The sequence below is a fragment of the Saccopteryx bilineata genome, chromosome 5 (genome assembly GCF_036850765.1).
Source record: "Saccopteryx bilineata isolate mSacBil1 chromosome 5, mSacBil1_pri_phased_curated, whole genome shotgun sequence".
In the NCBI taxonomy this organism is placed as follows: Eukaryota; Metazoa; Chordata; class Mammalia; order Chiroptera; family Emballonuridae; genus Saccopteryx; species Saccopteryx bilineata.
The window spans coordinates 260,565,008-260,706,544 of NC_089494.1; the positions used below are offsets into that span (position 1 = coordinate 260,565,008).

Sequence of the window (141,537 nt, forward strand, 5' to 3'; positions counted from 1 at the left end):
GCCCTAAGTAGTCCGTGTTTTGCTTCCTATTGTGAATGAGCTCTTTATTTTTAAATATGATCCCTGCTGATGGTTGCTCTTTTCTAAGAACATGACTGGTTTTTGGATAGGCATCGAGACTTGACTAAACTCCCATACTAATTCTGAGAAAGAAAGAAAGAAAGAAAGAAAGAAAGAAAGAAAGAAAGAAAGAAAGAAAGAAAGAAAGAAAGAAAGAAAGAAAGAAAGAAAAACTATTTGTATTTTCTTAGGTTTTTCTAAGTACACAGCGACACCACCTGAAAAGCAGGGCACTTGGGACTTCCTCCTTCCCTGTGGCCATCGCTCTGACTCACATCTGCGGGAAGCAAGTTACTTAAAAAAGGTTTTAACCTGGCCCTGGCCGGTTGGCTCAGCGGTAGAGCGTCGGCCTGGCGTGCGGGGGACCCGGGTTCGATTCCTGGCCAGGGCACACAGGAGAAGTGCCCATTTGCTTCTCCACCCCCACCCCCTCCTTCCTCTCTGTCTCTCTCTTCCCCTCCCACAGCCAAGGCTCCATTGGAGCAAAGATGGCCCAGGCGCTGGGGATGGCTCCTTGGCCTCTGCCCCAGGTGCTAGAGTGGCTCTGGTCGCGGCGGAGCGACACCCCAGAGGGGCAGAGCATCGCCCCCTGGTGGGCAGAGCGTCGCCCCGGGTGGATCCCGGTCGGGCGCATGCGGGAGTCTGTCTGACTGTCTCTCCCCGTTTCCAGCTTCAGAAAAATGCAGGGAAAAAAAAAACAAAAACGTTTTAACCTTCAGCGTCAGCTAAATCTCAGACTGTCAGCCTTTTCCTCGGGCAAGTGACGGGGACACCTCTGAGCCTCCGTCTTCTCGTGGATAGCCCGGGACCTGCACAGAGCCTTCCTCATAAGGTCACTGGGAAGATGAAAGAAGGCCTGCTTTCAGCACAGTGTCTGTCTCACGGCCCAATACGTGTTAGAGGACAGCACACTTATTGTTACAGTTTAACAGGAACTGAACAGGACACGGTGGGGACACCAGGTTGTGAATACCAAGTGTGTGGTAGGAGAGGGCACATAGTGACCTGGGACATATGTTGTGTCACCTCCCCCACCCCACCCCCCTGCCCGGGGACTGTGCTAAGTGCTCTCTGAGCATTTTCTTCTTACCCGCCTCCCAGCCTGAGGGAGACACAGTGGCCTCCCAACATCCCAGAACTCCCCTGAAGGGAAGGGAGACTGGAGCCCGGTCTGCCTGTCTCACTGCGTCCTGGGGGCAGACTCAGTCCCTGTTCAGCCCAGGGACTCACAACCCTGGCTGCCAGGGCAGGGGCCCCTGAGGCCCTCTGACAGTACGTCACTGCCTGAGCCCTGGCCCACACCACGGGGAACCCACTCTCCGAGGCTGGCTCTGACATCCGTCCCTCTCCAGGGCTCCCCGGGCGAGTCTTCCGACCAGGGTTAGGAGCCAGAGGCGGCCCCGGTGTGGCATCCCCGGCCTGGCCGTTTCAGAAGTCCTCACGGGGAAGCCTGGCCCCTCGTTCCAGATGAGCTCAACCTCGCCTCCCTCTCTTGGTCATAGATTAATTCATCATCACGGCCTGTGATGATTAATTTTATGTGTCGGTTTGGCGGGGCCACGGTGCCTAGGTATTTGGTCAAACATTATTCTGGAGATTTTGGGGGAAGGCGTGTTTTAGAGGAGATCGACATTTAAACCTGTCGACTTTGAGTAAAGCGGGTTTCCCACCACAACGTGAGTGGGCCTTATCCAATCAGTTGATGGCCTGGACAGAAAAACAACTAACTGTCCCTGATCAAGAGGGAATTCCTGGCCCCGGCCAGTGGCTCTGTGGATAAAGCGTCGTCGTGGCTCGCCCAGGTCGCAGGTTCAATTCCCGGTCAGGGCACGTAGGAGAAGCAATGAATGAGCGCACAACTAAAAATGGAACAACTAAGTGGAACAGCAAGTTGATGCTTCTCTCTCGTTCTCTCCCTTTCCTTCTCTCTCTTTCTCCTCCCCCTCCCCAAATCAATGGAAAAAATTGAAAAAAAAAAAAAAAAGAGAAGAAATTCCTCAGCAGACAGCCTTCGGACCCAGACAACAAGCCTGGGACCCTGGCCTGGCCTGCAGATTTTAGACTCACATCTTCCTCATAAGCCAAGTCCTTAAAATAACCCTCCTTTTATACATACACACGTCCTCTTAGTTCTGTTTCCCTGGAGGGCCTGACGAATAACACACTGCCGTGGTCCAGACAGACCTCTCATTGAATTCAGTCGTACCCAGAGCAGCCTCCTCTCGCTGTTCTGGGGACAGCCACGCCCAGCTCGAGACAAGTGGCTGGAAGCACGGGATTCTCAGTCTCGGGGGGACCAGTACAGATCTCCCCGTCTAACCGAAATAAAGGTGCAGAGATGTGACACCATTGCCCGAAGGTATTCCACAAACGGGAATAGGACTCAGTGGGGTTAAGACCGTGGCTCCCACTTGGGGCGATTTTGCCCCCCCCCTAAGACATTTGGCAATTATGGAGACATTCTTGGTTGTCATGATGGCTGAGGGAGGGCTGGTGACCTTGCTCCTGGCATCTAGTGGGTGGAGGCCAGGCATGCCGCAAACACCCTCTAACGCACAGGACAGCTCCCTGCAACAGGAAAGCCAGGACTGACACGCAGCCGTGCCCAGGTTGAGCAACCCTGGGTCTGCATGAGGAAACACTTAGTCACAAAGGGCTTTAAGTTCTCACCCTACGGCTGGCGGGGAGGGCTGCACTCAAATCAGGAAGGAGCCTAAAAAGGCAGCAGTAACCGGGCATCTGACCGACAGACTGGAAAAACAGGCCGGGGGAAAACATTACTGAAAAGGCCAGAGAGCTTCGGGGAAGTCCTTAAGAGGTCAGCTCCCTCTCAGAGGAAGGACCAGCAGTCCAGCTGGTGGGAACAGCGAGAGCACAATGCGTCGTGGCCTGAGATATGTCCCTCACACAGGGAGTCCTAGCCCCGAGGCCGCGAGCGACCAGAGCTGGTGAGTGGCTGTCTTGTGTTTTGTGGCTGCAGCTGTTGTTGTTTTTAATTTGGGTAGTGACCTGATACACTCGCAGGGGGGGGGGGGGGGGTGCGTGGCTAGGTGAGAAAGCTAGGACGGCAGAGGTCTGATCCTCTCCCTGCCGCGATGACCGTTGTTGGGACTGTTGGTGGGAAGGGCAGTCTGGTGCAAACTTCCTCAAGGGAAGCTGAGTCGTCATCTAAGACCTGATCATTCCGCTTCCGGGCACGCACTGGACACACTCTCCCGCTGTCCTCTGTGGGGACAGAGGACACGTATGAGACCGTTCCTGCGGTGCTGGCCGACTGCTGAGGGCCTCCCGGGCCTCTATCCTCGGGCCATGCTCTCTGTGGGTCATCAGAGGTCCTTTCCCACCAGTCCAGAGAGCCTGGCACTATACCCTCCCCCCCGCCACCCCGTTTTACAACCGAATAAACTGAATCTCGTGCGGTTCAGTGACCTGGTCGAGGCCACACTGTCTATCAGCAGCCAGGCCGAGACTTCAACTCCAGTCCTGCCAGAGCTGACCTGTGTCGGTGCCGTTGTCCACGAGGCCACCCCCTTCGCCACGAGAAGTAAGAGGGGGCCACCGAGATAGCCTGTTCCCCACCACGACTGGCCATTCTTCCTTGGGTTCCTGCTAGACAAAAACAACAGAAAAGCTCGGGGTTACAGAAAAAACAAGGTCAGGCGGGAGTGGGGGGAAGGGGTCAGTTTGACCTTCTAGAATTCTGACTTTCATTAAGAGTCTTACCTGACCCCACCACCACCACCCTCCCCCCATACACACACCTACACCGTAATGCTGCCCGGCACAAAAATTCTTGAAAGAAAAAGAACAACTAGCCTACGTTAAGCCCACATGCCAGGCAGCGCTCTGAGATTTTACAGCAATCCCCACAGCGACCCCGTGAAGCGCGTAGGATGTTTATCGCCTCCACGACACGGGGGAGGGAAAGGCAGGGAAAACCGGGACGTGCGGTCACTTGCCCGAGGTCCCCCAGGGCCTCAGAACTGCGGGAGGCCATGCCCGAGGTCCCCGAGGGCCTCAGAACTGCGGGAGGCCATGCCCGAGGTCCCCCAGGGCCTCAGAACTGCGGGAGGCCATGCCCGAGGTCCCCGAGGGCCTCAGAACTGCGGGAGGCCATGCCCGAGGTCCCCGAGGGCCTCAGAACTGCGGGAGGCCATGCCCGAGGTCCCCGAGGGCCTCAGAACTGCGGGAGGCCGTGCCCGAGGTCCCCCAGGGCCTCAGAACTGCGGGAGGCCGTGCCCGAGGTCCCCCAGGGCCTCAGAACTGCGGGAGGCCATGCCCGAGGTCCCCGAGGGCCTCAGAACTGCGGGAGGCCGTGCCCAAGGTCCCCCAGGGCCTCAGAACTGCGGGAGGCCGTGCCCGAGGTCCCCCAGGGCCTCAGAACTGCGGGAGGCCGTGCCCGAGGTCCCCCAGGGCCTCAGAACTGCGGGAGGCCGTGCCCAAGGTCCCCCAGGGCCTCAGAACTGCGGGAGGCCATGCCCGAGGTCCCCGAGGGCCTCAGAACTGCGGGAGGCCGTGCCCAAGGTCCCCCAGGGCCTCAGAACTGCGGGAGGCCGTGCCCGAGGTCCCTCAGGGCCTCAGAACTGCGGGAGGCCATGCCCGAGGTCCCCAAGGACCTCAGAACTGCGGGAGGCCGTGCCCAAGGTCCCCCAGGGCCTCAGAACTGCGGGAGGCCGTGCCCGAGGTCCCTCAGGGCCTCAGAACTGCGGGAGGCCATGCCCGAGGTCCCCAAGGACCTCAGAACTGCGGGAGGCCATGCTCGAGATCCCCCAGGGCCTCAAAACTGCGGGAGGCCGTGCCCAAGGTCCCCCAGGGCCTCAGAACTGTGGTCACTTGCCCGAGGTCCCTCAGGGCCTCAGAACTGCGGGAGGCCATGCAGGGAGACTGCTCACCCAGTTCGACTCCTGCTCTGCGCCCCGCCGCCCACATCCTGTCCGGATCATCGAATCGTCCTGGCCTCCGTTTCCTCCTTGAAGAATGTGGATAAACACCGTGTCCCCTTCCTGGGGCCGTCGTGAGGACGGACATCTGCATAGGAATCAGTAAGGTATCGTCACTGAAGTTTCGTCGTCGCTGAATCACAGCTGGGCTCCCTGCGGGGACTGAGGTGACCCGGCCCGGAGTGAACCCAGGAGGCTGTGTTTGGCACGTGGCCCTCAGGAACGGGCAGAGGACCCCCAAGGAGGGGACGTGGGCCAGGGACTGGGGTGGGGGTGGGTGCACTTTAAGAGGAATGAGGGGGTGGGCTAAGACCTTGGGCCCGGCAGAGGGAGGAGGTGAGCTCGGTTGACTGACCAGGGCCCTGGGCAACCCAGCCAGGTGCCTTCGCGGTAGAGGAAGTGCGAGGGTCTGGTTCTTTTTTTTTGGTATTTCTCTGAAGAGACAGTCAGACAGACTCCTGCATGCGCCCGACTGGGATCCACCCAGCACGCCCACCAGGGGGCGACGCTCTGCCCACCAGGGGGCGATGCTCTGCCCCTCCGGGGCATCGCTCTGCCGCAACCAGAGCCACTCTAGCGCCTGGGGCAGAGGCCAAGGAGCCATCCCCAGCGCCCGGGCCATCTTTGCTCCAATGGAGCCTCGGCTGCGGGAGGGGAAGAGAGAGACAGAGAGGAAGGAGAGGGGGAGGGGTGGAGAAGCAGAAGGGCGCTTCTCCTATGTGCCCTGGCCGAGAATCGAACCTGAGTCCCCCGCACGCCAGGCCGACGCTCTACCGCTGAGCCAATCGGCCAGGGCCAAGGGTCTGGTTCTTGAACAGGGGCGGGAAAGACACAAGAGAGACCTCAGCCTTTGGAACCAGACAGACGGCACTCAGATCTTACCTCGTCTCCTTGCAGCGTGGCCTGGCTGTGGCTCCTCAAGCTTTCCCTGTCCAGACACGGGCTCTGGGTGTCCTGGCCGGGCAGCTGAGGACTCTGTGAGATGACCTCACGTGTGCCCTTTGCAGGGTGCCCAGCACGTAGCCGTCACTCAAGAAGCCGCGACCTCCCTTCCGGTTGAGGCCCAGGAACCCCGGGGTCAGGAACCCTCAGTTCCGCGGGCCCTGCGACAGACACATGTCCCTTGTGATCACGGACGACGGTTCCCAGGTACCTGCCTCAGCTGCCCTATTATTCTTTACAAGTCGGTGAGAACTGGTGACGTCCACTTGGCCACGGCTTTGCAGTGAACTGTGGAGGCTGCCGGGCACCCGAGAGCAGGGGGAGACCCGCCCGTCTGTCAGGGCGTGGCCGTGGGAGGAAAGGACGTCTCAGCAGAATTGGAAAGGATGCGCTCCCTTCTCCGCGTGGGAGAAGGCACCTAGGCCGAGGGACAGCTTGGGAAACACTCGCCGTCGTCAGAGGGTGACGAGGAAACCGGTTGGTGTGACGTGGACGGTGAGCCGGGCACACGGTGCCCGAGCTGGGCAGGACCAACTTGTAAAGGAGACGTGTGCACCACGCCGCGTGCCCACCAAGGGCTGGGAGCTCCGCCCATGGACCAGGTCCTCCGGCCTCTCCCTTCCGGGCCGCCCCTGCCTGGGCTGCGCTTCGGGAGTGGACCGTTACGGGCTTGCACCCACAGCAATCTGACGCATCCGTGAGCCAAGCTCAGAAAACATGCCTCCTCTACCGGCCGGGCGCTGGACTGAGTGTCTGTCTGTGTCCCCCAGAGTGTACACATGAAGCCCTAACGCCTGGCGTGATTGGCGTTTGGACTTACGGCCTCCGTGGGAGTAACTAAGGTTAAATAAGGTCACCAGAACAGGCCCCTGATGGGAAGGATGAGTGTCCCAGGGCCGCCCTAACCGAGTGCCCGAAGACAGGGTTGGAGTTTCTCTTTCCATATAAAAAAAATATCATAAAGGCTCTGTCCTTTTTTTTTTTTTTTTAAGGAAATAGGTTTCTTTAGATAAGTTCCCACAAGAGGAATCGCTGGGTCATTGGCAGTTCCATTTTTAATTTTTTGAGGTAAGTCCACACTGTTTCCCACAGGGGCTGCGCCAACACTGCTCCCTTTTCTCCACACCCTCGCAGCACGGACTGTTACCGTATTGATGATAGCCAATTGTTAGTAGTTTTTTTTTGTTTTGTTTTTTTGTATTTTTCTGAAGCTGGAAACAGGGAGAGACAGTCAGACAGACTCCCGCATGCGCCCGACTGGGATCCACCCGGCATGCCCACCAGGGGGCGATGTTCTGCCCCTCTGGGGCGTCGCTCTGTTGCGACCAGAGCCACTCCAGCGCCTGGGGCAGAGGCTGAGGAGCCATCCCTAGCGCCCGGGCCATCTTTGCTCCAATGGAGCCTCGGCTGCGGGAGGGGAAGAGAGAGACAGAGAGGAAGGAGGGGGGGGAAGGGGTGGAGAAGCAGATGGGCGCTTCTCCTGTGTGCCCTGGCTGGGAATCGAACCCGGGACTTCTGCATGCCAGGCCGACTCTCTACCACTGATCCAACTGGCCAGGGCCATTGTTAGTAGTTTTTATTCAAAAATATCCCGACTACTGCCAATTCTCCGCTGCCTCGAACTGCCTCCCTTTCCCCTCCGCGGCCTGGCCGGTCTCTGCGTGTCCTTCTTTCTCCTCTTGGGCTCCTTTGATAGCCGAGCAAAGGGAAAGCCCATATTTGGAACACTTAGTCCAGTTTCAGTTCTGATACATGGATACACATAAAAACAAAACCCGGCAGGCGGGTCTGCATAGTGGGGCCAGAAGCGTTGGGGTTGTTGCTGTGTGCCCTGGGGGAGGCGGTCAACACCCAGCGGTCTCAGTGAGTGGCAGAGGCTCTGAGCTGCCGACACCCCCAGGGGGCCAGGAGTCTGGCTTGCTAACCGGGTCAGCCGTGCCCCAGAGCCGAGGTTTCCCTCCTTCAGTGCTGCCTTGGAGGGGGGACTTCCTCTCCCTCCCTCTGGAGCCACAGTTCCACCCCTGGAAGGGATATAACGAACTGGCATTTGTCCATGTCTAGGCCAGCAGCCACCGGAAGCTGTATGTCACGGAGTTTTTTGCTTAAAACGCTTTCAGATGGCATCTAACCACCACAGGGCGGTCGACCCCAGAGAGAGAGCACCGTGACTGCAGGGGACTCTCCGGTCTCTGGGTGGCAGCACTGCGTGGGGAAAGACGGAGAGCCACCAACACCAGGCAGGACTGGGTGACCACCGGCCAGTTATCTGACTTATCTGCCTCCTGTTTCCTCCTGGGGGGGCCTGGAACGGCAGAGCGGCTGGGTCCCCGGAGCACAGGAGAGGGCGGAGGAAGCACTTGCACGGGGAGCTGTCACAGGTCACTCGTCTCCCTGGGGAAGTGAGGGAGCACCTTGGAAAGCCATTTTAATGACAGAGTGAGGCACGATTTCCCTTCCAGTTTCTTCGTTGGCAGCAGGATCTGATGGGCTCACATGAGGATTAATTTTGAAGAGTCGTGCATGCAAACCATTGCCATTAAATCCTGCTCAATAGTAGTTCTCCAAAATAGAAGCAGACACTGCCATCTATTCCTTTAACTCCGGTCGGCGGGGTTCCTCTTCCGGCCTGCCCCCCCACACACACACATACACTGGAATTAAACACTTTAGTGGACTCCGGAGGGGAACATAGACTCTGCTCGAGACTGCCCCCCGCAGGCTGCATAGGAAAATTCGGATTGTGAGCAAATCCTAAAACAGTGGGCAGGAATCCGTCCCGGGAAGAGGGCGGGCACAGGGCACTCGGGCACCAAAGGGAGACATGAGTGAGGAGGGACATTCTCTGTGCCTGAAGTGGGCTGCCTGCAGGGCACAAGCCAGAAGCTGGGCGGGGGCGGGGGCAGGCGCAGGGACCGCGCCAGTGTGAGGGCAGGCTCCGTGTCGCGGGATGGGGGGCGGGGAGTGGAGAAAGAGAGGACCTCGTGAGGCTGTCCGCGCAGCGCTGGAGGCTCCATCCGGAAGCAGCTGGGAGCCATCGAAGGACCCTGAGCAGACAGGCAATGACGCCTTTCACCTACGAGAAAGACTACCTACCCTGCGGATACTGCAGAGAACTGGGGTGGGAGGTGGAGATTGGCGGCTGGGAGACCAGTCAGAAGGCCGACGTCCAGCTGGGACAGGACAAGGGCTGGCCCTGGACAGGGTGGAGAGAACCCAGTCAGGCCCCCTCTGTGATGGGGCCACCTGGATGACAGGTTAGCTAGCTGTTACCTGGTCCAGCAGCAGGGGGCCTTTGGTGGTGGTGTTACCCCTGGAGACAGAAGCAGAGGAGGAGGAGGAGGGGGAGGAGGAGGAGGAGGAGGAGGAGGAGGTGTCTTCATGGAACCTGCCGGTTTTGGGGGGACAGACTTGGCGCACGTCCTCATCACGAACGCGCGGTCATCGTTCACCCTGCCAGCCACTCACCGCCTGATCAGCCATCCTTCCCCAGAATGCTTGGTGCACAAGGGTAAGGGCACTTACGTCGTCTGGGAAGAGCTCTTAGTGAAGCGTTTCTAAGAACCGTTTCGGGGGACAGCCCACGCTGTCTCGGTGCTGAGCTTTAATAAGTCGGAGATAAGAACGCTCGAGCAGAGGACAGCGAGCTCCACCTGGGGCCGCGCCGGCCCACAGCCCGTCTCTGTACAGAGAGCGTCACCGGGACATAGTCTCGCTCCTCTCTGGGCAGTGTCTCCGGCTGCTTCTGGCCCCCGTGGCAGAGTGGAGGGGCAGCCGCAGACTGGAGGGCTGGCAAAGGTGCACATCCTTTCCAGAAAGCCCTTTCCGGAAAACATGTGCCAGCCCAGCTCTTAACACAGCCCCTCCTTCCTCTGGGGCTGTGGGGTGGGGGCAGTTTGGCAGTGACGGGGGCGCCTGAAATCTCTCCATGCCAAAGAATAGACCTCGGGGGTGTCGGCTTGTCCTGCGGGGCTCGCTTTGGATGTGAAGGAGACACCGTCCGCGCTGCTGAGGGGACCGCTGGGGTAAAACGGCGACAGACATTTGAGGACGCAGAGCTGGGCGCTGCCTTTGTTCCCGTGCCCTGCGTTTCGGCACGGTGGCTCCTTGAGCAAACTCTGTTCTACGTGGGGGTGGGGGATGGGGTCCAAGTGCGGGTGCACCTGTCGGCCCCTGGCCCGGCTGCGGTAGGCAGCCGCCTCCTTCCCGGAGCCCCTCGTGCACCCGCAGCAGGTACGCACAGACGGTGCCGACAGGCGGTGACGGAGCATGAAGAGGGGGCGGTGGCCACGGGCACCCCAGGCTGCTTTCCGGAGAACGGGGGATTATCTCCACGCAGAGTAGAAGCGGAACGGCGCTATAGTCAGTGAGGAAGCTGGGCATTGACTTTTTACTCAGTGAGAGCACGGTCACAGATGTTTCCATATGTCCTCTCTTTCTCTCTCTCTCTCTCTCTCTCTCTCTCACACACACACACACACACACACACACGGACACTCGGGTCAGGCAGGGCGGAGAGGGTGTTCCTGTGGGTGCAGAGTAAATAAAACCAAGAGTTATGACACTGTTTTTCTCCACCTCTCCAGAGGAGGACCGTGAGCCTTCCTTAATTCTGGTCCTGTCCTCGGCCCGTCACTGCCTGGGTGACTGAGCCGTGCTTAGTAGTGTTAGCTCTGTGCATTTAATCATTTCTTTATGTGCTTTCTTCGCGCTTTGTGTTCCCTTTAGAGAATTTGTCACCTGCCCTCACGGCCATTGCTGTGCGCGTCTCCCTGGTGAGACTGTAATCGCTATGCAGTAAGGGACTGGTTCCTTATTTTTGAGAGGCAGGAACATCGATCGAGCTGCTCCTGTGTGTGCCCTGACGGGGAATTGAACCCGTAACCTCCGTGCTCCGGGACGATGCTCCAGAGCTATCCACCCAGGGCTTAACTGACGTGTATTGATTCTTAGAGAGACAGAGAGAGGAAGGGTGAGAGAGGGGAGGGGGAAGGGAAGTATTTGTTGTTTCACTCGGTTGTGCATTTTTTGGTTTCTTCCCGTGTGTGCCCTGACTGGGGATCAAACCCACAACCTTATTGTTTTGGGACAACACTCTTAACCCACTGAGCTAACTGGCCAGGGCCACCTTTTCCCTTTTATAATCTCCATGTATCCATTCACTCAGCCATGCGTTCTTCATTCAGCTAATATGACTGAAGGCTTCCTCTGTGCCAGATACAGGAATAAGCCACCAGGCAAACAGTGGGCCTTCAATAAACGCCTTCTTTTTTTTTTTCAGTTAGAATATAATTGGAACAGGACACAGCATTCCTTTTAGGATACGGCACACTGGTGTGATATACAGGTAGCTATGGTGGCATGATCACCGGGGCGAGTTAACATCATCACCACGGTGGCTACAAGTTCTTGTTCCCTTCGCTGTGATAAGAACTTTTACGAGAGACTCCATTATTGCTTTATAATCTTGACACGCCCGCGTGCGGGTTACAAATGGCCTTTTCCATATTCCAGATGCGGAGACTCGACCTCGGGTTCAAGAAAACCCGCACAGGCACGGTCACACCGTTTGCAAGCGGCAGGACCCGGACTCGACGAGCTCCTGTTTCTGTGCTCAGCCCTGTCCTGCTGTGTTTTTCTCCCCTTTGTTACAAAAATCGTGACCATAGAAAGTTCTGATTGGGTTCACTGTGAGGTCTGGTTTTATCCACGAGGTGGTCCCAGTGGAGTGATGGAGGCCGGCACACAGCAGAGCCTTCCCAAGGACCCCCGCGTCCCTCCCGGGAGCCTGTGAGGTTTACTGCTTGTATTCTCCTGTCACGGATGCAGATGTCAAAGTTCAGGCAGATGCGATCATGGCTCGGAGCCAAGCAGTGGGGAGGGACCCAGGGCTGTGCCCCTGACAGCTCACGTTCCCCCGGCGGGCGGGGCCGAGAGTGGGCCAGGGGCCAAGGCGGCCGGCAGTGTGAGAGGAGCCGGCAGGCCCGGCTGTAGGTGTGGGAAGGAGGACTCACACCTGCTTCCAGCTGAGTCACTGGAGGGAGGCGGTGCCTGGGGCCCGAGGGCTCAAAGACCAGGCACCTGGGTGCCAAGGATGCTGCCCGGTGTGCCACCTCTCAGCTGCCGGGCCATGGACCTCAGAAAGCCACCTGCCTCCGTGCTTTTCACAGCGTGGGGCCCACGGGAAAATCAGATGATGAAAAGTGCTGCCTAGATGATAAAAAAAAGAAAAAATGCAGGCAAGAGGCCCTGCACTGGATACTAAGGGTTTTAAGCTTAGTTGCTTGCTTTTAAAACAGAATGCTCTAGTCGGAAGATTTCTGGGTGGATATTGAGGTTTCTTGGTGAAGGCGAGGCTCAGGGTGAGTGTTGAGATAGAAACGTGTCCCAGATCAGCAGAATGACGGGAGCAGGAACGCAGTCCGGGGCTGACTGGAGGCGGGGTGTCTCGGCAGAGCCCACTGGCGGGGAACAGCAGGGCCGGTGGGCAGGGCGGGGTGGCCTGGCGAGGCATCACGCTTCTGTTTGCAAGACGAGCAATGTCAGTCTTCTTGCAGTAATGTCATCCAGGATAACTGACTCAAGTCAGTTATAATAAGCCACTAAGAGCAGATTTTTTTTTTTAGGCGAGAGGAGAGGAGATAGTTAGGCGGACTCCTGCGCACAACCCAACCTGGATCCGCCTGGCAACCTCATCTAGGCCCTGATGCTCAATTAGCAAGCTATTTTTAGTGCCTGAGGCATATGTGCTCCAATGGAGCTATCTTCAGCACCCAGGGCCACCCTCAAACTAATTGAGCCACTGGCTGTGAGAGGAGAAGAGGGAGAGAAGGGGGAGAGGGAGGTGGAGAGACACAGATGATCACTTTTCCAGTGTGCCTGGATCGGGAATCAAACCCAAGACGTCCTTACACCAGGCTGGCATGCTATCCACTAAACCACCAGCCAAGGCCAAGAACAGAAATTTTATTTTCATGGGGCACAGGACAAAAAGAGGAAATTCAGCCAGGTGTTCAGAGGCTCTTTGGTCTTGGAGAGGACAGAGAGAGGCATAGGGGAAACTCAAAGGTGCCCGACTCTCCACGCATCTTATTTCACTAGGGGGCGAGCGAGGGCTGGAGCATGGGAAACACTGGTAAGCCTGGTGGTTTGTTCAAAGGCTACATATCTGGATGGCCAGGGGTGGGGTGGGGTTGGCGTGTGTTAAATTTCAGATGCCCTGCCCCATCTTGGATCCACTGCATCAGAATCCCAAAGGGTGGGCCTGGAAAATCCCTGTCCTCACCAGCCAGCCCGGCCCTGGCCTCCCGGAGGGCGTTCATGCGCCACTCATGTACAAAGGTCAAGACCAAGCTCGGGAGGAAGGGAGGCACTCCACGGCCAGCCCGGCGGTGGACACAGGGAGGATGCTGGCCAGCCCGTGTGACTCAGTTGCACTTTGACACCTGGGAGGTGTTGAGTCAGTGGTCACCCAGGGCAGCGTGGGCACAGAGGCTGCAGTTCGGGGTGCCCTGGGAGCTCTTTGGGGAAGTTCTGTGCTCGATGCAGAAAATAAGGCTTCTCTGAGCATGTCCAGCCCAGCTCCCTGGGACAGGAAGGGGACAGAGAGGCCGGACAAATGCCCAGTCCAGGAATGTGGTTTGAGGGTGTGTTTGGTAGGAGTGCTTTCGGATGGTCACCTGCAGGAAGCTTCCTGCTCAGACAGATCGTAAGACAGGCAGTAAGTCCCACATCGAGAACCTCCATTTTTATTTGCCTCCCAGAAGGCACTGGTGTGAACATCTGGAGAATCTCACACCTACTTATTCCCAGCTGAGCCTGCAGCCCGGTGGGGGCAGTCCATCCCTGCTAAGTGATTGCAGAGAGCTTGACCGGGAACAGACACCTCTGAGCCCCGAGGGATGCCCGTGGCTAAATCTGTAGTAAAAGCAACAATGGGTCTGGCAGCTGGCAAGCCACTCCCCCTCTCTGAGTCTTGGTGTACAATCTCACAGAAGGATTCTTTCAGGACGGCGAGGGGGGTGCAATGCAGGAGTTTCTATGAGGGTCTGCTGCCACAGGCTCGGCCCCTAAGAGTAACAAGTAACCGGACACACTTTGTTCATATTGATTTCCGTCTTTGCTTCTTCTGTACCAAGCTCCGGCGAGGCGACGGAACCCCGCTAACTCATTTCAGTGGCCCCCCTCACCGCCTTCAGAATGATCCTTGCTATTCCATGCATCCAATGTGTTCTGGCTTGAGAATTCTCCAGGCGAGCGGCGGTCTTTCTCGGCCAGAAAGGAAGGAGGTTGAGGCTGGGAATGGGGGATCCGGGGGTGACCTCTGCTCCTTCTGGCATCTTTTCTCGGGGTCTCATTCAGTAGAACCCCACTTGGCTGGGGGGGACGGGGGTGGCTTTTGACTTTTCCCAGCCATCCGGGCTGGGCGGTGATGCTTGCCATGGCTATATCACAGGTTATTGTTGAAAACAGGTATGACCCTGTGACTTTAGAAGGAACCAGAATAAGTAATATTTTTAAATGGAATACAGTCATTTCTTTACTTGACTACTTACTGACGGATTGGTGAACAGATAGGTGGATTGATAGACTGACTTTGAACACTGCAGATGGGAGGAGCCTCACCATCATGGAAGAAGAGCGAAGTCGCCTGGACGGAGAACTGGGACACCTGGCTCGGCTGTGACTCATTCGCAACTCACAGTGTGACCTCGAGTGACCTCTCTGCCTTCCAGTCTCTTCATCGTAAGTATGAAGCGTGGCTCGGTCCACCCCATGAAATGCTCCGGAGGATTATTTCTGATAATAAATGCAAAGGTGCTTGGTAAATTTGCAAAGCTCAACAAAAAATGTTACTTGTTTCAATTATCATTTAGTTTGCATGACTTGTTGGTTTCCTACAACAACCGGTGCAACAAGCTTGGGGAGTAACATCACAAGCCCAGCGGCCTGGAAGACAGACCCCTGCATCACTTCCTCTCTCTCCGCGGGAAGGGGTCCTGTCTGGGCACCGCCGCTGCGTGCCTGCAGCGATAACTCCGTGTAGGAGACGGTCCCGTGGGGAGTCGAGGTCCAGACGGTCAGAGTGAAGCTGAGTCCTCAGTGGGGCAGACCATCTCTAACCGAAGTGTCTGTGACAGTCACGTCCCCTCCTCCGGGCTGCGCTTCGCAGTCACGACTTATTCATCATTTCTTACGATCTTAGTTCTGCTTTACTGGTTTTGTTCTAATGTCGGTATCCTCAGATCTTCTCAGCATTAGATGGGACACAAGGGCTAAGTGGTATGTCAGCAGGAGTAACAGACCAGCCCGGGAGAGTGCCATGTGAGCGTTACATTGTGTCTTCCCAAAAAGGGATGATGTTGACGTCCTGACACCCAGTCTCTGAATGTGAACTTCTTTGGAAATAGGGTCAATGCTGCTGTAATTAGTTATGAGAGAGTCATCCTGGTTAGGGCGTGCCCTAATCCAATACGACTGATAACCTTTTAAGAAGCGGACTATCGGGCAGCGTGAGGATTGGGGTTATGCAGGTACAAGCCAAGGAGCGCCAAGGATTGCTGGCAGAACGCTAGAGGCCAAGAGAAAGGCAGGGAACAGACCCTTGCCCGTAGTCAACAGCTGTTGTCTCAAGCTCTCCGGTTTGGGGCACTTGGTTTTGGACGCAGACGGGGAAGCGGGGGCTCTGGGTCCCAGCCCTGCCTCGGCCACGCACTCCTGTGCGTCCTTGGGCACGTCTTCGTGCCTCACTTCCCTTGTCTGCGAAAAGAGGGAGTTGTGTTGGAGAACCGTTTGCCAGTTTTGCTTATAACTAGAACTACCTGGGAGACATTAAAATGATAGCTTATTCCACTTTTCCTCTGGATTTTTAAGGTAATTAACTTTTTTACAATGAAAAGAAGGACAAAAAATAATGGAAGAAAATAATATCGTCAATAAAAGAAACATTTTATTCATTGCAACGATAATACACTATAGTATGATAAATGCATAATAAAAACACTTGTAATATTTTATAATGTGATTATGCTTACATGCCTATTAATTTTTTATAACAATTGTAAGAAAAAAGTACTCATTTATTTAGATACAGATAGGTCACATCACACGCAATGGATCGACTCTGCATCGATCGAACACGGACATTTACGGATTAGTCTTCCAACATCAAAAACGAGGACCTGTAGGAGGACACTTTTCGAGGGAGGACAGAACTTACAAAAGAAGGACTATCCTCCCTGAAGGAGGACGATTGGTCACCTTAGGATTTTCAGGATCACTGGGTTGGGATGGGGCCCGAAATCTGCTTTTAAGAAGCCCTTCAAGCCGTGGCAGTGCCCAGCATCTTGCTGTTGCTGCCTTCTCTGGCGTGCCAGGTTTCCCCAGGGCCAAGCCTTGCCCCCTGACCCCACACAGTCTATGCAAGCCTACCTGCATGGTGAGTGTGGGTATCTGTGCCCCACACCCAGGTGAGAAACCCAAGCAGGCACAACCATGTCTGTATCTCTGGCGCATTGCTGGGAAGGTGCCCAGGGCTTAGGAATCATGCATCAAACGAGAGGGCAAATCGTCTTTCCACACAGACACCCTGCTCTGGGCTGGGCGGCCAGAGCGCCTGCAAGCTCTCATTCTGGAGCTGTCAAATGCACCCCACCCCCTGCTGTAAGCCTGGCCCAGCCCCCCACCCGAGTTCACCCTACCTCCCCCTGTGCCTTTTAGAAGCACACATAAAGCAGATGTACTAAGTCACTCGATCCTGTGGGGTGGGTTCTGTGACTCTTCCCATTTTACAGAGAGGGGAGACACTGAGATTCAGAGAGGTTAAGTGACCAGCTCAAGGTCCCAGAGCCAGTGGTGGAGCTGGGGTTTGAACCTAGGGAGGTTTGAACCGGTTATTCCATTATCCATTCCCCCACCACTCAAATTCTTTGCCAACAGGAACCAGTGCGAGCTGCTCGGCTGGTCCCATCCTCTTCTCCCTCTTACCTCTCTGGAGAGATCTCCTGTCACCGTCCTCACTCTGCAGCCCGGTAGCTCCTCACCCTGTCTGTCCTTCTGCTGGAAATCTCTCCCCTTCCCTCTGGGCTGCCAGGGAGTTGGAGCCCTTCTCAGCTTCCCATAGACTCTGGCATCTTTGGTGATTGTAACCATGGTCCACCTATCCCCATGGCTCAGCCTCTCCGTCCTTCAAGTCCTTGCTCAAATGTCCCTTTTCCAGTGAGGCCGTCCACAGCCACTTTTATAAAATCTGCAATCTCCCCAGCTCCGCCCCCCTCCAGGACTCCCGTCCCCATTCTTACATTTTTCCCCCACAGCCCCTATCACACTGTAGTGCACTGTGTCATTCACTGATGCGTTCTGTTTCATGACCTGTCTCCCTCCCTAGAATGTAAGCTCCGTGAGGACGGGCGTGTCTGCCGGCTCTTTCACAGTTCCACCCCCGTGCCTAGCACACTGCCTGGGTAGCGGAGCTCACTCCATGTGTGTCGAGTGAGTGGAGGAACACATTCCATGCAGCTACAGCCCTCTGTTGTGTGTTTATCTCCCTCCTATGACTGTGAACTCCTTCTGGGAGGGACTTGATCTGATTCATTTCTGTATCTCCAGCAACTAACCAAGATCCTGGCTCTTCGTAAGTCCTCAGGAAGCCTTTGTTGAATAAGTAAAGAAATAAGCAAATGAATGAATGGATGGGAGAACTGATGAGTGGATGGAGGGATGGATGGATGGATGGACTGATGGATGGATGATGGATGGATGGATGAATGGACTGATGGATAGATGATGGATGAATGGATAGGTGGATGAACTGATGGATGGATGATGGATGGATGGATGGATGATAGATGGATGGATGGATGGATGAACTGATGGATGGATGAACTGATGGATGGATGAACTGATGGATGGATGAACTGATGGATGGATGATAGATGGATGGATGAATTGATGGATGGATGAACTGATGGATGAATGATGAATGGATGGATGGATGGATGATGGATAGCTGATTGGATGGATGGATGGATGGATGGATGGACTGATGGATGGATGGATGAATGATGGATGGATGAATGATGGATGGATGAATGGGTGGGTGAGTGGATGGGCAGATGGGTTTCTTTCCTACAAGAGAGCTTGCTTGGCAAAATGCAGCCAATAGTTGTCCACATGTGGCTTCACCTGTGGTGCTCCCCGGTTTGGCACGAGCCCCCAACATAGCCCATGGTGCTCACTCATTCAGGGCTGGAAAAGCTGAACACGGTGATGAAGTCCAACTGGTCTGGGTTAAACAGTGAGGTTAGCAGTGGGAGGTGTGTGTGTGTCAATCTTGACCCTGCCCCTCCCTTGCTCCGCCTCTTTGCCCCTCGCTCAGAGGGAGAACTTGGCTTTCCCTGGCCTCAGCGAACCAGCCCCCTCGCTCTCCCGCCCAGAGGAAACCCCCCTCGCTTCCTCCCCGGACAGACGCCAGCGGCTCGGTCTCAGGAAGCGGAGGAGAAAGGAGGCAGCAGCGCCCCACAGTTTCTCAGCTTCTCGGGGCCAACAGCACTTGGATTTGCTCTTTTGTTTTTCCTCCCCCCGCCCTGACCCAAGCTTTGTCGAACCCAGAAGAGTCCGCTGTGGGCCTCCCCACTCAGAAGAGTTGTCACGAAGCTACAGACATGATGACTGGCCGGCAGGAAGTGGGGCGTACAGGGAAGTTCAGGTGCTCATGGCCAGTGCTCCTGCTCAGCCAAGAAGGCCCCTTCTTGTTGGGGAAGCCGCTGGGCATCCCCTGTCTGTGGAGCAGGAGTGTGAGTCCTGGGGCCTGACCCTGAGCCCAGGGGGAGTCTCTACTGCCTTAGAGCAGAGCGTGACCCCGAACTCTCTATGCCCAGCCTCAGCCTGGAAGGCGGGCTCAGCAGCTGGGGCTCCAAGGTCAAGGGGGTGTCAGAGACTTCATCCATCTGGCTGGAAGGAAGCTTGACCCTCTTACCTTGACCCTCAAGGTAAGAGCAGTGCGGGTGACAGATTCAGAGCTCTGTGGAACGTACAGTCCAAAGCGACCTATGGGCTCTGGACCTTTTTCCCTCCCTTTTTCTCTTTACGATTTTATGACCATGTAGGTGGTGCTGGTCTGAGGGGCTAGGGCACAGACAAGGAGAAAAGGCGAGAGGCCATGGCAGCAGCTCGGACTCGGGTGGAGGAGCTGCTTCTGATGAAAAGTGGTCAGATTCTGGATGGGTCTCAGGGTTGAGGTGGGTGTGGCTAGTAGGTAGAAAGGTGAGACCATTTACCTGGAAGGGAAAGACCACAGAGGAGCAGGTGTGTGTGTGCGTGGGGGGCAGGGCGGTCTAACAGCGTGGGAGTCGTGAGTACGCAGACGGGGTGGGAGACCCCGTGCAGTGAGAGCAGAGAGAAGAGGAGGAGGGGCGGGGTCCCACAGAAGAACGTGGAAGGAGGCCAGTGGAAACGGAGAGAGCCAAGCAGGAGCCCAGTGACATGGCGCCGATGAGCCTGTCCGGGTCTGAGGAAGATCCACGCTGATCAGTATCTGGCCCACAGCCTCTCCTTCCACAGCTAAGCCAGGTGCTGGGCCTCCCTGGGAATTACAAGGTCACCAAGACCCGCTCAGGGCCGCCAGAGGCTCCTGTGTTCTTGTTAGTCAAGCAAGAACAAGAAACTGGGAGGAACTCTGAATGAGCAGCTAAGTATAAATATTTATCTTGGACCCATTCAGTTTCATGAATGATTGACTTGCTGATGTTAAAAATAGGTCCAATTCACAAGTCTATGCAAGGTGTTGAGTATTATGTCCACACCTTATTATGAATCCTCACCCAGGGGCGTGTTGTCGTGCTTGTGACACAGGTGAGGAAGCTGAGCTGACACAGGTGCACCGAGTTCCTCAGGTCACACAACTGGCTGGTGGCAGAGTCAGGGGCCGACGCTGGGTCACCGTGGGTGACCAGGCCGTGCCCTTCCTGCCTACACCAAGCTGATGAACAAGGAGGAGGTTTCCGAACCTCAGAGCATTCCACTTCACCTTTAAAAAAAAACAACAGGTTGAAATTTTGAGTTTATTTCAAAATGCAGACTAAACCAAGGCCTCGGTCTGATCCCTGCGCCACTTGGGAAGGGCTCCAGACTGACCCTAAATGGTACCAGCCAAGCTTGAGATGGGCAGAGGGTCTCTTTCATCTTCTCACGCTTTAGCCTCATTTCTCAGTATCCTAAGAGGCGCTGCGGTCATTGTTCTTCTGGAGATGTTTTTAGCAGCAAGCACAGGACTGCGTGTTTTCCTTACCTCTTCTTTACCAGCGTCGTAGTTGTATGTCGCAGTCTGTGAAATGAAAGGGGGGAGGGGCAGAGCCTCCAGGGAGTAGCCCTGCTCATCCCTGAGGGCTCCGTGACCGGAAACTCAGTCAACCTTTCCACTTTTTCAATGGCCAAAATTCTAAGGGGCGTTTCCAGGGCTGCAGTTCGAGTCCGCTGACTTTTCTCATCAAAAAGGACTTATTTTGTTTTTCTGCCCAAGTTGTCAAGCCCACGTCAGGACCCGACCCCAAGGCAACTCTGCCTGGTCCCCATGGGCTTTCTCCCATCCAAGTACTATCCAGGCCCGACCCTGCTTAGCTTCCGAGATCAGACGAGATCGGGCGCGTTCAGGGTGGTATAGCCGTAGACCCCATGGGCTTTCTGATTGTCCTGCCAGATAAGAGACCTGAACAAGCGTGGAGAGGTCTGAATGCAGCACCTAGAAGGAGTTACAGACACGGACCAGTTGGATTCCTGGTTCCAAAGAACTCAAACCCACCCTGATGGACTCGGGCAGGAAACGAGTTTCATGGGTGGAGAATGGAAGCTCAGGATTGATTATGTGGAGAAACGATGCGTCCAGGTTGTGAGAAGACGCAGGTCATCCAGGAGCAAGCGAGCAGCCAGAGAACAGCCTGCCTATAGGTCCCTGACCCTCCACTGCTGGACACATGGTGCTGTTGCCACCAGACTCACACTAGGCTGCCCCTTCTGCATAGAGAATGCGTCCTCCGTAACCCCTGCCTCAATGGGTCAGAATCAGTCTCTGTGCTCGGTAGGACCACCCACCTTGTTATCAAGGACCTTAAGTCACACAGCTGGGTGGCAGCACAGCCAGAATTGTAACCAGGCCTGGGGTGCCGAAGCCTTGTCCCCCAACAAAAAAGGAGGAGGGTCCACATCTGGGCCAAGGGAACAGCAGGTTGGAACCTGATTCTAGGAAAGCCACCGGAGGCTTTAAGCAGGGTGGGTCACGTGATCTGGTGTTTGCCATAGGATGTCACTCTAGATGTCACCACCTGGGGGGTGGGGGATGAGCAGAGACCGCTGTCAGGAGGCTGTGGCAGGCAGTCTCCCAGGTGGCAGATGACGTCGTCTGCCCCAGAGAGAATGAGAGCAGAGCAGTGAATGAGAGTTTTGATGGTTTGGACAGGCACTCGGAGAGACCCAGAGGAAGGAAGGGGTCTTTGATATTTGGGCTGAGAAACTGGGGAGAGGGGGAAGGCTGGAACACGGACGTCGGAAATGCAGTTTGGGACCCACTGTGTGTGAGACACTTCTCAGCCCGGTGAGGGCACTGCCTGGGGGGTGGACGCGTGAGTCTGGATCTTGGGGGACAGATCTCAACCTGAGGGACAGATCTGGGAGTCGGCAGCATATCGCTGGTTTTAAGGCTACGAGTCTGGATGAGGTCACGCGTGGGAAGAGCGTGGACAGAACAGAGAGGAAGGCTTTGGGCTGAGGCCTGGGGTGCTCCACTGTGGAGGTCCGGTACATGAGGGGGAAGAGCTGAATAGACGAAGAGGTAGCTAGGAAGGTGGAGGGAACACTGGGCCGGTGTGTTGGCTGCGAAGGACATTTCTAGAAGGACTCAGAAGGAAGACGAGTGGTCGAGCTCATCAAAGCAGCTGGGAGGGTGTAGAGAACTGACCGTTGACTTTGGCTCATCCACGTCCTGAAAAGAGCACGTTGGGTGGTGCGGTGGGTCACAAACCCCGTGGGTCACAAACCCCGTGGACAGGATCTGAGGGACAAAGGCAGGTGCATGGGGGAGACGGTGCACGGATTCTCTTTGGGAGCGTGTGTCGGGAGCCGATCCACTAATGCTGGCTAACTAGGTCACAGCAGGAGAAGATTCACAACTGCTGGTTGACAAAGTCACAGCAAAAGAAGATAGAGTCACCGCAGTAAGACCAACAGCTGCGGGTTGACAAAGTCACCGCAAGGAAAGGCACAACGACACTTCCCCCTTTAATCTTTTGAATTAATCTGGCCTTATATTCCCCCCTTTTCTGGGTGTGTGCTATTATTTGTAGCACAGGGATAATAGTACCGTGCTTTCCCTGTAGATTCGTAGTAATTTCTTTGGAAATGAGACAGAAGGTGTAAGTTCCACAGAAAAGCCTGTAAGCCCCTTGAACTGGGCTCATAAACATAAGAGGCTGGCCATGATATCCCTCATAAAGGGTTAAGTTTGTAGGAGAACTTCTTCTTATTAATCATGTTAGAAAGAATAGTTAGAACTTAGCTAGTATATGAATATAGTAAATAAATAAAGTTTAACTAGACATTAGAATCTTAGGTAAAGTGTAGTGGAGTGGCCTGTTGCGTGGCCTTGGATAGGAGTGCAGCTGGCTAGTAAAGAATGTTTTGTTAAAAGACTTGTTTTGTCACTGAAGGCAGTTGCTGGGCTTTTCTCAGTAAAACATTCTCATGAGATTTTTGTATTTTCCAAGAATAGGAGAGGTATGTGGTGGGATTCATAGCAGCAATAGCAACTAATGCCTTCTGATATTATGTTGCTACTAGCTATCTTGCAGGTGCACTCTATGTATCTCTAAGTAAAAATTACTCTTTATACTATGTCAGTTTCTTAACAGCAAGCCTTTTGTAGTCTTGTGAGAAAAGAATTAGGACACTGCATGAACTCAAGGCTATTTGCCTGAGCAAGCGGTGGTCCTCTGCTAGTCCTTGATGATTTCGTCTGCTATCTCTCTCTGCGCCCTTGACTCACAACAAGAGTAAAATGGAGTTATTAATTAGTACTAATCTTTTAGAAGTTTGTACCAATATTATTATTACTATTGTATAACTGTACTTTGAATAACTTACCATCTGACTTGTAGCTTATAGATATGAATTAACTGTTATCTGGAAACATGTAACCATAGTGAAACAAAATACCATGTGACTGTAACTCAGTGTGTATGCATAAAAAGTAATGTTAGACCAGCCATTGAGAGAGATGCCTGGCAGTAAATGCTAACCAGAGAATAAAGAATTCGGCTCTCTCACTCGATTTCGCCGACGCCGTCTCCTCCTGTGGGACCCCTGGATCCTCCCCCCGGGGCTGGACCCCGGCAAGCGTGGGAAAGGGGTGACCACAGGGGGCAACGTGTTTTTTTTTATTAATTGAGGTGAAGTTCACTTACCATCAAATTCACCGTTTTATCTACTTACTAACCTTTTTAAAGTGAACAATTCGGTGGCATTTAGCACATTCGCAGTGTTGTGCCACCACCACCTCTACCTCGTTCTAGAACATTTCCATCAATCCCAAAGCAAGCCCCTTGCCCGTTGAATACTTGGTCTCCGTTTGCAATCCCCCCCCCCCCCCCAGCCCCTAGCAACCACTCGTCTGCTTTCCGCCCCTAGAAACTATCATTCACATGGGATTGTATCACCTTTTGTGTCAGGCTTTTTTCCACGTAGCACAATGGCGTCCAAGTCCTGCCACGTTGTAGCCTGGGTCAGAATGTCATTCCTTTATGTGGCTGAGTAATATTGCATTGTGGCCACAAACCACAGCTGTTCATCCTCTCCTTCGCTGATGGGCATTTGGGCGGTTCCTGCCATTGGGCTATTGTGAGCAGTGCTACCATGAACACTGGTGCCCAAGTCTTTGTTTTGAACACCTGCTTCCAGGTGTCCTGGGCATACCCCTAGGATTGGAATCACTGAATTACGCATCGTTCTGTGTTTAATTTTCGCGAGACCACCAAACTCTTTCCCACAACAGTGAAACCCGTTTGCATTCCCGCCAGCTGCGTGCGTATGAGGGCTCCTGTTTCTCCACATCCTTGCCTGGTTAGTTGGCTTTTGTTTGTTTGTTTGTTTTTTAATGGGTGATATTGAGACATTGTTGTGCCTAGCCTGGAATACAGACAGAGACATTGATGATGCTGGGGTGGGAGTGTTGCTGGAGGGAAATCCTCAAGTAGGTGGGAGGGTTGAGCCCACAAGACCCATGCAGGGCATGTCCTTCAAAGTGGGAAGTAGGGACACCAGGCTCCCAGAGACACAGGAGAGACACTCTGATGGGCTTGTCCTCTTTGCTCTGGGGAGGAGCTTTCCCGTAAAGCAGCGGGGAGTGGGGAGCGGGGAGCGGGGAGTGGGGAGTGGGGAGTGGGGAGTGGGGGCTGGCAGCGAGGGGGTCTCACTTTACACCTCAATTCTCATTCACAAGCCTTGGTGCTTTGGGTCAGCGGGTGACTTCTAGCACCCAGGCGTGCTTGGCCACAGAATGAAGAGAACAGAACTTCAGCAGCTGCCTTTAGGAGTAAGCGAGGCTGCGTGTAACCAGGGCACGGAGCAGGTGCTTAGTGACGCAGGTCCCTCCCATCCGCTCACCCTCCTGGCTAGATTCTGAATGATCCGCTAGAAGCAGCAGGGTTACCCTTCTCAGTCTCTGGCACTATGTTGGCCACCTAGTAGGTGTTCCATAAGTATTTGAAAAAGAACAAAGGAAGATGCAAGGATAAAAATAATGGTTAAAAAAAACAACAACCAGACTTCCTGTTAATAATAGCAATAGCGAATATCTCCTGGGGGCTTGCTACACGGCCCTGGCTGGCAGTTCCAAGGGCTGCGCCTCATCTGGCCCCCGGGGTGACCTTGAGACGCCTACTCCCTTATCCCGCTTTGCAGAGCAAAGGTATCCAGTGTGACAAGGCTAGGGAGCAGCAGGCTGGCTGTCGGGTCCGAGGTGCGATCCTGGGCTCTCAGTCATTGTCCCGTACTGTTTATCTAGATGCTGCTAATCTTGTCATCGGAGAGTGCTTTATTGTCAGTTAAAAATGTAACCAAGTTCCAGCCTGTACTACTCACGGAACGAGGGCTGATACCTTGATTGACCGCGTCTTGAGATAAGGAGAGTCCTTTATGCGGAAAGCCAGCAAGCTGAGGTCTCCTGCCAGGGCAGACCGGCCTCCTGAAGCACCACCTTACGAAAGTACAGAATTCAGGCTTCCTTCTCGTCCAGGGAAGGGGGAATGGGAGAGGTTGGGGGTCAGGAGGTGACCAGGGAAGGGGGAGTGGGAGAGGGTGGGGGTCAGGAGGTGACCAGGGAAGGGGGAGTGGGAGAGGGTGGGGGTCAGGAGGTGACCAGGCAAGGGGGAGTGGGAGAGGGTGGGGGTCAGGAGGTGACCAGGGAAGGGGGAGTGGGAGAGGGTGGGGGTCAGGAGGTGACCAGGGAAGGGGGAGTGGGAGAGGGTGGGGGTCAGGAGGTGACCCACAGCCACAGACGTGGAGGTGCCAGCCAGGGTCAAGGAGGTGAACTTTGTTCTTGGCCAACAAATTCCAGCTGCTGCAGTTTTTTGTCACGGAGTTCCTGCAGATCTTTGATAACCACTCGTTATTTTGGCGTGGACTTCTTTATCTCAGGGGAGGCAGTTTAGAATACGAAGAAGCTGTTTCCTTTTGTTGTTGTTTTTTCTTTTTCTTTCTTTTTTTTTTTTATACTGAAGCAGCAAGCAGAATTCTTCTAAGGCTTCTAATATCTTCGTTCAAGGCCCAGCAGTTAAGCAGGAGCTAGTCACCTAAAGGTTACGGAAACAAGGCAGGCTTGAACAAGATGCATTCAAAGAGCCACTGACTCTGTTATCATAAGACCTCACTCAAGGGAGGCTGGGTGAGTGCGTAGGGGGAGGGAGGGAGAGAGGGGTGGGCACCGGCTGGGCCGTTGCGGGAGGTTTGAAAGGCTGGAAGTCAACACCACCGCTCAGAGGCAGCCTCTGTCCGTCTGGGCATGTTTGCACTTCCTTAAGCACCACTGAAATCACCCGGGCATGAAAATGTCACCTTCTGGCGTGCCGGTTGTCAGCCCGCAGAGGTCGGTGGATAAAGACATAAAGACATCTCGGGTGGCTGTCTCCCAGGGATCAGGCGACTCCTTCCTGGCCACTAGGCCACCCCGTTGTCAACATCAAGGTGCTGGGGAGATGGGATTAGCCTTGAGAAGGTTGTCGGGTTGCTCTCAATCGATGCTTGGGGAACTGGGTGGACTTTTCCACGTTCCCAACACAGCCCCGCCTCCCCGGGGCCTGGGCGTGTGCTGAAGCCAGGCATAGTGTCCATCTCCCATGTTTGGGGGGCACTCCTGGGCACCCGTCGTTCTGTGCCCCGCCCAGGACCAGCCTTCACGTCCCACGCCCTTCCCCCTCTCTCTGGTCAGGCGCCCTTGGCTGAGCTGGGACTTGCCCCGGCTGCAGAGGCACACGCCTGGGTCCCTGACGTGTTCTCTGCCACTCCAGCCCTCTGCTTACCTCGGGGTGCTGAAATCGCTAGAGCGGCCCGAGCATGCGGGCATCACTCTGGACTAGAGCAGTGGTTCTCAAAGTGAACCTAGCAGATTTCCAGGTGCACCCTATGGTATTCCAGAGAAATACGTGCCTGTTGGGGACCAAAAAACCAACAGGGCTTTTGGAGTTTAGATTTTTGGGGGGCTGAGGTGTGGGGAATTGGCTGTAAGCTGACAGTCTGCCCAACACCCCCACCTCACTTGCCTGATTAGGTTGCAAAAGGCTGTTCAGCTGTGGTGCTGGATTGTTTACACTACCTCCCATGTTCCCCGGAAAGACTGGAGGCAAGTTTCTTCTATCCTTTGTTTGGTATAAAGTTAAGATGATATGTATGGTGGGGGTTTTGGATTGATGATTAAACATAAGGAATTGTCTCTTGAAGCCTTTTGGATTTCTATAAAAGAAGAATATGTGGCAATATCTAAAAAAGCTTTGAACATTTTACTACAATTTTCAACATCCTATTTATGTGAATTAGGATTTTCTACCCTCAACACAATTAAGAGTAAAAAGAGAGGAATTCTTCAATGTATTGATGAGGAAATGAGAGTTTGCCTTTCAAATATATGCCTAAACATCAAAGAAATCGCTAGGACACATCAGACTCATGTTTCTCATAAACACAAGAACGAAAAAACTTAACACATTTGTGCCGGGACCTGTCGAATTTACTAAATCTTACTAAGAATGTATCTATATATATAAAAAGATAACTTTTTTGTCATTTTAAAAAAATTTTAACCCCTCTTTTTTATGAATTCTAAAAAAGCATAACTCAAAAAATGTGACATAAAAATGTTTTCTAATGTCAGAATAAATTTAATTTTGTCATATTTATTTCATTTAATTGCCATAAAAGCATGCTTGGAATTTATTTTTTTTAATATTTGACTTAATTATTATAACATATTTCTCAGAAATTTGTATATTGTGCACCCACAATTATTTGTAGGATTTTAAATGCTCCCCGACTTCAAAAAGTTTGAGTACCACTGGACTAGAGTGATGGCTCTCAGCCGGTTTGCTCAGTGGTAGAGAGTCGGCCCAGCATGTGGATGTCCCAGGTTCAATTCCTGGTCAGGGCACACAGAAGAATTGTACATCTGCTTCTCTACTCCTCTCCACCCACCCTCCCTCTCTCCTCCCTCATGCAGCCATGGCTTGATTGGCTCTAGTGACTTGACCCAGGTGCTGAGGATGGCTCCATGGCCTCTGCCTCAGGTGCTAAAAATTGCTTAGTTGCCAAGCAATGGAACAATGCCCCAGATGCGCAAAGCATTGCCCTGTAGAGGGCTTGCTGGGTGGATCCCAGTCAAGGTACCTGCGGCAATCGGTCTCTGCCTCCCCTGCTCTCAATAAAAATAAAATAAAATAGAATGATGGTTTTCATGCATTTCTCCACTGGCTGATTCTACCCCTGCACTGACAGAGTAGCAGGAGTTAACCCCTCATCCTGGTCCTTTGGATTTAGGGCTTGATCAGTCGGCATTCATTTGTGTTCTGCTTTATAAGACTTGCAAGTCATTTTGCCTGACCCTCTCCACAACCCAGGCAGTTTGGTCCCACACCAGTCACCTCCTCACGTTAATGAGAAGAGATCCGACACCCAGGAAGGTCAACCCGCTAGTCAGCAAGGGCTTGGCTGGGGCACCTCTGCCTTCGACTCGCAGGCCAGAATCTGTTCACAGGCATCTGGGCATGTTTGTTAATCATTTATCACTTGTCAAGATGGGCATCATAGAATGTTTACAGTAACAGCTCTGCTGGATGCCATGTAATCATTAACGCTGTTTTCTTCTTTCATCATTTCCCAGGTTTATATCTGATTTGATTGGGAGCCGATCTATCGGAGAAGCGCATTCTGTGTGCTCTTTAGACTGGGACAGGCGAGGCAGGCTCCAGGAAACGGTAAGTTTTGCTCACAGGTTTGGATCAGCTTTGGGGCGGCTTCAAGAATTACTGAAATTCCTTACAGAAGAGTGGGAGCAAGGAATTGGAAAACTGAGGGAACTGAAAATCAACTTGGTGAAGGTTAACTGAGAAAATGCACACAAAGTGCTTAACATGGTGTCTGGCAGATGTTAATAATGGCTACTCTTCCAATGGCTGGTGACCAGTCAGTTACTCTTCCTTCCACCCTCTCCCTCCCTTCCATCTTTCCATCCTTACTTTCTTCCTTTTCTTTCTTTCTTTCTTTCTTTCTTTCTTTCTTTCTTTCTTTCTTTCTTTCTTTTTTTCTTTGTGTGTGTGTATGTGTGTGTGAGAGAGAGAGAGAGTAAGAGAGAGAAACAGAGACAGAGACAGAGAGAGGGACAGATAGGGACAGACAGACAGGAAGGGAGAGAGATGAGAAGCATCAATTCTTTGTTGTGGCACCTTAGTTGTTCACTGATTGATTTCTCATATGTGCCTTGACTGGGGGGCTACAGCAGACCGAGTGACCCCACGCTCAAGCCAGTGACCTTGGGCTCAAGCTGGTGAGCCTTGCTCAAACCAGATGAGTCCACGCTCAAGCCAGCAACCTCGGGGTTTTGAGCCTGGGTCCTCTGTGTCCCAGTTCGATGCTCTATCCACAGCACCACTGCCTGGTCAGGCCTGCTTTCCTTCCTTCCTTCCTTCCTTCCTTCCTTCCTTCCTTCCTTCCTTCCTTCCTTCCTCCCTCCCTCCCTCCCTCCCTCTCTCCCTCCCTTCCTTCCTTCCTCTCTTGCTCTGTTTTCCACATGTCCCCTCAATATCTTTTTTTTTTTGTATTTTTCTGAAGTTGGAAACGGGGAGGCAGTCAGACAGACTCCTGCATGCGCCCAACCAGGATCCACCCGGCACACCCACCAGGGGGCGATGCTCTGCCCATCTGGGGCGTTGCTCTGTTGCAACCAGAGCCATTCTAGCACCTGAGGCAGAGGCCACAGAGCCATCCTCAGCGCCCAGGCCAACTTTGCTCCAAAGAAGCCTTGGCTGCAGGAGGGGAAGAGAGAGACAGAGAGGAAGGAGAGGGGGAGGGGTGGAGAAGCAGATGGGCGCTTCTCCTGTGTGCCCTGGCCGGGAATCGAACCCAGGACTCCTGCATGCCAGGCCGACGCTCTACCACTGAGCCAACCGGCCAGGGCTCCCCCCCCCCATATCTTGTTTTAGGATTAGCCTTAGTTCTGTGCCAAAGTCAGCAGAGATTAAATTCTGAAAATTAAGAGTAAAGTCACAGCCAAGTGTTAATCAGACAGAGACTTCGGGGACCAGGGTGGGTGTGGCATTTCCTGTTCAGCGCTGTCAGCCAGCGGCTTTGGATCCGCTGGGCTTTGCTTGGGGCAGCGGTTCCAGGCACTGCAGAGCGGTGGCCTCCAGCCCGCACGCACTGGGCTTGGGCAAACAACGTCCTTCGCTGTCCGCTGCCCTGCTGCGCGGTGCTGGTCTCCGTCCCAGCCTCGTCTTTGCTCTTGTCCGTTTACCCAACACAGGCTGATAAGTGGGGGTCTGACTGCACGCTGTTGGGGACAGATCTGAGCTCCGAGACAGGTGCGGCGGCTTACCTGCTTTATTTCTAACACGACCAGCCACGGTGTCAGACACACGGTGCCCAGGAGGGCTTTATTATTGGGAGAGGCAGCAACAGGAGCAGCAGAGGTAGTTACTTAGTATTGAATGCCAGCCACAGCCTGGGCAGGTGCCAATCAGATCACCGGGAGCAGAGGCCTGCTCTCTGCAGCTGCTGGATCGTGGCAGGTGGGCACCCAGGGACCACCCAGGACGTGGGTATTTACCAGTGAGTACAACAGCAATTCACTTTTGAAGAGCTGGCCTTGCACTGCCCCAGCGGGCAGCTGCCCGCCCACCTGTGACGGGACGTCTCAGGGGTGGTGAGGTCGTTGTCAGCTCTGCGGCGGTTTCTGTAGGGTGGGCTGTGCAGCCTCAGACCTCGGCTGCATACCGCTCCCCCGGGCAGTGCATCCTTATTGACGTAGCAACCCTCGTTCTTTCCCTTGCTGGCCTGGGAACAGGAGACCAGAAGTGACCTCGACCCCGAAGGAAGCACAGCCCCCTGCCCACGGCCTCCTGGTGCTGGGCGCGTACCCGTCTGGAACCCATTTTCTGGGAAGAGCGCACAAACCTCTCCCCATCCTGGCCAGGGGCACACCTCACATCTTGGGATCAGTTCTACAGGCTCTTTACGTATTTTTTAATATTATTGTCTTGTCATTGATAGCCCCTCACTCTCCGTTTCCCCAGCTCAGCCTCCTTTGCCGTCCCCCTTCCCCATCTCCTCTTTCCAGAGGGAGTCCTGTAGGACTCTTCTCGTCCACAGCCTCCCTGGGGGCCTTCCGCATCCGCCTGTGATGCTGACTGCCCCGCCCTTCCTCTGCAGCCCGGATGCCTCTCCCTCCAGCACCCCTCTCCTTTCTGGCTGCCCGGGGGGTACTTGCGCTTGGCTGCCATACAAAGCTCTCAGGCTCACCTCCCAGACGAGACCCTTCATCCTCCGCTGTCACCACAGCTGTTGCTTTTGGGTGTCTCTAGCTCAATGAACGGCAGCTGCCGGTAATCAGACAGCGAGGCTCCCCCTGGCATCTCTCAAGGCTTGTTACCTAAGTTACCCCTCATCTAACAGGCGAGAAGGATAACCGTCTGCATTGGGTTGGTAAGGAAACAGAGCTCAGGTACCCACAAGGCCATGCCATGTGGCATAACTCCAGGGGTGACATTTACAGTGTCATCTGTACGAACGACACTGTCCGAAGTGACGTAGGGACAGCCATTGACATCAGCTAGGACGGACGCAGCCGCTGGAGGCGGGCCGGTGCTGGCCGTGGGTACCCTCATTCTGGCTTCCTTTGTCCCTGTCCCGTCCCACTGGACCCCAGCCTGAGTTCCCTGTTCCCCTCTCCTCCACCCCGCCCACCCATGCTGATTCCAAGGCACCTCTCGGGCCGGGACTCTGTGGACACAGAGATCACTCAGCGGTGGCCCCATTGTGAATAGGGTATTGGTCAGGGTTCTCCAGAGAGCAGAACCGAAAGAGTATATAGCTATATATTACCTGTAGTGATGTGTGCGGAAAGAGAGATAGAAAGAGAGAGAGAGAGAGAGATGTTAAGGAATTGGCTCGCACACTGTGAGGGCAGGCAAGCCCAAGCCCACACAACAAGCCAGCGGTCCAGGAATTCCATTAAAGAGCAGATGTTGCAGTTTTTGCCCAAGGTCTGGGAACACAGGCAGAAGTCTTACATCATCTTGGGACCAAGTTCCTCCCCCTGCAGGGCACCTCTGTGCTTGCACTGAGGGCCTCCCAGGGACTGTTTGGGGCCCACCCACATCATTATGGAGGGTTATCCAATTTACTTGAAGTCAACTGATTGTAAATGTTAATCATTTCTAAACAACTCCAGCAACACCTTGCCTGTTCTCCAGGTGTCCAGCCACAACCACGTGGTCTGGCCGAAGTGACACATCCCAGGAACCACCAGGAGGAGGTCACGGTCACTGAGAACACAGGAGAGCAGTCAGCGGGCCCAGCCTGGCTCCCGCAAGGCTAGTGGGACAGGCGAGGGGACGCAGCGGGGGAGGTGACTCGGATTTCCCAGGGGCTCAGGGCAGGGGAGACACATCCCAGGAACCACCAGGAGGAGGTCAAGGTCGCTGAGAACACAGGAGAGCAGTTAGCGGGCCCAGGCTGGCTCCCGCGGGGCTGGTGGGGCAGGCGAGGGGACGCAGCGGGGGAGGTGACTCGGATTTCCCGGGGGGCTCAGGGCAGGGGAGACACATCCCAGGAACCACCAGGAGGAGGTCACGGTCACTGAGAACACAGGAGAGCAGTCAGCGGGCCCAGTCTGGTTCCCGCGAGGCTAGTGGGACAGGCAAGGGGACGCAGCGGGGGAGGTAACTCGGATTTCCCGGGGGCTCAGGGCAGGGGAGACTGGCGGGTGCGGCTAGGGAAGGAGGAAGGCGCTCCAGGCCAGTGGGGCAGCCAGGAAACGCCACAGAGTCCTGACAACGGAGGTCCAGTGAGGTCCAGTGAGCCGGGCGTCCCTGGGCGAGCACCGGTGTGAGACAGGCGGGGTTTCCCCGTGCACGGCCTCGGTCCCTCACGCTCAGGCGTTGGTGACAGCTGCTCACCATCCGCGTTCTCGTTGGGCCGGCTCTGATGACTCTGGACCTCAGACCAGAGCCAAGTGACCTTGGGCTTCAGGCTAGTGACCATGGGTCATGTCTATGATCTCATGCTCAAGCTGGTGACCTCGCACTCAAGCTGGTGAGACTGCGCTCAAGCCAGGGGCCTCGGGGCTTTGAACCTGGGTTCTCAGTGTCCCAGGCCATCACTCTATCCACTAGGTCACTGCCTGGTCTGGTTGAACAAATATTTACAGAAACTGAATGCTTCCAAAATTTTATTTTTCAAGACTCTGGTTCCTCGAAACCATAAAGGTTTAATTCCTTTAAAAGAAAAAAAAATTTTTTAAGAAATTTTAAAAACTTGTTTTTCTAGTTGTAGTAGTGGGTTTCTTTTTTTTCCTTTTTTTTTTTTTTTTTTTTTGAGTGTGTGCATGTGCAGAAAAGGAAAACTATAGAAAAACAAATAAGAGAATAATGGGCTTAAAATATATATATCATAGCCGAGGGGTAACAGCCGCATCTGGGCAGTCGATTTCCTATGCACATAAATCCGTGAGCTGTCCTCTGCTCAGGTCTGCAGCCAGGATCCCCCTGTGCTCACGCCCTGTGCTGGGACAGGCCACTCGCTGTCTCTGTGCCCAGGGCCCATCGCACCCTCTTCCTGAGCTGTCTGTCCCAGGACGTGTCTGTCCTCCAGGAGGGCAGGCAGGTCCGTCTTGCTCACAATTGCATCCCCATCACCCAGATCACTAGTGGCTTAATAAATATTTGTTTAACCTGACCAGGCAGTGACACAGTGGATAGAGTGATGGCCTGGGACACTGAGAACCCAGGTTCAAAGCCCTGAGGTCCCTGGCTTGAGCGCAGTCTCACCAGCTTGAAGGCGAGGTCACCAGCTTGAGCATGAGATCATACACATGACCCATGGTCACTGGCCTGAAGCCCAAGGTCACTGGCTTGTGCCCAAGATGCTGGCTGGAGCCCAATGTCGCTGGCTTGAGCCCAAGGTCACTGGCTTGAGCCCAAGGTCACTGGCTTGAGCAAGGGGTCACTGACTTGGCTGGAGGCCCTGGGTCCAAGCACATATGAGAAAGCAAGCGCTGAACAACTAAGGTGCCACAGCAAAGAACTGATGCTTCTCATCTCTCTCCCTTTCTGTCTGTCTGTCCCTGTCTGTCCCTGTCTGTTCCTTTCTCTCTCTCTCACTTGCTAAAAAATAAAAATATTTGTTGAAGAAAATATTCAATGCGTAAATATTTTGTTTTAAATTTAATTGTAAATGAAAAAAACACATGAACCTAGTTTAAGTACATATATATTAAGAGTGACTATTAGAAGCACATGTATTTTTAACACTGACTAATGTATATATATACTTTTATATGTCTTCCTCTTACTGTCCAGTAAGAATAACTGAGCATTTCCCGTGATATTAGATGTCCTTTAATGTAAAGCTTTCGGTGCTCCGGGCAGTTTAGGTGCTGTGTACCTGCGGCTGTGTCATCATTTATTGAACCTTTCCTCTTAGGGGTCTGCTTCCTATTGTGAAGACCGGTTTATTTTCCTAACATGAAAAATGCTTCAGTGTGACTATTTCTGGCTTAAATCTTGGTGCACATTTTTTGGGGTTGTTTTTTTTTTTTTTTTTTTTTTACCGTTTTAGGATAAATTTTTATAAACGGAGTAATGGGGCCAAAGGGCCTACAAAGTCTTATGGCTCCAGAAACATGTCCTCAAACTCCAGACAAGCGGCCCAGTTTTGTTGACTTCTGTCCTGCCAGTAACAACAGAGGTTATGATTTCAGTAACTGTCTCTGGTTTGACAGGGGGGGTTGGCACTTCCTTTTACTGTTCACATTGTGGGGGCAGAAAGCCTAGTGTTTACGAGATGTGCCCAACCACGAGAGTGAGCGTCTGAACGGGAATGTTCCGGGAGGGGCCTGTATTTAAAAGCAGTGCAGTTAGCATGGGAAACACAGACACAGTCAACCCAACCATCTCACAAACGGAGAAACGGAGGCCTGAGAGGAGCAGGGGGTGCCCCGGTCTCCAGGGGAGCAGAGGTCCCTCATCCTGGTGTCCTCGCCAGGACCCCTCCCTGGTCAGGGCCACCTCCCCCGAGTCACCTCTCTCTGACAGCAAGAGTCTGATGGCTCCTTCCTTTCCCCCTTTTCTCAGGAACAAAGACACCGGGCCCCAACTCTGAAGAGTAAACCATGAAGCTCAGCGAAAAGGACCCAGCAGACAACAAAGAAAGAGATTTGGAGAAAAAGAAATTGGTCAGTCCTGGTTTCCTCACCTCTTTTTTTTTTTTTTTTTTACCAGTGTTCTGGTGACCCTGGGCTGTCCCTTCTGCCCCTCCCACCTCCCTGGGGACATGCAGGTTAAGGTGAGGTCAGGACCAGGAGAGCGAAGGCTGGAAGCAGGGCTTTGTGGCAAGGAGCCAGGTGAATTGTCAAAGACCTGTGTGCAATGAGGCACAGGCCACTGGTGGCTTGTCCGTCGGTTGATAATAATACTATCAGCCAGTGGCCTTCTGGATGTGTGTAGGGGTCAGGTAGCTCCACTCCAGTGGTCATTTCTCTAGAGGGGACATTGATGTTGAAAATGATAATGTCATCTTCCTTAAGGATACACTGAAACCCATCCCTCACCCCGGTCCAAGGACCAGTTCACCTGCCCCCTCCTCCAGGAAGTCCTCGGCCCTTAGAAAGCCTCTTACCCTCCTCTGGACGCCTTGAGCCCTCTTTTTAAACCAGATGCAAAGAACCAATAACCAGTCAGCACCTCTCTGTGCTGGACCTTTACACAGGGCTCTCATTCGAGTCTCTTAGCCATACCACAGTGAAGGCATCCCCTCCCGGGTTTGACAGGCGAGAAACCGAGGCTCAGAGGGGACTAAATCCACTTGTCCGAGGCTGTATAGCTAGTTCAAAACTTGACCTGTGTGTGCCTGCTCTCCTGGGATGGTGTGGAAGCAGCCAGGACTCAGAAAAGAATAGGTCCATATTTGTGATAAACCGTTACTTAGCGGGACAAAGATCAACACAAGCACGTTTGCCAAATTGCCAGGAAGTGTGAGCTCGGCAGGCCGAGCACCAGTATCCCCATCTCGCAGTGAAAGGGAGGTGCTGGGAGGCCAAGCCACCTGTCTCCTGTCGTCCAGAGACACGGGAGAGTCGCATTAAATAGACTTTCCCTCCAAGTGGACCCCGTGTGCTGTCCTTGGAGCTCATGTTGGGTTGAGTCCGGGCTCCACTGTGCAGGCACTGGGTGCAAGGTGACTGTGTCTCCCTTCCAGTGCCCCGCCCACACTCTAGGCCCCAACCAAACCTGACGTTTGCTCCCCTTTGTCCCTGGGGCTTTGGCTCAGTGCCCTCCCACCCCACGGCCGCCTTCTTTTGTTTTTGGTGGCCGAGACAGAGAAAGTCAGAGAGAGGGACAGATAGGGACAGACAGACCGGAAGGGAGAGAGATAAGAAACATCAATTCTTCGTTGCGGCTCCTTAGTTGTTTATTGATTGATTTCTCATATGTACCTTGAACGGGGGGCTACAGCAGACCGAGTGACCCCTTACTTGAGCCAGTGACCTTGGGCTCAAGCTGGTGAGCCTTGCTCAAACCAGATGAGCGCGCACTCAAGTCAGCGACCTCGGGGTCTCTAACCTGGGTCCTCCACATCCCAGTCTGACGCTCTACCCACTGCGCCAACGCCTGGTCAGGCCCCCACATCCTCCTTGGCCTGTGTACAACCCAGGCTTTGTCATCCAGGAGCCACCTCTCCCAGGAAGTCTTCCATGCTCTAATCCCAGGTTGGCTCAGTGCGTCTTCCGTGTTTCCCCTGGCAATCCTGAGCCGTTGCATGTCATATAGTAACCCAGAGAGTCTGTGTCAGTGTCCTGCTCTGGACCACAGCCCTGCCTGGGGCGGTGGGTGGAGGGTGGGGGTGGGGGGTAGGGGATGGAGGGTGAAGGGTGGCTGGCTGCCCATCAGCTCCAGAAAGAGCCGGTTCCTCCTGAGTCTCCCTGTGGGACTAATAAGCAGAACGGTCATGTACTGAGTGTTTCATGTGCTCAGTGAATAACTGGTCTGACTGCTGAGGGCTGGGTTGTCATTCTGCTTTCCTGCCAAGCAGCAATTTCCCTACTCTTGTGCATCGAGGGGCTGGACATTCCCACACGTGTGTGTGACACGACACGCTCCCAGCATGCCTGCAGAGCTCCACGGCTTATTTCAATGTATGTTTTCCATTGAACCAGTTTTCTGGCTTCTCTCTTTTTTTGTGGACTTGGGGCCACCCTGGCCTCCTAGGGGCTCTGTGTTCCGCAGACACACCTGCTCTCTGCCTCTGGGAGCCAACGGCCAAGGCCAGCTGTCCTAGGCACGATTAAAGGTGCTTCTCGGACAAGGCGAATTCATTCTCACACATCCTCTCTCGCGAGTGGGGTCTGATCCACCGTAATGCTTCGCCTGCACCCGTCGGGGGCGGCACGTGAGAGGCGCATTTCCTCAGCCAGTGCAGAGTGAGCGGGACCGGGGCACCCCCCAGTGGCAGATCCTTGTTCTGCCCATTTGTCCCAGAGCTGCAGGGCGGCCCGTGGCCATCTCCAGCACGGGCTCCTGGTTTCTATTTCAGCCTCAGAATAACTCTGCAGGGCACTCAGGGTGGGGCCAGCCTCCCGTTTGGCACTTGTAAACCCGGTAGCATAGAGAAGCTAAGCCACTTGCCTAAGGACACCCAGTAAAAAATAAAAGTGGTCACTGTATTTCATCCATGCTCAGTAAAAGCATCAAAAGAGGAATACAGGGTGGAGTCAGGGTTGGGACTCCACCAGGCTGCTGCCTAAGCCAGTGACCTTTTCCTCTGCCCAACCCTCAGGGAGAGGCGCCCTGTGTTTATGCTGGCCTCTCCCCTCCCTGCACGATTACCTTGTCAAGAAGGAAATAAAAAGTTCCTAAAGGAAGCATCCAGACCCAGGGGTGATTCTCGAGAAGACGGGTGTCCCCTCTTGCCCCAGTTGCTGTTATAACCTGAGTAAGGGGGGAGGGGGCACATTATCCATTTCCTGTTCAGACAAAAGGAAATTGCCACACTTCCGGTGTGGCACCCGCCCCCTCCCGTGGACTCTGCCTCTTCACCCAGCGATGCCCTGGCAGAGCCCCTGCCGGGCGGTGTGGCAGGAAACGGAGCATGGACTCCCGGGAGTTCAGCGCAGCTCCCCTCACGGGGGGCCCCACCCACCCGGGGCCCCCCAAGGGTGCCCAGGCGGGGAGCGGGAAGCCAGGTGGGAGGAGAAATCAGGTAAACAGAGAAACCGGCTTCTGTACCTACCACAGAGGGCTGAGTCCCAGGGTGAGTGTGGCTGTCACAGAGGCCACAGGGCTTTGCATCTTGGTCCCTGTGACTTTGGCCAAGGGGCCCCAACTCTCCGGCTGCAGTTTCCTGGGGTCGACAGCACCTTCTGGCAGTGCGGCTGGGCCCATGTCATGAGACCATGCTGTCTGGTGTCCCTTTTTCTCTTTCCTATCTCCACAGAGGGTACCTACCTTCTGCCCCTGGGGCTGGTGGTGAGAGGTGGTGGGCACAGAGGGGGCAGGCAGGGGCCAGGGGCTCCGGGAGGTGGCCCCCACCTGTCTTTCCTTCTCCACCCACTGACGTGTGCAGACGAGCGAGAGTGATGGTACTGGGAGGAAGGGCGGGCCAGGGAGAGAAGATGCCTAGCACAGCAGGTACGGGTCAGGAGGGACTCGTGATCTGAGACCCAGAGGATGACGTTTATTTATTTATTTTTTTTTTAATTTTTATTTTATATATTCATTTTAGAGAGGAGAGAGAGAGGGAGAGAGAGACAGAGACGGGGGGAGGAGCTGGAAACATCAACTCCCGTATGTGCCTTGACCAGGCAAGCCCAGGGTTTCGAACTGGCGACCTTAGCATTTCCAGGTCGACGCTTTATCCACTGCGCCACCACAGGTCAGGCAAGGATGAAGTTTAGAGACAGCATGTGATGGAGAATGGCGTTTTCCTTCCAAAGTGAGGTTCTGTTCCGTCAACGAATCCCCTCGAGTTCAAGCTCCTCTTACTGCAGAAAAGCACAGTTGTCCCTAGGTATCCATGGGGGATTTGTTTCAGGACTCCCGCGGACACCAAAATCCAAGTCCCTGATATGAAATGGCATAGCATTTGCATATGACCTACGCATCCTCCGGTATACTTCAAATCATCTCTAGTTCAGGATAGTGCTCGATACGCTGTAAATAGTTGTTATACTGTATTGTTTATGGAATAATAATGAGAAGAAAGTCTGTACTTGTTCAGTACAGACATAACCATGGTGCAAGTGACGATGAAGCAACAGTGTAACTTTGGGGGGGGGGTATATTTTCAATCTGAAGTTACTTGAATCCACAGACGTGGAACTGGTAGATACAGAGAGCTGTCTGTATTCCACCCCCATGGCCCATAGATCCTTCATCTCGCCCTCCATTCCGTCACCAGTGTCTCATCTTCAGCAGCTCAGTGCCCGGGAGCAGAGAGCAAGAAGCAAGACTCCCCCTCCTGCCCCCCCTTAAAAAGTAAGACCCCTGCCCATTGTCCAGCCTCTGCTGCTGACATGCACGGGCACCTGACACAGGACAGAGGAGGATCTCACCTGCTTTAACTCCCTTCTTCGGCATAATATTTTAGGAGGCGGGTTTAACATCACCCCCACTTTAAAGATGAGGACACTGCATCACTGAGAGATGTAATGGTCTAAGGTTACACAGTCACCAGGGGCAGAGCTGGGGTCAGACGGAGCAGAACCCAGAGAGGAATGTAAAACAAGGAGGTGTCGCTTTCAGGGAGGGGGCCTGGGCAACAGATCTCAGGTGGTCCCTAGAAGGGGGCTGCAGGTTGATGCAGCCACACAGGCCAGGTCAGGGGAGATCTGGGCACACCCCTCGGGCAAGAGCCCTTCTGTCTGACCAGGTCGAAGGGCGTAGGGAGAGAAAACAGAGAGAGTAAACAGCCTTTCTGAGCACTCACCACACGCACGCCACACTCTACACGTACTCACCCCTCAACAGCTTGAACCCTCCGCCACCTGTGCAGCCGGGGCTGGGTTTAGACCCCATTTTACAGCTGGGCAAGCTGAGCCCCAGGAAGGTCAGGAAACTGCTCAGGCCCCACAGCTGAGTGGCGGGGCCGTCTGGCATGGAGCCCAGGCTGGAAGAGGCTACCAAGGTGGGCAGAGCAGGGATTCGGCTATCTGGTGCCACTGCCCCTTCCAGAGAGCAGTTGACCAACCCAGCTCCCTGAACTATGGACCTCGTCTGTCTCTTGTTTACTGCTGTATCCCTGGAGCTTTGACTCAAAACACACACACACACACCACACCACACACTGAATGATGGCTGAGAATGTGCCTTCCAGGAACACCTGGGTCCCTTCCATCTGGTGAGTGGCCCACGTTCCCCTGGGCAGCCCCTGGGGCTGGCAGCCCCTCCTGTTTCCAGCTCTTGCCAGCTGGCCAGACTTCAGCGAGGGGCCCAGGTGTTTCTGCTCCATGGTGCTGTCCCGGCTGTGGCCGTCCTTGGCCGGAACCACGGGGGAGGAGTACATGGAGGCAGTGCCTGGGTGTTGGGGCCAAGTCCCAGAACTCTCTTGTCCGCAGGTCCTTGTCCCAAGGTGCTCATGCTGGCCCGTGAGATTGACCCCTCAGCCTGGAACAGGGCGTGCGTGGGTGCGTGTGCCCCTGGGCAGCTGGCAGGGGCCCCCAGGCCCGAGGTGAAGAGGCAGGAGGGGAGAGGCAGTGTGGCTGGCAGTGGGTCACTCCTGAGGGGCTGGAACCGGACCATCTGGGACACTCTGTGTCTCTGTGTCCTCACCTATAAAATCAGGAGAAAACAGTACTGATCTGTGGATTCCATGACATGATACCCAGAAACTGCTTGGAACAACGCCTGGCCCCCTAGCTCTTAATGAAGGCCAGCGGCTCTTGCCGGCATCCTAGTCTGGCTTTGCTTTGTGCTCCTCGGTGGGTTTGAAAATGCCCAAATTCGGCTCACATAGCAGCAGCGTGTAGCCGAGCACCAGGTCTGACGTGCTGTCTTCTCCTTTCCCAGGACTGGTCCTGCTCACTCATCGCGGCCTCCCTCGTGGGCGCTTTCGGCTCCTCCTTCCTCTACGGGTACAACCTCTCCGTGGTGAACGCCCCCACTCCGGTGAGTGCCTTGTGGCCCCGGGATGCGCCCAGCAGGGGGCGCTGCGGAAACGCGGAAAAACTCAGGAGTGTTAGCGCCTGGCACTGCCTGGTACCGGATTCCGTAAACCTTTGCAGGCAGGCTCGGTGCTAGATCCTAGCTGGACCCCAGGGTCCGGGGTTGGTGGGGGAGGGCAGAGAGAAGGACACAGGCTTCTGTCTTTTGAAGGGTAGATGGAAAAGACAAAAACAGACGCTGGTGACATTGCTCAGTTCCTTGAGGCTGGAGTGTGGGCCTCCCAGAATAGTGGAGGAGGAGGAGGAGGAGGAGGGGGACTTCGGAGGTGCTAGGGGTAGATTCTGCAGGTCTTACTCCCGGGCAAGCTGCGTGGAGTCTGAGGAGCCACCCGGGTGGGGGTGGGGGGCTTAGACACAAACAATTACCTGATCTGTTCTATTTGTTTTCATGTCTTTTCATCTGAGCTAGAGGGTCACTTGAGAATATGTTGGTTAAGAGCCATCATTGGCTTTTGCTTTCTCTGGAACTGGATCACGGGGTGCAATTCCTCCAGACCCCCTAACAGCGTCCTGCTGGCTTGCCCCTGAAGGTTTGGGTCTCACACCTACCTGGCCTGTTGGGTTTTGGTGCTGCCCTCTCCTGGGGGTGCTGGCCCACCCTTGGGGTAAGGTGGCTGGGGGTGCAAGGTAAAATTTCCTGGAGCAGGTCCCGAGGGTGGGGCAAAGGCACAGAGATATGAAACGTTTGCCCAGATGCTGCAGATGCACAGGCAGGCTGTCGTTGGGGCGCAGGCTGGGTCTCGGAGAGCCTGGGTAGACAGGAGCCAGGCTGTGGGCATCCTTTATTGTGTTTTTATTCTTTATTGTTAATGTCGTGTACGTCGAGAACTGGATTCTGATGCTAACAACGGTTTGAACACCAGGGAGGGGTTGAAATGGATTCCCCTCATGCTTGCAGCTGCCAAGGGCACTGATTTTGTCACTGTGATATCATCCTGAGACGGGGATCTGATGTGTCCACATTTGTCTTTAAAAAATAATAATAAAGCCTGGGGAATTTGCATTCCTGATTCATCCCGAAAGTTCAGCGGAGACCCCAGGAGAGAGGAAAGACCCTTTGCACGCACGATCCAGGGAGCAGACGTGTAAAACTCACACCTGGGATAGAACGACATGGGTGGAAACTAGTGGTTTAAGCAACGACTGTGGGAACACAAGCAGGGGGCATTTCTGTCATTGTTTCCATTTTTTTTTACATGAATAACTTATTTTCTTGAGCAGTTTTAGGTTCACATGAAGTGTCCCCCAGGAGAGACTCACTCAGGGTGTTTATCAGGGGCTTGGCAGGCACCCAGTCCCCAGCTCACAGCGGGGAAAGCGGGGGATCCACACACGCCACGCTGTTTGCACGGGTCAGGCCCCGTGAACCCCTCGGGTCAGTTGTGGGAGTCGTGGAACCTTCCTGAAATCCACATTCCCTGAAGCCAGCCCAGGGCCAGCCTTGCACCTGGGGGTACAGAGGAGGGCGGCCTCAGGCCAGATGTGCAGATGTCTCTGCACAGGAGGCCTTAGCTCTGCCACTCTGGTGACATCAGGTGGCACTGCTGGGCACAGGGTTGTGTGATCCTTATTTCAAAGAGCACGGTTTGGTGGTGGACACTGGCGTAAGGACGCCGTTCTCGCTGCGCTGGCGCAGTCAGTGGTGCAGCCTGTCTTTACGAATCCCTCAGGCCCTGTGCCGTGTTACATAGAGGCGCGTGTACTCCGGCCTGTCCATAAACGTGTTCTATGTATGTGCGTTTTTACAGCGGCACTCCTGAGAAGAATTTTAGATGGGTTCGTGTCGGGCTCTGTAGAATCAACAAGGAACGTGAACACCGTAAAACAGATTACACCGTCTTTGACCCAACACCCCCCCCCCCCCGTTGTCTGGCAACCTCCTGTCATCACTTGGAGGTGGGGTGAGCCCGTCTGCCTGGTGGCAGACTGCACAGTTCCATGTGTTGCCAGATGCCTGGTCTGGGAAATAAATACTTCCAGAACCCTTATTTTGCAGACAGACAACCTGATATCTGTCCCGCCACCAGCCACCCCAGCCTCTCATTCTCAGTGTGAGCTTCCTATGCACCCAGCACTGTGCTCTCCACTCATTTCCACATTCACTCCTCGTGGGAACTCCTTACGGAGAGGTAGGGTGCCACAGATGAGGAACCTGGGGCACAGAGAGGCCAAGTAACTAACGCAAGGTCTACCAGCAGTGACAGACGTGGCAGAGGTGAGGGCTGAATAACGTGGGTTCCCAGGACCCTTCCCCACTGAGGACGCTTCCCTGAGAGGCAGAGCGATGTGCTAACGGCACGAATGGACTCGGGGCGGTGGGTACAAACACGCCTTGAACCCGAGACTCGACCCTTGGCTCAGTCTCTGGTCCTTTAACCGTGTAGCCTCTTAGTCGTTCCTTTGCAGTTTGAGCGCTAGTCAGCACCAACCATGATGTGAATATTCCTTGATGAATTCAGTTTAAAAAAAAAGTTCTCTTAGCCTCATCACCTCTTCCGCGTTGGGAGAACCTCCGCCGGACTGGGCTGGCCCCGCAGCCTCCGGTCTGCACCGCCTCGTGCAGCCGCCACACGCTCCGGTGGTGCTCTGCCGCACGCATATCAGAACCTTCTTTCCGCGTGCGCATCCTCCAGCCGCTCTCCGCACCCCCCGGGATTAAGCACGGACTCCTTGGGCTGGCAGTCCAGGCCAGTTCTGATCAGCCCCTGCCTGGTTCTCCAGCCTTTCTCCAACCCCGCAGAATCACTGGTGGCTCCTCCGCGGCAGCCCATGGCTTCTGGCTCTGTGCCTTTGGGAAGCCTCACTACTGTCGTCCTGCCGAGCCCACCCCAGCCCAGCCCTTCCCTGTGCACCTGACCCGGGTCACGTGCCTGGGACTCCACAGCCTCTCCGGGCTTCCTGCGACCACCGCCCCCTTCACCCTGCGCTATAACCGCGCGGTTCCTCTGCTGCTGTCTCTGCGCGATCTCACGCTCCCGAACGGCGGGAGCTGCGGAACTCGTCTCTGGAAGACAGGATGGGAGCCCGCACCCCGGCGGGACAGAAGCAGGTATGCAGAGCCAGACAGCAAGACCCAGCACGGGCCTCTTGGCAGCACAGTCTGGGAAAGTAAAACACAGGATCCGTGAATGAGGTGGCCCGGAGGAGGCCCACAGATCAGATCAGCGAGGACTGTGGCCTTCAGCTGTACAGCAGGTCTTCGATGGAGGTCCCTTGTTCACCGCCCTTCTGTTGTGACATCGATGGAATGCAGCGGGCACTTGACTCCTGGTTTCATCAGTGCGGGCATGGTAAAATTGCTTTAGTTATACATCCTTTTGCTTTTAGTCACGGAAACTATTGATGATGCTAGGTGAGGAATTGCATAATAAATAAAATGTACGAGCTACCTATTTTTATTCTTAGTGACCGACCCACAGCAGAAGTTTCACTTTAAAACGCAAACACTCATTTGAGAACCTGTTCGGAGCTGTGCAGTCCGAGTCAGTGCCCACACGTAGGAGGTCCACAAACCTCCAATTCTCAGGGAACGTTTGTGCAAAGAGTTAGCTGAACACCTCCATCTCCCGGCCTCTGCGGTCACATGGCCTCCGGGCTGCCTTTCGCCGGGGCCTTTGCTAGATTCTCCTTTGGCGAAGACAGACGTTTCATTCTCAACGTCATCACTCCGAAACCGGCTTCCGGGGACCATTGGAGAGAGGTGTTTACGGGGCCACGGGCCTGGCTGCCTGTCTTCCAGCCCACCCCACTCTCTGCAGGGCCCCCCACAGCAGTGCCTCGCAGTGAGTGATAGGAGGCCGGCCCCTCTCCCACCGGGCCCCCTGAGCACCCAGAAAGACGGAGAGAAAACTTCCTTCCAACAGCATCCTCTTGGGTCCTGCACGTTCACCCCAGGGAACTGGTCATGGCTGCGAGTGTGTTAATAAGAGGCTGCAGGGTGGGGATCAGCAGGCAGCTGCACGTGCTTGACTCAATGAAGGACTGAGATGGGGGCCAAGGTCACGTCCAGGAATGACCTTCTATGCACGGGAGTCTCCTGTTCATTGGGCAGCCCGTGAAGGGGTGCCCCTGAAGTCCCGGGTACTCATCCCAGCGTCTCTGAAGGCTCTCGACCCTGTAACTACTTGCTGTCACCCTCGAGCCCTCCTGCACCCCTGCCTTCCTGTGGCCTTCAGCTTGGAAATTATCACAGTTTCTCCTGCTCTACCCTGCTCTCCTTGGGGTTATTGCCTTGCCATTGCTCTTGTCCAGCCCATAAGAAGGCTTACCTGACACTTGCTGTTACATCAGTAAGCGCGCCGTCGTACTTATCTGCTTACCTTCCACGCGTCAGTGCGAAATGAGGAGCCCACCAGTGGGTTGCTGCGTTCGGCCTGAAGTCAGGCAGACCCCACACAAATCCTCCTCTGCCCCAGGTCAGCTGTGTGACCGTGGGTGCCAGAAGGCTTGCTCCCCTCCTCTGTGAATGAGGGTTTCTACCACTAGGGTGGTTGTGAGGATCAGATGAGATACTTTATATGGTTTGGCAGAGTTTCAGTAATTGTAAGTGGCAACCACAATTTTGTCTGATTGAAGCCAAAAATGAAGTGTTGGAAGAACAATGAGCAGCTCGCAGGATCGGTGGTGGGGCTGACCAGCCAGGCTCGGGAGTGCTGCAGCCTAGGGTAACACCCCAAAGCCCGGCCGGGGCGGGTCCTGGGGGTTCCCCTTAGCCACCCCTGCCAGGACTCTCAGCTCCCGCAGGGGCTCCTGCTGGCCCCAAAGCCAGTCTTGTAGAAGAGCTCCCCTGCTGCCAGACAATTCCCGGGCCCATTTCTTAACTTCAGGTGCATCATGCAAAGTCCAGGACTCTGATTGGCTGAGCCTTTGTCACATGTCCACTCCCTAGCTGCAAGGAATGCTGGGACGGCAAGTATCAGGCATGGTGAACCTCCATAGTGATGAGGGGCCTCTGTTTCCCACAGGGCTCATAAGGCAGGAAGGTCTCCCCAGTGGGAACGGGGCTTGTGACCTAGGTAGCCAAACATGACAGGTGCCACTGGAGCATGTGGAAAGCAAGGGTCGATGTTAATGTCCAGCTGCTGACGGAGAGCACAGTCCCTACTCCCAGAGGCCGCACGGAGCACCTTGGTGAGGGGGAGACAGTTGGCTGTTTGGTGGCCTCCGTGAGAGGGGACAGTTATGTGCATGCAATGCTGCCATGGACATTTGGGTCGATGCATCTTAGGGAAGGTGGGAAAGGTTTTTGGAGGAACTTCCTAGAAATAGATTTTATGGGTTATAGATTAAGGGCATCTGCAGTTTTACTAGATGATGCCAAGCTGTTTACAATCTGAAGTCCCACTGTGAGTGCAGGAGATGACACGCTGTTGGACCACTGCTTGCTGCCAGACTCGCTCATTTTCAGGCTCCTGGAGGTGGCATGAGCTCTACCCAAGAACGAGGCAGCCCTGCTTCGAGCCCTTGTTTGACCCTCACGACAACCCTGAGACAGCAGGGATCAGTCCCGTTTTGCAGAGGAGTAAACCAAGACCCAGCTGGTTTAAATTATTAGCAAATCATGACACTGGGATTCATGGCCGGGTCTTTGCAGCCTGAACCTATGATTTTTCCATGATGGCGTATGCTGGCTGCAGAGAGATCTGGGGACCCACACTGGGTAGCAGTGGGTGGTTGAGCATTGCGGGGATGAAACCCTCTTGGGGCGTGTAGTGCAGTGACCTCAGTCTGTGATTCACATCAGAGTCACCCGGTCCCCATCCCAAACCCACAGCATCAGAACTGATAGTGATGAGGATCTAATGGGCGTGAAACGGAATCTCATTGCAGCTTTAATTTGCATTTCCCTGTTGACTAATGATGTTGAGCATCGCGTCATTAGTTTACTGGTCATTTGAATTTTCTCTGGAGTCTGCTCGGGTCTTTTGCTCACTTTAACTTGGGTCATTTGTCTTCTTACTGACTTGTTAGAGCTCTTTATGAGTTGTGGACGCAAGTCCTGTGTCATGTGTGTGTTGCAAATATGTTATCTCAGCCTGCGGCTGGTCTTTTCATTTTCTTCGAGGTGTCCTTTGAAGAACAGAACACTTTAATTTTGATGGAATGCAAATGAGCACTTCTCTTATGGTTGGTGTTTTTGTGTCTTGTATCTTTGCCTTCTCCGAGGCTGAGATTTTCTCTCATGTTAGGTCTGTGCTTTGTTTTTTTAAGGTTTTATTTACTGACTTTACAGAGAGGAGTGGGAGGGGAGGGGGAACAAGAAGTATCAACTCATAGTTGCTTCACTCTAGCTGTTCACTGATTGCTTATCATATGTGCCTTGACCAGGCAAGCCCAGGGTTTCAAACCGGTGACCTCAGCATTCCAGGTCAGTGTCCTCTCTGTCCACTGCGCCACCACCGGCTAGGCGGGTCTGTGTGTTTTTAACATGTTTGCCAGAGGATTTTGCTAGGCACTGAAATCAGGGAAGCCCAGGTATCAGGGTCACTGTACGTTTGTGGTCAGATCTGAGTTCCACTCCAGGTTTGACACTTACTAAACAAGTCACTTTGTCTTTCAGAGCCTCGATTTCTCCGTCTGCAAAATGAGGTAGAAAATAGGGTCCATCCACAGACTTCGTTCAAAGGGGCCAATGAAACAAAGCTCAGAGAGAATGCAGCCAAGCCATAGCACGGAGAAAGGACCCTGTAACAGCTGTGGTGTTGACACAGCAGCGGCTTCCAGCAGCAGGAGTAACATAGTCTCTTGTTTGTTCTCAGTACATCAAGGCCTTTTACAACGAGACCTGGGAAAGAAGATACGGACACCCAATCGACCCGGACACCCTGACTCTGCTCTGGTCGGTGACGGTCTCCATATTCGCCATCGGTGGACTCGTGGGGACATTAATGGTGAAGCTGATCGGACAGTTTCTTGGAAGGTCAGTGGGGGCTATAATGTTCATAATATGTCTGTGTTACAGGATCCCAGCAGACAGCAAAACGCCACTTAGTTCACCCGGAGAGATTTTAATGTTGGGGGGGGGGGGGCAAGAGCTGGAAATAGGGCAGCGGAGACTAAGGAGAAGTGAAGCCAGGGACCGTGGGCTGTGGAGCAGGAGCGGAGATTGTGGAGCGTCTGGGCTAAGTCTGAGCTCTACTGTCCAAAGCGGGTGGGAGTCGGAAAGAAACACCCTGGCTTCTCTCCTCCAACCCCCACCCCCCAGTCGGTTGCAGGTGCTTCCCATTGGTCAAATGCAGGTGGAAGCCGGAAAAGCCCGGACGGAGCCTTATGACCTAGGTCTAGCGGACCAGGTCCCAGGGCACAGAGCAGGGCTGGAGGGAGGACATAGGTCCGTCGGCAGGAGCCAGCAATGGGAAACAGCACCGTGTCTTCCAGGTGTGTGCCGTCTAAGCACGCATAGCACTGCTTTTTAAAACATCAGGTGCTTCGACTCCGTTATAGGACTGGGCGATCATTTAACCAGTTTCCTTGAGATAGACACGTGGGTTATTTCAAACCGTTCGCCTCCGAAGACGGCCGCAGTGCGTGTGAAAAACTTCACGTAGAAATTCCTCATCCGGGCGCTCTCTGGTCAGACCCCCTCGATCTCGGGAGCCTCATTCCTCACTATTTATTTATCATCATAGATGGTCCTCTCCGATCCGACTGATTTAACAGTGAATTCTCCCAAGGGCTCTCTTTGTCTCCTTGCTTATAACTCCCTGGGAGGTACCGAGGTGTCCGCGGGGAAAGTAGGGGCTCGGGAGCATCTGTGTCTGAACTTGAATCGTGAGTCTTCCGCTTACCAGCTAGCTGTGTGCCCCTGGCCAGGCCAAGTCATGTCATGGATCTGAGCTTCAGTTTCTTCATCTGCGGAAGGGATGCCACTGTCCCTCCCCTGCGGCGATGGTTAAGAGCCAGAGAAAGTGAGGAGGGAGGGCGGCCCATCGGCAGTAGCTCGGGAAACAGAAGCTGTTATTGTGTACCCTTGTTCTCATCATCACCTTGGCCACCATCCATAGGCGTTATTCCAACACCTCCCCATATCGACTGACCTGAATTGGAGAGGAGATTTATCAAACCCCAGGAAATCGCCCCAGACCTTGGGGGTCTACCCACCGGTTAGGATGGTTGCCACCCATCCCTTTCCACGTGACTTCCCCTCCCCACCACGGAGCACGTTAGAACGATGCTGTTTGAGAGCAGGCACCGAATTCCTCCTTGCGGTGCCCGTAAGATGGGTGGTGCCCCAGTGACTTTATCCTTGTCCCCAAGTCCACTTCCAGGGCAGTGAGTCCTGGTAACTCAGTTCTGGGGAAGCATGATGGACTAAAGCTGCTATTTTCTGAGGTTCCCCAGAGTCCCCGGCACTCAGACGCTCTGTTTAGTTCTCTCTGCTCCATGGGGTCTGTAGATGGGGACTAGGCGTTCAGAGAGCTCACATGGTGCCTGAGCTCCGGTTGGAGCCAACACATGACAGCCACAGAGTCATGGTCTTTCTCCTGTGCCAAGTAGATCTTTTTTTTTTTTTTTCCAAAGTTAGAAGCGGGGAGGCAGTGAGACAGACTCCCGCATGTGCCCGACCAGGTTCCACCCGGCATGCCCACCAGGGGGCGATGCTCTGCCCATCTGGGGTGTTGCTCAATTGCAGCCAGAGCCATTCTAGCGCCTGAGGCAGAGGCCATGGAGCCATCCTCAGCGCCCGGGCCAACTCTGCTCCAGTGGAGCCTTGGCTGCGGGAGGGAAAGAAGGAGACAGAGAGAAAGGAGAGGGGGAAGAGTGGAGAAGCAGATGAGTGCTTCTCCTGTGTGCCCTGGCTGGGAATCAAACCCGGGACTTCCACACGCTGGACTGACACTCTACTGCTGAGCCAACTGGCCAGGCCCCAAGTAGATCTTAATTAGGAGGCTACTGGCAAGGGTACTGAACAAACCAGGACTGTCTGACAACAGAGAAGTGGCTGGCTGGCCCCAGACTGGCACCACTGGCCGGGGTCCCTGAGACACTGTTGCTGAGCCCCTGACCCAAGCTGGACTCTGATCTCAATCTCAGTTCAGTGGAGTGTCCCAGTTCGATGAAGTCATCTCCAGCCCCAGGCTCTGTGGCCTGTGGCATATCCCTGCCTGGTCGTTGACCATGGGCAATTTTACCCTGAGGCTGCCCCATGAGAAAGCTCTGAACCCAAGCAGATGGCAGAGGGCAAGGGACCCTGGAATCGGGCTCAAGATGCTGTGGCCCAGCACGTCCTGAGTCCCCAGCTTGCCAGGCGCATGACCCGGGACTTGGCCACCTTCCCTGTCAGCCAGCACCCTCCCCATGTGCACAAGGAAGACGATGACAGTGGCCTCAGCAGCATGTCAGCGACAGAAGCAAAAGGAAAGCAGAAGAGGAGACACATTGGAGAGACACTAAATTTCTAGGCCATAGTCCTCGGTCCCTCGGATGCAGAGATTAGATCAGAGGCGGTGTTGTCCTGCCCCAGGCAGCCGCCGAGTCCTGCGTCGTTCACAGGAGAGTAGAAGGTGAATCAGGGTGACGCCTGGGCTGCAGTGGTAACTGGTGGGAGGAGAGGCCGGAGAAATGGAGGACGGTTGCCATGTGTTTACCTCCTGCTACGTGCCGTGCTTGACCTATGGCGCTCCCTACAGCTCTGTGCAGTATTCTTGTCTCTGTTCTACACGGGACGAATCCAAGGCCCGAGAGGCCCAACACGGTGTCCCAGGTCCCAAACTGTACAGTTGACCTGAAAATCCAGACCTGGGTCTCTGTTTGAACGCAAGCCCACGCTCTTGCTATCACATGGTGCCGATTGCAGCGCTTCTCGAGGCCTCATTGTTGGTCCCTCCCGGGGGGCGGGGGGGGGGGAGGTCCATCGGGAAGGAATAGGAGGCTGAGCTCAATGTGCAAGGCTGAGGTGGGGCCAATGGAAGGAAGGGCCTGGGAAAGAAGTTACCTGGAGCTGGGCATCCTGGGAGTCAGGTGGGCGTGGTCACAGGCCGGTCCACTGGGGGCTGGTCCTGGCTAGAGCATGTTAAACTTGTCCGTCATTCGGGAAAGGGATGAGGACAGGGGAGCACAGGGGGCCAAGGACTGTCCCTGGATATGAGCCACCCTTTCCCTGGTCTCAGAATGCAGGTTTCTTGTCTCCTAGACTCTCTGGCTTGGAGAGTTCTGGCCACAGAGAATTGTTTTTGAGCCCCAGTCCATCGTTGTGGCCATGTGTCCCCTGCTTGCATGGCTCTAGTGACAGAAGTCCCCTGCTTCCCTCATGAGACAGGATGATGACCGTGTTGGTTCACAGACGCTGGCCACAGGCTCGGCTTCGAGTCTGATACTCACAGCTCGTGGGCTGAGGTTGAGTGCCTCAGAGTCTCCAGGCCTCACTGAGTGCACGGCCAGATGAAGACTGAGTAATGGCCGTGTCAGAGGATTGTCCCGCGGATGTAGAGTGCCCATCTCAGTGATCGGTGCCGAGTCAGCGCCCAACCTGAGCTCCCTGCCATCCTACCACGTCCATTATCAGCTCTTCCAGGGAGCGTCTTTCCATCGCTGGGCAGAGCCAATGCGAACATTCTTTAAATGGCACTGAAACGGGCCTCCTTTGACATCATTGGGTCCAGTTCTTCCCTTGGGAGCAGAGCAGAAAAAACAGGTAGATGCCAGGAAACTCACATGGGCTTTGAGGTCAGATCCTGGGTCCGCCTCTCGGGCAGGCCACCTACCCGTGCTCATCCACTCAGCAAACACTTCTCAGCGCCTACTGGGAGCCAGGCACTGACCCTGGCACTTGGGCGCCAGAGACCAAGGCCTGTGGCCTGGGGCTGGTGCCGCAGTGGGGGAGGCAGGCCCCGAACAATCGTTATGACAATCGTTCTGGCTCCGGGAAGTGTACGAATGGGCAGGGGAGGCAGTTACTCTTTAAATCTGTGAAGCTCAGATAAGCGGACCCACCTGAGGGAGCCTATATGAGGGATAAGTGAGGTCATATTTACACAATGCTCCGTGCCATTCAGAAGGCTGTTTGAATGCCTGTGACAAGTACCCAGAGCAAACTGGCTTACAGCCCAAATTCAAGTGGCTCCCATAACTGAAACCCAGCAGCTCACATGCTACCATAAGGAAACCTGCGCCTCTGTCTCCAGGCTCTGCCTCGTTCGGTGTTGGCTGCGCACACAGGCGGCCTTGGCCCTTGTCAGGGGAAGCTGGCCCTGTGGGCTCGGGCTGACGTGGATCCTGCTAGCCCTCCCGGTCAAACTGAGGGTTCTAGTGAAAGTCCCAGGCCGGAACCTCACTGACCTGCGTGAGGGTGCATGCCATGCCCCTGGGGCTTCTCAACCAGGGGTGGGTTTGCCCCAGCAGGGGACATTTGACAATGTTCAGATGCATTTCTGGTTGTCACAACTAAGGGATGCTCCTGGTCTCCAGTGGGTACGGGCCAGGGAAGCTGATCAACACCCTACACTGCACAGGGACCACGGAGAACTTCCAGCTCCAAACGTTAACAGTGCCAAGGTTGACTTCCGGGCAAATACCATTCTAATGTACTTGAAAATTACTGCCTAGAGTGCCCATTCCTGGAGCCGCCACTAGGTGGAGACATGATCACCACCAGCCCCCACACTGAGAGTGAGGGCAGAACACTTTCTGGAGGGGATTCCAGGGACTCCCCACCAGAGGAAGAAGGACGGATATTAAACAAACACCAGCAGCCAAGCACCCTGTATATCACGCCAGGCAAATAGCAGGTTCTCTCAAAAATATCATTTTCCCCCTCCTCTTTCTCTACCTCAGTCTTGTAAAATGCATCTCTATTCTATAGTCGTAGGGAAGAGCGTTAGCTCCCCAGCGTGACACAGGGCAGGCATGCATCGGTCAGCCCGCGCGGCCGTAACGAGGTCTCCAGGCGGGGTCCTCCACTGCTTGGAGGGCTGGGAAGATGGTAAGGACCAGCCAACAAGATCAGGGCAGACCCACCTCCGAGTGACATCTGGAACGCAAGAGAAAGAAGGAAGGGGTGACCAACTGTGTCCGACACTGCTGAGAAACGGAGATGAGGCCAGGTGGATCGAGCAACAGGCAGGCTGCTGGTTGCCAGGACAACAGCCATCTCCTGGGCACAGTGGGGGAGACCACCGCGGGAGTGGGTGGAAGAGAGAAGGAGAGATGGAGACATGGGAACCACACACGAGGCTCATTTCGAGGCGTTCTGTGCAGGGGAGCGGAGACAACAGCGTGGTGGATGGAGGAAGAGGGAGGACCGGGGGCATGTTGTATGGGTTTTCTTTTTTTTTTTTCTTTTTTTTTCTTTTTTTTTTTTTTTATTTATTCATTTTAGAGAGGAGAGAGAAAGGGAGAGAGAGAGAGAGACAGAGAGAGAAGGTGGGGAGGAGCTGGAAGCATCAACTCCCATATGTGCCTTGACTAGGCAAGCCCAGGGTTTCGAACCGGCGACCTCAGCATTTCCAGGTCGATGCTTTTCCACTGTGCCACCACAGGTCAGGCTGGGTTTTCTTTTAAGAAAGGGGCTACAACAGCACGTTCATGAGATGTTCCAGCAGAGAAAGAAAAACTCGTAGTCAGGAGCCAGAGGTGAAACTCGCTGGAGGTGACAGGGGGTGGGCCACGAGCAGGTAATTGGAAGGATGGGAGTGGGGAATCCGTCCACAGAAACAAGGAAAGGCCGAGTGTGTGGGCGCAGACGCAGGTAGGGCTGTGCAGGTGGGAGGGACACGTGGGGTCTCTCCGGGTTGCGTCAGCTCTCTCAGTGGGGTGGAAAGAGGCTGTCAGCTGAGAAAGAGGACCAGGGAAGCTGTAGAGACACACATGAATAGTCCTCTCAGAGAGCAGAAGACTGAACAAGCCAGGAGACTTTAGAACGTTTGCCTGGGGCTCTAACGCCCCCTGGAGATTGATGGTCACAGACTTCAGGTGAGACCAGCCAGCATCGCTGTGTGTTTTCTCCAGCCCAGCTGTGCTTCGTGGTGCGTGTGAGGTCAGCCCACACCCAGCGCGGGTGGGGGTTCTGCCAAGAACATGTGATGGAGGTGGGTGGGTCCATGGGTCAGGAGTTGAGCATGTGTGGACGTTTAGAATAATGGACCTTGTGATTCTAGCTGGGGATGCAGGCGTGGATGGACCAAGGAGAGCGACAAATGGTGGCAACAAGGAACCATCTTGTCCTGTCGGCTTGGGGCTTGGTCAGGCTAAAGAACTGTTGGAAGGTGGGTGGTGGGAGCTCGTATCTCCAGAGGTTTCACATTTCAGTAGGGCTTCATGAAAGTCCTTTCTAAGTCACACTGAAATAGTATCTCTCTGTGCCTTCCATCCTGTGATTTCAGTGGATCAAGTTAGAGCGTGACATCGTGGAAGGCAGCGCTCACACTTTCTCCAAGCCTTCTCTCGTCCAGGCTAACTGTCCCCTGTCCCTCTGGCCATTTCTCAAGGGACATGGTCTCCACCCTCCTCATCACCCTCTCACTCTTCCTTTTATGTGGCCCCTTATGCTGGTCTTCTGGGAAGATTCTTCACTACTGTAGAAGCTTAAAACAATGAGTCAGGTGTCCACACTAGTGCAATGGGGGACACGGTCCCCCAATTTCTGGTGCAATGTTTGTCCCCAGGAAAAAAACGGCAGCACAAGGATTAAAGTTCTTGTCTCGGAAGTCCCAAGAGTCAGCTTTGGGAACTATTTTCAAATAAGGTTTCCATTCTCCCTGGGACACTGCCAGGCTCCGGGTTAATTCAGAGGAGGAATGTATTAATATGATGAACTTGCCTCAAGGGTGTGCAGCCCTGTTTCAAGTCAGACTTGAATGTGCTTTTAGCGTGCCCGCAGAGCACAAAACACACCATCGAATCTAATGCAGGAGCTCAGGCCGAAACCCTTGGGGCGTCTTTGGCTCCACTTCCTCCCCACCTCCATCCAGTCCATCTGTAAACCCCATCAACTCCGCCTTCAAACCACGCCAGGGTCTGAGCACTTCCCACCCGCTCCGCTGCGGTCAGCTGGGTCCACGTCACTCTCAGGCTTACCCGATCCCTTGCAGTAGCTTTCCTAGCGGTCTCTGTTTCCACACCCACCCCTACAGTCCGTGGTCAACAAAGAAGGCCGAGTGGTCTTGTTCAGACGTAAGCCAGGCCACACCATTCCTCTCCTCAGAACGCCCAGTGGCTGTCCATCTCACTCGGGGGGGAAACTCAAGTTGTAATGGGCTTCCTTGGGAGCAAAAGCCACAGAGGAATGGAGGGGAAAAGACATATTCAGATGTGCTTGTGGGAGGATGAGTGGACAGAGAAGGAACGAGTTCTTTACTGAGCAAGGGGGTAGCCAGTGCCCAAGGGACACCTTACATCAGCCCCATCCAGATGCAGGCAGTGAATGTAGCGGTGGGGGAATGAGGGGGCCCTCACCTCCTCCTCTGTGGATTGAAGAGTTCACCAACACCGACAGCTATAGGCGTTAAGGATGAAACGACACGACGGAAGGCAACTTATGTAAAGCCGCGCTCTGTCTAGCAGTCTGCCAAAGGTCTCTCACTGAGTCTGCACCATGGATTGAGAGTCTCTAGGTGCGGACCCGAGAATCTCTATTGCTAGGAGCTCTATTGGTGAATCTGTTGAGCAACCGGCTTGAGACTTGCCCAGGAATGCTAGCCTCATTTATTATGATCGCCATGCCTATCGTCCTGGTATCAAATGTCCAGTTCACCTGTCGTTGATCAGTGGACAACGTCTATGGGGGGTGGGGGGCTAGGAGTCGAGGTCTGATTTCCAGTCAACCCCTTTACTTCTCACCGTCTGCGGTTATAGAACGCATTGTGTTGTCCAACATCCAAGAACGCTCTAAGTCTGTCCCCAGTTTTCCTCTCCTGCCTCGCCTCCCTCGACAACCTCTTCACGAATCTCTCTAACATGAGACTCTGCACCAACAGGGATTTGTCCTAGGAGGCCGTCAAGGGCAGAGCTCGGCCCGGGATGGGGCTGCAGGACTACTTGGAGTGCTAGTGAGAAATCATTTCTTCACAGGCAAGCGAGCACCAGGCCTGGGATGGAAGGTCAAAGGGGAGAGGCAGTACTGCTCAGGCCCGAGAGCCAGAGCCACACCGTCAAGGTGGGCAGGTTGCTGGGACATGTGGACCAGCGTGGGGCTCTGAGGGGTAACACCTGCTGCAATGGAAGCACAGGGAAAGGGAGCAAAATACCTGCTCCTCCCCTTCCCACCCTCCAGACTAATCTCAAGCTTCTCATTGGTCAGTCCTACCAGGAAACCAGAAAGCAAAGGCATGCTGGGAAATGTAGTTCCCTTTGAAACGGAGCAGGGCAGAGATAAGAGAGAAGATTGGTGGACCCACAGGTCCATGACGAACACAATTCCCAGTTAATACTCTCATAGCTTCTGTATCTTTACTTCTAGAAGCCACAAATGTCACCAACTGACCTTTGTGTGATGGATGTATTTGATGTCTGTGTCCCTAACTAGGTTGCAAAGCCCATGAGGGTAAGGACCGGGATGACATTGGGTGGTGTACCCAATGTCCAGCACTCGCTCCATACTTGCTAAGTAGGTACATGAGTGAAAGCTTCTCCAGCAAGGGTCCAGGCCTTCCCACCACTCCCTCTGGTCATTGTCCTGCTTTCTTCTTAAGGCCGACCTGCCAGTCCCTTAGAGGACGGAAGGGCGGGGCTGCGGACAGGAGCGGAGGGCGCACTGTCCTGGGAGCTTTAACGAGTACTAGAATTCCATTGAACCTGAGTCTGTGACCTTCTATATCACAGTAAGGGTGGTCCGTCGACACGGGACTTTTTGCTTTAAGTCTCTGCTAATGCCTCTCTTTTTTCCCATCATAAGGTCCATGAAAATCAATTTTTAAAAAGTAAGATTGTATTTGTTTTTTGAATAATTAATACACGAACGGGGCTTAATTCTCAAAAGAACCAGATGGATGTGAAGTGAAAAGTTCCTTTCGCCAGTCAGTCCTCCAGCCTCTCAGGTCTTTCCGGAGGCAACCAGTGTTAGCAGCTCTCTGTGTGTCTTTTCCAAGGGGTGTGCTTTTTTCTACACACACGCACACATGCACACACACGCTTCTTTGTCACGCAGACTGTTTCAGACTCTACACCAATTTCTGTACCTTGCTCTTTGCACTTAATCTATCTTAGAACTCTTTCCATGTAGGAGGACAGGAGGTGCTCTCTCATTTAATGTCTACATAATGTGACAGCTTGATAGAAATGTCGTGATTTATTTAAGTAGCCTTGTTAATGGGCCCTTGGGTTGTTTCAGTCATCCGCTCTTATCATAGAAGATGTTGCAATAAGCAGTCTTTGAGCCATCATCACTGAGCTGCATTAGTCATTAACCTTGGGATTCTCCAAGAAGATGTAAGCAAGGGGGGGAAATTTAATGGAAAGTTTGGGGCAAGTCAGAAATAGTGAAAAGAGCTCTGGCCTGGAGAGATCTGCCTCCTAAAAGCAACAACAAAGCCCCCTTTCCTATCCCTAGCTTTTTATAATTTATAAAACAATTTGATATATAGGGGAAAAAAATATCCTGCGCGAGGCTCAGATGTCTCCCCAGCTCCTGGACTCACCAGCTGCATCACCTCAAACAAGTTTCTAATTGGTCTGTGCCCTGGTTGACTTCTCTATAAAATACTAATAGGAATATTACCTATCTGATAGGGTCATTTTGAGCCATAGATGAGCTCCTCATGCAGAGAGCTTATAACGAGGCCTGTCCCAGAGCAGGAGTGGGGTACGTGTGAGCCACCCTGACCACTTTGCAGGGGAGGAAGGAAGACACAGAGCAGTGAAGTACAAAGTGACCTAGGTCACATAGCGAGAGAGCCGGTGCAGGAGTCAGGGTCCCAGCCCTCCCTGCAAGTCATGCTTCTAAACATGAGGTTGTTCATAACACAGCGATCCATGGTCACGATAATCAACCCCAGTGGTGAACCCAGAGGGAGCAAGTGCCTTATTCAGGATCACAGCGCCAAAGGTGGCCGTCGGGGGCCAGTGGGGACCCTGCTCTTGGAATGGACAGGCCAGTGACAGCCTCATGGTCAGGCCTCATCATCAAACCCCTCTTTTTCTTCTAGGAAGTACACTTTGCTGGTCAACAATGGGTTTGCGATTTTGGCTGCGTTGCTGATGTCCTGTTCTCTCTGGGCAGGAGCCTTTGAAATGCTCATCGTGGGTCGCTTCATCATGGGCGTGGATGGAGGTGAGACCATGGCCAGGGAGGGGACAGTGACAGGACACACTCCTGGGGAGCATTGTTATGTTACCTGGGGACGGTGAAGCTCAGAGATGCATGACAGTAAAGTGGTTAAGGGTGAGGGCTATGGGCTCAGACTGCCTGGGTTCTGCCACTTACCTAAGTTAGTTTCACTGCTTGGTCTGTCTGTATCAGTTAGGTTTTGCTGCATAAACAATAATAAAAACCATAGAAAGATTATATCTCAAGACCTCACTGGGTTACTTCAGCAATGGAAGATGGGCTTAATGCTTGAAAACCAACCAGGGTAGTATACCATGTTCACAGAATATATTTTAAGAAAAAAACAACCTCATAGAATTATTTGGATATGTGCAGAAAAGTCATTTGGTAATATTCAATATTCATTTATGGTAAAAAACAAAACAAAAAAAAACACTTTTAGCCAACAGGGAATAGAAGAAAATTTTCTTAAACTCATAAAGGTTATAAATAAAACCTACAGCAATCATTCTACTCAATACTAAGGTGGCAACAGGTTTTTCTCTGAGCTCAGAAGCAAGATAGGATGCACGTTCTCACCAGTGGGAGTCAGGGTAGTCCTGGAGGTCCCAGCTAGTGCAATAAGGCCAGCAAAATATGTTCTAAATAAAGAATAAAAAAGATTGGGAAAAAGGAACTGACGCACAGATGACATGAATGTGTAAGGCATCTAAAAGAATCTATACATAAACCTCAGAATAAACATGTGAATTTGGCTAGCGGGGTCTTTGGATGCCAGGTCAGTATACCGGTATAGTTGAGACACTAAATGCAGTTTTATTTCTATATAGAAGGTCAATACACTAACAAAAAGTACTGTGTTCTTGCATAGAAAATGCAATTTACAAACTATACCATTTAAAATATTATAACACCCCCATTTAATACCTAGGATAGGCCTAATGAGAAGTGTGGAATACTTTCACACAAAAACACCTCAACTCTTATGGAGAGAAGTGGAAGAAGGCAGGTAAACGGAGGCGTATTCCATGCTGAGAACTGGGAGACCCAGTGTTGTGAAGGTGCTGTTCTTTCTGTGTTGGTCCAGAGACCCAACACCAGCCTGGTCACCTCCAGGCAGGCTTTGTAAACTGGAAATTGCAGGCTGCTTCTGAAATGCATGTGGCAACACAAAGTGCTGAGAACTCAGGAGAAAATCTTCCAGAGGGAGAAAACGGGAGAAGGTACTCTGCGGGATGTCCACACTTCCTACAGAGTCACAGTGGTCTGGACAACGAGGACCAGTACAGAGGCAGAAAGGTAGAGCAGTGGGCTGGAAAGGAGACGGCCGAAGCTGACCCGTCCATGTTCGGACACCGAATTCATGGCAGGAGTGCAGCTGGGGAGCTGAAGGAAGTGTCCTTTCCAATAAAGGATGTCCCGTCAGCTGGGGTCACCGGTGTGTGGGAGTTCCGGACCCCGGCAGGCTGGCCCTGGGTTATAATCGTGAGCTAAGGGAACAGGCCCCAGTGGCTAGTCTGACGGGGCTGCAGACCCCAAGAATCGAGCAGAACGTCCATAAGCGTACCCTGGCTTTGGGGCTTGGAAAAGTTTTTGTGACGTTTGTGTCCAACGTATCTTTCTGGAAGCGTGGCTTCCTGCAGGAGTTAGGGAGGAGAGTAGTGATATCAGCAATGTAAAAAGAACCCCTGTTTGCTTACACGAGGTCACAGGAAACTTCTGCAGTAGCAGCGTAGGCTGCCGTTCCCACACCATAGCTGTGTGTGTAGAGCAGGCTTGTTCCCAGGGGCCCATCTGTGTGTCCCTGCCGGGCCCCTCCCTGGGGAGCTGTCCAAGGGGGACATGCGGACAGCACACACAGCCCGTGGCGGATGGCGCACTGAACCAGCCCTCCGACATTTTGGTCCGTTAATAGTGAAATCTGAACGCGGTGGCTTCGCCTATACCCATTGCCCGACCCAGGGGGATGACAGCCCTGCAGAGGAGAGGTGGAACAGTCAGTACTAGAGGATAACAGAACGCTGTTCTCACCGGTTTAGGATCAGGGGAGACTTCCAAGGCAGGCGAGGAAAAGCACTGGGTGGAAGGGAAAACAATTAGTAAACTGGACTATGTTAACATTAAAGACGCCTCTTCATCGTTGGGGAAAGGCAAACTGCAGAGAGCAAGAAAGTGTTCGCCACGGATGAAATTGGCAAAGGGCTCCGACCCAGAACACAGTAAGAACTCTCACAAATCAGTGAGAAAAAGACAGAAGAGAGGCCAAGGGCTTGAACATCTCTTCAGGGTGCGCACGGTGCCCATGGGCAGGAGGCAGTAGGACTGTGCCGGGTGTGGGTCCGCAACCCTCCCCAGCCCCAGGCCACCTCTCTGACTCCATTGTTTCCTTATTAGTTTTTGTGTGTATGTGTGTGAGAGAGAGAGAGATGATAATAATCAACCCCAGTGGGTAGGAGGAGCAATAGGGTAAGAACACTGACCGTTTAAGCATCTATCAGGTGACCACACATCAGGCAGGAGCCTTACGTGTAGCCATGTCATTCCCACGGCGGTGGGGGTAGACAGCAGTTATTACCCTTATTTTATAGGCGAGGGGGGAGGCTGAGACAAGCAAAGCGAATTAGCTCGACCGAGGCCACAGGTAGGGACAGCAGGCTCTGGGACTTGAGTCTGGCACCTTCTTCCCTCTGTGGCACTGCCCCCTAAGCAACAGTGTGTGACATTGACTGGGGGACAGCCACTATTTTCACGAGGCCAGGTGCTCCCAGTATGTGTGTTTTGATTAAAAATCCGAACGTCATCTGGTCTGTGTGGTGACTTTGCAGAGTGTTCCCGTCTCTCTGCACCTTGAGCGCACCTGCCTTTCAGGTGAACCAGAGGGAGATACCCTGGCCGAGACGCAGGGACTGCAGTCCTGCTTCTAACCGGCTGGGCATTCCCTTCACTCGGTGTTTTAGGAAGGGCCTCCCTGAACGCCAGCGACTGGGGTGCATCCAGCGTAACTCGAACCACAGTGATTGGAGCCTGAAGTGAGTCGGGAACTGAGCCGGAGGCATGGGGAGGTGGAGGCAGGAAAGACGGTGGAGATGCCCTCACGGTCTGGTGAGAAATCAGACAAGAATAGTGAGTGCTAATCATACTAGTTTGCACAGTGCTTTACAACACTGAGAGAAGCACCCAGCACGTCTAATTCAATGCCCACAGCCATCCTAGGGAGTTCGGTTCAGTTCTTATCCGCATCTTGTGGACGGAGAGACCGAGGCCAGGAGAAGCTAACTCCCCACTCGGGGCCTCTCGGCTTGCACAACGCAGGATTTGACCAACAGGCGGCATGACTCAGGAGGGTGGGTCTGTGCTCCGAGCAAGCCGCGGGCCTGCCTGGGATAAATGCATCTGCAGACATTTATTGGCCTATAAAGGGCCTGAAGAACAACCCTGCCCAGGTTTGGGGGGAAAACAGGTTTTCTTGAAATGGACAAGGACTCATGTTATTGTTATTAATAGAGCCTTTGTGTGTGCAATATATTATAGTTTGCAAAAACATTTTTATAATGTTTACTTCTTTTATGCAAAATATTAGTCATAAGCTTCTGAATATGTAAATTTATCTCAAAGGTTATGAGGTCATGTGTGGGTGACGTAGTCTATAAAATGCTTTAAAATGAGTATGACAGAATCAGCCAAAACTGAGTGCCATGAGTAGTGCAAAGAGACTCTGTTAGCTGGTGGGAAGTTCAAATTCTGGAATCAGAGACCTGATTCTGGGGCACGTAAAGTCTTTGGGCATCTCTGGATGTCACTTGATGACCTTGAAAGTTACTCAACTTCTCTGTGCCTCAGTTTCCCAGTTTTAGAATGAGGATAATAATAGAACATTTACTTATAACTTTCTGAACCATCACCACCACCATCATCATCACTACCACCACCATCATCACCATTACCATCACCACCATCACCACCATCATCATCACCATCATTACCATCACTACCACCATCACCACCATCATCACCATCACCATCTATAACATCACCACCATCATCACTACCATCACCATTATCACCAGCATCACCACCATCACCACCATCATCACTTCCATCATCACCACCATCATCACCATCATCATCACCAACATCACCACCATCATCATCACCATCATCACCACCATCACTATCATCATCACCTCCATCATCACCACCATCATCACCATCATCATCACCAACATCACCACCATCATCATCACCATCATCACCACCATCACTACCATCATCACTTCCATCATCACCACCATCATCACCACCATCATCACCATCATCATCACCACCATCACCACCACCACCACCATCACCACCATCACCATCACCAACATCACCAACATCACGACCATCATCACCACCATCACCACCACCATCACCACCATCACCACCATCACCACCATCATCACCACCATCATCATCATCACCACCATCACCATCACCACCACCATCACCATCATCACCACCATCATCATCATAACCACCATCATCATCATTATTAGCTATTCCCTCTTCTCTGAACTCCCCCTCCCAGCTGTGCCTTACGGATGAAATGGCACAGTGCACGTTAAAGCATTGGCAGTTTGTTTAGACTCTAAACTAGAGCAACAAACTAGACAACAAATTAGACAACAAACTAGAGCGCTGGGAATGGTGCTGTGGCTGCTGTGCTGTCTCTAGAGGTGAAGCAGAGGGAGGTGCTGTGACCAGCGTGTCCCTCGAGGAGACGGCTCTCTCACTGACCAGTCCCCCTCCCTGGGAGAAGACAGCTCTCTCACGGCTGCCCTGCTTCCCTCACAGGCATTGCCCTCAGCGCGCTCCCCATGTACCTGAGCGAGATCGCGCCCAAGGCGATCCGTGGCTCTCTGGGACAGGTGACTGCCATCTTCATCTGCATTGGTGTCTTCGTCGGGCAGCTGCTGGGCCTGCCTGAGCTACTGGGCAAGGTGAGTGAGGCTCATTGTACGCCATCATCTCAGCTCCCTGTGTCCCTTGCAGGACAAAAGATAGAGTTGAGCTCTTCCTCCAAAAGCTTGTCCCTGTGCCTTGGAATGCCTGAGCATTCAAGCTTTTCTCTTATTATTGGGGAAAAAAGTTATTGTTGAGCACTTTTGTTTTTTTAAGGACATAAAAAATACATAAGTTCTAACTTTACAGAATGTTCAAATCTCCCCACCCCACAGCTATTACCACTCAATTAGAATTCATTTAGGCTTCTGCAAACCTATATAAACCTTCATAGATTTTTAATGATAATATACAATATGCATCATTCTGCAACTGGCTGTTTTCATTTAATGTATTTTGGGCATCTTTCCAAGATGTTTTCCTTAGCTCCACTTCACTCTCAAACCTTTCTTCACTACATAAATATGTAATCGCCAGTCTCCTGGTTCTGGCTTTCTGTCTGGGCAGCAGGAAGGCCTGACTTTGAATCCCAGTCCAACAATTTACTTGCTGTGTGTGGCCTTGGCAAAGAGGAGCCACCTCACCCAGTTTCGGGTGGGGCAGGGTGGGATCAAGGAAAACTTCCCAGAAGAGCGGGCCTCGAAATTGAGCCCTAGAGGGTGAGCCAGAGTTAGGAGGGTGATGACGGGGTTTAGACAGAAGACGTTGCAGAGAAAGGGGGTAACTGAAGAGAGGGCCATGAGACGGGGAACCGCCCTGTGAAAGGACCACGACTGGCATGGGGGCTGAGGGAAGAGCGTGAGGTGTGGCCCCTGTTCACTGAGCTGCAATTGACCTTGTCCTGGGGGAATAGAGCCCTAGCAGGGAGTGACTCAGCGAGACTGAGTTAGAAGGTGGCTTTGGGGGTGGGAGAGGGCCAGGGTGGGAAGGGTGAAAGGGAAGAGAGCGTGGGCAGGAGGCTGTTGTGATCGGTGTGCATGGTAAGGGGGTGAGGGGGACTGCGGCAGTGGCCCTGGGCAGTAGTCCCCAACCTTTTTGGGGCCACGGACCAGTTTAATGTCAGAAAATATTTTCACAGACCGGCCTTTAGGGTGGGACGGATAAATATATATATCACGTGACCGAGACAAGCGTCAAGAGTGAGTCTTAGGCGGATGTAACAGAGGGAATCTGGTCATTTTTTTATTTTTTATTTTTTCATTTTCTGAAGCTGGAAACAGGGAGAGACAGTCAGACAGACTCCCGCATGCGCCCGACCGGGATCCACCCGGCACGCCCACCAGGGGCGATGCTCTGCCCACCAGGGGGCGATGCTCTGCCCATCCTGGGCGTCGCCATGTTGCGACCAGAACCACTCTAGCGCCTGAGGCAGAGGCCACAGAGCCATCCCCAGCGCCCGGGCCATCTTTGCTCCAATGGAGCCTTGGCTGCAGGAGGGGAAGAGAGAGACAGAGAGGAAAGCGCGGCGGAGGGGTGGAGAAGCAAATGGGCGCTTCTCCTGTGTGCCCTGGCCGGGAATCGAACCCGGGTCTCCCGCACGCTAAGCCGACGCTCTACCGCTGAGCCAACCGGCCAGGGCAATCTGGTCATTTTTAAAAAATAAAACATCGTTCGGACTTAAATATAAATAAAACGGAAATAATGTAAGTTATTTATTCTTTCTCTACGGACCAGTACCAAATGGCCCACGGACTGGTACCAGTCCACGGCCCGGGAGTTGGGGACCACTGGCCCTGGGGATAGAGAGGAGGGGCAGATGAGTCCAGGACTCGCTGCCTGAGCATCCGACAAGGATGAGGGAAGGAGACTGCTAACCACTGGGATGCCGAAGGGGAGGGAGGGTGCCACGCCCTCCAGGTGCCAGGTTCCACGGGAGCTCGCCGAGCCTTGTCCCTGGGGGGGTGGGTATGGAGCTCTCATTACACAGGTACAGTTGGTTTTCAACCTTTTTTTTTCATGGCACAAACACACACTAATTACTAAGGTCAGTGCCCCTGACTAAATACAACCATTTTCATCTCATGGCACAAATAAATTAGTTACTAAGGAAGAAGAGGTCAGGGCCCCTACTTCTTTAGCAATTAGTTTGTGAGTACGTGAGAAACAAAGGTTGAAAATCACTATGTCCGGAGGTCAGCCATGGGGCCACAAGTTCCAACCCTCGACTGGACTGGTTGGCTCCCTCAGCCACCAGCCGCCATCCTAATGTGCTCTCCAAACGTCACCTCATTCACGAAACTCAGGCGTGGTTCAAAGGGGGTTGTTATAAATATCAAAACACCTGAATTACTCCGCCCGCTTAGGCAATTCCCTGGGTTTTAGGAGTTCTATGCCAGAAATGGAAGACCAGCTATGTATTTCTTATCGCAAAGCACAATATTGCAGTGAAAGCCTGTGTAAGGGGGAATCTAATCGATTGTCTTTTGTGTCAGTTTTGTTAATTAAAAAAAGTCACTTATTTCTTTGAAGCTTTGAAATATGTATGCAGACAGGCATACAACCACATACGTTTCAATGTTCTTCATGACTATTCTCTATGTGTCTCTCTTGATTTAATTTTATTATTTGATTTTGCTCTCTCTTTCTTAAAGTAAAATTTCCTGAGCTTTTAATATGCCACTTTCTCAGTGTTCCTATTTTTCTAAATAATATGTCATTTTTATTTCATATTCAGAGCAATTAACTTAGAACAATGTTTTCATCTTCCAAGTAGATGTGACCTTGCTATGGTCATTCGCTGACAGTTTGGTTTTATTGTGGAAAAACTCCCCACAAGGTTAAAACAGGGTGAGAAAATGGGGTTCTCGGAAGAAGAATGAACTCCGAAGGAGAGGCACAGAGCAGCCGGGACCGCAGCACAGCAGTGTGGTGGCGTGCGGGCTCTGTTACCAGACCGCTGCCTCGTCTGCGTCTCAACACCCACCCCCCGCGGCCCGGCCACCCCACAACGTGCTGCAGGAACGAATACACTACTGAGCCTCTCGCAATGGCCCCTGTTCCCCAGGGCTTTTGTAAGGCTGAAGGAGAAAGTCTAGGTCAAGCACTCGGCCCGGTGTCTGATGCTGATGCTTACTTGAAGTCAGCCGGGATCTCATTTAATTCATGTAGCAGAGCTCGGAAATACGTGCCATTCCTGTCTACGTCACAGATGAAAAGCTCGGTCTCAGGGAGGCTTAATAATTACACGGCAGGAGGGCAGCGGAGCCTGACCTCCCTGGCTGTGGAGCCCCTGTGAAGCAGGAGGGGCAGAGTCCTGACTTGTCCATGGGGAGCGTAGGGAGGCAGCCCCACAGCTCCCAGTCCAGCAGGGAAGTCGTTCCCCATCCCATGCTTTGGTCACGCGGACCCAGGCCCTGAGTACCCCGTGCGGGGGTCCTCAGTGTGGTCCCTGCCCTGACCAGTCCCTGCTGAACTTGAAACTCTGGGGTACAGCTCAGCAGCCTGGGTTTTCACAAGCCTTCCGGGTGAGTCAGATGCCCACTTGAGTTTGAGAAGTCTGGGAGAGTGCCTCAGAGCGAGGACCCTGGACCGCTGCTTGGGTTTGGGTCCCGGCTCTCCTACCTCCTAGCTCTGTGACCTTGGGGAGGTTAGTTAACCTCTCTGTGCCTTGGTATCTTAGTGAGTAAAATGGGGGTAAATGTGCACAGCTCACTGAGTGGTTGTGAGAATTCAGAGAAAGTGGCGCAGGCAGTTCTCGGGAGAGCATCTCACACATAGGAATCACTCCTCCCGAAATCTTAGCTCTGTGCAGCTCCACTCCGTGCAAGGCCTGTGCTGGACACGTGTTGCACATCACCTCTTTCCTGCAGCCGTTAGAGCAGTGGTTCTCAACCTTTCTAATGCCGTGACCCCGCAATACAGTTCCTCATGTTGCGGTGACCCCAAACCAAAAAATAATTTCGGTGGCTACTTCATAACTGTAATTTTGCGACAGTTATGATTCGGAATGTAAATACCTGATATGCATTATGTATTTTCCGATGGCTTTAGGCGACCCCGCCAGGGTCGCGACCCACAGGTTGAGAACCGCTGCATTAGAGGTTGTTGCTCCCATCTCAGTCCTTCCTAAACAACACTCCCGTCGTAGAGGGTTCCTCTGTTCTGTTTCGGTGGCCAGGTGGTCGTTCACCCACGGCCTTCCGCAGAAACTGAGGTCAGAGTTCTTGTCTCTGTATCGCCGTGGGTCTGACCACAGGGCTTATGGCCTGGAGATGCTCCCTAATGCCTCTTTGTTCCTGAGAACACAAACAGACCCCCACGCTCACCTGCTGTGAGGTGTGTGGTATGGGCAAGACTCGGGCCACCCACCGAGTACTCAGTGCTGTGACTTTGGGTGCGGCACCTCTCATGACCTGGAGCTCCTTAATCGTTAAAAGGAGGGGCTTGCATCAAAGTCACCCCCAGGTTCTTGTTCTCTTGGGCTTCTGGTTTGATGGGTAACGTGGTGTGGTGATGACTGTCCCTGGGCTGGGGGCATTTCAGCTCGCCCCAACCCCCCACGTCAGCTCAGCTGGTATCTCCGTCTGCCAGCGAGAAAGGATGAAGGGATACAAAATTAACTTCAATAGTTCTTAAGTTTTCTGAATTTTAAAGAAAGTCTTTAAAGCTTGCCTGAACTCCGCTGTTCTGTCTTCAAGACAGCCTCAGGGAAAACAATTAGTTCAGCTAGTGGTTTGAGTAGGTGTGGGTGTGGGAAGGGAGAGAGAACTTCCAGAGCCCCACGGAGGGAAAAATGGGGGTTCTGGAGGTGGGCTGGTCCTGAGGTCCCGCCCTGGCTGCCAGGCTGGTATTGCCTGGGAGGGAGGTCTTGAGAGCAGAACAGTTCGTCAAAGGTCAGGCAGAAAAAAAAAAAAAAGTCAGGCAGAGAGAGGGTCCTGCATCATCAGACATCAGAACATCAGACCTGGGCTCCACGCCCCTGCAGCTCACGTTGTCTGTGGGACACGCTCCATTGAGCCTGTCCCACATGTTAACTCATGGAATCCATTCAGTGACCCTGCGAGTTAGATACAATCAGTATCATCCCCACTTCACAAAGTAGAACACTGAGGGATGGAGAAATGAACAAATGTGCTCAAGACTCCATAAGACGTAACTGTTATTATTCTATCCCTTCTGCAGATGAGCAAACTGGCTCCCAGAGAATTTGCCCAAGGCCACATACTAGTAGGGGCTCCAGCCAGGACTCAGCCCAGGCGGCTTGGACCAGACCGTTGCACATATCAACCTGTCTGTCCATCACCAAAGGAGTCTGGCTCAGGACTCCCACTTTACCAGGATTCTCTGCGCAGGGCACGAAGTTTGGGGTTAGATCTAGAGTCTGTGATCAGGCGCCCTCTAGTGTCTGCAGCAGGCGGGAATCCAAGCTCTCATTTGGACCCGTGGTTCATTCCTGATGTGTTTATTCATTAGACGGGTATTGAGTGCCTATGGCATGCCTGGCACTGTTCTAAGCTCTCTCCGGCAGTGAACAAAACAGACAGGGACCCCCGCCCTCAGGAGCCTCGCTGGCATTTTAGCGGAGGGCACACGTCCGAGCCGTAAATGTAGGAAGTTGGTTCATCACGGATGGCGGGAGGCAGAGGAATGCAGGAAGGAGGGGAGCATGTCAAGGAGCCTGTGTTAGACGGTGGCCTCGGGTGGGGGTGAGGCCTCGGGGCTCAGACGGCGTGAAGCACCCAGCAGCCCACGCAGATCCCTGGGAAGAAATGTTTTAGCCCTTCCCGAGAGATGCCTCTGCCATAGCCCTCGCCTAACCTGGCTTCTTCCCACTCCCTGCGGGTCCCGCCCACCTCCCTCAGGGTCTCCATCTCTTGCAGCCCCTCTCTCCCAGGTAGAGCCAGGAAGCCGTAAATTCCTACCTCTGCTGTTTTCTACATAGTTACTGCATCTGACAAGTTACTGCAGTTCTCTGAGTCTCTCAGTTTCCATCTCTGCAAAAGGGGCGCACTAATACCTCCTGCATGGGTGAATGCAGTCCTTAAAAGACACACTATGATGACGGGCACACTGCCGTAGGTATTCTGCAGAGAGTTTTGCCATCGTGCTGAGTGGTGCATTCTGTGTTCACCCGATGAGCCAACCCCCTCGGTCCGGCACTCACGGCCTCGGACGGTGGGCCTGACCCCCAATCCAAATCCACTGCGACCTCCAGCATCATTGGACCACCCACACTCTGCTGAGTGCTCCTTCTGCTCCCCTGTAATCCTCATGCATCCCTGGGGCCTGCGGCCATTGACTGTCCTTCTCTCCGCCCACACCCCTACCCAGCCTTCAAGAGAGACCCAACTCAAACAGCACTAAACTCCAGCAAGGGAATACGGCTTAACAGCCCTTCTGAAATCAGAACAAAGCTGAACACCACGTGAGCTTAGCCTGATGTTCCCAAGGGTCTTCTTCCCTCGCGCTGTTGGGTTCTCATAGGAGACGCTCTCCCTGCCAGGTGGGGTGACATCGGGGCCTGCTCATTCTCCGCGCTCCCTCCTTCACCTGACTGCAGTCCACGGGGGACTGGGCCTCTCTTGTGTGGGTCCATCTTTCTCCCCCCTCTCCCCGGGGTGGCCTGGGGTGGGGCCAGCTGGAGAAGCACTTCTCAGCATCCTCTCTTGTTAGCTTGCTTGGATGGAGGGCGCGATCCCAGGCTGGTGGAGGCCGAGCCTGTTCTCCAGGCAGAAGTGCCACTTGTATCCTCACTGCAAAGCTGTGCGGTCAGCGGGCCCGAGATGCAGGTGGGCACAGGACCCTGCAGAGACGCCAGCCCAGGCGCTGTGCTCCCCTAAATGGAGGAGGAAGCTGTTGCTCCTGGCGCATTTCCAGTCCTCATATCTGAACGAGGAGATTCCTCTCGCCTCTGACTTGACCTCTAAGCTTCCCAAACAGCACCCACTGGTAACAGTTCCTTTGTGCCCTTTGCCCACGGAGGGGAGCAGAGCGCCGCGTGGGCGTGCTTCCTGTCCAGGAGGGCATGGTGTGGCGATGGCAAGGATTTGACAGAAATCACTGCCCACCCCATGCTGCTCATACACACCCCCCGATCCAGCTATCGGTCTGACCCCAGACGTGACTGAGCCCCACCCCAGGAGCCGGCACATTGGGTTTGGGGTTCTCAGGCCCCTTCTGGCCGAGGTGCTGGGTCACAGCGGAAGGGGCGGGGCGTGTAGAGCTGGCACTCGCCACCCAGAATGCAAGGGGGGGGGGTGTGAAACCCCGGGGAAGTGCCCTGAATTGAAATTGTTCGTATCTCGCCCTCATGTTTGATTTAAATTGGAATCCCACACAGCCTGGAAGGAGGCACGCCCACCCGCTGAGCGGCTGGTGACAAGGAGCCAGGAAAAGGTCCTTGCTTTGAAGTGTCTGCACTTCGTTGGCTTCACGCTCCTCCTGACATTTAAGGGATCTCAAAGATGAGGAGGAAGTGATGAGGTTCTGAGAAGCAATAATCATGAAAAGCAATAATCCTGAGCAGAGCCTGTGCCCCAGGCACGCGGCAGGCAGGGCGGGCTGACCCCGGCTCGGTGGGGAGGGGCCCCGGCTCGGTGGGGAGGGTTCATCCAAGGCAAGAACCCGGATGACAGCGGTTTGTTGGGAAAAGCTAAAACAGGGCTCAGGGCTCCATGCCGGCCCCCATCTGCTGCTCCAGTCCCACTGTTACTGTCCTCACGCTTGGCCTGGCCTTCCGGAAACGTCCAGGTGAATTAGTTAAGGAAACAAGATGTTAACATTGCTTCGAAAATCCAGCCTGAGCCCCCTACGCCGTGGGCCAAGAGTTAAGGGGTGGGAGAGATGGGGCCGTGTTCCTGGGTGTCACCTAGCATCTTACAGATGAGACAGCACCCCAAGAGGGAGGGTGTCATGCTTGCTCTCAATGGGCTCAGCAGAGGGCCGCCCACGACAGGTGTGTGAGTCCAGAGTAGGGGCGCCAGATAGCTGGACAGAGACCCCATGGAGACAGAGCCTACCAGGAAGAGGGCCGTGGCGGATGGAATTGGATGGGGCCCCTGAGACTGGGTGTGCTGGTTCTTCAACTCCGAGAGTTCCTGCTCGGGTCCTAGGTGTGCGTCCCATGCATTCAACCCAGACGCCAAGTCATAGGTTCAGGGGCAGCAGCTCCAGCCTCAGACCCCTGCTCTTCGGTTAGGTTGGGCCATTGACATTGTCTGAGAGCCACAGCAAAAGAGACATGTGCCAACATCCATTGGCTCCAACCATGTGCCAGCCCACACTGTTGTCATTATGGGCAGAAAGGGGGGTAGATTTGAAAGGATCTTGAAGATTAGGCCCCGGGCGAATGACCCGCCTGCTGTTGCCCTTTGCCCTGCTCTGTGTTTTCGGGGTCTCTGACTGCTCTACCCTCAGGGGACCTAGAACTTGAGGCCCTCGTTCTCAAGGACCTCAGTGGGCCCGGGAGCCTAGAACAGCCCGGGGAAGACCAGCCTCCTGGAAAACACCTGTGGGAGTCCCCGGGGGACTCGGGGCCGCCGGTCTGGACACTGGAGGGTTCCGTGGACACGTTCCTGCAGCCAGCCGAGGCTTCGCCCACTGTGGGAGTCTCTTCAGACCTGAGGGTGTCGTCTCCCCTCCTTGACTGTCTCCTTGTACCTTCTTAGGAAATGGAATGTGTAGAGTATTTGGCACCAAGCTCTTTGCTTTTCCACTTTGTTCTCCTGTCAGAATTGCCTGGCACGGACACTCTCTTCTTCCAGGGCACAGGGAGAGGGCTTACTGGCAAACCTGGGTCAGTGGAGAAGTCAGGAAGAATGCCGCCCTCACCAGCACGATCGCGGCTCCGGCTGCCTGGGGGTGGGGGGCACAGTGCTGCGTCCAGCTGCCTGGAGCGATTCGGCAGGCTGTGGTTCAGCCCTGCTGTGCCATGCACAGATCGGGAGAGCCCCGCTGTGCCATGCACAGATCGGGAGAGCGCAGCGAGCACCCCCAGGGCCGAGCTGCAGCCCCCACCCTGCCGTGCTCACTCTGGTCCCCGGACAGGAGCAAGATGGGCTGGATATCACGGGCCTGGGAGGTAGCACCAGCAAGAGCGGAGTTTGTCTGTGCACCTCTTGTGTGTCGAGCCTCACGGTCAGAGCGTGGTCTGGTCCCGCTCTCACGACAGCCTGACGGGGCTGGGCTGTCCCCGGTCCACGGGCAAAGGGGTGGCGATGTCGAGGGGCCTTGAGAATGGTTTCCAAGGGCACACACCCAGGAAAGAGCGAGACCCTTCCGGCTCTCCATGATGCTCCCCAGCAGTTGTGGGGTCAGTCAGCCCCTGGGCCCCCTGAACTCCTCCTCCGCAGGGCCACCCCGCAGGGCACCGCCTCACAGGACTCGCCGTCCTCGTGAAGAAGCCCACACACTTGGGGCTGGTGCTAACCAGTGTCCAGTCCCTCCCTCAGCCTCGGTTGTTGGGGGTCACACTGGGCAGAAGGAGGGTCCTTCTGCAGAGAGCCGAGGCTGCGCGGACCGGGTCCCCGCCCCCCACCCAGTAATGACTGGAGGCCACGCCTGTTCATTGTCCCCCCTCTTCTCCCCTCAGGCGAGCACCTGGCCGTACCTGTTCGGAGTGATCATCGTCCCGGCCTTGGTCCAGCTGGTGAGCCTGCCCTTCCTGCCCGAGAGCCCACGCTACCTGCTGTTTGAGAAGCATGACCAGGCAGGCGCCGAGAAAGGTAAGCGTCTGTGCCTCTCCCGGTGGCTCCGGGTCTTCACTGGGCCAGTGCTGGCACACGCCCTGTGGGCACGCAGCAGTGCTGGCACACGCCCTGTGGGCACGCAGGAGTGCTCCGGTGTGCCCGGGGCACGTCACTTCATCCCTTGGAGCCTCAGTTTCCCCGTCTGTTAAATGGCAGTAGAAGCGCTGCCCTGGCAGGGGTTGTGAGGAGGCTGTGGGCCCGGCATCCAGCTCCGTCCACTCCAGTGGCCAGGAGCTGTGTTCTGTCTCCCACGCTGTCTGTGCAGACACCAGGCCTGTTCCCGCAGTGACCTTACCCCCTCCACACCCCCACACCCCCACCTAGCAAACCCTCAAGAGCTGCAGGTGAATTTGCAATGCACTGAAGTTGGTCCCATTAGCTCCTCAGCTTTGCAGTTTCTCTTCTTCATTCTTTGAGGGGTGTGGCAAGGATGATCAGACTCATCTGGGTGGGAACCCGGCCCCGCCCTTTCTCCTGGGACGTCTGGCACATTCCCTGAGGCTCAGTGGACTGGATAACCCTGGGGACCCTAGAAAGCCTGTAACTCTCCTAGCTGCAGCCTGGCACCCAGCCTGGCACCCAGCAGGTGCACAGTGAGTGTCAGGCCCCGTCCACCCTGGAGTAAAGGCGAGCCCTTACCTGGCACAAGACCTGGTTACCTGAGGCTCCCTTTCCCAGCGCAGCCACGTTGACCGTGCTCCCGAGGAATTGCTTTGCAGCTGGGAGTGCAAATTCTCCTCTCTTTTTCAAGCCCTTTGGAGTCAGTGATTAGAATGTAACCAGGAAGGAATGTGAAAGGGCCGTGCAGAGGAATTGCTTTGCAGTTGGGAGTGCAAACTCTCCTCTCTTTTTCAAGCCCTTCGGAGTCCGTGATTAGAATGTAACCAGGAAGGAATGTGAAAGGGCCGTGAGCCACGGGGAAGCCTTACTTTCAAGGGCAGGGGCGGGGGTGGGGCCTGCGCTGGAAGGGCGGATCCTGGGGGAGGCCCGAGGGGCTGCTCAGACTTGAACATGAAAGAGAACAGACTCCTCAGGGAGGGTTACTTTCCACAGCAAACGTCTCTTTGAAATGGGCTCCTGGACCACAGGGTTCTAAGGCCCCTTTGTCTCTCTCCAAGGACAGCTGGTCACAACGGTACTGTCTGTCCCGTCCCCACCCCACCCCGTAGATGCCATGGCCTCCTCCTCCCCAGGCTTCCACGGGCCCGGCGCACGCTGGACCTCTGTGCTTGCCTTGGACACGTCATTGTCCACCTTCCAGGTCAATGCCTGGGTCCCGCCCACAACATCCCCAACGGGGGGGTCATCAAACCTCTCCTTGCACACCTTCGGGGAGGGGGGACTCACTGCTTGTGACACCGCCCAATCCGCCCTCGGACACATCAGTCAGGCGATCCCTGCTTGTGGCGAGCTGCCACCTGACACGTCACAGCTCCTGACCGTGGTCCTGGTGTTGAACTCCAGGCTGAGGAGAACAAAACCGACCCTACCCACATCCAGGCGTCTCCTCCCAGAGGATCCCCTTCTGCAGACGAAACACCCGCAGATGTGAGGAAGCCCCAGCTACATTTATCCACCACCGTTTAAGCACCTGCTGCACGCCAAGTTCTGAATAAGACCTGGCCTCTGGCGTGAAGTGCCATGAGCCTTTACACCAGCGCAAGCTGCCCTGAGCTGGCAGGACCACGGCGAGGACAGGAGAAGCTGCGGGGCACCCGACGCTGTGCCACGTGCTTTGTCCCCTCCCTGCGCAGTTTTCTGCCCTTTTGTGAATGGACCCCTGCCCCAGACTCGGATTCTAAGCCTCACCTAAAGATTGGAGGAAATGTAGTTACTCCGGGGCGGTGAGTGGAAGAAAAAATGCAAGTCCAGCATCATCAGGGCTTCAAAATTGATATGGATGCCCAAGAAGCTAAGAGCTGGGCTTCGGCACTAACCACACTGCTCACAGCCAGGCAGGCAGCCCTTTCCTGCAGGGCGCCAAGTGGCACGTCGCCACACTTGCCATGCTAGTCTTACAAGATGCAGTTCCAGCCCCAGGCACAGGAGGGCGATGGGGCAAGGAGAACAAAGTTTTTATGAACATAGACACAACAGGAAATTCAACTGATGCATTAAAGAAGGAAAAGCTCAAAAATATCGTAACCTTTAAGAGAAAGAAGAGAGACTTTTGTTCTAGGGGAGTCTGTTAAAAGCTGAGCGTTCAATTTAATGCTTCTGTGAGCTTCCTGGCAGCCAAAGTAAAAAGGAGGAAAAATAGGTGATAAAGTTTCCTTATTTTGTAGGGGAAGCTCATATGTCAGGGAGAAGAGAGCAGTACTTTTCTGCCCCCAAACTCTGATTCTTTATCACATGAATGCTGCATTTTAAGCTATGAGGAAATATTAGGGATGCTCTGGTTTAGCACATGATGTAGAAACGTTACTCATCCAGCTGCTTCTCCCATTTATCCTAATAAATGCTAGGAAGAGCATTAAATCCCAGCCTGCAGAAGAGACATCCTGAAGCAGATTTCAGTACACTTCTGGAAAGCACACCCAGAGCCGTCATGGGCATGCTACTTGGAGAATCCACAGCAAGTTTTTTTGTTTTGTTTTTCTACTTAAGAGCAATTCCACATGCCCTGTGGCTCAGGGCACTGTTTTAAGGATGACACCTGCTGTGTCTGGAGCTGTCAGGATAGTCACCCTTCCCTCTAGAAGGGTGACTGTTACAGCGCTGAGGAGTTAAATCTGCCCTCTAAGTCTCTCCCATGACCTGGGGTCTAATCAGTCAGCCCACCTCCACGCATGCACACACCCATGGAGGCTTACGCAATTAAGGTCTCGGTAAAAAAAAAAAAATGACAGGTTCACTGAGGCTGGGAATGTGGAGGCTTCAGCATGAAGAAGGCGTAAGTCACATGGGTTGGTCTGAATCCTGGGTAGTAATATTAGCTCTTTGAGGCTATTTCCCGAGGCTTTTGTATTACAGGGGGTCACGTGGAAAGGGTCCCAGAGGTCCTCCCTTCCGAGGATAGAAGTGACTCCTGGGTATTGCTGGCCACGTGGCCATCTGCCCTCCGGCTGGACACTTTGAGGACGATGAGCACACAGGCAGGCAGGAGGTGCTGGTGCAGGAGGTGTGAATGTAGTGTGTGTTCGATCATCCAGCCCTGACAGCGGCCTCGTGAGGCAGGAGTAATTACACAATGTTCATCCGCCCAGCAGGGGGAGGCAGGGCTTGGACCCCGGCTGTCTCCTGGCTCTCCTCCTGGCTGGCTGGGTGGCCTTGGGCAAGTCATTGTCTGCTCTGGGTGTTCTGTTGTTCTGTTTTTAAACTCGGCGGTTTCAAAGGCGCCTGCCAGCTCTGTCCCTGACTAGGTGCGTGTCTGGGTGGTAGGACCGTCCCTCCGGGGCCCAGCATTAGACACAGCAAACCACCGGATCTCTGCTAAAAAAAAAAAGTCCCTGCTTCCCCTGTGCGCAGCCTTCCAGACGTTCCTGGGCAAAGAGGACGTGTCCCGGGAGGTGGAGGAGGTGCTGGCGGAGGGCCGCGTGCAGAGAAACATCCGCCTGGTGTCCGTGCTGGAGCTGCTCAGGACGCCCTCCGTGCGCTGGCAGGTCGTCACCGTGGTGGTCACCATGGCCTGCTACCAGCTCTGCGGCCTCAACGCGGTGAGTGTCCCTGCACGCTGCGCAGAGGACCCGGAGGCAGAGGTGGGGTGGGGCTCGGGGCTTGGGCCTTGGATGCCAGGGTCCAATCCCAGCTCTGCCACCTCCGCCAGCTCTGTGCCGTTGGGCAGCCACATGATCTGATCCTCAGTTCCCTCATCTGTAAAATGGGACAACACGATAGTGAAAGAAGTAACCCGCGTGAAGTGTTCAGCGCCGCGGCTAGCAGATCTGCCCCTGAATGAAGGCTGCCTGTCATGATAATTACCTATCCCGAGACATACGTATAAGTCGTCTTTCTTAATAAAATGGGTATTAGGAAATCATAAGGAAGAGAGATGGAGATGATTTAAATAGAAGTGCCTGTGGCTGGGCTGGCTTCAGGGGGCAACTCTGGCCTGAGAAAAATCTCAAGACTTTCCAGAACAAGGTTCTTAGGGCCTGACCCCACGTAGGCAGGGAAGTGGGAAGAGGAGGTCTGCCCACGGAGTTCCCCACACCCTCTGATGAGCTCAGCCGTCCTTTCTCTCTCCCGGCCTCCAGAAAGGAGAATCTGGGAATGGAGGGCTAGGGGGGCTGGCTCGAGATCATGGTCCTTACTGTTGCTCACGGTACCCGCTGCCTTTTCATACAAGCGATTCATGGGACCAAGAAGACAGTCGTGGGACACGGAGGACACTTGAAATGCCCTTGAAAACTTGCTTTGTTCCCTTAATTTTACCAGAAATTCTTTTGAGGGGAACATAGTCTGTAGTCTAAGACAGCTGTGAATGCTGCTAGGCATTGCCCCATTTATATCACTTTTTTTTTTTTTTTCTGAAGCTGGAAACGGGGAGAGACAGTCAGACAGACTCCCGCATGCGCCCGACCGGGATCCACCTGGCACGCCCACCAGGGGCGACGCTCTGCCCACCAGGGGACGATGCTCTGCCCCTCCGGGGCATTGCTCTGCCGCGACCAGAGCCACTCTAGCGCCTGGGGCAGAGGCCAAGGAGCCATCCCCAGCGCCTGGGCCCTCCCTGCTCCAACGGAGCCTTGGCTGCGGGAGAGGAAGAGAGAGACAGAGAGGAAGGGGGGGGGTGGAGAAGCAAATGGGCGCTTCTCCTATGTGCCCTGGCCGGGAATCGAACCTGGGTCCCCCACATGCCAGGCTGACGCTCTACCACTGAGCCAACCGGCCAGGGCTCATTTATATCACTTTATTCCGGCCCCAAATGTCCTGCAGGGTAGGTGGTGCTGTCCCCATTTTCTAGATTATAAAAAAGAGAGAGACCTACAGAGGGCCACAGACTTGCTCAAGGTCCCGCACAGACTTGCTCAAGGTCCTGGTGTCACACTCACATGTCCTGGCACCAGGTGCCTGCCCTGGAGCAACCCCACCCCATGCCAGGGTTGGGCAGAGATACCTTGCCCTGGAGCCAGCATCCCTCAGACTCAGCACCGTGCACATGGAAGGCTCTGTCCTGCACATTGCAGGATGCTTTGCAGCATCCCTGGCCTCCACCCACTAGATGGCAGTAGCTTACCCCACTGCTATGACAACCAGTTACGTCTCCACACATTGCCCAAGGTCCTCTGGGGTCAAAATTGCCCCTGGTTGAGAATGAGCATATTAAACAAACATTATATATCATTCAGTGCATTTTTGCTAAAGAGTTAATGAGTGATTTTTTTTTCCACATACTTTGGAAATCAAGCGAGAGTTAAATTCAACATTTATTTTTAAATTCCTTTTCAGTGTTGAATTGCTTCTTTTCCTCCTTCTCACGCTAGCTTTCAAATCCTCTTCTCTGAAGTCAGACCTCACACTTAAAATTCCTCATCGTCTGCTTCTTCTGCCTTCCTCCTGAGCTGTTTGTCCTTCCGGCCCGTGGGTTCCCCATCACGCTCCGTATATCGGGACAGTGTGGTTTTCTGCCATTCGGCAAACTTTTGCTTTTCAAGGAAATGGCTGGGATGGGGAGAATAAGAGATCGCTGGTGTCCAGACTGTTGGTCCAATTCCCAAGCACATATTGAACGGTGACAGCTCTCCCTCAGTCCCTGACACCAACGAGAAGGACGTGGGTATCCTGAGAAGGATTCTCAGCGGGAGGGGTGGATTCCTGAGGCCACACAGCTAGTACCAGATGGAGCCAGGTCTCCAGACTCCGGGTCGGTGATTGTCTGACGGCCCATGAGTGTCTTGGTGGAGTCAGGTTTGGCCTCCTGTGACCTAAACAATATCAGTTTTCTCTCTCACATGAAGGAGGTCAGGGTGTGGGGGAGCTGATACAGCAGCCCTGAGACCATACATCTTGGTTTTCCCAGGAGAATTGTGACTTATGCTTGTCATCCTGGAACAGTTACTAACACTCTCAAAAGTGCACAAGTTTGGATAATAAACTGTAGAATCACTGTCGTCAGTAAGGACGCAGCCTCCTTCTAACTTCCTGCTGCAGCATCTGGACAGGTGGCTTCCATCCCAGACAAAGAGTCTAGATACTCAGGCTGTGTTCTGCACAACTCGCAGAAGCATCATTCACGTTGGACCCATTGTAGGTTTATGATGACAGTTTCCCAGTGGATGACAGTAAAGTGTCTTGTGGAGCAGGGACTTTTCTAATCTCCATGAAGTGACCATGGGGGCTAATAGTGGTACCGTCCTGAGGTTTACCTAGTGATCCAAAAGGGCTGCTGAAGCTCCGGCTCTCACGTTCACCATCCCAACAGCAGAAAGGAGGAAGGGCCTAAAAATGGGATCACACCTGATGAGAAATTCCTTTTAAGGAGACTTCCTTGAAGACTTTCTGGAAGTACCACTAACATTTCTGTCTACAGTTCCTTGCCACACTTGGCTGAACTCACGTCGCTGCTAGTCAGGTAGGAGTTCTGTTAGTAACGAAGAAGGGGACAGTGTGGGAGAAGGGAGAAAAAGGGGACTCAGCCGCACCACCTAGCGCCACCTTGTGGCTCTGGATGTAGCGGCCAATCTCAGAGACCACCAGGTACCTGGCTTCAGTTTAGGAAGTCGTCCCCTCACTGACCCTGCTCCTTTCTTTTTTCTCCCCTGCATTATAGATTTGGTTCTACACGAACAGTATCTTCGGAAAGGCTGGGATTCCTCCGGAGAAGATCCCCTACATCACCCTGAGCACAGGCGGCATTGAGACTCTGGCCGCCGTCTTCTCTGTAAGTAGGACGAGAGTTTTTCCCGAGAGCAGTGTGGTGGATTGAACGGGGCCACGGGGACCCCCAGGCTCTGCTGAAGGAGCGTGCCCTTTGTCACTCCGAAGGTGTCTGGATTTGAAGAGTTTATCACATGGTTCATTGCTGGCATTCTACCCAGCTAGAGAATATCCTTATCTACACTTTGCTTCCCTATTATCCTTCTTTAAAAAAAGAAAATAGCTTCCTTCTTTGAGCTCTTACCCCTCCACAAATGATACAGTCACTGTGGCCCCTCTGAAGAGGGACGTATCTCCCTGGGAGCCCAGGCCGGCGTCCCTGGGAGCCCGAGGTCTGCCGCCATGACGTTGGACGTGGTTCAGAAGCACGAGCTGTGACCTTCCCACTCCAGACGTGCAGATGTCTGCCAGGCGAAGGGAAGGAGAGGGGACGTCCCAGCCAACCCCGGTGACACAGAGGGCGGCTGGAATGACCATGAGCCACAGTCCCCAGAAGGAGAGAAACGGAGTTCATCACTCTTCCTCAGCCTCCTCCACTAGGCAGACTGAGCATTGGGGGTGGGGGCCTTGGGGTCCTCAGAGTCTAGCGCAGGGGTCTCAAACTCAGCTCAGCATGTGGGCCGCAGAGCAAGATCACAGCCGTTGGGCGGGCCGCACTAGGTCTACAAAAGGCAACTGTTACGCAACACTTTTCTCACTGCAGTTGAAAACAAAAAAAAAATCAGTACAACAAGCACATTCGTCGTACATGCAGTTTACTCAGTGTCACAAAACGACCAGAAACCGTAGTTTGCATCACAACTGCTGTTAACTAAGCTAATATCTAGCTAGGATGCTAGAGAAATGAAAAATACAAGTAGGCCCCTAGGCTTACTTAATTTTTTCCAAAATATTTTGAACTTCGTGGATTAGTCTGCGGGCCGCACAAAATTGTTCGGCAGGCCGCGTGCGGCCCACGGGCCGCGAGTTTGAGACCCCTGGTCTAGCGGAAACGGCACAGGTTCTGAAACCGGACAGAACCAGGCTGGAACGCTGGCTCTGCCACTTCCTGGCTGTGGGATGTTGGACAGCGCACTTGGCCTGGCTGAGCTGCTGCTGCTCTTCCCCTGAGCCCTTCACGCCTCCTCCACCGCGCAGGTGTGCAGCGTGAGCACAGGGTACACGACGGGCTCCTTCCCAAAGGAAGGAGAAGAGGGCTCCCGTCGGAGTGACCCCGTTCCCTGGCCTTGCGGAGCCCGTAGTGCACTCCCACGCTTGCTCAGCTCTGTGTGCGGGCAAGGCGGGGGCCCGTGCACCTTGGCCGGGCTTCCCACCGCGTTTCTGACCCGATTTCAGCGCAGAACGCTGGATTTTGCTCCTTGCCCTTAACGGGGCATTTAAACCAGACACCTTTAAAAGCGTTTTCCGTAAAAGTGTTGCGGCTGATGTTTGGTCCCCCTCCCCTCCCATTCACAGCCCTTTTATTAGAGGGAAACTACTTCCACATTTCAAAGTCTGGAAGTTTTATAAAACTCTTGTCTCGAGATACATCTAGAGTACATTTCATGAAGGTGTGCGCATGCCCATGAAAGCGAGCAGAGCACCGCCCTGAGTTGGCGCCTGTGTGGAAGTTCTATCTCTCTTCCCGGATGGGCGTCCGGTGTCTGCAGGGCCGGGGGCGGGGGGGGCCCGCACAGTCTCCACTCAGAGCCCGGACGGCAGGGGCACGCTCCCTGCGTTCTGACCCCAGCTCTGGCCCTCTGAGCCGCGTGACCCCGGGGGAGTTATTCCCCAGCTCTGTGACTCGATTTCCCCGTTCTGCAGTAAGGACATCGCCCCCGCCTTGCAGGGACGCGGTGAGGGTTGAACGAGGGAGTGCGCAGGAAGTGACGCAGGCAGCGCACGAAGGGTGTGCACTCGTCCGGGGTTAACGGCTCCCGTCCCGGGTGGGTGAGCTCCCGCCGTGTGTCTTATTAAAACAAGGCTGTCGGAACGCCCTTGCGCACAGCAGGGCCTCACAGGGACTCTCACAACCTCGTGAGCATCGAGAAAACCAAGTCAGAAAGAAATCACTCACACAGGGTCACAGCCAGTAGATCAGAACCTGAGGGAGCAAGGAGAGGTAAGGTCTGGGGTCCCTGCTGCGCCCCAAGACCCTGCGTGCTCCACGTGGGGTCTCATGAAGGCTCACGTCACTCCTGAAAGTCCAGTCTTCACCCCCATCTGAGAGGAGCAAGCAGAGGGCAGCCGTGACGCTCCCAACCTCGGTCTCCCCGACAGCTCCTTCCGGTCCCCACTCTCTGGCGGGCAGGTCACCTTCACGAAAAGCCGGCAACGTTAGACGAAGTGTTTCTTGGAAGTACTAGCCCCAGGGAGAGGTAAAGGACTTCACACTTCTAGGACAGAAAGAGAGGACCTTTCTAAAACCAGAACGAGGCATCGCGGCCTCTAGCGGTTCTCTCAGTTTGGATCATGGGTGTTTGGATCGTGTGTGTTCTGAGGTCCGGGAACCGTCACGTGGCCCACAGCGGGGAACGATGGCTTCATCGCCCTGGAGAAGCATTTATCCGTTCATGCATTCATCCACCCTCCACGCAGCTCTGGTGCACCCATGCCACACTCATGCCAGGACTGGAGAAGCTGTCCCACTCTAGAGAGAAAGACAGACCCAGAAACAGACGCATACCCCATGCAACACTGAAATGAACTCCCCTGGGAGGGTTTCCAGGAGGGCTTCCTGGAAGAGGGTCCCAGAAAGCCTAGAGCTGAAGGGCCAGGCAGGTGAAGGAAAGGGAAGTGCATTGGGCAGCCTGTCCCCTGACCCTGATTGCATGTCCCTAGTCATCTGCTTCCGCCCCCACCCACCCCGTTTATCTTCTGAAAGAGCTGGAGATGAAGAATGATCTACTGGAAACGGTGCTTGCAATGGTAGCATGGACCCTAATCCCTGGAAAACCATGAGGCTGAACTCAGCATGAGGCTGGGACGGACTCCGAGATGAAGTGACATGCTGGGGACAAAGAGCTTTGGCGTCAGGACCCGGTGGCTCCGAATTCAAACCCTAACCATCCTGTTCCCAGCGGCGCGGCCTCGGGAGAAGTGCCCAGCACCTCTGAACGCATGTGCTCGTCTTTAACCCCCACGTAGCCATGCCCATCTGGGGCAGGCCGAGTACCATCCCCTCCGCATGTCCTGGTCCCTGGGAGCTGTGCGGAGGCCCCCTTACGTGGAAAGAGAGGCTTTGCCGTTGTGATTAAGCTAAGACTCCTGGGATGGGGAGATTGTCCTGGATCACTCGGGGGCCCAGTGAATCACAGGGTCCTTGTGAGTGAGACTGAGGGGAGGAGAGCTAAAGCCAGAAAACATATGGGGACAAAAGCAGTGGCCGCAGTCCTACAGCTTCCGGCTTTGAAGACGGTAGGGGGCGGGCCGCAAGCCGAGGAAGGCGGGAGGCCTGGGGAAGCCGGAGGGAGCAGGCACAGGTTCTCCCAGAGCTTCCACAGGGGTCCCAGCCCTCCAACCAGCAGCTCTGCTCTCGGCCCGTGAGACCTGCCTCAGAGTCCTGACCTCCTGAACCCTAAGAAGGAAAACGTGTGTCTCTTTAAGCTGCTCCGTCTGTTACAGCCGCCCCGAGAGCCGCCCTGCCACCCTACCCAATTGCCATGGAGACAGAACTCGAGGCGTCTGAAAGCCCTCTGTGCCTGGCAGAGTCAACAGACAGCAAATCCCTTCCCAAAGTTTGTATTACCTGGTTTCCAAAAATACAGCTACGACTTCATCCACCCTTGTGGGCTAACTGCCTATCAAACAAGACTTCCCAACATTTTTTGTTCTTCCGTCTCCCTGAGATTCCTGATGGTTGGTGAACATGGCTTCGGGGCCTCCTGAAGTCGAGAGAGACATTTTTGTTCATTTGATCGGCGATGAACGTTGGCTCCTGGCTCTGCGCCTTCGCGCGGGCTGGTCTAAGTGGCTGCGTCCTGCGGGAGCAGCTGGGTTTCCCAATGACCTTCTGGGAGTGGCATGAATTATCCAATGAGGGAGCTCCCACCGGGCCGTTCGGGCCACGCCGGGCAGCGGCCCCTGAGCACGGGGCTCGTTCCGTTAAGGAGGTGAGACTGTACTTTCCCAAATCAGGGGGAGCAGAATTCACCTACGTCATTCTTACTTTTTATTCATTGCAGTAAGTTTGCGTCGCTGTCAGGAATGCACTATACCGTAGACTTGCAGCAAAAAAAGAAAATAGAAAGGAGAAAGGAGAATGTCCTATTGGCTTCCACTGTGTCCGCTGTGCCTCTGCTCCCAACTATCTCCGCATCGAAGGCTTTAGAGTTCACGGCCGCACCGCACCGCCAGCCACGGGGCCCAGCCGGGTGGCAGGAGAACAGGGGAGGGCGGCCAGGGGGAGGGCAGGACGTGGAGTGGCTGGGAGCTTGGTGCCCCAGGCCTGCGCGCGTGAGCTCAGGTGAAGACAACACACCACTCTGTGTCGCCGACGTGGAGTGGCTGGGAGCTGGGTGCCCCAGGCCTGCGCTCGTGAGCTCAGGTGAAGACAGCACACCACACTGTGTCGCCTCTGTCCTTCGTGCCAGCTCCAGGTGCCGCCTGCTCCTGCCACCCACCCCCTCTGCCCAGTAGGCTCTTGGCTCCGTGCCCTGACCCCTCCATCACCTGCCCACCCAAGGTCACTTTCCCAACTCCATTTAAGGGCTTTCTTTAAGAGCCAACATTTCCCCCATTTGCCCCCAAATGAGAATGGTTTAAACTTATGATTATAAACCTCTAAAGAAGCCCCTTTTCTTTTCAGAGGGGGCCAGAAGTGGGGCGTGGTCCCCTTAGAAGCTGCAGACGCTGTGGCTCTGACCCAAGGAGAACTTTTTCCCAGGACTGGAGGACGTGGCGGAGCCTGGTCCACCCCCAGCCTTCTCTTTTGGTCCAGTTGACCCCAGTCCCTGTCTGATTGTGCACTTGGGCTGAAATGTCTCGAGACCATTTTAATTTATTATGTGTAGGGTCCGTGGACCACGCCGGAATGATAGTCATATAAAAGTAACTATTTTTATTTCTCATAGCGTTGGCCCAAATAGATACGTACAGGTCTCACACACATCCGTCTTCTAAACAAAAATTTCCAAACAAAGTTTATGTTTCAATGAATTACTTTTAAAGTTCAGTGTAGAGTGAGCCTTTTCCTTGTAGAAAATGATTTCTGAGACCCTGTCTTCTGAAAGCGAGTTCGAAGAAACTCTGTTAACTTGAAAGTAACCACAGCTCTCCAAGGTCTTGGATTCTTGTCAGACAGAGATTAGTGAAAGCCAAGGTTAACGCTTGCCTCTTTTAACACGGAATTGCTAGCGGTCCTTGTGAACCAAGGTCACCTCAATAAACTCAATAAAAACAGAGTTGCTCGCAGTTAAGACAATACAGGAAGTTGACGCACGACGCGCCCAGCCCTGCCTCCGTAGGACGTGGCTCCCCGTGTGGGCTTGCCGGGGCTGCGTCAGAAAGTGTCGTGCCCTCAGCCACTTCAACCACAGTAACAAACGTACCGCTTCACTGTCCTGGAGGTTGGAAGTCGGAGGTCAGGGTGTCAGGTCGACGCCTTCTGCAGCTGAGGGAGACTCTATCCAGGCCTCTCCCCTGGCATCTGGGTGCTGCTCGCCACCTCTGGGTTCCTTGTCTTGTCGAAGCATCACCCGACCTCTCTCTGCCTCCGACTTCCCACGGCCTTCTCTCTGTGAGCGTGGATGAGGCCAGATTCCCCCCCTCTCTCTCTCTCTCTCTCTCTCTTTCTCTCTCTCTCTCTCTCTCTTTAACAAGGACACCCATCATATTTGATAAAACTTCTAGAAGGAAGGAAGTCTCTGCACCCTTGTGGTAAGCAAAGATTTCTCAGGCAGGACACGGAAAGCATGAATCATTTTTAAAAAATTGGATCCATCGGATTTGATCACAGGGAAAAGCTGTGGCTGATGACAAGCCATTGTGAAGGAAGTGAACGGCGGGCCAGGCTGGGAAATAGTCACCGAGTCCCCACCTCACGTCTCACGGGGGACTCGATCCAGAATCTGAAAAGAACTCCTGCAACTCAAAATAAGAAGGCCAACGGCCGACTTGACGAGGAACAGACGCCTCGAACAGACGCGTTGCAAAAGAAGACACCAAAAATACCCAGAGACGGATGAAGAGATGCCTGACACCTGCAGTCATCAGGGGCGCTAAAACTCAACCCAGTCATTTCAGCGCTGCATGGGTACTCTAACCAGATTCCGCGGGTACTCTAACCAGACTCCTGGGTACTCTAACCAGACTCTGCGGGTACTCTAACCAGACTCCGTGGTACTCTAACCAGACTCCTGGGTACTCTTACCAGACTCCTGGGTACTCTAACCAGACTCCTGGGTACTCTAACCAGACTCCGCGGGTACTCTAACCAGACTCCGCGGGTACTCTAACCAGACTCCACGGGTACTCTAACCAGACTCCGCGGGTACTCTAACCAGACTCCGCGGGTACTCTAACCAGACTCCGCGGGTACTCTAACCAGACTCCTGGGTACTCTAACCAGACTCCGCGGGTACTCTAACCAGACTCCGTGGTACTCTAACCAGACTCCTGGGTACTCTTACCAGACTCCTGGGTACTCTAACCAGACTCTGCGGGTACTCTAACCAGACTCCGTGGTACTCTTACCAGACTCCGTGGTACTCTAACCAGACTCTGCAGGTACTCTAACCAGACTCCGTGGTACTCTAACCAGACTCCTGGGTACTCTTACCAGACTCCTGGGTACTCTAACCAGACTCTGCGGGTACTCTAACCAGACTCCGTGGTACTCTTACCAGACTCCGTGGTACTCTTACCAGACTCCGTGGTACTCTAACCAGACTCCGTGGGTACTCTAACCAGACTCCGTCGTACTCTAACCAGACTCCGTCGTACTCTAACCAGACTCCACGGGTACTCTAACCAGACTCCGCGGGTACTCTAACCAGACTCCGCGGGTACTCTTACCAGACTCCGCGGGTACTCTAACCAGACTCCGCGGGTACTCTAACCAGACTCCTGGGTACTCTAACCAGACTCTGCGGGTACTCTAACCAGACTCCTGGGTACTCTAACCAGACTCCTGGGTACTCTAACCAGACTCTGCGGGTACTCTAACCAGACTCCTGGGTACTCTAACCAGACTCCTGGGTACTCTAACCAGACTCTGCGGGTACTCTAATCAGACTCCGTGGGTACTCTAACCAGATTCTGCAGGTACTCTAACCAGACTCCCCTGAGATACTGTGAGACAAGAGCAGCCTAAGTCTTCGGTGCCGCCCAACTCTGGGCTCCGCCCCCTTAACCGTAAGAACGGCTATGACTCCTTAGGGTGCAGCAAACACATGTTCTCCACAATGATGGAAGTTTGCCGGGGCGATCATTGCAAATCATTGGACCTGCAGAAAGAGTCCAGATTTGTGATTCGGGGGGACAGAAATGTGCATCTCTATGCCTAAGCCATGTCAACCTTTTAGCCTTTTGTTTTAAGGTAAAAAGCTCATTGTAGAAAACTTGGGAAAGGCTGACAAATAACAAGTAATAATAACCACATAAAAATAACCCCAATCGGAGCTAACCGTTACAAACTATTTCCAGAGCTCTCTTTCTGTGGGATGGGAGGGGGGAGGAGAGGCAGGCTCCTGGCATGAAGCCCTAGTGTGTGTTGGGTGCAGTCTCTAAGCTAAGCGCACATCCCTCCAGACAGCCTTGGTGGAAGGTGCCTCGGTCCTCCGGTCACAGATAAAGGCCCTGGGGCTCTGGGAAGGGAAGTCCCCTGCCTGCGGTCACCTGTCTAGGAAGTGGAAGACCCAGGATATGAGACCCAAGCTGGCCTGTCTCTGAAATTTGGCTACAATCACTGTTCTTCAGGGCCATTGGTGTCTGAAGGAGTTTAGTCAAGCGCCCTGCGCTGGTCCAGTGGAGAGATGGACACAGGGGCCAGGGAACGGGGGCCAGGGACACATGGGGTCAGGAACAGTGGTCAGGAGCACACGGAGCCAGGGAACGGGGGTCAGGGACACACGGGGTCAGGAACGGGGATCAGGGACACATGGGGTCAGGAACGGGGGTCAGGGACACACGGGGTCAGGGAACGGGGGTCAGGGACACACGTGGTCAGGAACGGGGTCAGGGACACACAGGGTCAGGTATGAGGGGTCAGGGACAGTCCGACAGCTGCAGGGAGCTGGGTGGAGGCATGGCTCCAGGCGCTTCAATCACCTGGGCTTCCTGGTGTCACACGCCAGAATGAAACGGACCCACCCAGGCACAGGCAGAGAGGAAAACGACAGAACCTTCTCTGCCCACTCCCACCCCCGGGCCCCCACCTTGGAAGTCTGCCCCTCTAAAATCCACAGCACGGGGGCATAGAGGGATAGAGAGAGCATGACTTCCAAGTCAGCCTTGCTCCAGAGGGGGAAGGGCTGCGGCAGCCACACCCTGTGGCCCCTCTTCCCGACTCCCTAGCCTAGCAGATAAGCCCACGCTCCCCTAACGGGGGAAATTTGGAACAAAGCTGAATGCAGGGACACACAGCAGGTGCCCCAGAACTGTGACTTTCTTCCTTTGTCATAAAGGCCACGGCCTCTCCAGGTGTGGCCGTGGAGAAAGCCACCAGCCTGTCTCAGGCCACAGCCCTCTAACCAGACCCCGTGCCAGCTCACAGCCCTCCTTTAACCAGACCCCGTGCCAGCTCCCAGACCTCCTTTAACCAGACCCCGTGCCAGCTCCCAGCCCTTCTCTAACCAGACCCCGTGCCAGCTCCCAGCCCCCCTCACGCCCCTCCGCTCGCTGCTAGAAGCAGAGTCATAACCTTCTCTCTCCGACCCTGATCTAGGGCTTGGTCATTGAGCGTCTGGGGCGGAGACCCCTCCTCCTTGGAGGCTTCGGGCTGATGACCCTCTTCTTTGGGATCCTCACGGTCACTCTGACGCTACAGGTGAGAGCGTGGGCAGGGCGCACCCGAGGAGGTCAGCATGGAGCTGGCCTTGGGCTTCAGAGCTCCGGGGCCTTTGGCTAGGGAAGCTGGCACTGTCTGCAGACATGTCTTGTGACATGGCTTCTCCGGGGGCATCTCAGCCCTGACGCAGCGGGGGAGGGGGGGTTAGAGACGGGCCCTCGGACTGCGAGACGAGAGTCTTGCTGCGCTGTGCAGTCTTGGGCAAGAATCATGCCCTCTCTTTTTACCCATCTACGGACTAGAAGAGATTGTGCTGGATGCCTCCTAAGATGCCCGGCACTGCTGTATGAGGCCCCTGTACAATTGTCACATCATTGGCTGCTGGGTACGCACAGGGGCCCTGGGCCCAGACCACCTGCGTGTGAATTTCCCACTCACTCTCCAGGAAACTCCTGGCAAGTCACTTAACCTCCCTGTGTTCCTCGCGTCTGTGAAACGGGAGGCCAGGATGGCTCAGGGGTTTGTTCCTCCCATTTTCTGGGGCTCAGAGATGTAGAGTGACCTGTCCAAGGTCACGCAGACAATGGACGGAGGGGAAGCTAGGGCGGGGACCAGGTCGCCGACGCACCTGCCTTCTCACCGGCACACTGCTGCCCCCTCACAGGACCGGGCCCCCTGGATCCCCTACCTCAGTATCGTCTGCATCCTGGCCATCATCGCGTCCTTCTGCAGCGGCCCAGGTAGGGCGCCCCACGCCTTCCACACCGGCTGGCCCAGGGGCTCCCGGCACCGGTGGGGGTCTTCATGGTAGGGAGGGAAGTCCGGGGCCAGGGCGGGGCAAGGCCTGGTTGGGAATGGAGGGGGAAGAGAGAGCCCCCCAGCCATTTACATTCAGTGACGGCCTTCGTTTCCATCGCACAGACGGTGGGTCATGTGCTACCCACTGATGCCTTGAGGATGACACACAACAACATGGCAGCGGTTCCCAGTGTGAGAGCCGTGAGCCAGGCACACGAGTTTGGGGTGAATTAACGACACTCAGGTATCTGAGGTCTGCGCCCACCCACGGAGAACTTACAGTTTAGTGCGGAAGATATAACGGCAGTAATGCTAACGGTGATGGCTAAGATTCACTGATCACTGCTGCCAGGCCCCTTCAAGGCGCGTGGCCGTGGCCAGGGCTAGAGAAGGTGGAGGTGGGTGGGACTCACACGGAGCCAGCAGCGTGGAGAGGCTGACGCCCAGCCCTAACCGCCGCCCCTCACTGCCTGTAAGAGCGAGGCGTCTGGACTGTAGAGAAGGTGGAGGTGGGCGGGACTCACACGGAGCCAGCAGCATGGAGAGGCTGACGCCCAGCCCTAACCGCCGCCCCTCACTGCCTGTAAGAGTGAGGCGTCTGCAGTGTTCTGAGCCCGTTCACCCAGCACTCACTTCCAGCCCCAGCTCTGCCATTGCCCGGTGGGACAGTCCTCTCTTCTCCTTGGGCCTCAGTCTCCCCATCTGTCAGGTGGGGGCCAGGTGGGGGAGACTGGGAAGCGCTCAGGACAGGTCTGCACCTGCACGGGTCTCCCGGGAGGTGGCGCTGTGCTTCCCGTTTGTGCACGGTTTAATTATGACCAGGGAACCCAGAAGGGGCCGGGACAGGCACTGTCACCGGAGGGCCCCCCGGGAGTGATTTGGTCACACCCAGAGGTGCCAGCTAACGTCTTCCCTTCCCCGTCCTGCTCACTGCTCAGTTCCCGCCATGCTCGTGATGGCATTCGAGCATTCGGCGTTCTTGATCATTGACCTTCACATGTACACAGTGCCCCTACTCTGCACCATAGACTCGAAATTAGGTCTGACCACTCCCATTTACAGACACGGAAACTAAAGCCCAGAGAGGTTACAAGGTCCCCGAACAGGAAACGGCTCTTCAGTGTTGGAGTCAGGATTTGAACCCAGATCTTTAAAAAACCCTGCGCTCTTTTCCACTCATTGCAAAGGATAAGAATTCACATCCAGGGCCCACTCCGAGCTTCCCTGCACATCCTCTCGGTCTCTCTCCCATCCACTCCTCTCACCAGACCTTTGATAATAACATTTCCTGAGCCCTTCCTGTGTGCCAGACCCTGTCCCAAGAGCTGTAGCTCTTATAAAAATACCGTGTGAACCTCAGATAACACAGAGTCGCGCTGTCCAGAGAGAATCGCGACAGTCGGAGCTTTACTCAGCATCAAACTGAAGAACGCACAGGCTAGCAGTCACTGCAGGACACAGGCGCAGCCTGAAGCCCCCACACAGCTCCCCCCGTCTTTCCCGCCATGTCAGGGTGCACGCCGGTCCACACTGAGCACGAGAGGTCTCTCAGGCGTCCCGGAAGTACAGGAACTACTTTATTCATTTTCTACTTTGATAATTACGTAGCTGACAGTGGCATTTTCCAGGGGGCTGTGCCTGGAGCGATACATTCCCATCTAAATAGACCAGGTAAAGCCCATGAAAAAGTATTTTATCCAGAAGGACTCAGAAGTCTCTGTTAGCAAACACCTTCATGAGGCTGGAGCAGCACGTTTAGCAGTGGAGTGGAGCAGATCAATTTTTCCCCCTTTCCTTGTTCCAGATGATGAAAGATGAGCTACGTGCAGTTCACTTGCTAAAACTGTACTTCCCACATGAATCCTATTCCCATTTTATAGATGGAAAAAAACAAAAACCAACAGATTGAGGAAGTAACTTCCCCCCAAGTCACAGAGCGCAGAGGCAAGTTCTGGATTCGAATCTAGCCTGTCCTGTTCTAGGACCTGCAGCCTTAGCTCCTACCTCGGCACCTGGTCGGTGCTCCTCGGCTGGTTGCTAAAAACTTGAGTGGCATCAGGCCCATGTTGACATCGGCCTGCAAGGCCCATGCCGAGGATTTGGGTTAAGCAGGGGGAGTCTCTGCTTCCACCTCGCCAGGATGGGTCTACTCTGAGTCGTCCTAAGTCAGTCCCGCTGGGGTCCGCGTGGGCAGAGGGAATGTTGTCACTTGCCTCTCGTTATCGGAGCGCCTTGTCTGAAGGTGGCATCAGAGCATTTTGGCTTTTGTGGTTTCCAGCTGTCCCTGCTTCAGACACTGTCTGTGCCCAGAAAAGCCAGGAGACACCTTTGTCTTTGTCCCTTAAACTCACAGTCACCTAAATCACAGCACTCGGTGCTCTGTGCAGACACGTACAGAGCCTCCCGGTGGAGGGAGGCAGGACGGAAGGTGAGGACCATTTCGGAGCTGCAGGGGACCTCAGCGATCCTGGGGCAGATGAAGAAATGTCCCCGGGGAGCTGTAATGAATCAGAACTGAGGCATCCAACCTTGTGAAAGGACATAGAGGCTCTCTAGTCCAGTGACTCACAGGAAGCCCAAGCCCCATCTCTGGGGTCCCTGCCAGGGAATTCCTCTAACCGTAACTTGATTGCTTCCCCTGATGGGCAACACACTACATGAAATGGACAATGCTAGAGTCCGGGGGTCAGCAGATGTGCCTTGTAGGCCAAATCTAGCCCATGGCTTGTTTTGTATGACCCACAAGAAAAAGAAAAAAAAAAGTGGGGTGGTTTATATTTTAAAGAGAAAAAAAAAAAAGAGGAATGTGTGACAGAGACCACAGGTAGCCTGAAAAGCCTGATGTATTTCCTATATGATATATTTTCACAGAAAGAGTTTGCCTGTCCTTGCCCTAGTCCGCTTACACAAATCAGCTGCCCTGGGCTCACTCACAAACCTGCCTTGAGTGCTTTCCTGCCCCGAACACAGAGCTTCGCCTTCCGTGTTTTCTCCCACGCCCTCACCCCCCTCACGATGACATTGACCCCCACCCCCACCCCCACCCAGCACTTGCAAAGGTGGCTTTCTCACGGTCATACCTTGTGCTGTTTCTGGTCCTTTGCTTCCCGATCTCTCTATCCTTGTCTGCGAGTCTCCCTCCAGGGAGATCCTCCTGTCCTCCCTAGTCCCAGACCAGCTGTCTGTCCCCACATCCCCCACACCCCTCACGGTCATCCCCCAAACACTGAGCCTGACAACGGGGCAGCACTCAGTAAACTAGTGTCTTTTTCACGCATTCCTTCACACTGGTCCTGGAGTCCCTGCTGGGCTGAGTGGCACTTTCTGACACCGAACGCGTGGGTTTTGCTGACATCAGGCGTGTCCTGTTTTCCTCACCAGCTGTCCATTCTCTCGCACCAGCCGGGTGTCCAAAGTGTGGGTCCACTGAGGGGGCTGGGAGGCGTGAAAAGGGGCCCGTGCTTCTGTATCCTGAGGAACGAAGGGCGAGCGGTTGAGGGGCAAGTCGGGGTGGGGGTGGCTCTGTCACTTCCCTGGGGCTGCTGTCACAAATGACCACGGACGCGGTGGCTCAGAACCCCGTCAGTGTGCTCTCCGCAGGCCTGGGGCTCAGAGGGGTGCAGTTCCCCGGACCCAGAGGCACGGTGAGGGCAGGGCTGGGCCCTTCTGGCTACCAGGGACGGTGTCCCCTTGCCTTTTCCACAGGGAGGCCCCCTGCATTCTCTGGCTCGGGGCCCCTTCCCAGTCCTCAAAGCCAGCAGGGTAGCATTTGCTCCTCCCTGCGCTCCTGCGCCCCTTCCGGAAGGACCCTGCGACTACCCTGGGCCCACCTGGGTCGGACAGGACAATCCAGAATCACCTCCCCATCTCCAGACCCTTAACTTCATCACCTCTGCAGAAATCTCTCTGTCCTATAGCCTGAGCCCCAGGTTCCGGAGGCTCCGACGTGGAGGCCTTTAGGTGGGGAGGCCCGCCAGCTCCCGCCAGCGCCCCCTGAGGCTCAAGTGCACGAGCTGGCGGGACATGTCGGGGACGTGGGCGAGTAGTCCAGGCGGCTGGCCGGTCGTGTCACGGGGAGCTGTGGGTGCTTGCCAGGGGGACTGGGGTAGGCAGGACCCTCCCAGACCCCACCTTGTGTCTCCTCTTGTACAGTGATTGTGTTCGTTGGCTCGGGAGTCCATAGCAAACTCCACAGACGGGCCTTTGAGAACAAGAAACGTTTGTTTTCTCACAGTTCAGGAGGCTGGAAGTCCGAGATCAAGGTGCCAACAGGGTTGGTTCCTTCTGAGGCCTCTCTCCTTGGCGGGTGGACGGCCGTCTCCTCCCTCTGTCCTCGCGTGATCAGCCCTCTGGGTGTGTCTGTGTCCTCCTCTCCTCTCCTCGTAAGAACAGCAGGCAGACTGAATTAGGGCTCAGCCACGTGACCTCATTTACCTTAACCACCTCGTTAAAGCTCCAGTCTCCAAACCCGATTGCATTTTGAAGTGCTGGGGGTTAGGACTTCAACATATGAGCTCGGTGGTGGTGGAGGGGACAGCGCAATGCAGCCCGTGACGGTGATGGAGAGCAAGGGTCCTGGAGCACGATACCTTCCAGCTCTCACCACAACCGAGGACAGGGAAGCGACAAAAGAGAGCGGCCCTTTTGCTCTTTTAGAAATTTGCATCAGTCTTGTTCAGTCCTGTATTCCTAGCGTCAATAAGTAAGGTCCTTCCCTGTGCCCAGCTGTGACCCAGATGTTGGGATAAGCCTTTCGAACAGTCCCCACCAGAGCTTACGTTCCTAGATAGGGAGTTAGGCACAGCCACAAAATAGCAAATATATAAAGCTGGGTCACTGTAAGCCCCACGGGGAGGAGGGGACCCAGATAAGGAAAGGAACAGTGACAAGACAGAGCGGCAGGGGTGCGTTTTAACTGAGGTTGTGGGGAAAGGCCTCCCGGGGCAGGGGAACCTCGAGCAAAGATCGATGCAAAGGCATGAACTGACCTGCGGACCCCTGAGCGGAACTCTCCCGGGCAGAGGGAGGAACTGAGTCCGGAACCTGCCCGGCGTGGGCTAGAACGGGCTGCCCGCCAGCAACAGAATTCTAGCCACACAGGGAACTGTAGATCCTTCTGGCAGGTGGCCACGTCCAAAAGAGTAGAAAACAAACACAAGGCAAAATTACACTTAATACTATATTGTATTCAGTCCTGTTTCCCCAAAGCACGGCCCTCTTCGCATGTGATCGTTATACCAGACGTGTGCTCGGCACTTTAAGTTCTCTATTTTGCAGTCAGCCTTTCAGTCGGCATGTAGTTTGTACTTAGAGCACATCTCAGCTCAGACTGGCTGCATTTCAGGAGCTCCATTGCCGCCTGTGCTGAGCGGCTAGCACCTCAGGGCGGCTAGCACCTCAGGACAAGCAGGGCGGCAGGCGGCTGGTGGTGGCTGGCGGTGGGGACACACAGGACCGGCCTGGCGGGGTCACGGAGGGAGCTCAAGCCAGGGAGCAACCCTGCAGCCGCAGGTGGTAACTGCTGGGCTCCCGGTGCAGTGGGAAACCACCAGAGGGTTTTCATCAGAGGGCTGGCCGAACCTGATTTCTATTCTAAATGGTCCCTTTGGCTGCTGTGTGGGTAACAGCCTGGAGGCACTGTGCCCCAGATGTCCTTAGAGAGCTGCTCTGAGGTGAGTCTTCCAATAAAAAGATAATGATAGTAACAGTATAGTAATAATGTCACACTTTTACATCCACCACCCTGTTGGATCAGTGCGCCCATTTCACAGGTAAGAAAACTGGGGCTCGGAGAGTTAGTGATTGGCCCCACATATCAGGGTTAGTATCAGAGCAAGGGCTGGGGGCCGTCCCCCTGTGCCCCAGTCCCTCCCCGCCTCCTGAACTCGCTTAGCTGGAGGCAGAGCGGTCCCGGTGGGCGTGGCTCATGGCTCTCGGCTGTGCCTCTTGCAGATGGCACAGACCATCAGACCGGCAGCCAGCACAGTCATTCCCTCTTAGTTGTTCAGGAAAGTGAGTAGGAGTCTCGCCCCTGCTCCATGCACCAAGGGAGGGGCGTGGGCGTGGGGTCAGAGCAGGCCACCCCTCCTACTCCTGTGACATCCTTGGGAAGTCACTTAGCTTTCCCAGGCTGCCGCCTGAGACTAACAATTATGCAATGAGGACTGTTTAGCAACACGCACCAGGCCTGGCCCAGAAGGGGCTTGAGGAGTGAACTTCCTTCCTTGCCTTCCTCATTAAGGCAGATTGAAATATACTGCTCCCAAAAATTAGGGGATATTTTATCGCTTGATAGACATTTTGAAGTATGCCCCAGTTTTTGTGAGCAGTGTATATGACATGCCTTGCCGGAGAAAAGGCCAGAACAGGGTTTCTCCACCTCTGCACTACTGGCATTTGGGGCCAGGTGATCCTGTGTACTGTACCACGTTGACCAGCACCCCAGCCTCTCCCCACAAGCTGCCGGTAGCAACTCCTTTTACTGTGACCACCAGAAACGTCCCCAGGCATTGCCAGGTGTTCCCTGGGGACAGAGAGAATCACTCTTGGTCAAGAACCACTGTCATAATTTGGTGTTTTGAAATAAGAACAAGCTCAAAACTCAGCCCTGCTTGGCTCCATCTCTTACTATGTGATGGACAGGCCCCTTTCCCCCTCCCCCTGCCATCTCCCTCCCCCTGCCATCTCCCTCCCCTCCCCCCTCCCCTCTCCCTCACTCTCTTACCTCTTTCCTCATATCTAAATAACAGTATCTTTTCTCAAATGTTCGCTATGTGTCACATATTGTCCTGTGACTCTCAGCAAAAGCCTGTGAGATTAGTATCCATTTTACAGATGGAGAAACTGAGGCACAGAGAGATAAGGTGCTCATCCAGGGTCACACAGCTGGTAAGAGGCAAGCGGTTTCGAGTCTGAGCCTCAGAATCTGAGCTCCCAGCGGGAGGCGCTGGGCCTGAGACATTAACACTTTCTGATTCTGACAGCGGGAGCCAGCTTTAGCACAACCCCCTGGGCAACCATTGTGCATTTTGACAGATATCTTCAAGACATGGAGAGTCTGCTTTCTTCGTAGGAAACAGCACATCAAATCTTTTCAGAATCAAATTTTGAGTGTTTACTTCAAGCAAGAAGTCTTGACTGAATGTGTACTCTCTGTCAGAAACTCCAGGCAGATGAGGAGGCTGCTGGCCCTGGGGGGCTTGCAGGCAGTGGGGGGCAACGGCTGATCTGCTCTCTGAGTTGTTTTTGATGTGTGGGGCCATGACAGTGAGAGCTCTGGAAAGACACGGGGCTCAAACTGGCCCTGGCTGTGTGACCTTGGTTGACCTTGAGGCTGAGTCCCCAGGGGTAACCGGGCAGAGCATGAGAGGTCCTACAACACGTGTGCTATGCTCACACCGAAAGCTTCGCCACCAAGAGGTGAGGGGTCTCTGAATCCACTCCTTCTTTCCACCCCCACTGCTTCCCAGTGTCGTCCAAACTGAGACTGGTGACAGTCCCTCAGTTCCCCTCCCACCACTGCCCCGTCAGGTCTGTGTATGCTAATGTGTAGGTCTGATCCACACAGTGGGGACCCCATCTGAGGATGGGGGGTGCAAACAGGGCCCCCCAGCAATCATGCTGAGCCCCAGGGCCTGGGTCTGGGCACAGTGAGGGGACCTTGTGGGAGGGGGAGGGGGAGGGGGAGGGTACAGGCATTCTGAGCCTGGGGTGCCTGAGAGCATTTAAGAATGTGGGGAAGCCTTTGGGTTGCCATGGTGACTGGGGGTACCGCTGGCATCAGGAGGCAACCAGTGGTAAATATCCAATTCTGCGCGCACAGGGACAGTCTCTCAAAAGAAAGGGTTGTTCCGCCCCGATGATGATGATATCTTCGCGGACACTCCACTGCCAGGTGTCTCAGGAGGCCACCACACATCCAGTCGAGGGACTAGTTTGGCATGGCTTCCATCCTCCCTCAAACAAGGATTGGCAGGAAAAGTGAAATTCGGAGGCCTGAGTCCCAAGCCTGAGTTCTGGCTCTGCTCCTCGGGCGCTGGGTCACCTGGGGGAAAGTGAAGTCACCTCCCTGGGCTTCAGTTTCCTCACCCAGGAATACAGTAGCAAACACTGTTACCTACCTGACTCTCTCAGTTCTTACAGAGCTGAAATTATACACGTCCTCAGCATGACATATTCCGTAAATGTCCCTTGCCTCGTAAATCCAATGGACACATCTAGCGCTCAGCTGTGGCGGGTCACCATTCGATTCAGAGGGCATTTGGAGAGCAGAGAGAGCGATGACTCTCTCGTTCGCATGAGGGAGGTCAGAGAAATGGTTTGTATACCTTCAAGCGTCTGGGCTGTAGCTCCAGCTCCAGCACCCGACCCCAGAGCCGACCCTCACAGGCAGACTGACTCTGACCGGGAGCGCCCCCTGCAGGTGGCGATGGGTGCTGGCCGCACGGCCCTCTTTTCGGGGGTGACTAATTCCGTGCCCCGGTTCTGACGCAGGCGGCATCCCCTTCATTCTGACCGGCGAGTTCTTCCAGCAGCCCCAGCGGCCCGCGGCCTACATCGTGGCGGGCACGGTCAACTGGCTCTCCAACTTCGCGGTGGGGTTGCTCTTCCCCTTCATCCAGGTACAGTGGACCCCTGGGGTCTCTCGCGCGTGGTGGGGGCCCCTCTGGTCCGGCAGCCCCCTGAGTGAAGGGGGGGTCATAGAGCAGAGGCCAGTCCTCCCTCCACCAGAAACTTGGCCCAAGGAAGGGTGACGCGTGCTCCGGCCCAGACCCTTAACCTTCCTTCTCCTTCCTGCACATTCTGGGAGCTTCCCCTGAATGTCCAGGGCTGCTTCAGAGGGAGTGAGCTTCCCGTCCCCGAGGGCGTTCAAGGAAACCTGGTTAGAACCTCGCACCTGCAACCTACTCGTCATGGGTGCTCGGTGTTGGTCGCTGTGTCCCACAAATTTCCTACAAAGTCACGCGCCGCATGGCAATGTGTTACGGGAGGATCACTTTCGTTCCAGCTGGCTCCCTTTCCGTGGGGTGCCCACCCAGCGGGAGGCTCAGGAGCCACTCGAGAAACATGGCCGGGTGGTCTGGAAGACCCAGGGAGGGATCCCCATCACAGAGCCCCCTGGGCAGGAACAGAGGGTCAGGAGGGGTCCCCGTCACAGAGCCCCCTGGGCAGGAACGGGGGGTCAGGAGGGATCCCCACCACAGAGCCCCCTGGGCAGGAACAGGGGGTCAGGAGGGATCCCCGTCACAGAGCCCTCGGGGCAGGAACAGGGGGGTCAGGAGGGATCCCCCCCTCTGGGCAGGAACAGGGGGTCAGGAGGGATCCCCGTCACAGAGCCCTCTGGGCAGGAACACGGGGGTCAGGAGAGATCCCCACCACAGAGCCCTCTGGGCAGGAACAGGGGGTCAGGAGGGGTCCCCGCCACAGAGCCCTCTGGGCAGGAACAGGGGGTCAGGAGGGATCCCCGTCACAGAGCCCCCTGTGCAGGAACAGGGGGTCAAGAGGGATCCCCGTCACAGAGCCCCCTGGGCAGGAACAGGGGGGCAGGAACAGGGGGTCAGGGGGGATCCCCGCCACAGAGCCCTCTGGGCAGGAACAGGGGGTCAGGGGGGATCCCCGTCACAGAGCCCCCTGGGCAGGAACAGGGGGGCAGGAACAGGGGGTCAGGAGGGATCCCCCCCTCTGGGCAGGAACAGGGGGTCGGAGGGATCCCCACCACAGAGCCCTCTGGGCAGGGACAGGGGGTCAGGAGGGATCCCCGTCACAGAGCCCTCGGGGCAGGAACAGGGGGTCAGGAGGGATCCCCGTCACAGAGCCCTCGGGGCAGGAACAGGGGGTCAGGAGGGATCCCCGTCACAGAGCCCTCTGGGCAGGAACAGGGGGTCAGGAGGGATCCCCGTCACAGAGCCCTCGGGGCAGGAACAGGGGGTCAGGAGGGATCCCCCCTCTGGGCAGGAACAGGGGGTCAGTAGGAATCCCCGTCACAGAGCCCTCTGGGCAGGAACAGGGGGTCAGGAGGGATCCCCCCTCTGGGCAGGAACAGGGGGTCAGGAGGGATCCCCCCTCTGGGCAGGAACAGGGGGTCAGGAGGAATCCCCATCACAGAGCCCTCTGGGCAGGAACAGGGGGTCAGGAGGGATCCCCCCTCTGGGCAGGAACAGGGGGTCAGGAGGGATCCCCCCTCTGGGCAGGAACAGGGGGGTCAGGAGGGATCCCCACCACAGAGCCCTCGGGGCAGGAACGGGGGGTCAGGGGGGATCCCCGCCACAGAGCCCTCTGGGCAGGAACAGGGGGTCAGGAGGGATCCCCGTCACAGAGCCCCCTGGGCAGGAACAGGGGGTCGGTGTGACACAGCCCTGAAAGCTGGGGTGGGGGGGACTTTGTGAGAATCAGGGCAGTGAGGAGGGACGGAGGATCTGGTGGGTCTCAGGGTAGGAAAGGGAACCCCAGTGAATGCGTGGGTTCCCTCATTGCATCTCGGCCAGGTGGTCATCCAGCCTTCATGGAACCCTCTGGAGACAGGGGTCTCGGGGACTCAAGCCCACCATCGCAAATCCGATCCATAGAACCTGCTCCCTTTATGGGCCAAGACAAGAGTCGATGAATGTGGACTTGTGTGTCTGTCTCCGGAGCAAGGTGACCAGGGCCTCTAAGGCACTAAGCTGTGTTGTGTCCAGATGTGTGGCACGACGCTTGGCCACGACCGGAAGAACACTGGGTGGGAGTGAACATCTGTCAGGGACGCAGACTGAGCTGTGGTCCTCATCTTGATTGTAACACTTGATTGCGTTAGGTAGGAAATATCTCTGGGAGTCCCGATGGCCAAGGTCACGCTGCTACTGAAGAGTGGGACTGGACATGTTTCTCTCTCTCTCTCTCTCTCTCTATTTCTTTCTCTCCCTTCCTTCCTTCCTCACTCCCTCCCTCCCTCCCTCCCTTCCTTTCATCTTTCCTTCTTTCTGTTTTCTTTTTCCTTCCTTCCTTCCCTCCCTCCCTCCCTCCCTCCCTCCCTCCCTCCTTCCTTCCTTCCTTCCTTCTTTCATTCCATAAACCCTTACCGAGCATCTACAGCACACCAAGCACTCTGTGAGGTGCTGGGGACCCTGATGCTAAGGTCTGTATGGCCCTCGGAGGCTCTAAGCCGGCTTGGTGGTGAGCTGTGGGAGAGGGGCAGACACGACCCCAGGGCTAACCGGGCGGAGCACGAGAGGTCCTACAACACGCTCATGGTGCACAATATTGCAGCAGCTCCCACGAGGGGGAGTGGTTCTCCCAGCTGCAGGAGTTGGCCCTGGAGGCTCGAAGCCCAAGTGAACTTAGCTTTGTGGGTGTGGAGAAAACGGGAGTTCTGGGCAGAGGTCCCCAGGAGCAGCACGGAGTTCCACTGGGACACCTGTCCTCCCTCCTGTCTTCGTTTCGAAGCAGCACAAACTTAGTGGTTTATAACGGAGACTCTCGTCCGCTGTGCCACAAGAATTGTTAAAATCGCAATACCTGACTATTTAGTCAGGGGCACTGACCTCTTTTCCTTTAGACTGTCAAATAAAACAATGACAACGGCCAGCACAACAATAGCCATCCAGTGTGCATAAATCAAAATTATACTTTTTTTTTTAGATTGGCAAAAAGTACATTTTTGGTGTGCCACAGAATTTTAGTCATTGGTTTATGTGTGCTGTGAGATGAGAAGGGTTGAGAATCCCTGGCTGGTAACAATAGAAATGTGTGCCCTCCCGGTTCTGGGGGCCAGAAGCACAGAATCAAGTGTGGGCAAGGCTGGTTTCCGCTGGAGGCGGAGGGAGGGCCTGCTCCGTGCCCTCCTTTTAGCTGCTGGTCATTCTCAGCAGGCCTTGGCTTGTGGCCACACCGCTCTACTCTCTGCCTCCATCCTCCACTCCCCCTGTGTGTGTCTCTCTGGCTCTTCCTATAAGGACACTCATGGTTGCATTTAAGGCCCAGCCTCATACAGTATGACCTCATTTTAGCTTGATGGCATCTGCAAAGACTATTTTGGAACAATGGCACATTGGCAGGTACCAGGGGTCAGGATTCAACATATCTTTGGGGCGGGGCGGGGCAGGAGGGGGATTCACAATCCAATCCACAGTACCTTCCCTGTCTAGGACGGCCAGCTCGTGCCAGTTGGCCCAGGATTATCCCTGTAAGTCCCACATCCCAGGAAAACCCTCTGGTCCTGGGCAATCCAGGGCAGCTGGTCACCCAGTCCCTCCCTCACCAGTGCTCCCTGGGTCACTTTCGCTCCCCTGTGTCGGTAGAGGGGGGGCCCTGTCGGGAGCAGCACCTGTAACACCGGCTGGCCTCAGCACCGAGTCACTCAGCACGTGGTAGCTTCCGCGCTTGTGTGTTGCTCGTATTGTGCCCGTGTTAGACACAATGACCCATAAGAGAAACTGCAGGCTTTGGGCTCAGACAGCCCGACCTTGAACCCTGGCTGCGCTGCTCAGCTGGTCACACTCTGTCTGACTTTGGTTGCTCTTCGAGCATCATTTTTGTGTCCAGAAAACAAGAGAGCCGCCCCCATTCTGCAGCAGGGCTCCCGAGGGAATCAGAGAGGAGTCCAGGCTTGCGCTCCGTGTCTGCGCACGGACACTCAGCAACAGCTGCTCCTTTTGATCATTATTCGTCCCCGTAAAGGTCACTTCCTGCCATGCCGTCCTACGGCCAGCTGGGAAGACGAGACAGGACAGAAGGTAATTAATCTTAAGTGACGGACCTGACAGCGTCCCCTCTAGCTGAGCAATCCAGGACTGGCCGCCTCTCAAAGCGTGACTCCCCTCCCACTCGCCTCCCCGCCCTCCGCCCTGCCCCTTCCTGCAGAACGTTGTCCCTGTGGGCTGTGTCGGCCCCCGGGGAGACCGTATCGCTCTCTGTCTCTCTGCCCTCAGCCGCGGGCCGCCTTTCTGGGCCTCGCTGTGGTCAGCCTCAGTGTGTCCTCTGGGTCGTTCTGTCGACGCCTCCAGGCCACTCGGCCCCCGACATCTGTGCCCCTGTTTTCTGGTGCACGGAGAATTACATGCGGATGTATGTGTGCCTGTTTCCACTGCAGTGAGAACATCCCATCTGAGCTCAGTGGAATCCGGAAGGGAGAGAACGATTCTTTTCACCTAGAAAAACATTGGGTCCTATCCCAAATGCCTAGGCCACGTGATGGGGACAGCTGACGAAGCTCCGGGGTGGTGTGGTCTCAAAGCAAACAGACTGCCCCCGGCCTCTTTGGACGGCCCAGGTGACACTCCTTGGGTCTGGAGGGAAGGGGAGAGAGCGTGTCATACTCACGGTTTCTGGTGGCAGCACCGGCTGGGGCGGGGCCCAGGAAGCAGGCTGCGCACGGGAGGGCAAGTCCTGCTCTGATGTTTCAGAAAAGAACAGACATAATCCTCATGGGGACAGAGATGTTTTGTTTCGTGGGAGGAGGTAAACCAGGTGTTCTACTGGGCTGAGCGGTGCAGGGACCGTTCAAGCGGAGACTGAGGAAAGAAGTGTATATATATGGGGGGCGTGGGGGGGGGCTCCTGGCCAGGAGGAGGAAGATGCGGCCGAAGTCCTGAGCAGGCACAGGGCACCCGAGGGTCTGAGGGGACTGCACAGCATGCTGAGGGAGGCCAGGGAGGTCCAGGCCACACCCCCCACGACGTCAAGGCAGCAGAGGGATTAGGGGTTAGTCCCAAGGACTCCGGGAAGCCACTGCATGAGGCTAAGACACGCTCGGTTTTGTGCTTTTAAAGAACCCTGGCTGCCCGGTGGGAAGTGGATCCTGTGCAGGGGCAGGGGAACGGATGCTAAGATGATCGGAAGGAGAACGGGTGACCTCTGTGTGTGCTGGGGGTGGGGCAGGGGGGTGAGGGGGCAATGGCACAAGGAACTTTCTGGAGTGGAGGCGACGTTCCCCACCTTGATAGAGGTGTGAGCCCCCCAGGGGTGTACTCTTCTCCAAGCTCGTTGAGCTGAACTCGTAAGATCGGTGCCAGGCACTGTCTGTACATTTTATCCTGATTTAAAATGTGTGCATGTTGGAAAAAGGTGTTCAGGGCAGAGTCATCAGGACTCAGAAGCTAAGCAGGCAGAGAGGGAGGGAGTCGTGAAAGGTGATTTCAAGTGTCCCCCTCGGGCTGGCAGTGCCGTTTCAGACAGCAGGGGCAGAGGGAGGCTAAGCATGGGAGGCTCGCAGAGCCCTTAGGGTGGTGTCCAGTGCCCAGCACGGCATCTTCATCCGAAATGCCACCAGGCAGTCACAGGGCTGTGTCTGCTGTACAGGTTCCCGGGCAGCTCCCACACGACCTGAAGTGTACGTGGGACGGTGACTTGGGAGCCACAGGCACCCCAGAGATGTAAGTCACCACTCGGGTCCCGGCTCCCTTCCAGCTCCTCCCACCCCCCCAACGCCCCCGAAACATCCTAATGGTCCAGATCCTCTCTGCTCATGAAGTAGAGCAGCCTCGCCTTTCAAAGCTCTGCAGAATCGGAGTGACAAGCGTAAAGGCCCCGACTTCCTCCCCATCGGTTCTTATGTGGCGGTCTCTGTGCTGATTCACCCGAGAGCCCCCTGTGAGCGAGGTGGGCCGGGGTCGCAGCTCTGCGGGTGGGACTGGGAACTGAGAAGAACTAGAATTTGTCCCATCGTGAAAACCTAACATGACCGCCATTCGTACATCCAACCAGCTCCATCAAGTCCCCTGCTGGCCTTCGTGTGCCCATCCGTTCTGCATGCTTTCACAAGGGAAATGCTGCAGGAGCCAGGTGCTGTCTAGACCTGGGGGGCCTCGTAGTTGTATAAGGACAGTCATCCTGACGGTGTTTTTCTGTCCTCTGTTCTACTACTCAGCCTGTGTTGCTGAGTGCCATCCGTGTGGATCGTGTAGCTCTAGGTCATTGTTCCTCACTGCCCTGTAATAGCATTTGCGTGAACCTATTCCAGAGTGTGCATCCCTCCCCCCCCATGAGCCCCCGAGTCTTCCCTGCGTCCTGCTCTGCAGTGTACCCTGACCGTCCCACTGCACACGGGGTCTCTGAGATGAGGCGGACGTTGGCCATCTGCTGCTGCTCAACTCGGAAGTCACCAGCCACGTGTGGCTCTGGAACCCCTGAAATGCGGCTAGTGCCGCTGAGGAACTGAACTTTATTTTATTTTTTTTTTTTCTGAAGCTGGAAACGGGGAGAGACAGTCAGACAGACTCCCGCATGCACCCGACCGGGATCCACCCGGCACGCCCACCAGGGGGCGAGGCTCTGCCCCTCCGGGGCATCACTCTGTTGCGACCAGAGCCACTAGCGCCTGGGGCAGAGGCCAAGGAGCCATCCCCAGCGCCCGGGCCATCTTTGCTCCAATGGAGCCTCTGCTGTGGGAGGGGAAGAGAGAGACAGAGAGGAAGGAGAGGGGGAGGGGCGGAGAAGCAGATGGGCGCCTCTCCTGTGTGCCCTGGCCGGGAATTGAACCCGGGACCTCTGCACGCCAGGCCGACGCTCTACCACTGAGCCAACCGGCCAGGGCCAGGAGCTGAACTTTCAATCGATTTAAATTCAGATAGCACCGCTCTAGAACGTAGCCTACGCTCAGGGGCGGAATGGCTGGGTCGTGGAGCAGGCACACACCTCGTCCCCCTGCCCTTGCTGATGCCAACTCGTTTTCCAAAGTACTCGCAGCTCTTTACAGCCTCCCCCACGCTGCGCAAAGCCACGCTGCTCATCGCCTGGTTCTGGCCTTGTCTGGCTGTCTGCGCTCTCACTCCTCTGATGGGTGCGCCAGGGTGGAGCATCCCAGCTCTGGCCTGTTACCCTGAACGACTGAGCACTTCTCCGTGCGCCGCTCTGCCCTTGGCGTTTGCTCTCCTGCGAGACGCTTGTTTGCCCGTTCTGCCCTTTTCTCTACTCAGCGGTCTTTTTCTTATTGACGCATAAGAGTTGGGTCTGTAATTTGGGTACGGATACCTTGTTACGTGTAACAATATACCTCCTCCCCGTTTGTGACTCTCATACGCTTTCTGTGGGACCTTTTGATGATGAACAGATGCTCTGAATTTTAAAGTCAGCCGATGTATCGATTTCTTCACCTGCGGACTGAGCTCTACGGTTGTGAAAGTGCTTCCTCTCAGAAATCCCTGGGCGAGGTTCTGTTTCACTCAAGGGGGACACGAGGACAGCCTGGGGGTGGCACGTCTCAGGGTCACGTGACGAGCGGAGTGCGCTGGAAGCAGACCCAGAACGGAGCTCTGCTGATTCCCAGGCGGGTCCCTCCCACGACAGATAGGCAGCCCCTGGCTGCCCGACAGCCCCTCGCTCAGGCGCTCCGGGAAGCCCACCCACGCCAGCCATCATCCGGGGCGCCGGGACAGCCTCCTGCTCGGGCGCTCGGGGCAGCCCGCCCACGCCAGCCATCACCTGGGGCGCCTGGACAGCCTCCCGCTCGGCGCTCGGGGCAGCCCGCCCACGCTAGCCATCACCTGGGGCGCCCGACAGCCTCCCGCTCGGCGCTCGGGGCAGCCCGCCCACGCTAGCCATCACCTGGGGCGCCCGACAGCCTCCCGCTCGGCGCTCGGGGCAGCCCGCCCACGCCAGCCATCACCTGGGGCGCCCGACAGCCTCCCGCTCGGCGCTCGGGGCAGCCCGCCCACGCCAGCCATCACCTGGGGCGCCCGACAGCCTCCCGCTCGACGCTCGGGGCAGCCCGCCCACGCCAGCCATCACCTGGGGCGCCCGACAGCCTCCCGCTCGGCGCTCGGGGCAGCCCGCCCACGCCAGCCATCATCTGCGGCGCCTGGACAGCCTCCCGCAGCCGCCGGGCACCGCTGAGCGATTTAGAAGTGAAAGAGGAGACGGGAAAGAGGTGACGCTCGCATCTCTGTGCCAGGCACCTCGCAGCCCTGACGACACTGAATACATTTGCACAAGGGAGGCAGGTACAGAAGCGGGACAATGGCCCAGGTCAACTCGGAAGTCACCACTTCAAACCCAGGGGCAGCCCTTACCCGCTGGGTGGCCGTGGGCAGGTCACTCGCCCACTCTCATCTCCGTTTTCTCACCCGGAAGAGAAGGTTAAGAAGCCCTACGTCCCAGCTGCTGTCGGGGAACCCTGGAGGGTGCCGGGAGCCCTTCCCTGCCCCCCACGATTGGTGGAGGACAGGGCACGAGCGAGCTCCGGGCAGGCAGCCTTCCTGTGAGCCCCGACTCTCACTAGTCCCTGCGTAGCCTCGGGGCTGCCTCCGGACCTCTCTAACCCTCAGTTTCCCCTAGAGAAAATGGGAGGGAAAATGGCCCTCTCATGGCTTGGCTGCGGGGCTCAGACGCAGCAGAGTCTGGACCACAGCCGGCACCCAGGACGGGCTGAGTAACCGCTTGTCTCGTCCCAAGCTAAACACAGTTGCAAATTGGCAGTCACGCCAGGTCGTCGCATGATCACCAACATGAAATTATCTCGGCAGACACCACGACGTGCCCGTGGGCGGCCCCCAGCAGGGGAAGTGCCAGCTCCTAGCCGTGTGGCCCTTCCATCCGTGCGGTCCCACGATCCTCTGCCGGGCTGGCCTGCCATTCCGTTTGAGCCTCTGGGCTTGGGGTGGCCTGAGGGCTTCTTCTGTCCCATTGACTCTTGGGCCAGGTCCTTCCTCCTCTTCTCTCCTGTGCCCACTGTCTAAGCGGTGAGCACAGAGTGACAATGTCTAAGCGGTGAGCACAGAGTGACAATGTCTAAGCGGTGAGCACAGAGTGACAGTCACAGACTCTGGGGTCAGACTGGAACAAGCTCTACCTCTCAGCTACAGACACTGGCCCACTGACCCGACAGCTTCACCCCTCTGTCTTCCCCTCTGCTAGACAGTACTTGTGCCACTGGCTGGTGCGAACACTCGGTCAGCATTAGGTAGACGGTGCCACTGGCAGCGCTAGGCTTGCCCACCTCAGTGCCCAGCCCTGCCACCCCCAGCAGTGCGATGCTGAACAGGAAGCATGACCTCCCTCCACCTTGATTTCCTCACCTGTAAAGAAGGACCAGGTAGACCTGTTTCCCCGAGGCAGCAAACGAGCACATGTAAGAAAGCTTGAGCTCCGTGACTGGGTGGGAAGGGTGCTCACGTCGTGGTTGAGTTCCTTCTTTGCGCTCACTGAGCCAGCCAGCCTCCTGCTGGTGCTCCTCCCTCAGGGGCGGGTGTCTGCAGAGTCCTGGTAAACACCTGAGCTTGGCTTTGTGACTTAGGGGGTCTGCTGGCTCTGAGCAGAGGAGTGACAGGCTCTTTCCTCTGCTTAGCCAGACAGCTCTGGCTTCTTTCTTGTGAATAGGCTTAAAGGGGTCAAAGGCAGAAGCGGGGAAATCAGAGAAGCTCTTATAATAATCCCAGCAAGAGGTGATGGTGGTTTGGACCAAAATGACAGCACACAAGTGGTGACAAGTGCTCAGATTAGGAGCCGGTGCGGAGGCTCCATCTGGAACGTGATGCATCAGACTTCCCTCCGGCATGCAGGTGGAGACGTTGAGGACTGCGCTGCCTGCATCTCACTTCATCTTCAGAGCAGCGTGTGGTGGATATCACCATGTGGGAAATGCGGAATTTCCAATCAATGGGTCGAAAGTCCTGGCACATCTTAAGGCTTGACACCAACATGTACATGGTGGAGCCAGGATTCAAATCCTGCCCAGCGGACTGCAGAGCCCCACCCTCTCCTTCCTGCCCGCTCAGGGAGTCCTTGTGGACGGTGGGAGGTCCACACCCTCAGAGCCAAGCTCTCGCAGGGCTGGAGCACGTCCTGCCCCCGCCACCGCGCTATGGACTTGAAGGGGAGTATCTCACTCAGTCCTTAGGACCACCCCGTAAGTACCACTGATGTCCTCACTTTACAGCGATGGAGACAGAGGCACGAAAGAGCCTCGGATTCGGGATTCGGTACGAGGTGGATCTGGGATGGTGATCTGAAGACCAGGCTCTTAAGCCCTGTGTCAGACTCCAGAAACACCCCCACTCAAAGAAGAACATGGAATTGAGTAAACTCAAGATATTGCTTCTGCTCAGTGGTAGAGCGTCGGCCTGGCGTGCGGGAGTCCCGGGTTCGATTCCCGGCCAAAGCACATAGGAGAAGCGTCCATCTGCTTCTCCACCCCTCCCCCTCTCCTTCCTTTCTGTCTCTCTCTTCCCCTCCCGCAGCCGAGGCTCCATTGGAGCAAAGATGGACCGGGCGCTGGGGATGGCTCCTTGGCCTCTGCCCCAGGCACTGGAGTGGCTCTGGTTGCGACAGAGCGACGCCCCGGAGGGGCAGATCATCGCCGCCTGGTGGGAAAGAGCATCACCCCTGGTGGGCGTGCCGGGTGGATCCCGGTAGGGCACATGCGGGAGTCTGTCTGACTGTCTCTCCCTGTTTCCAGCTTCAGAAAAATACAAAAAGAAAAAAAAAAAAAAAAAAAGAAAAGATATTGCTTCTGCTAACGTATATCATCCCAAGACCTGTCACCTTAGCCTTGGGTCAATAGATGTTTATTGCATGAAAAAGTCACAGCCGTGACAGCTGGAACCCATAAAGTCTTTTACTTAACAAACATTTATGGAGGAACTCCGTGAGCCAGGCCCAGCGCAGGGCGCAGGAGCTCCAGGAGTGGCTGAGTCATTGAGAAGCTCGGGGTCTAGAGCAGCGGGCAGGGTGGCTGTGGTGCAGGCACTCGGGGTGACAATCAGGGTGCATGCAATAGAGTGACCGCGTTCCGCATTTCTCTGTTTCTCTGGTCTGTCCCATTTGTACAAGGCTGGTTCAGAGTACTAATCGGTTCTCATTTGTACAAGGCTGGTTCAGAGTACTAATCGGTGAGTCACATTTTTGTATATTAGAAGAAAACTGATGTTATCCTGACCGAGTCCGTTCATTGCTCCACATTTTCCTTATAAACTGGGGAATGTCTCTTCCTTTTGGCATCACACTTCTCTCACGTGTAGATTGGAGGGAGGGGGATGTGCTTACGGGTAAATATTAATGTAAGACAATGTCAAATAGTAGCACGCTTTGCTCTCACGGTGATTCAGTTTTATAGGCCTACTTTTCAACAAATAAGAAACAAAGACGGCTACTTCCCCATCTTGACTGGGGGTTGGAAGCCGATTTCTTCATGCCTGCCTCGTGCGAGGCATCTCGTGTCGACGATGACGAGGCACCATGGCCAGCGGAGCCAGCTTCCCACACGCCGAGTTCCATCCAGGGACATGGGTCTATGAGTGGGGAGCCACCCAAACAATCTGGCCGGAGAGGGTTTCACGGCCGGTTCGGTCCCCTGTCTGATGGTTGTTGTCTCTGCCTTTCCACAGAAAAGTCTGGACACCTACTGCTTCCTGGTCTTTGCCGCCATCTGCTTCGCAGGCGCTCTCTATCTGTATTTTGTCCTGCCCGAGACCAAAAACAGAACGCATGCGGAAATCAGCCAGGCGTTCGCCAAGCGGAACAAGGCGTGTCCGCCGGAGGAGAAGACCGCAGACAAGACCGCGGACAGGCCGGACCCGGACTCCTCCTTCACGCTGGATAGTTACGTCAAAAATGGGGTCGTCTAAACGGACGATCTGACCGTCTCAGAAAACCAAAGATCCCCCTACACCTTTAACATTATTAGGTATTTAAAAATAAACCTTTGCTCGTCTAGCATTTCAACCACTTGGGCTTTCTTCATGGCCGAGCCCTCCAGACTCTTCCAGGAGCTGGAAGGGACCGCCTGTGCTTAGACCCAGCGTTCTCCTCTCTAGATTTCTGGACTGCCTCCTTCACAACTTAGCCCATGGGTTCAAAATGGAATTGGGCCGTCAGCCCCCTGGAATGCTGTCTCAGAGGAGAACAGGACAGTCTGACACTGACTCAGGGCTTGATGGACTGAATGTCACTGACTGTGGTTGGGGTCCCAGCTCCGCCGTCAGAAGCTGTGAGCTGCTCTCAGTCTGGAGCCCGAGTCCTCAGTGAACCCTCGGCTTTGGTCCTGGGTGATGGTGTTCGGCATTCAGCAGAAAGACGCTCATACCTCCGACGAAATGCCCGCTTCCGGTCTTTGGCTCTGCCTTGTGGATCTCAGGCTCAGGAGAGCCTGACACTAACCCACCACCCGCTGGGTACCGCCTTGCAAGGCTGTGTCCCCCGGGGGCTCGGGACCTGCAGCCCTGAACCGTCCTCGCCGCACAGTATCAGATGCGTCACAGAGAACAGAAAGAGGATCAATATGGAGGTGACCTAGAAAGGCAGATGTAAGAAGTAGCTTTTCAGTAGGTGAGGCAGGGGCTGCACATTGAACTTTTTATAATTTAAAAAAAAATGTTAGAATGGTTCTGAAGCTAAACCTGGGCTTGGGGGTGGGGGGAGAACATTGTGATTGATTAGTGCTGTCTGCCATACGTGTGCTCCGCGTTCGCCAGTCCTAGAAGAGACTCTCGGGGGGAGAGTGCAGAGTAGGGCACTCTACACGAGCAGACGCGTACGGACAGGCGCCTTGAAGGCGCGGCCGGCCCGGTTCCAGACCGCCACAATGAAGCGAGCATCACAATCAGATGACTCACACACATTGTTGGGTTTCCCGGAGCATATAATAGCTCCTGTTACACTCTGCTGCAGCCTCTTAAATGTGCGATAGCTTGATGTCTGAAATATGTACATACCTTCATTAAAAATATTTATTGCTAAAAACACTAACCCTCTTCTGAGCCTTCGGCGAGTGCGATCTGTCTGCGGGCACAGGGTCTGGCCTCCACATGGACGGCTGTGGGCTGAGCAGGGTGGTGGTTCCGGAAGGCTGGGCTGGCTGTGGCAACGTCTTAAGACAACAGTGAAGTTGGCAACACCGATCGGCTCTTCCTTTCACGAATGATTTCTCTGTAGCATGAGATGCTGCTGGACAGCATTCTGCCCGCCGTAGAACTCCTTTCAAAACTGGAGCCAGCCCTCGCAGACCCCGACGCTGCCCTTATCAGCTGCACGTGTGGAATACGGGAAGTCCTTCGATGTCATTTCAACAGTCCCCCCAGCTTCCTCACGGGGAGAGATGGTGCCGACAGACGTGTCTGCCGCAGGGTGGCCGCGAACCTTCGGTGTGTCAGAGACACAGCCTTTCTGAAGCACAGTCAAACAAGGATGCCTCAAGCACTGCCCCAACGCAGACCGGCCGTTACTGAGACTTACTCGTCTCGCCGCTCCTCCTCACAGACATCCTGAAGAACTTGTCTCTTCCTCCTCTCCCCAGAATCCCAAGAGTGCTGTCTTTGTCATCTCACACCTGTACCACATTTCAGTCTCCTTCTGGCACATACGAGGTACCAGAAAAATTGCGTGTCCTGGGTGGGGGGAGGAGGCAATGAAAGAGCGTGGGTGCAGTGACAGGTGCGCTGACCATCCACCTTAGACTGTGGTGCAAAAGGCCACACCCCCTACGGGTGCAGAGCAGCAAGTGGTAGGGATCCTGGGTCTGGACTTCCTAGAGCAGAGATGTCGTAACAGCCCAGAACTGCCTAGCAATGGTCGTTGCTTAGGAGAGGCAGAAACCTCTATCTTGTTCAAGCTCCTCTCACTTGGGGTTCCTCTTAGTCTTGGCTGAACCGAAACTCGGTTCGTACCGGATGTAACAGGAAAGAGCCCAAGGCAAATGAGACTACGTGAAGCAAATCCAGATCTTTAGACACTCAGCAAGCTTGTTGCCTGGGGCACAGGTGCCTCCAGCGAGGGCAGCAGGGACGTGCATTCAGGAATGGACTTGCTTTCAGGAATGGACTTGGGTAGAGCGGCTCTGCCTCGGAGCTGTCTGTGGTGCTGACCTGGGCTTTCTGCCTAACAATACAAATTTCCCTTCTTTACAAGTTTGCAAAATACTTTACAAGTGTGCAAAATACTTTCACCTTATTGCCGGATAGTGCCGGAGAAAGCCTGTGAAGTAAATATCACCAGGTTCCTTTTGTTCAATCTAAACCCTGTGCTTCCTGCTCTAAGTCCCGCCGAGTTTAATGTTCCTGTCACTGCAGGACCTCAGAGACTTGGCCCAACCCCGTCTCCAGAACAACAACCCTGATATGAACCCCCCCTCCCAGGTATGCCACACCCATATATTGATCCCTGCCACCTACTCACCTGTGGGGGACTGAAGCATTTAATGGCCCTGGTGAATCCCGACTCCTGGTCGTTGTGTAATCCCCTATCTCATCGAATCCAGACTTGGCCATGCACTTTTCTTTGGCCATCGAAACACCAGAAAATGTGACACAAGCAGAAGCTTGATGAGCACCTGTGCTCGAAGGCTCTCCCCCTTAGAATGCCCACGTAGTCGCGGGAGGAAGCCCAGTCTGGCCTTCTGGAGAGTGAAAGGCCATGTGGGTGAAAGAGGCTGAGCCAGATCCAGGTGGCCCTGCAGCTGCACGTTGCTGTGTGAGTGAGTCCAGTGAGAGAGTAGCGGGAGAATCACCCAACCGGTTCACAGAGTCGACAAGAAATAGTAAGGTGTGGCTTTACACTGCCAAGTCTTAGCGTGGTTCGTTCAAATCATGTACAGATAGCGGATGCAGAACCATTATTCTTGGATACATTTTCTCATGCACTGAGTTGTGTAGCACTGCTTAGAGACTATATAGCCAAGACAAGAACAGAAGTAACATTCTCTGGGGTGAAGTCTAGCTCGTTCATCCAGAAAACATTTCATCCAGACCTACTATACACCTGTCCTAGCTAATGGGAATACAAAAATGGATGAAACCGATCTCTTCCTTCAAGAGGCTGGAAGATGCTTGGAAGGACAAACCACTGGTGGTCAACATACGTCTGGTGGTCCATCTGTCTTTTTCCTTCTCTTCACTTGGATCATTTTCACTCCCTGTTAAGATTATGCTGAGGAGATTATCTTCTCTTGCTTCTAGAACTCTCTCGGTGGTCCCCCCCAAAATCGCCAGGGTTTTTCTCCTTCCGATTCCCACAGACACCTGTGTTCAGCCTTCATGAGGATTTGTCACTGAATTAGGATTGTGGCAATCTTTTTCTGCTTGGATGTCTTTCCTGCTAGACTCTGAGTTCCTATGAGAAAGTGGCTGATTCATCTAAAACACCATGTTCCTGGTAAATGCTCATTAGATTTACTGAACAACCAACTGCCATGATAAAGATACAAAGGAGGTGTGATGGGACCCCTGAGTAGAGAGTGACTGTGGCTTTGGGGTGGTGAGGATAGATGCCTCTGAGTGGGGACATGTGAGCTGCATTTCAGATGAGGAATCAGATTTCACCCAACCGAGGGAGAAGAGGAATTAGGGACAAAAGGGCTAATGACATGGGAATGGCAACTTCAGAGAATAGCAAACTGTTGGTGGGGAGGTGAGGGGGAGAGCAACAGATCAGGCTGGCCGGTGGTTTGGGTCTAGACTGTGAAAACCCATGAGAGTGGCACCAACGCCCCTTCTTCCATGCGGCTGGGACCAAGCAGGCTCCACACCTGCCACCGATGGCCGCACTTAGTCCGTGCAGAAGATGCCCTGTTCTGACACTACTTCTCACTTGAAATAAATGACGGAACAGTGGGCGGTCAGACCACCGTAACTAGATTTCTTCTCATTTCACCCCCTCTGAACATTCGTGAGCTGGTGGTGAACCCCAAAGGGAGTGGGCTACCTTGAGTGACGGGGATCTGGCAGCTGCTCAGGGGCTTCAGACATTTGCTGTGACTTACACTGAGGGCTGGCTGTCATCATCCTCCGCAGAGTCACTTCCTTCCCCTGGCAGATGTGTACGTTAGGTCAAGGACATTTCCTCTCATTAAATCACAGCTATTTGGAGGCTGCTGTTTGTCTCCACCAAGAACTAGAGCTTGGAAGTAAGAAAGGCAAAGGGAAAAAAAGAAGTTGGGTTCGCAGCAGGACGCGTGGGTGGCGGAGACAGAGGTGGTATTTCAGAAGTGTGTGGGAAGCCGGCTCTTGGCTGCGCCCGCAGCCCTGTAACCAGGGGCCTCCTGGATTGAGACCAGGGACGTCTCAGCTTCTCGCAACTCACCATTGGGAAAATGGAGAATGCTGCATCCCATGGAAGACCTCGAAACAGGAGAGAACATCTCAAAAGAGGTGATGGGAGCAGATGCTTCTGAGATGGGCCAATAGTTTCATCCCATGAGTGAAAAGAAATAGTTTTCTGCTAGAACAATGTTAGGCATTTTCACACATATGACCCCCTTTGGTTCCCACAAAAAGAGTGGAGGGTGGGTGTGCACATGCTCATAATGTCCATTTCTTTTCCTTCTTGGAATTCAACACAGGGCCTGGACTGGAGATTAGAGACATTGGGTGTGTCCTCTTACCTGCTATGTCCCCAACAGTCAACACAGGGCTTTCTCTGCTTGAGTTTCTCCAGTGTGACAGCCCCCAGTAGTACCAGCCTGGCACCTTCCCAGTTGGCCACCGACTGGGAGAAAAAAATCTCTCTCAGTGTATTAATTATCTATGACTCTGGAACAAATCACCCCCCAATTTTTCAACTTAAAAGAACAGCCCCATTTCTGCTCAGCTCTGCAGGTGAGCAAACGGCGCAGCTGTTTGGATCCACATGGTGTTGTCTGGGTTCTGTCAGGAGTTTATGGTCAGGTGGTGTCAGCTGGAGGCCAGCAGGCCTCAGGTGGCCTCCTTCACGTGGCAGAGGCCTCAACTGGGTCAGGTAGGACAGCTGGGGCATGTAGGCCTCTCTCGACATGGTCTCTCTCTCCATGAAGTGCTTCAGCCTCGAGGAGGGTCCGGCTGGCTTGATCATGGAGCAGCAGGGTCCTAAGGAGTGGGAACAGCATCTGCAAAGCCTCTAGAGGCTGAGGCTCAGAACTTCCATAGCATCCTTCACCTGATCAAAACAAGTCATAGGACCAGCCCAGACTCAAAATGGGGGAGGAAATAAATCCCACCACTCAATGGGATGCATCTCAAGTCACACGGCCAGCGTTGCAGACAATCGACCGCCTGCAATGTCCAGGTGTCAGCTTCACAAAGTCTCTGGGCCTCCCTGGGTCAGTCATGGTGGCCAGAGAGAAAGAGTTGCTCAGGCACTCTGCCCAGAAGCGGTAGGCAGGGGACCACAGGGATCTAATTGGCAACCCTTCCAGAGCCCTCTGGAATCAGGGCAGGAGTCCCCAGTGAACCAGACAAGGATGCAAAAGTGTGTTCAGAAAACAAAATTAACGTGGGCCGAGTCCCAGGCAGGCTCTGTCCATGGTAAGGGGAGGGCGACCGGCCGTGAAAGCCCAACGACGAAGCTCAGAGGGTCACAGGGCCCCGTGAGGACAGAGACGCCCCGGCCCACACACTGACTCACTGACCGTGCCTGTGCGGGTGCTCCTGGCTTTGGAGGTGAATGCAGAACTCTCAGAGCCGGATGCCGGAAACGGCGTGAGCTCCTTCCCTTTCCCCTCCCACCGTGCCTGGCAGCCTTCTCGTGGGACTTTGCTTCCAGAAAGCGGGTCAAACCTATTCAAACCCTGGTTTTTCTTCATAATTCTATTTTTCATAGTAAAAAAGAATGAGTACATTCTCATGCCCGGCTTATGTATCAGTCTCTCGTGAGAACGGTCGGGATGAGTCACCCCCAGTCCGACTAATTCTCAGGTGCTAAGGAGAGCTCCTCTTCAGCGCTAAATGCCAAACCGTGGTGCATGTGCAAAGATCGTGTCCTTCCAGGTGTCCTCGAGGCCTCCTTGGGAAACACCTGAGCTCCTGCGGTCCCTCGGTGGTGGTGTCCCACTTCGTGCCAGGAGAAACTAAGGCTTATAAAAGCAACTTGCCCAAGGTCACGACAATAACCCAGACGATGGCTCCTCGACAGTCATTAATAACAACCCGTTTCTCCACAGGACACTGGCTGTGGCCCCACTATGTGCCCAACAGGATTCCTGGGGGGGTGGATACGATGGTGAGGAGGAGTTCCCAGCTATCGTGAGGCTGACGTTCAGATGGAGAGAGATGGAAAGCAGTAGCCAAATCAATAAGTAGGTCACACCCCAAATTCAAAGGAGGATGAATGCAATGCGAACAACTAGAACCTGGTGACGTGCTAGAACATGTTCGGGGGGTGGGGGTGGGGGGAGGACTTTAGGTTGGCCAGAGAATGAGACTGTAAGCGTAGAATCAGACTGTTACCCATCTGTCTCAGATGTCCACCTCCAAAATTGGTGGGCTGAACAAAGTGATCTCCAGAGTGTCATCATGCACAGCTCTAGTATGGGGAGACTTGGATAAAGGACTCGGTTGAATGGGCAGGTTAGGGTTGTATAGATCAGGCTCCGTTAATAATGTTAACACCCGGCATAATGCCTGTGATTTATTGAGTGGTCGCTAATCTTCATGACGACTCTGCCAGTGCGGGTGTTGGCATTACCATATAGCCAATGGGGAAACCGGGTCCCATAATGTGTCCATTCATCCAACTGAGGCTGAATAAGGTATCCCGGGAGAGGGTGGGAGGGGCACTCGTGGTGAGCCGGGAGGTCAGGCTGCGGGGCTGTCTGGGAGGGGCACTCGTGGTGAGCCGTGGAGGTCAGGCTGCGGGGCTGTCTGGGAGGGGCACTCGTGGTGAGCCGTGGAGGTCAGGCTGCGGGGCTGTCTGGGAGGGGCACTCGTGGTGAGCCGTGGAGGTCAGGCTGAAAGGCTGTCTGGAATTTGCCAGGAGAGGGTGGGAGGGGCACTCGTGGTGAGCCGTGGAGGTCAGGCTGCGGGGCTGTCTGGAGTTTGCCGGGCTGCCCGCTTCCCCTCTCTGGCCGCTCCCTGATTCTTCCTCCTCTACCCAAACGACTCCGCTCCCTGCTCTCCAGCACAGTGTGGACAAGAGACCCCAGCCCGCCTCCCTGGGCTGTCTCCTCCCACTGGTCAGCGGAGTGTTTCTGTTTGCATGGAGAGGGCATCTGGCTACCCACAGCCCACCCCATTCCCTCCAATCCCTACCAACCAGGTGCTTCCCCTCCTGAGCCCAGCACGAGTGCCCCCACGAATCAGCAAGCAGGACGCCAGAGCCCGGGGCGGGATCAGGGACAGCAGGTTCCACCCACGCACCTGCCCCTCCAGGAAACTACAAGCCAGGAATGATTTGCCCATCGGTACTATTTCCATACGTAGGAAAAGTAGCCTGAATGTGGGATCTGCCCAAGGTGTCCTCGTGGGTGAAGGACAGAGCTTATTATGTAGGAGCCACAATATTCCAGGAACTCATATTTAATCCTTTAACAACACCACTATTCTTAGTCTCACTTTCTAGATGAGAAAACAGAACGCGTTAGACAGATTGCAACCTGCAGAGGCAAAGTAGCTTGCTCAGATCAAACAGCCAGACAGGGCCGAGCCAGGGCCAGGTTCCGGGCTCTCTGGTTCCTGGGACCACAGGCCTGTCGCAGAAATGGCTTTGTCACTGGTTGCTGCAGTCCAGAACCTACCTGGGGAAGTTACCTGGGTCTGCCGATGTCAAAGGTCCTGGGGCGGAGTACCTTCGGGAAATGGGAGTTAGGCCCGACTGGAGAGCTCTTCTTCCTGCCCACCCTCTGGGGGAGATGGCTATGCTAGTGACACTGTGATGCCCCCAGGAGGAGAATGTCCCGCCCCACCCTCCATCTGTGCCTCCAACAGAGCCCTCCTCCCCGCAGCCTGGCTCTGGCCATCCCCTGAGCACGCTGGGAAGTGCCGCTGGGGTTGGCCCACGTACCCAGCCTTGCATTCTCCACACCCCGCCAGTATCCACAGACCTCCACTTGTTCGAAAGTCATTTCTTCTCATTTTGAATTCGAGGAATGATTTCTCTCCAGTTTCATCTGTGAACCCCTTGTCTCTAATCAAATACACACACACACACACACACACACACACACACACACACCTTATCGTCCACTGGAATGGCCATTTAAAAAAGATCTGGTTCTGGAGTCAATAAGCCTGGCAGAGAAGCACACGGAGGCGGGCACAGGGACACACTTTGCAAAGTGGCAGCCTCCCCCGGTGAGCAGCTAGAGCAGAACATGGAACTCCACAGCCCTGCAGCCCAAACACAGCTCCCCAGCCCAGCTGCCGGAGTCCACGCTCGCTCCTCCTCTGCCTGACATGTCCACCCTCAAAACAGTCCCCAGAGTTCCATGAAGAGTAACCATGACGACAGCGTTCTGTTTGTCAGTCACATGGCGCCCTCCCGTCCGTTCTTTTAAGGCGGTCTCCCCGCCTCGCTCCCTGTCTCTCGGAGCGCTGACCACACTGTGGCTGCAATCCCCCTCCGCTGGGGTGCCTCCGACTTCGGCCGCGGGGGGCTGCACTGTTCCGGAGCACGCGCAGGGCTCCTCAACTCAAGGGCAGCCCGGACTCTCAGCTCTCCTACCTCGCCTTTCTCCGAGGCCCTGGCAGCTGGCTCAGCCCCACCGCCCCAAAGCTCAGGGGTATTCCTGCCCATGAGAACAACTCTCAGAGATGGCAGTTGAGCCTCACTGCCCTCAGAGCGACAAGGTTGATACAGAGTCTACACCGCATCCCACAGTGTCTCCGGTGGGGTTGAACCCACAGTGGTCACTAGCTCCATAACACACCTGGTGCTGGCTTTTCCTTTTCCTCTATTACGTTGTAGCTGTCTTTGATGAGCGAGGGCTGTGAGAAACCACACCGAAGTCTTGATTTAGCTCGTGCGTCTGCCATTCAGTGGGAGGTTCTTCGGGGCTGTTCTTGGCTGGGTTTGCTCTGCATTTGCGGTCAGCTGGTAGATGGGCTCAGAGACAGCTGGTCTAGGATGGCTTCAGTCACAGGCCAGGGGGTTGGCTGGCCATCAGCTGAAGCGATAAGGATAACTGAGCCATGTGTCCTGTTTCTGTGGCAGAAACAGGGTGTTCACAAGTAGCAGGCAGGCAAAGCCCAAGTGGCAAGTCCCTTCCAAGACTCTGTGTCATGTTGGCTGATGTAAGACCCTAAGAACACGCCTCACAGGCCCCCAATTGCGGAGATTTTAACTGACTACATTAGTTGGCAAGGGCTGCTCACCAACAAAATACCTGGGCTGGCTGGCGTGAGCAGTAGGCAGGTGTTGCCTCAGTTCTGAGGCTAGAAGGCCAAGACCAAGGTGTTGGCCACATTGGTTCCTTCTGAGGCCTCTCTCCTTGACCGTGGATGGCTGTCTCCTCCCTGTGTTTCCATAGGGTCTTTCCTGTGTTTGTGTCTGTTTCCAAATTTCCCCTTTTCTTTCTTTCTTTTATGTTTATTTTTTTTATGTGAGAGGAGGAGAGATAGTGAAGCAGACTCCTGCATGTGCCTCAACCTGAATACACCCAACAAACCCATCTGTACCAGTGCTCAAATACCAAGCTATTTGTAGTGCCTGAGGCTGATGGCAGTACCTGGGGCTACGCTCATATCAATCAATCCACTGGCTGTGGGAGGGGAAGCAGGAGAGAAGGGGGAGAGGAAAGGGGAAGAAGGAGATGGTCACTTCTCCCGGGTGCCCTGACCGGGAATCAAACCCAGGAACATCCATCCGCCCGAGCCAACACTCTATCCACAGAGCCACGAGCCAGGGCAAATGTTCCTTTTTCTTAAGGACACCAGTCATACTGAATTGGGGTCCACCCTAATGACCTCGTTTTAACTTGACTCCTTCCTTGAAGACCCTTGTCTCCACATAAGGTCACATTCTGGGGTACTAGGGGTACAAATTTGAGGGGGCACGATTCAAGCCTCAGAGGCAGCAAAGTGGGATCGCTGAAGCTGTGTCTGAAGACCAATCTACCTGAGACTGAGAACACGTCCCGGGGGCCATCATGGAGGTCAGGAGTACGGTGCCGCTTCCCCTTGGCTCCCCCCTGACCCCCTCCCGCAGGTGTTTCCCATCCATCTAGAGCAGTGGTGGTCAACCCGGTCCCTACCGCCCCCTAGTGGGCGTTCCAGCTTTCATGGTGGGCGGTAGCAGAGCAACCAAAGTATAAATAAAAAGATAGATTTAACTAGAGTAAGTTGTTTTATAAAGATTTATTCTGCCAAACTTAATGAAAATCCGACATAAAGTACTTGGTAAGTCATTATTATTATACGCTTTAACTTGCTGTAACTCTGCTTTATAAATTTTATAAAGTAAAGTGACTTCCCTACTTTAAAAATCACCATGACTGTGGAAACGGTGGGTGGTTAGAAAATGTTACTACTAACAGAGATACAGAAGTGGGCGATAGGTATAAAAAGGTTGACGACCCCTGGTCTAGAGGAACAAGGACTCCCACGTGATTCCTGCTTCTTCTGTATCCATGACAAGCCAGAATGAGTCACACTGAGGGCCAGGAACGTAAGTGGACGTCTGTCGTTCGTTCGGCCACGGCGGTAAGCTAGCCGAGGCAGTGAGGGGGACCAGGAGAGGATGCTGATGCTGGCTCGAGCTCTCTTTCCCACGGCATCCGCCACAGGCCAGCAGCTTATCCACTTTGTCCCTCATCGTCACAGAGTAGATACTCAGTCCCTCATCGTCACAGAGTGGATACTCAGTCCCTCATCGTCACAGAGTAGATACTCAGTCCCTCATCGTCACAGAGTAGATACTCAGTCCCTCATCGTCACAGAGTGGATACTCGTCTCCCCACTTGCCAGAAAGGACAGTCAGGCCCCGGAACACTGGGAAACTAGCTCAGAGTCACACACGTTATAATAAAGCGATTAAAGGAGAACTGGAGGCTCAGATTTCCAAGTCCTCGCCCTTCTCATAACCCTCGGACTGTCTGACTTCAGCAACTAAGGTAACTCTCCCCCCCCAAAGCTGAAAACGGGGAGGCAGTCAGATAGACTCCCGCATGCGCCCGACCGGGATCCACCCGGCATGCCCACCAGGGGTCGATGCTCTGCCCCTCTGGGGCGTCGCTCTGCCGCAATCAGAGCCATTCTAGTGCCTGAGGCAGAGGCCACAGAGCCATCCTCAGCGCCCGGGCCAACTTTGCTCCAATGGAGCCTTGGCTGCGGGAGAGGAAGAGAGAGACAGAGAGGAAGGAGAGGGGGAGGGGTGGAGAAGCATATGGGCGCTTCTCCTGTGTGCCCTGGCTGGGATTCGAACACGGGTCTCCCGCACGCCAGGCCGACGCTCTACCGCTGAGCCAACTAGCCAGGCCCTCTAAGGTAACCTCTTGATCCTCAAGTGTTCCATCTGTAACCTAGGCAGTCTCTTAAGACTCCCTTCAGCTCTGGGGTTTCTTGTCTCAGAGGGTAAGAGGAACGAGACTTCTTTGCCTTCGACACTTTGCAATTCACGAGTCCACTCATCAAGTCTGATTGCTGCAGCCCGAGTTTTACGTGACCCTGGAGAGAGAGATGACTGCCCTGGGGGAGGGAGGGGAACAGTCCTCTTTTACATAATGAGTCCCACTATGATCTGGTTATAAATAACCCAGGACGAAAATGAGGCTCCAAGGCAGCCCCTGATTGCAGCGGGTGCTGCGCTGACTGTGACCGTGACTGACCCTGGCCGTGCAAGCCCAGGACACTGATGGAAGCTGCCACTTCTGATTTGTCTGGGCTGGGTGCTTTGCCTAAGTGGAGTATCTGAGCAAACGCTCAAGCCAGCAGGGAGGACGGACACAGCGTGGAGGTCACTTCTCAGAAGACGGATGACAAGGGCATCCCACGGCCATTTCCCGAGGTGCCCGAGGGAGCTTCCCTTACTGCCCTCTCTGTGCCTGCAGCCCCTGGCGACTCTGGTCCCGGGGTGCACAGACCCCTCCCCCTCCCGGCGGAACTCCCTCCACAGGCTCAGAGAGGGGGTGGGGGCCAACCCGCATCTCACCTGCTGTCCCTCCCGCGGACCCAGCCGCCTCCAGCCATACAGCCCAGGCTCAGTGCCCGCCTCCTTCACATACAATGTCTGGGGACATTTTGCCACCGTTGCATATGGCATCGTGGGAGATGGGCAAAGGATCTTGAAAGAGTTGGGCGTGCGTGTCTGTCACCTGGGGAGCTCACCCACCGAGTGAGTCTGTCTGCCAGGATTGAACGCGAAAGGGAGTAGAAGGCAGAGCGGGCGCTCCGGTCCAAGTGTGTGCCTATATGGTGTTTTGTTTTTGTTTTCTTTAAAAAAAGCAATGGAAATGAATGCCGGCGTATATAGATTTTTTAAATTTCTGTTTCCTCTGGCTCAACATACTTTGACCTGACGAGAGGAGGTAGTGAGGGAGGCCTGGGGGAAGAGGCACTGGGTGTGGGTTGGAACTGACCGAAACCTGGACTCCCCGAGCGGGGCCTCGGGGCACACAACATCTCTGCAAAGTGAGCGAATTCACGTCAACCACCCCGTGGCAGCGGCCACACTCCCCTAAGTGATCTGTTGTGACTTCTCTCTGGGGTCGCATATTTGTCGTTGTTTGATTCACAGCACGACACTGTGAACTGCTCTGGCAAAGAAACCTTGAAGGACAGAGAAGGGACCCTCCAGCCAAACCAGACGAGCCCAGGCTGTCCCAGTCACACTGAAGGGATAGCGTGCAGCACAGGAGGAAGCCGTGTGCAGAGTCAGGACCAGCCGGCCAGCGGGCAAAGGCCAGCTCAGCCCTCGCGATCACCCGGGCCTGTTGGATAATCAGGGGAACCTGTCTGTCTATCTCAAGAGCCTTCACTTAATCCCATAGTTTGCCATAGACAGTAATATTCACAGGTCCTGCGAATTGGAAGTGGACATCATTGGGGGCCCTACCCTATCCTCTTTGGAATATTCATTATTTTAGGCTGTTTATTTTTAAGGCCCCGAAGGCTCGGGGGAAGAACCTTTGACCTTCCCTCTAACTGACTAAAAGAATGTAAGGAGCGAGCGGTCACCATAGTGACTAGGGTTCCATCTGAACTGGGCGCGGCAGACAGGGAGGAACTCCTGAGACCCATTTGATCAAAGTCCTTGCTGTGCCCCATTGTCTCGAGATGGCCCGGCAAACATTTTTTTACTAAACATTAACTCTTTTCATCGCCCTGTGAATTAATTGCCTTACTTCCTTCTCCTTAGTCCAGAATGACATCGAGAGCTAATTTTGCCTTTGAAAAATATACTGTCTTTGTCACGTTCCATGTGTATTGTGGATTCCCTGTGCCTATATGTTAAATTTGATTTTTTTCCTCCCCCTGTTAATCCACTTGATGTGACTTTAATTACTCGACCAGCCATAAGAACCAAGAGGGGAAGACGGGTTTTCCCCTCCCCCAAAACAGGAGCCTGAACTGCGTCCCACGACAGGCAGGTGTTTGGTGGGGACAGTGGGACCTGGGCTTCTATCTCCTGGGTCTGAATCTCAGATCTGTCACACCCACAGCGTGACCTTGGGCAAGTCACTGAACCTCTGCCTTCCTAGAGCTTGTCATTTGCAAAGCAGTAGTATTGTTGACCAAATGAGTTTTTAAATAGGATATATAGGTTTGCTCGCTTATAGTTTGTATTGGGTGTGGGGTACAGGCTGTGAGCAGGCAGGATCATTCGTTATAGCCTAAGCAGGGGTCCCCAAACTTTTTACACAGGGGGCCAGTTCACTGTCCCTCAGACCGTTGGGAGGGCCACCACATACAGTGCTCCTCTCACTGACCACCAGTGAAAGAGGTGCCCCTTTCGGAAATTCAGCAGGGGGCCGGATAAATGGCCTCAGGGGACCGCATGTGGCCCACGGGCCGTAGTTTGGGGATGCCTGGTAAGGCTTAGTTTTAAGACTAAGCTTTTCCCCACACTCTTGACTGTTGCATGGTGTGGGGTGGTGCACTCTCATAAGGAATCCCATTATGCCTCAGATAAGTGACTTTGTATGAGACATTTTCTTGTTTGTATATTGGATTAAAGGTTTTGATTTCTACACTATAAAATGGGTGCAGACTGGGAGCTTGCTCTCTCTCGGTTCCTGAGGTTAGCATTAGAAGAGGAGCCCATGCTAGAGGAGAGCAGGGTAAGGCCAGGTGGAGGAGAGGAGAGGCAGCCAAGATGGCGGAGTGCTGAAGGAGGAGCCCATGCTGTAGGAGAGCAGAGAAAAGATGGGAAACAGAGGTGAATAAGGCTGGTGAAGTAGATACCTTTGATTCTAGGAAACTCGAATAAGTCAGTAGCTTTGTGAGCCCTGAATGAGTGGGTTTTGGAGCCCAGTGTGTGTTTTTACTTGCCCGCCGGGTGCAAGCTAGGATTAAAGGTGATGGCTCACCAGTTTTTGGCTCCGTAGTTTCATTACCAACTGTCCGAATCAAATATGAACCTGCATGGGCTAGGCGGCTGTGATGGTGGCCATAGCTACTGGTTTTACAAGTATGAACTGTACTTGCCTCCCAGATCTGAGGTGAACACTGAGTGAATTCATGTTTATGAAGTGTTGAGTGCCATGGACCAGCATGGCTCCTAATTCTGGGTTTTGAGTGAGAATGGTGCGGAACTAAGGAAACAGACTTATTAAGAAAAAAGGATGGGATTGGGAGGACTCCTCAATGCTGATGGCAATATCCGAGTGCCCCATAGCTCCAGTTTGCTTTATTATATAGCCATATGCAAATCAAGGAAGTCCTTGATACAAAGTTACACATCCAAGGCTAAAACAGAAACTCTCCCAAGGCATAAACAGGAATCCCCCTACCATGCATAAGTGAAACCAACCAACATCTGGATAAACAAAGAGGAAGAGGAAGGGCATGTAAATTGCTTCCAACAACTTAAGGAAGCAAGTGAAGTGGGTGCAAATACTCAGCATCATAGCCAATATGGAGATGGTGGGGGGAGAACTTAGCCTTTTGCTAAGACTCAAATCTACAATGGGTTTGGCCATTTACGGTCCACAATGTATCCCCCTCTTCTTTTTTATTTTTAATTTGTGTGCTGAGATTTGCACTCATCTGATTTCCTAGTTTCCCTGATTCTAATTTGTAGGCAGACTGAAAAAATACAGAACAAACACAAAATTAGTATAGCCAATGCTAACAGGTACCCAATCAAACATTCTAATCTTAACATGTTCATCAGGTCCAAGTTGGCACCAACACCATTCCAAATCCCTGCAAATGCAACCCAACCCCAGTTCAGTCCATTAGGAGCTGTCACAAGGAGCAGGAGTCCAGGAAAAGTCCGCCTGGCACTGGAATTGTCACATTTCTATACTTTGCAGCTCGCAACCAAGTCCCAAAGACCGCTGCTTCCAGCTGGTAATGATTCAGGTAGACTGGAAAAGCATCTGCAGCATGTGTGGAGATGGAGCTTCTGTTCTTCATAGCCTGGAGAGATGAGACCAGGGTGCTTTTCTCTCGAACTCTGCAACCGTGCCGTGGTGAAGAGAACATTGGAATACACTATGCTGGGTGGCAGAGGTAAATTTGTAACAGAAGTTGGCAAAAAGGAGAAAGAGAGCTCTAAATTAGGAGTAGGTCCCAGCCTAAAGTATGCATGGGGCATTGAGGCAGGAGGAATAAAGGAAACACTATATATTAAACAAAGCAGCAGAAAATAGGACTATCAACACCCACAACAGAGATCTTCAAGGGAATAAATAAAAACCCGAATATTCAGGTAAGACATACTAAGTGGCCCTTGTGTCCATAAGAAATGAGATCAGCCCCGGCCAGATAGCTCAGTGGTTAGAGCATCGGACTGAAGCACAGAGGATGCCAGTTTGATCCCCAGTCAGGGCACATACAGAACAGATTGATGTTCCTCTCTCTCTCTCTCTCTCTCTCCCCCTCCCTCCCTCTCTGACTAATATCAATAAATAAATTTAAAAAAAGAAGAAATGAGATCAGTTTACCTGCTACTTGGAAGAAATACCCTAGGCTTGTCCACGTGAGATGGGGCCGATGGGCCTGGGCACCTTTAGCCTTCAAGTGTCAAGTCCCAGCATTCTGGGCAAGGTTAGGTCACAGGTAGCTGGAGCAGGGCTGGAAGAGATTGAACCTTCCCTTAGAGGAGCGAGGGGGAAGCCTACCTTCCAGTGTCACTTTTTCCCACAGCAAAGGCATGTCCTGGTGGGGGCCGAGAAGCCTGGCAGGCTTTAGCTCAATAAAACTTCCTTTCCACTCTTAAAGCAGGGCCCTGATGGAGTCCTATGAGGCCCCTTAGGGGCGTTGGAGCTTTTAAGGGCGTATGCCAAGAGCTGGTATTTCACTTGATCTCTTTTGGGCTTTTTCTGCCTCTTGGTCATTATAGACCTTAAAAGCCATGCTCAGAAGATCTCGCTGAGGGGTTTGAGGATCCCCATCCGCCTATATAAACCTTTTCCGTATATCTGGAGCTATTTGGAAAAAGATAAAACAGTGTTATTAGCTGGATCAAATAAAAAAGGGTAGAAGTTTGTAGGAGAAAAAGATTTGGCGTCTCCTGTTCATCAGCATTCAAATGAAATTTTTTAAAGATGAGGTAGATTTGCAGGAGTTCCAGGATATGACTCCCCCTTTTATATTTTTTAAAATTGACCTTAAATATTTGCTGAGTACACTTTAATAATACCTTCACTTTAAAGGTTGTAAGAAATACCAATAATTCAAAAGGTTTGACAAAATGTAGTAAATGCTTTTCCTATATATGTAGGAGTATTGTCAGTTTTAATCAGTTTAAGAAGTAGAAAATGCATACAGGCAATGAGCTATAACATTCTTTAGCAGCCTCTCCTGTTCAGCAGAGGCTACTATAAATCCAGAATAAGTATCCACTGTAATGTGGACATAGGACTGCTTGCCAAGTGAAGGTATATGAGTAACATCCATTTGCCAAAGTTGTCCTGGTAGGAATCCTCGAGGGTTAACTCCAAATGAAGGGACAGATTGTAGTATAGGACACCTCGGACAGGATTTAACAATCTGCCGTGCTGCTTTCCGAGAAAGTTGAAACTGTTTACGCAGGACTGCAGCATTCTGGTGATAAATAGTATGAGACTGGATTGCTTGATCTAACATGGTTGCTCCAATAATTTTCTTTTGGGTAGTTTGATCAACAAGGGCATTCCCTTGTGCTAAAGCTCCAGGGAGCATGGTGTGAGCTCGAACATGTCCTATACAACATGGAGCTCTGTGTTGACGTACAAGTCTTTGAAGAAGGAGAAATTGCTGTTATAGTTCCTCATCAGCAGTTGTCCCTAAGACAGCAGTCTCTATAGTAGAAACAACCATAAGTAAATATCTGCTGTCTATATACAGACTAAAGGAGGAACATGGCAAATGCTGAAAAGCCATAATAATGGCATGTAGTTCTACTCTTTGCACTGATTTTAAGGCAACAGTTTCAGTATAAACTTGTCCATCAATTATCAAGCCTGCTATTCTTGAGCTGGACCCATCAGTAAAGACTGTAGGTGCTTCAGGAATGGGCTCATTAACAATAGTCTTAGGAAAGACAAATGTAGTAATTAATGAAAATTGAACTATTTTATCAGTTGGGTAGTGAGAATCAATTTGGCCTGTAAAACTTGCAAAAGCAATTTGCCATTTAGTGGAAGTTTCCCAGAGCCATTGTTGTTGATCCTTTGAAAAAGGAACAACAATAATTTGAGGCTCAAGACCTATAAGCTGTAAGAGTCGCCTACGCCCCTTGATAATCAAGGAGGCCACAAAATCAAAATACAGAGATAAAACTTCTTAGAAGTAACAGTCAAATGGATCCATTGAATAGGACCTGAAGCTTGCCACAATAATCCCATTGGAGTATCACCTGAGGGACAAATTAGTAAGACAATTGATTCTTCAGGATTTATGCGTTTTAGTTGTGCTTGTTGCAAGGCTTTTTCTACAAGCTTTAAAGCTTGTTGTCCCGCAGCTGTCAGTAGCCGAGGAGAAGCTGGTTCAGCTGAACCTCTAAGAATATCAAAAAGTGGCTTCAGTTCCCCAGTAGTTAATTTCAAGGAAGATCTAAGCCAATTAATGTCTCCTAATAATTTCTGGAAATCATTTAAAGTTTGCAAATGATCTGTCTTGATTTCTAATTTCTGTGGACAAATTTGTTGCCCTCAATAATTTGTCCTAAATAAGAGAAAGGTAAAGATTACTGTACCTTTTCAGGAGCTATATCAAGTCCTGATTCTTTCAAAGAATATTCTAGTTGTTGCAAAATGGTCAACACAGTGTCTTTATTTGAATGAGTAATAAGAATATCATTCATATAATGAATTATGTATGCCTTAGGGTGCTGCCTTCGTACTGGAGAGATAGCTTGAGAAGCGTATTTTTGGCACAAGGTAGAACTGTTAACCATACCTTGAGGCAAAACTCCCACTGGTATCGCTCCATGGGAGCCTGGAAATTAAGCGAAGGAACACTGAATGCAAAATGCTTGCAATCATGAGGGCTTAAAGGAATAGTAAAAAAGCAATCCTTCAAGTCAATAATTACAAGGTGAAAATTCCATGGAATGGCAGTAGGAGAAGGAAGTCCTAGCTGGAGAGGACCCATAATTTCCATAGCCATATTTATTGCTTTCAAATCTTGTAATAGTCTCCAGTTTCCTGATTTCTTTTTAATGACAAATATAGGCGTATGCCACGGACTATTAGATGGTTCACTGCCCAAGCTGTAGCTGCTCTTGTAACAATTGAGCAGCTGCCCTAAGTTTCTCCTGAGAAAGGGGCCATTGGTCTACCCATACAGGATTATCTGATTTCCAAGTAATTGGGTCTGCACAATACATTATTGGGGTAGCAGGAGCTACCAAGGTCCCTATGCTAAATTTTGATATCCTAATCCACACCTTCTGGTATTGGGTGCCACTTCTATGAGGGTGAGAATTCCCCGTTGTTCTTTCCCTAGTTCCTTAGTGGGCAAAAATTCCTGATTAAGCACTTGAGTATTGATTAAATTATGATATTAGGACTGACAAGCAACGCTCCCATATTTTTCAAAACATTTCTACCCCACAAATTAACTGGCAATCCAGGGAGCACACAGGCTGAAAAAGTCCAGAATGACCTTCTTAATCTTCCCAATGTAGAAAACTAGAGCTTTGTTGAGGGGATTTATTCTGCCCTATACCTTGTAATTCTGTGGCTGCTGCTGCATGAGTGGGCCAGGAAGGAGGCCATTGTAGCTTAGCAATAACAGATACATCAGCTCCAGTATCTAAAAGTCCTTTAAATTTATGCTCATGTATTGTTAGTTCCATTTCAGGGCGTTCCTGACCTATCTTTTGAATCCAATTGGCAAAGTCAGAGGAGCCAAATCCTCGATTTCCTGGGGGCCCCTCTTGCAGGATGTGGCCCGAGAAGCAGAATTAGCATCCTTATACTATTCTTCTAACTGCCTGGAGCAGCTTGAGGCAAATTCTTGAGCTGACTTATTAGGGCTCTGCTTAATTCTGCTCAATTCCTTTGTTTTGCCTACCTGAGCATGACCACACACATAAATGACAATTTATGCACAAAAACACAAGTATAACATATAACTTTGATTAATCCTAATACTTGAATTGCTATTTGGCTCCTAACTCTGAATACACATCATAATGCACTAACCAAATCAGTAAGTCTTAAGGATCTACATTCTATTCTATTTATATTTAAATGAGTGCTCCTTACAAGTTCTAAAATCATTTTATTTTTTCTAAATATTAGAGCCAGCATTTCCAATTTTTCCATGAAAAAAAAAAAGAACTTAATTCAGGCCTTAAAAAACAGACACATTTTAGACAACATTAAACAAAGACTACTAAACAGAAACAAGAATTAGACGAACCCAACAAACCAGAGAGAAACCTGGGATTTCAGAGCACAACCAGATTAGAAAGATGCCTGCCTGATATTAGGGCATTTTCTGACAGAGGGACTGAAGGATGAGACTAAACAAAATCTGAGAAAATTTGCTCTTGGCAGCTGCTGGTATATTTTCCATAGTCAGATCCAACACAGGTCCCCTGCCTCAATTTCCAGGCAAAGAATAAGAAAGAAACAAAATGATCATTCAGAAGATTATAGTTAGAACATTAAAGAAAATCAGACCATAACAGGAAAAGTTGTAACTTTCCTAATACCTTAGTCTCCTATCCATTCTGAAATTCTATAGTCTGTAACCGTGGACTCAGGTTGACTCTGCTGAGATTTCTTCCCTACTTCAATGGCCCCTTCATGAAAGTCCCAACTTCCACAGCAAATAATCACCCCCGGAGTGACAAGCATGAGCAATCGCCTTCCAGTCATTTGGGGGAAGAGCCTTTGCATTAATAGTATCTAATAAACCAAGTGAAAAAGGAGCAGTAGGCCCATACTGGACACAAGCAAGTTTAAGCTCTTTCAAAGTTCTAAAAGGTACAGGTTCATGTTCTCGCACTAGTCTCTCTATATCATCCTGTCTTTCCACAACAGGAAAACGGGTAAAGCCATTTATTGTTTCCCCTACATTTCGAGCCTGGTCTATAGATTGTTGGGAGAAGGGATTTCCCAAATTTTGAGCAATTTGTCCTCATACGGAAACATTTCTACAAAAAAGTCCCTTACTTTTTACCCTATCTGCCCCATAATTTTTTACTCCCGATTATACTTTCCCCCAAAACTTTTTACTCTTTACTCAGTGTGCACACTTCACCTGGGGAGTTCCGTCACCTACCTTCAGTTTAGTTTTCTCGTACTCAAGTCTTCTGTTTGGGTGCCACTTGCTGCGGACCAATGCAGCTCCTAATTCTGGGTTTTGAGTGAAAATGGTGTGGAATTAAGGAAACAGACTTATTAAGGAAAAAGGATGGGATTGGGAGGACTCCTCAATGCTGATGGCAATATCCGAGTGCCCCATAGCTCCAGTTTGCTTTATTATATAGCCATATGCAAATCAAGGAAGTCCTTGATACAAAGTTACACATCTAGGCCCTGGCCGGTTGGCTCAGTGGTAGAGCGTCGGCCTGGCGTGCAGAAGTCCTGGGTTCGATTCCCGGCCAAGGCACACAGGAGAAGCGCCCATCTGCTTCTCCACCCCCCCCCCTCTCTTTCCTCTCTGTCTCTCTCTTCCCCTCCCGCAGCTAAGGCTCCATTGGAGCAAAGATGGCCCGGGCGCTGGGGATGGCTCCTTGGCCTCTGTCTCAGGTGTTAGAGTGGCTCTGGTCGCAACATAGCGATGCACAGGATGGGCAGAGCATCGCCTCCTGGTGGGCGTGCCGAGTGGATCCCGGTCGGGCGCATGCGGGAGTCTGTCTGACTGTCTCTCCCCGTTTCCAGCTTCAGAAAAATACAAAAATAAATAAATAAATAAATCCCAAAGTTACACATCTGAGGCTAAAACAGGAAGTCTCCCAAGGCATAAACAGGAATCCCCCCACTATGCATAAGTGAAATCAGTCAACATCTAAACAAACAAAGAGTAAGAGAAAGGGCATGTAAATTGCTTCCAGCAACTTAAGGAAGCAAGTGAAGTGGGTGCAAATACTCAGCATCCTAGCCAATATGGAGGTGGAGGGGGGAGAACTTAGCCTTTTGCTAAGCCTCGAATCTGCAATGGCTTTTTGCCATTTACAGTCCACAGCAGTTGAGCATGAAGCGTGAGCCTGTGGCATGCACCCAACAAATCACGGTCATCAGGGCTTCCCTGCTCAGGGCGCTCTCTCTTGTGTCCCCGAGATCCTTCCGGGACAGAGAGCATGCACGTGGCTGATGCTTGTGCAGGGTTACGAAGGGGAGGAGCTGCGGGAACCTGTTGAAAGACCAGGTCTGTGCGTCCTTGAACATTCCCAGTGGCAAATCCTCCCCTGCGGTCTTCTGGATCCGGAATTAAGGTTTCATCCCTCCTCTTGGCACACAGAGGTGTCATCCCGAGGGTCCCTTGGCCACCCTATCAGGAAAACGCTCTCCTGCCTCTCGACAGAAAATGTTTGACACACGCTGTGCCCAGGAGACCTCAAATGCAGCAACAGCCAGGGTCAGAGGAGCCCTCGGGAGACCGACAGTGATTCAGAAGTGAGGGGACGTTGGAGCTGGAGGAGCGAGGCGGACCCCTGAGCCCCCACCCAGGACGGCCCTGGGACTCGGCTCTTCTGCTCCTCGAGGCTCTCGCTTTCGCCTGCGTGGGGTGGAGAAGCAGGTTCGCACGCTGCTCTGCACCGCAGGGACACGGAGAGCAGCTAAGTCACAGTGCCACTGTGAGGACTGAGTTACTACCCAGAAGCCCTTTGGCATGAGGCCCCGCACGCACTGAGCGGCAGGCGACGTTTGGCGGTGGTGGTCCCGGATGCAGACCTCTGCGCTGGTCCTCACCTCGTACATCCACCTGGGTGGCCCATGTGCATCTTAAACATGAATCCAAAGCTGAGTCTGAAAGCATCCTCCCCCCCTTCAACCCCCTCCAGACTCCTTTCTTTCCCAGGCCCCTAAGGGCTCCACACACTACGATCATGGGGACATAGGAGCAGAGACCATGCCGCTAACCCCTCTTTAATTCTGGGCTCCTAGCACACGGGCATGAAGTAGGCCATCAGTGTGGCTTTGGAACTTTGTTCTGATTTGCAGTTTACTGTCACCTCACATTCTTACCATGTTGGGATAACATGGGTTCGAATCCCCACCTCGGCATTCTGAGCTGTGTGACCTGAAGCAAGGAGCTTAACCTCTCTGAACCTCAGCATCGTCAGCTGTACCATGGGGACGAGCGGATCTACGCGCAGGGCTGTGTCTTAGACCGCTCAGGCCGCTACAACACAACGCTGTAGATTGGGGTGGCTTGTAAACAACAGAAATTTGTTTCTCAGGGCGCGGAAGCCGGGAGTGCCAAGGTCCAGGTGCTGGCAATCCCATGTTTGGTGACAGCTTGTTTCTAGGACAGCAGTGTTTTTGCTCTAGCTACGACCTCACATGGCAGAGGGGACAGGAACTCCCTCAGATCTCTTTTCTAAGGGCACCAATTCCGATCCTGGGGTGGGGACTCTGACCTGATGATCTGATCACCTCCCAAAGGCCCCACCTTCTAATACCATTGCCTTGGGGGTTAGAATTTCAACATACGAAGTTTAGGGGGACACAAACATTTAGACCATAGCAAGCTGCTGTGAAGGATTGTGGGAGAGGAAAGCTTCCCTCTACCCTGCGAGGCCCTTTCAGCTGGTCGAACGAGGCAGGTTGGCAAGAGAAGATCACCAAGTGTAATGGCGTCCGTGTATGTGGGAACCCCACACACAGGGCCGGTGTCGGAAACAGAAAGGGAAACTGAGGCGTGTGTGACATTCTGAGCTAGGGATGAGGTAAGACACCTTAGGCTTCTGAGGAAGAAGGGCTTTCTCAGATCAGGACAGTAAGAGCAGACCAGTAATTTGTAGTTTGCCTCAACTATAGCTAAATCAAAGGTAATCTCTGATAATCTCTTACTATGGGCAAGGCCTCCCATTCCAATTCTCCTAGGTCATTAAGGGGCTGGGGGTGGGGGAAAGGCCAAGTTTTTCTTGAGCCCACAGGGTTTATATTGCCTTTAGTTCAAAATAACCCACACCCCACAGAAGCACCCCTTGGGGTGACTTGTTCTGACCCCCCTCCCAGGATCTGTGAGACCCCAGGTGTCGGTCAAATAAGTTTATAAATATAATGTATATGTTTGCTCGCTCATAGTTTGCATTGGGTGTGGGGAACAAGCTATAAGCAGGCAGGGTCCTTTTAGCCTAAGGCTTAGTTTTAAGACTAAGCCTTTCCCACCCTTTTAATCCTAAAATCTTCTCAACACTAAGCTTTTCCCCACACCCTGGACTGTTGCATGATGTGGGGTGGTGCACTCTTATGAGGAATCCCATTTATGCCTCAGATAAGTGACTTTGTATCAAAGACTTCCTTATTTGTATATTGAATTAAAGGTTTTGATTTCTACACTATAAAATGGGGCAGACGGGGGGGGGGGGGGGCGGGGGGGAGACTTGCGCTCTCTCTTGGTTCCTGAAATTAGCATTACAGAGGAGAAGCAGCCAAGATGGCGGAGTGCTGGAGGAGAAGCCAGTTTGTGCAGAGTTTGTGCAGAGAGAAGGAGATGGGGAACAGAGGTGACTAAGGCTGGTGAGGTAGAAACCTCTGATTCTAGGAAACTTGGATAAGTCAGTGGCTTTGGGAGCCCTGGAAAGGGAAGTGTTTTCCCACTGTGTGTATTTCTCGCCGGCCAGGTGTGAACTAGGATTAAAGCTAATGGCTCACCAGTTCTTGGCTCCGTTGTTTCATTACCGTCTGTCCGAATCAAATGCAAACCTGCACAGGCCAAGCGGCTGTGATGGTGGCCATGGCTACTGGCTTTACCCCAGGGTACAGGCCCAAGCCTGGCATCTGGTATCGGGTACATTCTAGTAAATGAGCATTTTTCACATTAATGACCCTGTGATGTGAGCACGGCAGTTTTCTTTTTTTTTCTTTTTCTTTTTTTTTTTGTATTTTTCTGAAGCTGGAAATGGGGAGAGACAGTCAGACAGACTCCCGCATGCGCCTGACTGGGATCCACACGGCACGCCCACCAGGGGCGAAGCTCTGCCCACCAGGGGGCGATGCTCTGCCCCTCCGGGGCGTCGCTCTGCCCCGACCGGGGCCACTCTAGCGCCTGGGGCAGAGGCCAAGGAGCCATCCCCAGCGCCCGGGCCATCTTTGCTCCAATGGAGCCTTGGCTGCGGGAGGGGAAGAGAGAGACAGAGAGGAAGGGGGTGGGGTGGAGAAGCAAATGGGCGCTTCTCCTGTGTGCCCTGGCCGGGAATCGAACCCGGGTCCCCCACACGCCAGGCCGACGCTCTACCACTGAGCCAACTGGCCAGGGCCAGGCGGTTTTCATTATTAGAGGTGAGGAGACTGAACTCAGAAATGTTGAATTGTTTACCGAAAAACCACACAACAGGGACGCAAACCCAAACTCTTGCTTCCTGATCTAATGCTTCTTTGTGGCCTGAAATGTCCGAATCACTTTACTGGAAGTTGCTTGAATTCCTGATTTGATTTTAACATCCCCTCTCCCTGTAGGAAAAGTGTGCGGTAATGAATCCCAGTGCCTTTGGGCTTGTTCTCAGTTCATTTTCAAAGGCTTCTTTCGCCCTTTGCCCAGAAAGGACAGCTCTCTTTCACAAACTACCAAACACAAAGAAACAAAGAAACAAACAAACAAACCCAGTCTTCTTTGAAATGCTGTTTTGTCCCCCTATGAACTCATAGTTGTCAGTTGTAAATTACCATTCTCCGCACTTCTTTCGGTCGGGATTAATCAAGGTCCTAAGAATCCCTGAGTATCTATATGTAATCCACAGGCAAGTTGACAATGTTTCATCTTAGCAGGAAGATACTGTGGGGAAAGCCTAAGTGTCACTGATGTCATTTTACATGGAAAGAACCATTGGGTACAAACTCGTCTGTGCTTGTGAGCTCCGGAAACGAATGTCCAAGGACAGGGAGCATCCCCTCCCCACCCCCCGACTCAGAGGTGCACAGCCCTTTGCTCCCTTGTCTTCTGTATCAGTGATCTCTTACTCAGTAACAGATCACTTCGACTCTGAGCAGCGTGGCACAGCTTCTCTGGTTGTTTCTGTGGGTCAGGAGCCCGGGCCGGGCTTCGTGGGGTGTTCTGGTGCGAGGGCTCCCACGGGCTGCAGTCGGGGTATCGGCCTGGGCTGCAGGCTCATGTGAAGACTCAACCGAGAGAGGCGTCACCTCCACGCTCGTCCACATGGCCACTGCCCCCCCCGTCCCTGGCTCTCTCCACAGGACAGCTCACAACAGGGCAGCTGCCTTCCATCAGCACAGGAAAGCCACAGGGCAAGAAAGAGCAGGCAAGAGGGAAGAAGTCACAGTACGTCTGTAACCTGAACTCACGGGTGGCAGCCGTCATGTCTGCCGAATACTCCCGTAAGTTCTTCTCAAGTTGGCCTAGAGCCCCGGGGGTTCCATCAGACCCCAAGAACACCCTCCTCCTGCCCGTCCCTAGCCCTTTATCTCCTTCTCAAGCTTGATATCTTGTCCTGTTTCTTCCTGTTCCAGGTGTGGCCACGGCTGCTGTGCTGTTGATTCATTCTCCCCCGCCCCCACCCCGGATCTCGGCCCTGAGCTCGTGGCCCCTGTGCTACGTGGACACAGGGAGGTCCTGCCCTGTGCTCTCAGGTCTTAGAGACGTGATCTCAGAGCTGGCAGTTTCTGAACCCTCACTGTATACACAGCCTTTCCACATTCCACGGGTCAGGTTGCCGACGCTGCCAGCAAGCTGCAAGGTACGTGAGTTATTGCCCCCGTTTTAATATGAAACAAACAAACAACAAAACCTTGGCCGGTAGCTTAATTCCTTAAAGGTCTCGCGAACGAGGAAATGAAGGGAGTCAGGATTTGAGTCAGGGATAAATATTTTTAAATATGTCCATAACGTATCTGAGTGAGCCCCTGGGACTGAATACACAGATGTTGTGGCCAGGCACAGACATACATGTAGGTGCTCATGGATATGTGCATAGGCCTATAGGAGTAGATGTATTTCCCAGCTCCGTCCTTTGGGAGGGCCTAGGAGCAGGGTCACCCCAGCAGCAATGACGCCCCCGTGCCCAGGTCTGGATTCCTACATGCCATTCTCGGCTGAGGCCATCCAGTGTCACTTGGAGAAAGGGCTCATTCGAGGGCTCAGGCAGGGAGCATGCAAGGTGAGTCTAGAATGTCTCATGCCAAAAAATTAGCAAATTGCTCAGAGGATAAGGAGACGATACCTAAAGGACACAGGAGCCGCCTTGAAAGGAACTCCCAGGGGCCGAATCTGGGGCAATTTAGACATCATCATAAATATGGAAGGTAAAGGATTATCACCTACTGGAAACATCAGGAATCCGAGAGTGGACACTACTGTTAAAAATAAATAAACACCCTTGCTGACATCAGAAAACCAACAATGGAAAGATGATGGAATTTAAAAACAAAACAAAAAAAAAAACAAAACACCATTTGGCAACCACAATAATCATTGATTCAGGAGAGTATCCTTAATAGATGTTAAAATTTATGGGAGAGCCTCACCTGTGGTGGCACAGTGGAAAAGCATCGACCTGGAAATGCTGAGGTCGCCGGTTCGAAACCCTGGGCTTGCCTGGTCAAGGCACATATGGGAGTTGATGCTTCCAGCTCCTCCCCACTTCTCTCTTTCTGTCTCTCTCTCTCTCCCTCTCTCTCTCCTCTTTAAAAATGAATAAAGAAAAAAAGAAAAAAAAGATTAAAAAAAATTTATGGGAGAAAATTTGAGGAATAATAGGATATTTTCATAGCCTCAAAGTATCTCTCTAAAGCATACTTGTTAATTACACAGGGTAAAATAGTAGCTTTCTAGGGGATGCCATTGTAACTCTCAAGACCAAAGTGACTATTGTTAATCCTGGGTTCGTTGGCAGCACGCCCCCCCACCCCCATAAGATGCTCTGGGTGGAACTCAGCGCCACACCTGGGGTGGTCCTGCCCAAAGAGCAGGTCAGAATCTCCTCAGCTCTGGGGACACCAGACAAACCCGGAGTCAGGAACATTCTACCAAGTGCCTGGCTGGGTGTTCTTCACAGAAGTCAATGTCCTGAGAGACAGGATCTGTTTCGGAATAGAGATGGTCTGAAGAGATGTGACAGCTAAAGGCAACACAGAGTCTTGGATTATTTTGTTATAAAGGACGTGTCATGGAATCTAAGTAAGGTCTGTAGATTAGATAAGAAAATTCCTTGCTTGTAGAAAAAAACCCCTCTGAAGTATGAAGTGTTTCGGCGTAAATGGGCATCATGTCTTAAATGGAGAGGTGAAGAGAGAGAGAGAAAGTAACACAGTGAAATACTGTTTGGGGGACCCTGAATCAAGGGTAATTAGGAATTCTTTTGTAATTTTTTGCCACATTTCCATAAGTATAAAATTATGCCAGAATAATTTTTTTAATAAACAGAAAATGTAAAGCATCTCTTCTGTAAATTCCTTGCCACCCTTCCCATGAAGAGGTGAGATCTAATTTCCTCCCCTTGCACAAGGCCTGGCCTCAGGAACCCACTGCTGTGGCCCAGGGAGGCCAGGTCAGAGAGGGAGCTCGGTGTCTCCCTGTCTCGGGGCGCACACCTGTGAGCGCCCAGCCACTGCATGCGAAGTGCACCCCGCCCTGAAGCCGCCGTGCGGGAGAGACCGCGTGGGACACCTCCGAGAGGTGGCAGTGGCCGAGGGGGCCCTGGCTGCTCCCGAGAGGCGAAGGGTCATGTTTTCAGTTGCCCCTTTGTGTTTCAGCAGCCAGGCCATGGACCTTGTCGGGGGGGGGGGTGAGGGGGGGACAGGTCGCTCCTGCCCTCACACAGACAGGAGGAGGGTGGGGAGAGGAGATGCACGTTCAAGGATGTGCTCCTCGCTCACCTGTTGTCACACGTCTCTTCTGTGCCCGGTGTGGGGGATGGGGGACGGGAGGAAGGCCACCTCCAAATTCAATGTGAGTCTCTCTGGCTGAGCGGCTCGGATGAGCCTCTGGACCCCTGCCCAGGCCGACTGTCCCTTCTGTGTAGTGGGCAAGGTGGAAGGGCTCACGAGTGTTTGTGAGCTCCGGGGCAAGACTGTGGAGGCACTTTGCTGGTTACAAAAGAGCATTCACGTGCGTGTGTGTGTGTGTACAGATAACACTGCCTGTGTGGCTCTCAGCCCTGCAGGCCCGAAATGTGGGGACCACCACTCCCAATGGGCAAAGCCACCCCAGGACTCTCTGTGTAAACACCTCACTCACTCGGCTGCAGCACCTAAGACTTGTGCGCGCGCGCGCACACACGTGCACACATGTGTAGCACACTGAGGTAGGAGGTAGAGACGGACGTTTAGTGAGCACCTGCTCCGTGCCAGACGTCACTGCTCTGGGCTGAGAGGACAGCAGAGACGAGCCAGGAAAAGTCTCAGCTGTCCCAACCCTTGGCGTCTGGGACCCTGTAGTTCTACCCAAGCTAGGAACCCCAAAGGCATCTTCAAATGTGTCACACCATGGAGTTCTTTCAAAAAGGAGAAAAGAAGAAAAGAGAACAACACAGAAATAACCTCAATGTTATATGCATTCATTATAAATGTTCACCTAAACCTTCCGGGTTGATGTGCCCATTTCTCAGATAAACAAACTGAAGCTAGGAGAGGAATCCAAGTTCAGACAACTAACACACAGCAGGCGGGGGGCTAAGATTCGAACTCGGGGCTATGGAGTTTCAAAGCCTGGGCCGCATGGCTGTGTGGACAGGCAGGCGGGACCTGGACTCCATCAGCCTGGGTCAAGCCTTCTCAGGGCACTGTGGGATGTTTGGCAGCACCCCTGGGAACTACTCACTAGATGGCAGGAGCACCCACACCCAGTGGTGACACCAAAATTGGCCAAATGTCCCCTGGGGCACAAAAATCGCTCCAACTGAAAACCACTGGCCTGGGTGTAAACCCTGGTTCCACCACTAGCAAGTGATATGACATGGCACAGGCAATGCATCCTCTCTGAACCTCAGTGTCCTGCCCAGGTTCAAGTTCAGCCTGGCCACTCGTGAGTCCTGTGATTCCGGGCTAACGAGTTAGCCTCCCGATGCCCTCATCTGTGAAACAGGTTGGCAGATGTGTCTGCCCCGGGCCTGTGAGCATGAAATGAATTTGCGCGTGAGTAGTACCCAGCCCAGGATTGGTCTCAGGAGTACCCACCAGAATTAGCTCTAATAGCGGGCACTGCCCTCCAGCCACAGGGGCCGCCTTCCTCTCCTCCCAGCGTGCCAAGCACAGTCCCGTTTCCAGGCCTTGGCACGAGCCATACCCTCTGCCTGGGGCACTCTTTCTCCTGGACCATCTGCACTGCTCCACCCCTTACTTCTTCATCTGGGCTTCTCTTCATTGTGCCTCTTCCGAGAAGCCTTCCTGGACCACCCTCAATAAACAGCAGCTGCATCATTGCACGCACTCTGTTGTCTTTGGCATCACATCAATTATTACTGCCTGACGTGACATTTCAGAGTCTGTACAGCGCGCTGCATGCAGTCCAGTACGGCATGGGAGGGTTCGTCTGCTGGTCCCGCTGTAGGGAAAACAGCTGTGGTTGGGCTTGCTCGCTTGTTCGCCGGCTGCAAGTAGTTTACATGGTTTGCCGGCTGCAAAGCGCTTTACATGGTTAGCACGTGGCAGAGAAACACGTGTGCGTAGCCTATATAAGGCCACGGGTACTGTCGCTAGGTGGCGCTTCTCCCAGATCGCTCTCCCACCACCACGCGGTGCGGTTCCCCGATTCCCTCCGCCATTACTGTGAGGGGTGAGGGGCGAGGGGCGAGGGGCAAGGGGCCACGAGCGGTGTTCTTCATCCCTTGCCCTCCGCTGCAAAAAGTCGTTTTCCTTTGCTCATTCACCTGCCCGTCTCTGCGAGCCTCAGTGAACGGGAATGGCCGCTCCGCAGTTCCTCCACCGTCTGCCCGGATGCAGTGAGAACCCGCCTGGCCTCGACCACCCACATCACAGGCTCCCACTAAAACAAGTTCTAAGACACCGGAGCATTTGACTGCTGACTACCATATTTCCCCATGTATAAGACGCACCCTTTTCCGAAAAATTTGGGGTCTAAAAACTGGGTGCATCTTCTGCAGTGGTTGTAGACTTATTTTTAACTTACATTTCCCGCTTTTTCGCGCTTGTTTTTGCGCTCATTGTTGAAGACAGTGGTTCGTCATCAGACACAGATGAGGACAAGCTCATGGGTGGGAGTTTTGACAGTGATGAGGAGTCGCATGAATTTTATGATGAATAAAACTTGAGTTCCATAATTTTATGTAATACATTTTTTTTTCAAATTTCAGGCGTGTCTTATACACAGGGAAATACAGTATATTCCTAGGACAGTGCGTAGCACACAGTAGGTGTAAATAATCATGAATGATATTTTCCAGAAGGGGGGTCTCCAACGTCCTCACAGAACCCATTTCTCCCAACACAGAAATCATGTGAACAGGGTCTAGAACGATGTTTGCCACAGAAGATTTTGCTTCTAACAACTTGCCTAGAATAGCTGCATTGTAGAGATTTCCAGATCAACTGGAGTGTGTCAGACTTGTGTTCCCTGACACGGTGGTCTTCCGAGAGCCGGTAATAAGGAATCCCACCTTCCACATGGGTTCTCAAGGTCAAAGACATTAGGAAAAAATGTGGCATTTTCTCTGGCGTGGGTTTCACAATGCATAGGAAAGGCACCGCAAAGCCCTGTGGAGAAAACAGACACTGGGCCTGGGTTTGCGGAGTGCATGTCACCAGAGCCCCCAGTCCATTAACGTCTGCATCATGAAGCACGATGTGGAGAAATGCTCTGGGGTAAGTCTTTCCAACTTACAAATGCAGACAGAACCTGAGGCCCAGAGAGGTTCATTGAGAGGTCACTCAAGGCCACACAGCCATCTCCTCAAACAGCTGGGTGCTTTTCACCACCCCGATGTTCCCCGTAATG

General features: G+C 53.8%; 1 protein-coding gene across 4 annotated transcripts; it reads left to right on the top strand.

The window, feature by feature from the left end:
* Positions 1 to 2,742: 2,742 nt before the first annotated feature.
* Positions 2,743 to 110,936, top strand: SLC2A9 (solute carrier family 2 member 9). Of its 4 annotated transcripts, XM_066278731.1 has the most exons (15): positions 2,743 to 3,008; positions 14,549 to 14,684; positions 28,351 to 28,444; positions 34,817 to 34,917; positions 40,745 to 40,843; positions 47,658 to 47,818; positions 57,978 to 58,102; positions 62,936 to 63,081; positions 72,573 to 72,705; positions 76,198 to 76,385; positions 79,442 to 79,552; positions 88,412 to 88,513; positions 89,139 to 89,214; positions 97,766 to 97,893; positions 109,567 to 110,934. In XM_066278731.1, the coding sequence occupies exons 4-15, from the start codon at positions 34,855 to 34,857 to the stop codon at positions 109,804 to 109,806; spliced, it is 1,572 nt and encodes a 523-aa protein (XP_066134828.1). In that variant the 5' UTR covers positions 2,743 to 3,008; positions 14,549 to 14,684; positions 28,351 to 28,444; positions 34,817 to 34,854; the 3' UTR covers positions 109,807 to 110,934. The 4 variants fall into 4 exon arrangements, with proteins under 4 accessions (XP_066134828.1, XP_066134829.1, XP_066134825.1 ...); XM_066278728.1 differs by lacking the exons at positions 2,743 to 3,008; positions 14,549 to 14,684; positions 28,351 to 28,444; positions 34,817 to 34,917 and adding an exon at positions 37,765 to 37,991 and having other exon boundaries at positions 109,567 to 110,935; XM_066278729.1 differs by lacking the exons at positions 2,743 to 3,008; positions 14,549 to 14,684; positions 28,351 to 28,444; positions 34,817 to 34,917 and adding an exon at positions 37,767 to 37,940.
* The last annotated feature ends 30,601 nt before the right edge of the window (positions 110,937 to 141,537 follow it).

Bases quoted from the DNA above. Each gene is read 5' to 3' on its own strand.
- SLC2A9 (XM_066278728.1), top strand. From the start codon at position 37,830: ATGGACTCCCGGGAGTTCAGCGCAGCTCCCCTCACGGGGGGCCCCACC. The intron at 58,103-62,935 runs GTGAGACCATGG...CTTCCCTCACAG, and splicing joins CATCATGGGCGTGGATGGAG to GCATTGCCCTCAGCGCGCTC. The intron at 88,514-89,138 runs GTGAGAGCGTGG...GCCCCCTCACAG, and splicing joins CGGTCACTCTGACGCTACAG to GACCGGGCCCCCTGGATCCC.